Source organism: Argopecten irradians, chromosome 1, assembly GCF_041381155.1.
Source record: "Argopecten irradians isolate NY chromosome 1, Ai_NY, whole genome shotgun sequence".
Classification (NCBI taxonomy): Eukaryota; Metazoa; Mollusca; class Bivalvia; order Pectinida; family Pectinidae; genus Argopecten; species Argopecten irradians.
This window is the reverse complement of record NC_091134.1, coordinates 29,264,950-29,387,108: the sequence shown is the minus strand read 5'-3', so window position 1 is coordinate 29,387,108 and position 122,159 is coordinate 29,264,950. Positions and strand designations below refer to the sequence as shown.

General features: G+C 35.4%; 3 protein-coding genes across 14 annotated transcripts; 1 reads left to right on the top strand and 2 right to left on the bottom strand.

Moving 5' to 3' along the window:
• Nucleotides 1-14,536: 14,536 nt before the first annotated feature.
• LOC138323296 (protein phosphatase 1 regulatory subunit 12A-like) lies at nucleotides 14,537-65,749 on the bottom strand. 12 transcript variants are annotated; one of them, XM_069267797.1, is made up of 22 exons: nucleotides 65,468-65,749; nucleotides 60,973-61,103; nucleotides 60,552-60,670; nucleotides 52,615-52,774; nucleotides 52,249-52,393; nucleotides 48,363-48,437; nucleotides 47,157-47,221; nucleotides 45,682-45,699; nucleotides 38,487-38,537; nucleotides 36,354-36,532; nucleotides 35,504-35,547; nucleotides 33,896-34,087; nucleotides 31,001-31,189; nucleotides 28,629-28,808; nucleotides 27,360-27,433; nucleotides 20,373-20,648; nucleotides 19,285-19,375; nucleotides 18,291-18,539; nucleotides 17,661-17,724; nucleotides 16,343-16,525; nucleotides 15,722-15,822; nucleotides 14,537-14,642 (listed from the first exon to the last, which is right to left on the bottom strand). In XM_069267797.1, exons 1-22 carry the CDS (start codon nucleotides 65,711-65,713, stop codon nucleotides 14,568-14,570), a joined length of 2,907 nt encoding a protein of 968 aa, XP_069123898.1. In that variant the 5' UTR covers nucleotides 65,714-65,749; the 3' UTR covers nucleotides 14,537-14,567. The 12 variants fall into 12 exon arrangements, with proteins under 12 accessions (XP_069123898.1, XP_069123907.1, XP_069123953.1 ...); XM_069267806.1 differs by having other exon boundaries at nucleotides 36,369-36,532; XM_069267852.1 differs by lacking the exon at nucleotides 16,343-16,525.
• Nucleotides 65,750-65,765: 16 nt separating this feature from the next.
• On the top strand, nucleotides 65,766-82,631 carry LOC138323345 (small ribosomal subunit protein mS35-like). Its single transcript, XM_069267911.1, has 9 exons — nucleotides 65,766-65,936; nucleotides 70,537-70,628; nucleotides 74,244-74,363; nucleotides 77,365-77,485; nucleotides 78,046-78,185; nucleotides 78,501-78,610; nucleotides 79,971-80,040; nucleotides 81,141-81,260; nucleotides 82,384-82,631. The coding sequence occupies exons 1-9, from the start codon at nucleotides 65,786-65,788 to the stop codon at nucleotides 82,546-82,548; spliced, it is 1,089 nt and encodes a 362-aa protein (XP_069124012.1). The 5' UTR covers nucleotides 65,766-65,785; the 3' UTR covers nucleotides 82,549-82,631.
• Nucleotides 82,632-96,885: 14,254 nt separating this feature from the next.
• On the bottom strand, nucleotides 96,886-114,344 carry LOC138323289 (A-kinase anchor protein 1, mitochondrial-like). Its single transcript, XM_069267785.1, is given in 9 exon segments — nucleotides 96,886-103,188; nucleotides 103,744-103,880; nucleotides 104,201-104,268; nucleotides 104,742-104,889; nucleotides 105,484-105,502; nucleotides 105,504-105,665; nucleotides 109,032-109,177; nucleotides 112,745-112,970; nucleotides 113,249-114,344. Coding segments are annotated over 9 exon segments (2,019 nt in total). The 5' UTR covers nucleotides 114,296-114,344; the 3' UTR covers nucleotides 96,886-103,122.
• Between the last annotated feature and the right edge of the window lie 7,815 nt (nucleotides 114,345-122,159).

Genomic DNA, 122,159 nt, shown 5'->3' with positions numbered 1-122,159 from the left:
AATGTTCAATCCCTCCTTTCGCTGTCGATAATAAGATTTTGGACAATGATCTCGATAAAGCTGAAGCTTTTAAAACATTCTTTTCCTTTCAATTTACTATTAATGATACTTATATTCATCCGCCCGAGCTTCCCGAATCTCCTCACAAACTTGCAGACATTTTGATATCTCGACAAGACGTTCTCGATGCGATACAAAAAAGCAGCTGGTCCTGACATGATAAGCCCTCGTCTTATTAAGAGTTATCCATTACAATATCTATTCAATCTTCTAGGTTCCCATCTTCCGGGAAAAAGACAAATGTAACACCAGTATTTTAAAAAGATGATCCGTCTAGTATTCAAAATTACCGTCCAATATCACTATTGTCCATTTTAGGCAAGTTAATGGAACGATGTTTTCTTGTTGATAAATCTCTACTAACTCCCCATTAATCTGGCTTCAGATCAGGTGATTCCGCTATCAATCAACTTTTATCCATTTCTCATGATTTTTTTCCCAATCTCGATAAGGTATCGAAGTAAGATTAGTTTTCTGTGATATAAGCAAAGCGTTTGACCGGGTATGGCATCGGCTGTATCTCCATTTGCCCACTTTTTATAATCTGATAATTAGCAGAATGTTATAACAAGGATTATAGTCCATTTCAGAGAAGCAAACCAGGGTTTACCTATGTTTTACCTGTGAATTTCACCTGTGCTACTGTTGCATAACATGTACATGCATGAAAATTTTATTACATGGAAACATCTATCAATATGTTAATCTTTTTGTAATCTCAGCTATGTTCTTGATATTTTTATGTTGATTGAACACATCAAACATAGAATTAATATTTGGTACTAACTTTAAAGTTCTTTCTATCTTTTTGACAAACATATAATATATACATACATACAACGTTCTACATTAAATTTCATCTTAATTTCCTCCTGAAGGTGCGACGGCGGGTGGGGGGGGGGTTTTACAAAATATTGAGGACCTTTGCCCCCCCCATTACGTTTCATCTTCCTACGCCACTGATGCATCTATATCATCGTAATCTTGTAGTTAGTCCTTGCTGCTCGTGTAACCAATCTGACGAAACTTCTGAACATTTCCTTCTCCATTGTCTAAATTACCAACAAACAAGGTTTTCAAGATTTCAAGATTTATTTATTCACTCAGACACAGTAACTGTGTGACAAGAGGTCCAATTTATAATACAGTTTTAGTGCATGACAGGCACGTGCATATAGAGATATAAACATACAAAATGTATTACATGAGATATACACATATACAATATAGAACATGGCATTTGTTTGCAATTATTATACATGTTTTGTATTAGAGACAAAAAAGAACAATGTAACATGCGTTTTTATAAGATTAAAGACAGTTTTTTAATAAATGAACTGATATTAATTAATAGCTTTTTATTGAAAATTCTGAACATTCCTTCCATTTTAACTTTGCTTGGATTTTTGTGATAATAGGATGGAATAAACTTTAATCTTAGTTGTTTAAAATTAATATGATTACATAAAAATAAGAATGGTATGTTTCAGAAACCTACTCCATGACTATGATATTAACACTTTACTCTATGGTAACCCTAATATGCCCGATCAGTACAATGTAAATATTTTTATACGGTTCAAATAAAAAAAAATCATCAGTCAATCAAACCGTTTCAAGTAGATATAAATACATATGTATCTACAGTACTACTCTACTGTCCATCTTAAAACCAATCTGATCTTTTCATATATTGGGTATATACTCATGACCCGTGTTAATAAAATACCGATGATCAAACTATGGCCGATTTATCAACAAATCTCTGGTTTTGTATGGTTGAAAAAAAACACACCATTTTTCTCTACTCAATCCCTGCACCCTTCCCTTTTCCTACCAAAGTACTGTATAATTAGCACTGAAAGTTCTTAGTAATCAGTACTGTCCTACTGCTTATAAGTTATATATATATGGAGGCGGATTAGCATAAGTACATCGTACAATGTACTTGTTTCTGTTTCCAACCTTTTAGACATGAATATTGTACTGTATCCTTATTGAATTGAATGAAATATTGTTTAAACCAATAACATTTCGCATCCCGTGCCGGACATTTATAAATCTCTGCAATGCTAAAGCTGCCGCACCGTTTATAACATGTTGTCCGCTTGGCGGGAAGATTCTGTTATAGTTTTGATATTTTTGTTATTGTTCTGACAGTTTCTTTTCTGAAACTTTGTGGTCCCCAACCCCGACAACAATACGGTTTCATATCATTTCGGAATACAGTGTACCAAAGTTGCAATGGTCTGCGAGAACTGTTTCTCCTTCCTTCTCACGTCGATATCGAGGTCAAATTTTCTGACCACCCGATTATGCATATTTTCTAGCTCTAAACCGTGTGACGTCATAATAGTCCCGTGGCCTATAGCTGTACTGTAACTGATGTGCTATCACTTTTATCGACGGTCACATGAAAAGTCGATCAACTGTTTCTAATGATTACTTTTGAGTGAAGTTAGTCGTGCAATAACTTTGGCTCGAATATAAATAACTAAAAGAGTGAAATTCGATGTTTCAAATACTTTAATTTATGCTCTAATAGCAGGTATCATCGTGTAATTATGAAAGAAAATCCGCACAGAAATAAGAGTTTCGGATTCTTTGTGTCTAGGAATTCAGCAACAAATAAGCTGTAATTAGATAATATTTTCCTGTAGTTCTTTGATACATTGTGAATTGCTAAGTTTGTGACTGTAAAATGAGATTTTACGTAACATGTAAAGAAATCCTTGATTAAATTATTTGTGCAGTCAAAAATGATAATTTCAGTTTATGCTGGAAGTGGCTTTATTTGACCGTGTAGAAACCTCTCCGTGCCGCGCGCGACCAGAATAACCTGTAAACCGCCGATATCGAGGTCAAATTTTCTGACCACCCGATTATGCATATTTTCTAGCTCTTAACCGTGTGACGTCATAATAGTCCGTGGCTTATAGCTGTACTATAACTGATGTGCTATCACTTACAGTGGCGTAGGAAGATGAAACGTCATGGGGGGGGGGGGGGGGGGGGGGGGGGGGGGGGGCAAAGGTCCTCAATATTTTGTACCCCCCTCCCCGCCACACCTACAGGAGGAGATTAATTCAACTCCCAATCATATAATATATGCTTTATGTACATTTTTCATATATCACTTATAAACGAATACGCAAATTGGCCAAATTTTGAAGGCGCAAGATTTTGGTGTTTTATTAGGGGTCTGAGGGTGACCCCGGGATGAGTTTTATGTATTTTGATGATTTTGCGATCGCCCGAAAGCGCGAGAAATTTGGTGTTTGGGGGGTCCGGGGGTCTCCCCCGGGAAAAAAATACAATTTAGAATGGCTTATCTGAGTTTTACGATGCATTTTGATGAATTTGCGAGCGCCCAAAGGCGCGAGAATTTGGTGTTAGGGGGTTCCGGGAGTCTCCCCCGGGGAAAAAAATACGATTTAGAATGGCTGAGATGAGTTTTACGATAAAGTTTAATGATTATAAAGCGTTCTTAACATGGTAATTTTTCGATTTAAAGCTACCTGCATTTAGAAATGATAATTGTGTCGTCATAACATTATGGAACCCTACTCGATCTGAATATACCGGCTTCACACCATCGGCACATTGTTGTGTAACAGAAAAAAAATGAATTAATTGTCTCGCTAAGACATATAAACAAATTGATCTTTTAAGAGACATTTTTTTAAATAGTAGATAGTGGGAATCCTTTGATGGACATTTTTAGTCTAGTTTGTGTCAAATAAGCTTTTTTAAAAAATTTCAGTCGGCGAAAATGGGGGGGGGGGGCAAAAAGACATGGCTTCCTACGCCCCTGACTTACATCGACGCGTCACAGGAAAAGCCGATCAAGGATTTTTTATGATTACTTTTGAGTGAAGTTAATCGTACAATAACTTTTGCTCGAATATTTATAACTAAAAGAGTGAAATTCGATGTTTCAAATACTCTAATTTATGCTCTAATAGCAGGTATCTTCGTGTAATAATGAAAGAAAATCCACACAGAAATAAAAGTTTCAGATTTTTTTGTCGAGGAGTTCAGCAACGAATAGGCTTTATTTAGATAATATTTTCCTGTAGTCTGTATCTTTGATACATTGTGAATTGCAAAGTTTGTGACTGTAAAATGAAATGAACAATGAAGAAATCCTTGATTAAAGCATCAAGGATATGATGCTTGACATACGTACACACCGATGATTGATCATTACAAACATTGTGTTGTGTGTTGCTAACCGAATAAATCGAGATACATTTATTTCAATACCGTACAACGTTTCAACGTGTGGTAGAAAGATTTTACTTTTGATATTATAACAGATAAAATAATTGAGATATTAAGCCAAGGTTGTATATGAGAAGGATAAGTCACACTGCGTTTTGTAACAGTAACGAATCCTTCTCACTTATAAATCCTTGTATTAAGCAAAACAAACTATTTTTTTCAGACCGTGCGGTCGCTTTCAATTTTTAATCGATATACGATTAGAATCACCGATATTATAGATATATAATTAGCCATGCCTTTGGTTTGATGGTTATGTAATACATGTACCTTGACCAGGATGTTGTTTACATGTACACAACGCCATTCATCGAACTCACCTGTAATTATCTGGCCGCGGGCAATTTGCTATTCGGTGGACTATATCGGGTATTTGCTATTGTCTTACTGTCAATCAGGTTTTTCTTTTACAGTTAAAGAGTTTATTAACAAATATAACAAGGTTCACATTCAATTCTTCTTTATTTTCCTTAAGTTTACAACTTATTGTAATTGTGCAAAATACGCACATATACATATATATACAATCACATAGTAATTAGTACAATATCATAGACAAGTTACAAATGTACTATACATTGAAATCAAAATGTGTATTAAGTATACAACATTAAAATAACTGTACTGAAATTATTGGAGGCGGGATCGTATTTTCATGGCCTCAAATATAAATTTTGCTAATTTACGTATATCACTTATATTTTCGCAACATAATAATTGTATCAACTTGTACATAGATGGTTTACGCCAATAAAAAGGTTTTACATATTTCTCTTTCTTAAATCATGATAATTAATACATATTAAAATAAAATGATATTCGTCTTCCACATCTAAATTGCAACCAGGGCACAATCTTTGTTCTCTAGCAGTATCGGTATATCTGCCTGTTCCGATGGCCAAATTATGAGCAGATAGACGAAATTTAGATAAGACAATTCGGTATTTCGGAGGTATATATTTGGTCAAATAGTATTGTATAGTAAAATGATTCACAATATGCTTATATAGTATACATTTTGATGAGGAATCCAATAAGCCTCTCAAATGTTGCTGACTTTGGTCAAATAGTCGTTGCTTTATCAAACATAATATATGTTTATGGTTATACAGATAGTGATGATTCCATACATTACCAAAACCAATAGAAAAAAAGACAATGTTTAACATGGTTTATCCAATTGAAACAATTACCAGTGTTGCTATTACTTAAATATAAAAGAGCGGAATTCAAAATACAGTTATTTGAGACCATTAATTTAAGCCAATACTTTATCATTCTGTACTTCCTTAAACATTCTAATGGATACCGGCCTAATTCAAAATATACCATGGCGTTACACGTTGATCTCTTACTTTTAGGATCTTCTTACAAAATGACAAGTGAATTTTTCCTATATCACACCCTTTCGATGATCCCCACACCTCGCAAGCATAATGCAAGATGCTAGAAACATACATGTCAAATAAACGTAACAAGGTTTCAAAATTTAAATATAAATTAGAACACATAGAAAAAAGTGCAAACATGGCTTTACGACCTTGGTCAGATAAATGTTTTTGAATTTGATTAAATTTATTATTATACTTCAGCTTTACACCAAGATAGCAAAAATCGTTTACTATTTCAACTTCATTGCCATTATATCTCCACGATTCCTTTTCAAGTATACGTCCTCCATTTCTAAATACGACTATTTTCGTTTTATCAGTAATAACAGACAATTTCCACTTAGTTGAGTAACTATAAAGACTATCTAAGAGGCACTGCAGCCCTTCAACAGTTTCAGAGAACATTACCAGGTCATCCGCGTACATTAGGAGAAATAGACTCAATTCGCCGAAATCATAGCCAGAATTTCTATTTTCAATAAATGAAGTTTCAAAATCATTAACAAAAAGTGAAAATAGAATCGGTGATAATATTTCACCTTGCATTAATCCAATATTGTTCTCAAAATAATTAGAACATTTACCATTTACCAAAACACAAGATTTAACCGATTTATATAGTGACTTAATAACAGATAACATTTTCCCTCTAATGCCTAATTTAGTCAGCTTACGCCATAAGCTTAATCTATCAACAAAGTCAAACGCTTTCCGAAAATCTACAAAACAACAATATAGGCGTTTCTTTGATGACAAAGTTTTAGATATAATTAAGTGCAAAGCAAAAAATTGCGTCTATAGTACTAACTTCTGGTCGAAAACCAAATTGCGCATCAGTTAAAATGTCATATTTGATACATACATCTAAAATACGTTTATTTAATACAGAAGTGAAAAGTTTACAAAGACAACTAATTAAACTAATACCCCTAAAGTTATTAGGGTCATTACGACCCCCCTTTTTATATACAGGTATGATCATAGCGGATGACCAATTAGTAGGAAAAGAACCACTGTTAAGGATGTTATTGAATAATATTGAGAGAGTTGGAATAAGTAATTCCTCACAATATTTAAAACATTCATTTAAAATGCCATCAGGTCCATGTGACTTACCACATTTTATTTTATGTATAGCATCAGCAATTTCACGGGATGAAATACGGGCATCTAACTCCTCGAATATAACATCATTATCAACTAGAGTTATGTCATTATGTGGAACTTGATTAGTAGCTTGATTGGCAGAAGACAAATTTATAAAATGGTTATACAATTGGTTAGAACTAAGTAATGGTGAAACAGTCTTTTTATGTCCAAATTTCTTATAAAAAGACCTTGGGTTATGTTTCCTCATATATTCTAACATATCACCTTCGGCACTTAGATATTGCCTTTTATATTTACGCTCCGTAGACTTATACTCTCTTTTCTTACGTATGAGATTGGTGTGTGTTGAGGAACACTTATTGGAATTAAACGCTTTCAATGCAGTCAGATATTGCTTACGTAGGGATTTTAAACAGTCATTAAACCAAGGTTTATCGTTGGAACTAGAAAGAGTACTAGTATGTGGGTTTACAGGGGGTTTGCTAGAATTACTATACCGTGGATTGATTTGAAAAAATGGTTGCATAATACCAAGCAGGACATCTGAAAAATTGCTTACACATGTATCAATAGAATCTTGGTTTACTTCGTTACTAATTAATACTGACTTTTTCACAGAGTCTAAGTTAAGTCTTAATGATTCAATAAATTGATATTGATACTCTTCCTTCCATTTAAAAAACGGGTCTATGTTCGACGTCATCCCCATCAATCTCAGTGTCAAAAGAAAAGATTTCACAACGAATTTCAATATGTAATGGAGCATGATCAGAAAATTCAACAAATTCACAAACCATAAACTTATTGATAATATTAAACAGGTTAAATGGTAATAAAACATAATCAATCACACTCATACCGATCACACGATAGATTATCTGGATCTCTACCATTCAAAATTCTTAGACCAGATGATTTACAGAGGTTTAACAGCCTAGTTCCAAATTCGTTCCCACCTAAATCGGGATTCTTCCTAGTAGGTAAACAACTCTCATCATCAGTATCACTCAAATAATTAAAAATGGATTGAACATGGGATTTAATACTTTCATGTAAAATGTCGCCAGTGATATAATCTACAGAAGAACGAGTGCGACTGTTTAGATCACCTACAACTATTACCTCACTAGTTTGAGAAAAATCGGTAATGACAGTTTCTAAAACCGAAAAAACGTCACAGTCATACTGCTCGTAATAACGAGACGAGCTAGGAGGGATATATGTAAATATTACTGTAAGACTTCTTTCACGTCCAGTTAGACGTTTATCGATACTAATTGGGATAATGGTATCAAACAAACTATTTTCTACCTTTATATGTTTAAAAATGTCATTACGGGTTAACAAAACCAACCCACCCCCTTGCGAAGAGCGCGTTGCTTTTCTCGGTGTAACAAATGATGGGAAGTCATCGAGTTCCAATGTATAGTCATTGGGGATCCAGCACTCTGACAAGAAAATAATATCATATTTGAAAATTAAGTTACGAAATTCTAAAAGCTTAAGCTTGTTGTCTAAACCACCATTCACGTTCCATGAAATAATCTTGATATTAGAACTAGCATTCTGTATAGACAATCAGTCTTATCATTATTAATGTATATCCCCTGACCCCCCTATCTAGGCGAATCATTGGACTGAGACGCGGACGTTGTGAATCGGCGTCGCCTTTTGTTGGGTTGCCTGGAAGTCGGCGTTCTCTCAACAGCGTCACGGTATGATTGCTGTCGGACGTCAGCGTTGGTTGAGCACGGCGTACTCACTGTCTCTGTAGCTTCAACAGAAGGGGCGTCGACGTACAACTTTCCATTGATATATAGTCGATCCCGGACCAACTTGACCCTACAACCGTCCCGTTTACATTGTCTAAGAACAGGATATAATTTGCGACGCTTCTCTTCGATATCCGCAGGGAATTGTTCATTTACCCAGAAACGGGTCCCGCGGAGTTTACCCGAGTTGTCACGAATGTGTTCCAGATCCCTGTAGTGTATGAACCTAGCAACGACGGGGCGATGCTTACCGGCCACGAACCTGCCGAATCTGTGAACGTTACCAAAATCAATCCGCTGGGAGTCAATTTCCATCTCGTAATAAAGAAAATCACGAAGTTTAGCCTCAGTGTCCTCCCCTGCGTGTTCCCCGGGTATACCATGGAATATCAGGTTATTTTTCATAGACCTGCATTGTAGGTCTGTTACAAGGTCAGTGAGCTTTGATCTCTCTTGACGGAGTTCGCGAAGTTCATCCAAAACTTTAGCGGTTTCAACAGCCTGTTTTTTATCAGCGGCTTGCAGATTGGTAAGCGTAACAGTGTTAGTATCTAAACAGGACTTCACATCATCATACATATCACTCAGGGCCTGGGCACCCTTTTCCATTTCATTTGACTGGGCAACAACTCTTGCCACAGAATCATGTATTGCCTTGTATTTTACATCAATGTTTTTTCATCTCGTGCTCTAAATGGTTAAACTTTGGTGGTCAGAGAGGACATATCCTTTTGCACTTTATTAATTTTTCAGAAAGCTTACTTGCTTTTCAATATGTGTAAGTCGTGTGTCTAATTTATTAAAAAGTTGATCAGTCATATGCTTGCTTCATAACTATCGAAGATTCCGACGATATCCCTTCATATATCACTTTGTGTGCTTCACCGACTATACTAGATGTAGATTGGCCCTTGGATTGATTGGATTTTTTCGAAGTCATGGTGAAATAATAATGCAGTATAGAAAGTCATGTATAGAATATATGGACGTAATCACAAACCAGCGCGTGCAGAGCTAATAACACTAGCTGTCCAGTTGAAATACCTAGTGTCACCAGAGCGTGACGGAATTTTGCCAACCGCACGCGCCTGAGTCCTATTCACGAGTCACGTATCTATCATACAAGAATCATCTTTTAAAACAGCACTACAAACAGAATCGGGAAAGGGCCTTAAGTCTCACGAATAGAGGCATCTGATTTCCAGGCATTAAGACTACCTTGGCAATAGTATCTGACTACCTTGGCAATAGTAAATCTAATTTCATATGGTGTCATTTGTCAGGACCATGTCAGGATCGATTTTCAATTTCTTTCAACAAATTTTATTTCAAACAAGAGGCCAAAGGGCCTTAACATGTAGGAAATTAATTAGATATAGTGTCATGGTAGCCATCTTCGATTTGGGATCAACCAGAGATGTAACAACACTTTGTCGGGACCATGTCAGGATCATTTCATGCAAGTTTCAGCCAAATCGCACCGGTAGAACTTCAGAAGAAGTTCAAAATGTGTTTTCAAGATGGCGGCTTTGGCGGCCATCTTGGATTACGGATCGACCCGAAAAATAACAACACTTTGTCGGGACCATATCATGATCATGTCATGCAAGTTTCAGCCAAACAGCACCGGTAGAACTTAAGAAGAAGTTCAAAATGTGTTTTCAAGATGGCGGCTGTGGCGGCCATCTTGAATTTCGGATCGACCCGAAAAGTTACAACACTTTGTCGGGACCATGTCAGGATCATTTCATGCCAGTTTCAGCCTAATCGCACCTGTAGAACTTGAGAAGAAGTTCAAAATGTATTTTCAAGATGGCGGCTGTGGCGGCCATCTTGGATTTCGGATCGACCCGAAAAATAACAACACTTTGTCGGGACCATGTCAGGATCATTTCATGCAAGTTTCAGCCTAATCGCACCGGTAGAACTTGAGAAGAAGTTCAAAATGTGTTTTCAAGATGGCGGCTTTGGCGGCCATCTTGGATTTCGGATCGACCCGAAAAATAACAACACTTTGTCGGGACCATGTCAGTATCATTTCATGCAAGTTTCAGCCAAATCGCACTGGTAGAACTTGAGAAGAAGTTCAAAATGTGTTTTCAAGATGGCGGCTGTGGCGGCCATCTTGGATTTCGGATCGACCCGAAAAATAACAACACTTTGTCGGGACCATGTCAGGATCATTTCATGCCAGTTTCAGCCTAATTGCACCTGTAGAACTTGAGAAGAAGTTCAAAATGTATTTTCAAGATGGCGGCTGTGGGCGGCCATCTTGGATTTCGGATCGACCCGAAAAATAACAACACTTTGTCGGGACCATGTCAGGATCATTTCATGCAAGTTTCAGCCTAATCGCACTGGTAGAACTTGAGAAGAAGTTCAAAATGTGTTTTCAAGATGGCGGCTTTGGCGGCCATCTTGGATTTCGAATTGACCCGAAAAATAACAACACTTTGTCGGGACCATGTCAGGATTGTTTCATGCAAGTTTCAGCCAAATCGCACCGATAGAACTTGAGAAGAAGTTCAAAATGTGTTTTCAAGATGGCGGCTGTGACGGCCATCTTGGATTTCGGATCGACCCAAAAAATAACAACACTTTGTCGGGACCATGTCAGGATCATTTCATGCAAGTTTCAGCCAAATCGCACTGGTAGAACTTGAGAAGAAGTTCAAAATGTGTTTTCAAGATGGTGGCTTTGGCGGCCATCTTGGATTTCGGATCGACCCGAAAAATAACAACACTTTGTCGGGACCATGTCAGGATCATTTCATGCAAGTTTCAGCCTTATCGCACTGGTAGAACTTGAGAAGAAGTTCAAAATGTATTTTCAAGATGGCGGCTTTGGCGGCCATCTTGGATTTCGGATCGACCCGAAAAATAACAACACTTTGTCGGGACCATGTCAGGATCATTTCATGCAAGTTTCAGCCTAATCGCACTGGTAGAACTTGAGAAGAAGTTCAAAATGTGTTTTCAAGATGGTGGCTTTGGCGGCCATCTTGGATTTCGGATCGACCCGAAAAATAACAACACTTTGTCGGGACCATGTCAGGATCATTTCATGCAAGTTTCAGCCAAATCGCACTGGTAGAACTTGAGAAGAAGTTCAAAATGTGTTTTCAAGATGGCGGCTGTGGCGGCCATCTTGGATTTCGGATCGACCCGAAAAGTAACAACACTTTGTCGGGACCATGTCAGGATCATTTCATGCAAGTTTCAGCCTTAATTGCACCGGTAGAACTTGAGAAGAAGTTCAAAATGTATTTTCAAGATGGCGGCTTGTGGCGGCCATCTTGGATTTCGGATCGACCCGAAAAATAACAACACTTTGTCGGGACCATGTCAGGATCATTTCATGCAAGTTTCAGCCTAATCGCACTGGTAGAACTTGAGAAGAAGTTCAAAATGTGTTTTCAAGATGGCGGCTTTGGCGGCCATCTTGGATTTCGGATCGACCTGAAAAATAACAACACTTTGTCGGGACCATGTCAGGATCATTTCATGCAAGTTTCAGCCAAATCGCACTTGTAGAACTTGAGAAGAAGTTCAAAATGTGTTTTCAAGATGGCGGCTGTGGCGGCCATCTTGGATTTCGGATCGACCCGAAAAAAGTAACAACACTTTGTCGGACCATGTCAGGATCATTTCATGCCAGTTTCAGCCTAATTGCACCTGTAGAACTTGAGAAGAAGTTCAAAATGTATTTTCAAGATGGCGGCTGTGGCGGCCATCTTGGATTTCGGATCGACCCGAAAAATAACAACACTTTGTCGGGACCATGTCAAGATCATTTCATGCAAGTTTCAGCCTTAATCGCACTGGTAGAACTTGAGAAGAAGTTCAAAATGTGTTTTCAAGATGGCGGCTTTGGCGGCCATCTTGGATTTCGGATCGACCCAAAAAATAACAACACTTTGTCGGGACCATGTCAGGCATCATTTCATGCCAGTTTCAGCCTAAAAAACTTGAGAAGAAGTTCAAAATGTATTTCAAGATGGCGGCTGTGGCGGCCATCTTGGATTTCGGATCGACCCGGACCATGTCAGGATCATTTCATGCAGTTTCAGCCTAATTGCACTGGTAGAACTTGAGAAGAAGTTCAAAAATGTAATTTTCAAGATGGCGGCTTTGGCGGCCATCTTGGAATTTCGGATCAACCCGAAAAAATAACAACACTTTGTCGGGACCATGTCAGGATCATTTCATGCAAGTTTCAGTCCAGCCTAATCGCACCCGGTAGAACTTGAGAAGAAAGTTCAAAATGTGTTTTTCAAGATGGCGGCTTGGCGGCCATCTTGGATTTCGGATCGACCCGAAAAAATAACAACACTTTGTCGGGACCATGTCAGGATTCATTTCATGCAAGTTTCAGCCAAATCGCACTGGTAGAACTTGAGAAGAAGTTCAAAATGTGTTTTTCAAGATGCATGATTAATAATAAAAGATATAAGCTTACTCTGGAATTTTATCTGAATTTCAGTATTTAATTAAAGGGACAATTCAGTCTAAGAGAACATTAAAATTTGCACATATATCGGAAAAACCCAGTTCTAATGGAAATTAAATCAGTCGGCTTTACTGTGATATGCCAGAAAAGTCAATGGTGGTGAAATGTGTGAAATGTTCAAACTCGCTCGCTGTCCGCCATTACACATTGTGGTCGAACATCTTGTATGCCGAACCCTGTCCCTTACTCGTAGAGTAATTGCAACTTTTGTCAAAAACTGCTTAAATCGCTCTGACAATAGTGTGTTTACCTTATTAGGTGAATTGCCTTGCCTAAAAAGTCATTTCATCACCTCCTCAGTGGTTATGTAGTTCATTTGTTTAACATGCATGACTTTGGCTCGGGTATGGGTACAGCGTACATAATGTACCTGCTTAATCGTATTGGTCAACAATTTGTAATTACAACAGTATCAATTAAAGTACTTAATAATGACGTGGAATTTGTCAATATTTTATGTTATATGTTTCATAAGAAATGTAGAACAATACATCTATACCATAATTTGCTTCTTGGTTATGTAAATGAATTAGCCGGAGTGAATTGTCCCTTTAAATATAAAATTTAAAAGTGAGATAAAAATATGCGGATCGTGTATTGATATTGTACTATCAGTCATATTCAAATTTTAAATATCAAAATCAAAGATGGCTACCTCTCGGCCATTTTGTTGACCGATCGGTCCAAAAATGTAAAATGCACAACTAGAGTCATATAAAATTTGAGACACATCCCTTCTGTAATTTCTGAGAAATAGCGGTAACATTCTTCAGCCATCTTGCACACAAGTGTATGTTAAACTGATGAGAAATACCAACAATTTTCTCATATGAATCCCGAATTTGTGTTCAAAACATGGTCTGAGTTTTTGTCCACATATATGTCGCACTAGAATAGAGGCAGCACTCCTGATTTCCAGGCATTAAGTAGAGGCTTATATTCCATCCAGAAAATATGATTGGTTTAAAATAATTTCTGATATTTCCCATAACTATTCACTATTGTTTCTACCCTCTGGGGTCCAGACTCACTGCTGAGTCATAGACAAGAGCCCTTAATGGTCACTTAAGTATTGACTCTTTATGGCCCTTCATATCAGCAAGGACTGTGTATAGACAATACAAGGAACTCTTCAGTAGAAGTTGTAAGTTTCTGAATGAAGGTCATTCATTTAGAAGCTGTTTAAAAGGTTTCAGCCTATCTAAACCCTGTGACCTTGAATGATAGTCAAGGTCATTCATTTGAAAAAACTTGGAAGCCCTTTGTCACAGCATGCTTCAATTTGTAGGCCTCTTATCATTGACAAGAAATCGTTTAAATTTTTTTAGCCTGTTTAACCTCTATGGCTTTGAATTATGTTGATGGATGAAGCATAATGATATTGCATCATGCATCCCGACTCTTCAGGTCAAATTGGCCTAAAATTTATGAAGTTTTGTATTAATGTACAAATATTCCTACCTTATCTTCAGTCTCTTTCTTTTCTTCTTTTTCTTCTTCCTTCTCATCTTCATCCTAAAATCAGTGAAAAGCCTCAAATTATCTGTTACATTGACTGTACTGATATATACCTGAATTGATCACCATAAATACTACATTATATGATGATTTACTCATTATGTGATATAATCAAATGAGAAATGGTACCAGTTCACTGAAATCTCACTGTATGTATTATTGAAGTAACAATTCTAAACATTAAATACATTATTGAAACTTGAAAAAAAGAGCTGAGAAATTGTTCACTTTGTTATGCAGACAAGCCTATGTTTTGAAATACTGCTGACAAATGTGAAATATTTTCTGTAAGGTTTGATAGAGGGAACGAACCATGCTGTAATTCGATCATTTTGTACTTCAGAATTATTTTTCCTTGTGAATACGTGTTTCACAGCCTCTCTAAATTCTATAACCAAAAGCTTAGAGGCTCTATTTCTATAACAGAGGGGTGGTAGTGTCCAAGTGGTTAACATGTCCTGACAAATTACCACAAGCCCTTAACCTCAGGTTTGTGAGTTTGAATTCCATGTAGGGCTGTTGCCAGGAACCGACCACTGGTGGGTAGTTTTTCTCCGGGTACTCTGGCTTTCCTTACCAACAAACCTGGCACTTCCTTAAATGACTTTGGTTGTTAATAGGACGGTAAACTAACAAAACCAAAATCTATAACTGAAGTTCATATGATATCTCCTTTACATATATTCCAACTTTGTTTTAGATCAAACTGATAAGGTTAAACCAAATACGGTAATCTAAACGCAAAACTCAAAACGTTGACTTCAACAGAAAAGTAACCCCATGTCTCAATCACATGAAGCAGTTGCGGATGAATGAACTTTTACAAAAATTTTATAATAAATGCAAAACAAGTTTTATCAACAATATTAATTGTGCTTCTTGGTCAATATAGAAGCATTTTAAGTTCTTATGGAAGAAAACCAAGAATCTGGGGCGAATTCCCCACAAATCTAACTTCAGAGAATGAAATAAAAACATCATTAAATAACAAAAATATATTGATTAGACATATGGCAACGTAAGCCAGTTACAGGAATGAATTCTAAAGGGCTAAGGGAGATAACTGCTTCACTTACATCATTTTTGGCATCGTAAGACACTATACCCGTTGATCGTCTTTCTTTCCTTGTTCTTCTTGCTCGTACTGTTCTCATATCATGGGATTTCTCTTGTGAGTCTAAACAAAGTCAAAACCAAATAAATATTACAAGAGTTAATGTAACTTCACTTTAAATATTGCAATTAAGAGTTGAGGAAGTGTTAATATTTGATTATGTTTTTGATAACAAAAGACATTACACTACCCACCTTTATATTTAGAGGATAAGATCTCAATAAATAGATATTTGAAAAGTGATTTGATCCCTCACTTGGTTTAGTACACGATAACACTCATGGAAACACAAACTTGGATAAAAGCACATTCAGTTATCTATATCAGTTATTATACTTGGTTAAGCTTGGTGACGGAGCACACAACCCTGGTTTGCAGTTGTTTTACATACAACAACTTTAACATAAACTGTGCTAGTTTTTTAGTTTGATACATTTTGCTAGTTATTTAGTAGACACACTCTGTTTAATCTCACTCCTATAAAACAATCCTCCAATCATTAGCTATCAGGTACATGTTTTTACACACAATAATGACTTATACAATGAGATATACAGCCTCTGAGTCGTCACAATGGTTTTACCATCTTTAGAATCTTTAAGCCTTTCTTCTTTTTCCTCGTTACGACTTTCTAACTCTCCATTGCGTATGCGGTTGGTGCGTAGGGAGGAGGTGCGAGTTAGTCCTGACCCAGTGTTCAGACTAGATGTGGTTGAAGAACTGTCTGATGTAGACAATGTGTTCCTATCTCGCCTAGGTATATAGGCTGAAATCAAACCGCAATATTAGGGCTACATGCAGGACAGTATATTGATATATTAAGTGGAAGGGCTGGCTTCCTGGTATCAGGCTGATATTAGAGGGATCTTGGCATCCACCAAACAATGATCTTTGTCCCACCTTAGAATTGGATTGGTCAAGAACAGGACATGGTCTTGTATTAGATCTGATGGTAGGTGGGCTTAAAACACACATAATAGTCAAATTTGATATTGCCAATGTCTACTATTTTGTGCTTGGATTTGTTCCAAAAATAGATATATACGGTATGCAGAACTCAGGCCCAGACTGACCCTACCAGTTCAATTTAAGGAAGCTAGACCTCTTCAGCACTTTCTGAGAAAATGAAACAATTTAAGATGGCTGTTTATCAGTCATGCTAGGGGAATCTATATATGAAATTTGTGACAGATCCCTTCAGAATTTTTCCGAGATATAGCAATACCAATCTTCAATCATCAAAATCAAAGATGGCTGCCAGCCGGCCATATGGTAAATATTGAGTTACAATAATAATAGTAAAGACTGTAAATATAAGGATTAAAGTATCTTTCTGGTGGTTTTGTCGAAGGATAAAGCTGAGTAGGGTATCAATATTTGTTTCATGGACCAAGCGGTCCATTCCAATTTGATACCCTACTCAACTTCATCCTTTCAAAAAAAGCACCAAAACATACCGAAGCCCACCATCTGATGATAACGGTGGGCTAACTCTTTATTCAAGTTTATTCTTGAATCTAGGATAAATATATACATTGAGAAAGGTCTTAAAAGGTTTGGTTTACATGTTTTGCCAATTAATGATGTCATAAACCTTTATTCAAGCAAATAAAACAGTTGCACATTCATATGAACACTGTTATAAATGGCAAGGAAATGAATATGACACGATGCAATAGCAGAATGTCTAAATACTAGTTTTATCTTACAGTGTTCAATCATGCCAAATGTTGTCAGTAAAGATTTGCTCTTTCATAAAGAAATGCCAGGTTCAATAGATAAGTTGATGAGGTTGATATTACATTTTAGGACATGATACCATTCATAGTAAAATGCAGACATCCAATGACTAACAGTGGCCGTATTGATATATTCATCAGTAAGCAGATCCTGTTACCTACCCGAGTCAGTGGAATAATCTTTGGTGGTGTCTCGAGACTTTCTGTAACTATTTCTCAGGTCATCCTGTAAAAGGTAATAAATCATAAATGCTTCTACAAATTTACGGAAACAAACTAATCAATATCAAATCAATTCTCATTTTGCCAAAGTAAGCAAGTTTACATAAGACACAAAAAATCTAAAGAAACGCTGACAAATTAGAATGTCAAGACTTTAACCATTTTGCAATCTTGATAATTTTGACAGAAGTTGACGTTAACTGGGAAATAAAAAACACTCCCACTACCTTTCTGAAACAGCTTTTAATTTCTTAAATCGGAAGATAAAACAAGTTGATAATTTTGAAATCACAAAAGTTATTAGCTACAGTTGACACTACACATGTCATCACCTTTTTAACAATTTAATTAAAATAAATCAAATGTGTATTTTCATAACACCAGTCATCTAATGTCAGCCGTCCATTGGTACAATTTTCAGTCACTACCTAAGGATGTTACCAGTCAAATTCTTTTAAATTCCGACCAGCAGTTATGGAGAAGAAGTTGATTGTTGACAGACAGAAGGATGTACGATGGACGCTGCGGATTCGCATAAAAAGGTTTGAAAACATGGCTGACTCTACTTACCTGTCGACGTTCCTCCAGAGTGCGACGACGAAGTACAGTCGTGTCCTCAGTTGCGCTCACCTCCTTCTTGGTACTTTCTAGGCCAGGTACTCGTTCACTGTCCCTCTGGGATCCAACATCAGGGACACGACTCTTATCATCTGTTGTACTGCTAGTTGTTGTAGTTGTCGTCCCAGTCGTTGTTGAAGTAACTTTTGATGGATCCTTCAAGGCTTTTTCGGCTTGCTGTATATCTTCTAATGTCACACCCTAAAATCCAAGCACAACAATTTTCCCATAAAATGTCAGGATTTCAATATTGATTGATATGACCTAGCTACCTGGTTACAGTTGCTCAAACAATCCATGCATGAATAACTAAGTAAATAGAGGTTCCCAAACAAGTTATTTGTCATGTTTATCAAACTCAAGTTTTATGTAATTTTCAAATTTTGAAAAGACACAAGCTTTAACAATTGTCTTTTAAAAATTTGAAAATTAACTAACGAGAATTTAGATAAACATAATAAACAACAGTCACGCGTTGTGGTGACCATTTTCTCGTCTTCATTCACGAAAGCTCACCACCATACAATATGTAATGATATCTTTCGCCATAAAACATTGGAGTCAAGGTTAAGTGCTATTCTCCTCAAACTCCACAATATTGCTATCAAGATATTGGGAAAGGATTTGAGAATTGACAAGACGTAACATTTCAAATAATTTTCAATATGCATTTTCCATATTCTGTCCAATAAATTGTTATATAACAGGGACCTGGACCAAATTGATTCCCTTTCAGTTAAGAATACTGTTGACTAAATATGAACCAAATCCTTCCTTTCCTACAGCAGTAGAAGGATTTACTCTTCTTCCCTTACTGGACCCAGACCCTTCGATCCTTGTAAGCCCAAACCATTACTTTATACAAATATTGAGAGGGAGAAAAACGTTCTGAAACATGTTGACCTTTGTAATGGTTTCCTTGCCAAGTGTTGCCCCAGGAACTTACCTGTGTTGACCTCCTAGTCTCCCTAGCACGCTTGGCTCTAGCTTTCCTTAGGGTCTCAGCCTCCTCATCTCGTTTCGGTGGCTCATAAGATCTGACAACAGCAAAACAATATTGTTATAGAATAACTCTAAGTGATCAATGTCATTATAAACCCACCTGATAATATACCTTGAGCATTCATATGATTTAAACCTGAAACTATTTTTGAAATTTATATCCTAACTACATAATATCTCCGTCCCTACTGTATTTCACCTGTACCATGTAGCCAAAGATACTCTGGCCCTGACACCAGACTTAGACATTATGACTGATAGATGTCTGGTGTAAGACAGTGTCGGCGAGTTCCATCTTTTGATATAGCACTGCGCTCTGGCCCTACACCTGACATCTATCTGTCATAATGTCTAAGTCTGGTGTCAGGGCCAGAGTATCTCGGGCTACTGTACCATACAACGTTTAGGAGTAGTGTTCTATATTAAGCCAGAACAGGACAGTACAGATATAAAAAAAATTATAAAAATCCCCCTCCCTATTTTTGTCCGCAATTTCATTCATGGTCAAGGCTCAAAATTGTCCTTATTATCAAATGATAATGACAATAATCAATATTTTCTATACTTTCTCAGCCTGTATACAGATTTTGAAAGTCTTCAATGTTCACATATTTATCATCACAACCAAAAAAACCCATGAACAAGCAGACAAGGTAAAAATGAAGCATATCAACTCGTGTTAGTACATTCTAATGAAGCATTCTCTTAGGTGATCTCCTCTTGTTTAACAATGATAGGATTTTGTTTTACAGAGTCATTTTTATGTAGGAAAGATATCATATTTAAATACAATTATAAGATCAAATAGTGTTGTTACTGTCATATTTAGTCAATTCTTCAGATAAAAACAATTGTTTTTTTATCTCAATTATAAATAATTGCAGGGAATCCTGACCATACAAAGATGTATACTATATGGAATTTCCTTAGGAGTGATGATAATGAGCTGATGGTACAGTCAGAAAGATGTATACTATATGGAATTTCCTTAGGAGTGATGATAATGAGCTGATGGTACAGTCAGTAACAAACCTTTTAGTAAATTGGTAATTAGAGTAAGGGGAGGTAATGTTAGATGATGAAGATGATGACATAGACGATGACATGCTCGATCCAGTTGTAGAGGTTGGTGTAGTGGAGCCAGTAAGGCGAGAGTGTCCTGCTGCTGCCGACTCCCGTTCTCGTTCTCGGCGCTCATTCGTCTCCTGCTGCTGCTTGTAGTAAGGGATATACTGCGATTGGTATGACGAATTGGAAGTGAAGGACGTTGGTCGGCGGTATGGTCCACTGCCATATTGCGAATTATATCTGTAACACAAGCATTGCCACGATGGTGGTCACACTACAGCATGCCCAACATGCAGTGTTATTGTCAATATACCTGGTACTCATGCTAATTCATAAAGATATCCCAAATGTCTACTTACTCAATCAATCCTCTTCTTATGGCATTGGCACCGAGGTCAAAATCGCAATGAAGCAATTTGTATGTGTATCAATATTCAGAAATTTCAGAAGTGTTTTATTTTTCAGAAAGTCAAGCCTGACAGTAAGAAGTTTAGAAAATCAAGACCCACATTTCAAATTACACCCAAAATATCATATCAATCGATCAATCCAAATAATAATTTTGAAATTGATGACATTTCGCTATTGGCTTATTTTGAATGTCACATTATCAACATGAGCACCGGGCATAACATAAAAATAACACTTGTATAAACCATTGTAACAATTCAAACGTTCTAACATCAAAAAAAGGGTGATTTTAAAAACAAAAATATCAATATTAAAGGAAATAGGACATTGTCATTAAAGTTCCAATATACGTATCTGCTGAAATTTTTTCATGAGTCGGAAGAAATCATAAAAAAATCCTGTTGTAATTAAACTATACAGAAATAAGGCTAAATAGAAGTAAAGATGGGTGGTAATGATTTGGTAGCTTTTGATAAAAATTTAAATACATATTGAACAAAGCTTAGTGACTTCCACTTGGTTGCTGTGAACACCATGCGACTACCGTAATTACGTGACGTTTTTTTAGACTTTCAGGAGAACAGGCCAGGTCATGAACTTTTTTTTCTTTCCTTCGGCAACAATCATAGCGTCTATGGCGACCAGTTTTAAGTAATATACCAAAGTGACTTAGAATTCATTATAAATATTCTTGATATAGCTTCATTTTAACTTCATCTATAAATAGTAACAACATCAGGGTAAAATCTAGCGTAACTTTTTGCAGCTAGTTACATATATATTGTGACTTTAACGTTGAAATGCATCAATTTCAAATAAAAATGAAGTCAGCCATGCATGAATGAACAAGGCATTCTTAATGAGAGCAGATGATGAAGTTTTCATTTTGATGTAAGGAACATTCACTTAGTAAAGAGAAACAAGTTACATTGGAAACTAAGCATTTCTATCAACAATCAAAACATCACGGAAAAAATGCATTAAAACTAGTGAGTAAAGTTGATTTTATTAGATTTGTAACATTTTTTGTGGAACTTCATCTCCATCTTTTCTGAAATCTCCTATAGCAAAACAATGACTAAAAAAGGGATTTAATTACCCTTAGATATACATGACTTTAATATCTATTGAATTAAACAACCGGTTTTTTTTTACAACCAATATTTTTATAAATACCTTTTGATAAATATAAAACAAAAAGGCATTTTTATAAGCTATAGAGATATCCTGGCACAGTAATTACTTAACTTAATAGAATTTTTAAGATAAATAGTTTTTTAACAATTGAAAAGCCTTATAATTGTCTTTATAGAGTAAGAAAGGTTGCTAAGCAACTATTTTATAATGCAGATAGTCCTAATTGTATTATGATAAACTAACCAACTTTATTGTACATATATTTAGACTTTGGAATGGAAGAAACTGTTTATGGCAAATAAAAGATATGTAGATAATCTGTAAAGAATTGCAATAGATTATATAGCCAGAATACATAGAGACAAAACAGAAAGCTAAAAGTGAGAATTAGGACCGGCATCCTGGAATCAGAACAAAGTCACTATGTTTATACTTCAAAATGAAGCCATCCTCACCAAAGTATACTAATGCGGTTTGTATCAACTCTAGAAAACACTTTTACTTAACAACTTTCAAGCATGCAAAACAATCAAAATTTTTTCTTCAATTTTGAAAACAGCAGCCTGATATATTAAATGTAGTTGATTCCCAGACACAAAAGGATGTTCTATTCCAAGACCTTCCTTAACCCCCCATCACACTGGACGAGTGGATGAGCACAGCACTACAAGCTAAACAATTACTTACATCATGGAAAGTCGCGACAAAGTCGTGACCACGTCTTGTACAGCGTATGGTCAAGGCAGTTAAGTCAGTCATAGAAGAAAGCGATTGAGTCATACTAAGGTGGTGGTTAATAGAGTCAAGTCATACTAAAGTGGTGGTGGTTAATAGGCATAGTCAAGTCATACTAAGGTGGTGGTGGTTAATAGGCATAGTCAAGTCATACTAAGTGGTGGTGGTTAATAGGCATAGTCAAGTCACTAGTCAATAGCATAGTCAAGTCATACTAAGGTGGTGGTTAATAGGCATAGTCAAGTCATACTAAGGTGGTGGTGGTTAATAGGCATAGTCAAGTCATACTAAGGTGGTGGTGGTTAATAGGCATAGTCAAGTCATACTAAGGTGGTGGTGGTTAATAGGCATAGTCAAGTCATACTAAGGTGGTGGTGGTTAATAGGCATAGTCAAGTCATACTAAGGTGGTGGTGGTTAATAGGCATAGTCAAGTCATACTAAGGTGGTGGTGGTTAATAGGCATAGTCAAGTCATACTAAGTGGTGGTGGTTAATAGGCATAGTCAAGTCATACTAAGGTGGTGGTGGTTAATAGGCATAGTCAAGTCATACTAAAGTGGTGGTGGTTAATAGGCATAGTCAAGTCATACTAAGGTGGTGGTGGTTTAATAGGCATAGTCAAGTCATACTAAAGTGGTGGTGGTTAATAGGCATAGTCAAGTCATACTAAGGTGGTGGTGGTTAATAGGCATAGTCAAGTCATACTAAGTGGTGGTGGTTAATAGGCATAGTCAAGTCATACTAAGTGGTGGTGGTTAATAGGCATAGTCAAGTCATACTAAGGTGGTGGTGGTTAATAGGCATAGTCAAGTCATACTAAGGTGGTGGTGGTTAATAGGCATAGTCAAGTCATACTAAGGTGGTGGTGGTTAATAGGCATAGTCAAGTCATACTAAGGTGGTGGTGGTTAATAGGCATAGTCAAGTCATACTAAGTGTGTGGTGGTTAATAGGCATAGTCAAGTCATACTAAGTGGTGGTGGTTAATAGGCATAGTCAAGTCATACTAAGGTGGTGGTGGTTAATAGGCATAGTCAAGTCATACTAAGGTGGTGGTGGTTAATAGGCATAGTCAAGTCATACTAAGGTGGTGGTGGTTAATAGGCATAGTCAAGTCATACTAAGGTGGTGGTGGTTAATAGGCATAGTCAAGTCATACTAAGGTGGTGGTGGTTAATAGGCATAGTCAAGTCATACTAAGGTGGTGGTGGTTAATAGGCATAGTCAAGTCATACTAAGGTGGTGGTGGTTAATAGGCATAGTCAAGTCATACTAAGGTGGTGGTGGTTAATAGGCATAGTCAAGTCATACTAAAGTGGTGGTGGTTAATAGGCATAGTCAAGTCATACTAAGGTGGTGGTGGTTAATAGGCATAGTCAAGTCATACTAAAGTGGTGGTGGTTAATAGGCATAGTCAAGTCATACTAAGGTGGTGGTGGTTAATAGGCATAGTCAAGTCATACTAAGGTGGTGGTGGTTAATAGGCATAGTCAAGTCATACTAAGGTGGTGGTGGTTAATAGGCATAGTCAAGTCATACTAAGTGGTGGTGGTTAATAGGCATAGTCAAGTCATACTAAGGTGGTGGTGGTTAATAGGCATAGTCAAGTCATACTAAAGTGGTGGTGGTTAATAGGCATAGTCAAGTCATACTAAGGTGGTGGTGGTTAATAGGCATAGTCAAGTCATACTAAGGTGGTGGTGGTTAATAGGCATAGTCAAGTCATACTAAGGTGGTGGTGGCATAGTCAAGTCATACTAAGGTGGTGGTGGTTAATAGGCATAGTCAAGTCATACTAAGGTGGTGGTGGTTAATAGGCATAGTCAAGTCATACTAAGTGGTGGTGGTTAATAGCATAGTCAGTATACTAAGGTGGTGGTGGTTAATAGGCATAGTCAAGTCATACTAAGGTGGTGGTGGTTAATAGGCATAGTCAAGTCATACTAAGGTGGTGGTGGTTAATAGGCATAGTCAAGTCATACTAAAGTGGTGGTGGTTAATAGGCATAGTCAAGTCATACTAAAGGTGGTGGTGGTTAATAGGCATAGTCAAGTCATACTAAAGTGGTGGTGGTTAATAGGCATAGTCAAGTCATACTAAGGTGGTGGTGGTTAATAGGCATAGTCAAGTCATACTAAGTGGTGGTGGTTAATAGGCATAGTCAAGTCATACTAAGGTGGTGGTGGTTAATAGGCATAGTCAAGTCATACTAAGGTGGTGGTGGTTAATAGGCATAGTCAAGTCATACTAAGGTGGTGGTGGTTAATAGGCATAGTCAAGTCATACTAAGGTGGTGGTGGTTAATAGGCATAGTCAAGTCATACTAAGGTGGTGGTGGTTAATAGGCATAGTCAAGTCATACTAAGGTGGTGGTGGTTAATAGGCATAGTCAAGTCATACTAAGGTGGTGGTGGTTAATAGGCATAGTCAAGTCATACTAAGGTGGTGGTGGTTAATAGGCATAGTCAAGTCATACTAAGGTGGTGGTGGTTAATAGGCATAGTCAAGTCATACTAAGGTGGTGGTGGTTAATAGGCATAGTCAAGTCATACTAAGGTGGTGGTGGTTAATAGGCATAGTCAAGTCATACTAAGGTGGTGGTGGTTAATAGGCATAGTCAAGTCATACTAAAGGTGGTGGTGGTTAATAGGCATAGTCAAGTCATACTAAGGTGGTGGTGGTTAATAGGCATAGTCAAGTCATACTAAAGTGGTGGTGGTTAATAGGCATAGTCAAGTCATACTAAAGTGGTGGTGGTTAATAGGCATAGTCAAGTCATACTAAGGTGGTGGTGGTTAATAGGCATAGTCAAGTCATACTAAGGTCGTGTTGTTAATAGGCATAGTCAAGTCATACTAAGGTGGTGGTGGTTAATAGGCATAGTCAAGTCATACTAAGGTGGTGGTGGTTAATAGGCATAGTCAAGTCATACTAAGGTGGTGGTGGTTAATAGGCATAGTCAAGTCATACTAAGGTCGTGGTGGTTAATAGGCATAGTCAAGTCATACTAAGGTGGTGGTGGTTAATAGGCATAGTCAAGTCATACTAAGGTGGTGGTGGTTAATAGGCATAGTCAAGTCATACTAAGGTGGTGGTTGTTAATAGGCATAGTCAAGTCATACTAAGGTGGTGGTGGTTAATAGGCATAGTCAAGTCATACTAAGGTGGTGGTGGTTAATAGGCATAGTCAAGTCATACTAAGGTGGTGGTGGTTAATAGGCATAGTCAAGTCATACTAAGGTGGTGGTGGTTAATAGGCATAGTCAAGTCATACTAAGGTGGTGGTGGTTAATAGGCATAGTCAAGTCATACTAAGGTGGTGGTGGTTAATAGGCATAGTCAAGTCATACTAAGGTGGTGGTGGTTAATAGAGTCATTACTAGTGTGGTGGTTAATAGGCATAGTCAAGTCATACTAAGGTGGTGTAAAGGTATCAGTTTAATAGGCATAGTCAAGTCATACTAAGTGGTGGTGGTTAATAGGCATAGTCAAGTCATACTAAGGTGGTGGTGGTTAATAGGCATAGTCAAGTCATACTAAAGTGGTGGTGGTTAATAGGCATAGTCAAGTCATACTAAAGTGGTGGTGGTTAATAGGCATAGTCAAGTCATACTAAGGTGGTGGTGGTTAATAGGCATAGTCAGTCATACTAAGGTGGTGGTGGTTAATAGGCATAGTCAAGTCATACTAAGGTGGTGGTGGTCAATAGGCATAGTCAAGTCATACTAAGGTGGTGGTGGTTAATAGGCATAGTCAAGTCATACTAAGGTGGTGGTGGTTAATAGGCATAGTCAAGTCATACTAAGGTGGTGGTGGTTAATAGGCATAGTCAAGTCATACTAAGGTGGTGGTGGTTAATAGGCATAGTCAAGTCATACTAAGGTGGTGGTGGTTAATAGGCATAGTCAAGTCATACTAAGGTCATAGAAATTAATGACCATAATATATAGAGGATAATGTTTGATAAATAGATCGTGTGATATAAACATGTTTTCTGATATTGTTCAATAAGATTTAATGAAACGTTGGTATTTTATGTCATTTCATGTGTGTTTTATCTGTTGATTTTCACACAAGAATCATTTTAGTTTAATTCAGTTTTCACCTTCAAACGCTACCACATCAACTACTAACTTAGTTAAGGCTTCCAAAAACAATGTCTCAATATCAATATCTAAATGACTTCCAGAAACAATGTAAAACATGTAACTGTGTGATCTAGCATGGTACAATCTTCTAGCACGTAGTAATATCACAACTTAGTCGTATGATATTGCAACAATATCAAGGTAGCGGTATGGTTTGTCACATAGAATGGTCATAGTGAGAGAGTCCTGTTGACTTAGAGAGCATAACACAAGACTACTTTTACACAAAGTACAAGCGCAGCAGTGTTATAGTAGCAGTCACGCTTCAAATTTGACATGAGCTCACCACAATCTCTCAGGTCATAGATGAGTGTAGAGACTTCATCCAGTGTGAAGGGGGCTCCAGGCAACCTTATTGTTGTGGGTTAAGTATTGGATGAAACTACACTAAAATCCTGTCAAGATCAACCCACCAGGATATCAAGATATAAGTAAATGACCCCAAAAGTTTGTATAAATACTTGCAAATGATATTTTATGGTTAGAAAACCAGCAGATCTCAAATATGGTGACATCATACCTGTCTGTGGAGCGTGAGTCAGAAGTGTCTGATACGGTGGTGGCCGGGAAAGACACCTTGTTTCCAGATTTCTCCTGCAAAATCACATATTAAGTTACTGTTAAATTTGTACAAGACTTGAAATAATATATAAACACAGATGACAAGTTCAAATTCATTTGCCATGAAGAAGATTCAGTCAGAAAGGTTTGACTTTTCATGGTCTTTGATCTGCATACTTAGCCGTTTATTAACACAAAAAAAAAAAACATTTATATGCATAAAATGGTCTAGTCCCAATTTATCAAATATCAAAAAAACACAGGCTTACAATTTGAATCTTCCACCCCATAATGTAGGGATGCTACTAGTCAAATAAGAGGGCAAAGAGGTCACTTAATTGTCAATTTTGAATCTCCATCCCAGAGAATGCTACCATTGATATACTGTATAGGTGTTATAAAAAAAATAAACAAAAAAACAAACTAATATTGTCAAACCAAAAGATGACAGTCTATCAACCATATCATTTTCTGACCACTCCCAATAGAAAGTGTATATGTAAGGACCAATGAAAACTTCTAGAAAGATTCCTTTCTTACTTTCTGAAAAATAGCTATAACAAACTTCAATTTTCAAAATCAAAGATGGCCGCTTGTCAGCTATCTAATGTTATCTGATCCATTCTAAAATCAATCTACATAACTAGGAACCATGGGAACCTAAGATATGTAATTAGAAAACAACATCTTAAGTCCTTTCTCAGAAACAAAAATATTGTTTCTTCAGTACTTTCTGTGAAAGAAGAATAACAAAAATATTGCTAAAGTACAGATGGAAGAAAGGCACACAGACTGAGGGAAGAACAACAGACCACAAATTACAAAAGGCTTTTTGAATGAAATGGATGATTCATCAAAATCACATGCCTCAAAACAATGTGTTAATAGTACTATAATATCTTATTTCTTTCTTTCCTCTTTTTTTACATAAGTTTAGTATGTTTTTCAAAATCGCTATTACAAACTTTCAATCTGGTATCAATCAAATTAACCGTTAATTTATAATGCAACAGAATTTCTGTGTTTCAAACAAATCAAACATCCAGTCTGTACTATTTTTATACTAAAACTTATTTGTCATGCAGACATGCAAACCCCAATGAAGGTGATGAACAAGAAATTAATCAAAAGGAGGATTTCCAGTTACGGAGTAGGTTATATGTAAATATACAGCTAACATTATACCCCGCTTTTTTTACTGAGGTTACAAAAATTGTGGCCAAACTACCTGATTGTTGTCAAGTCGGGGACTGGACGCTGACCGTGCCAGCGATTTGTCGGTTTCTTTCTCCTTTGACATGACTGAGCCGGTCACCTGACTTGTGCTGCCAGTCTTCCTAAGGCCTGCACGCCAGGACGGCACCTCCTTGGGGTTTGTAGGTTTACTGTTCTCGTTAGGGAGGGGCACCTGTGGGATAGCATGCTTGGAGGTAACCACACAAAACAACAATCACAAAAACTATTTTGTCTTGGTGTAGCACAGAACCACCAATAATACACAACTCTTCTCTTAAGCTAGGTCCATACTTTTGAAAACCGCGCCAGTTCATATGATGCTAAACTGGAAGCTGCCAAGGTTGTTTTGAATTCCAGAATGGTTTCCGATACGCCACGACATTCCACTTGGATATATTTCCATTAGGTGAAAATTGTTTGCACATAATACTGAATCTTTAAAATCCTTAAATAAATCAAATGAAAGCAATGAAGTGAATATTAGATGCTATCTCTGAGGTTTTTGTGGTCCCTGTTGTAAATAGGAATGGATTTTCAAACACCGGATGTAACTTTCGTCGCTATAAATGATAATTCCGAAATTCTAAAAAAAATTGCCTATGGATTTCCTTTAAACACAAAATTTGGAGAAAATCATAAAAATAAACAGATATAAACCAGATACGATAACACAAAAACATATCATATGCTTAGGATTGTTTTTTTATGGCATGATTTTCAAAAAATAGTCAAATATGACCGATCTTAGCCCAGGTTGAAATGGGGGTAGGGTTGTGAGTTTAAAAAATCAAGCTTACAAAATTGTGAAAATTTGATCGAGAACCCCATGTTTTTATATGATATTTGAAAAATAGATTACTTTGGGCATATCATATACAAATATCGTGAAATTGACATGGATTTTCATTTCTTTTTTTGCCTATTCATCGATTTTTAGGGGCGCAAATATGACAAAACAGGATAATTACTTATAAAAACGGTCCTCCAAAATAAAATAACAAAAAAAGAGTTACCATATATAAAAATACAGAAATTAAGGATAAATATCAACATGGATTGAGACTACATTCCCCTAATATAACAGAAAACATATTTTTATGTATTTTTTATTTCTGGCCAGCAAATTTGAACGGATGGTATATTTCAAGCTCCGATATCTCAAAAAGTAGTTCAAGAACACCCATTTTTCTATACAAATTTGAAATCTGCATGAAAAATGCAAGAACATAAGACCTGTTAGAAAAAACTGCCATAGGATTTCCCAAAAGTATGGAGCTACCTTAAGTTTCAGCATCATTGAAATATCTACACCCTTTTAAAGGGAAAAGATATAGGCTAGCTCAGATTCTTTACCCCCTCAATTTATTTCAGTGAAAGAAATTTGGCCTATTCTCCCCTCAACCTCTACATTTAATTCGAGGATAGGGACCCTCTACATTTAATTTGAGGGTGGGGGCACACCATTTCAAGTTAATAATCCTCCCTCCCCTAGCTTTTTCTCCCCTGTGATGACCATCTTTAATTTCAGACCCCAAAAAATTCTTGCTCGAGAACCATATCAGGATCACTTCAGGTAAGTTTCCACTCGATCCCACTGGTGTAATTTGAGCAGAAGTTTAAAATAAGAAAAGTTTACGCATGTTTGATGATGAGAGACAAAGCATGATGGCTAAACGATGACTATAGGTTGAATGGTCAGATGATCTAACAAGAGGCCCAATAGGCTTCATCTGATCATGGATACAATACAACATATAGTAGAAGCACACAATAATTGGGAAAACAAGAGGCCCATAGGACCTGCATCGCTATTGATATGAAAACAGATGAAACAAGAAAACAATATCAGTGAAAAAATACCAATATTACAATGGTCTTTGACTTGTATTCTCTTGACCAACTTTGCTTTATATGATAAGTCATTAAGAATAATTTAAATGTATGCTCCATGTGTATAACACTTTGAATAGGTAGTATCGGGAACCAACACGGGAGTAAAACAACATAAATTCCCAGCAAATCTATATACTGTATAGCACTTTAAATCACTGGGAGCATATTTCACAGTTTCATCAACGTAACATATATAGCAGGGTTTTAATTTTGCGGTACAATGATTCCTCAATATGTAATAATGGCACTTTGCCATAACAGTAGATATATTAAAAATAATTCATTGGTGTTTTCCTGAAACCTATGAATACAGCGAAAATAACTGCCCATAAAATTTAGCTGCTATACGGTATAGATTTTTAATTTGGTACATGCTGTTAGTGAGAGCTGATATTAGAAATTCCTAATAACTAGCAACAGGAGCTGTAGAAAGGTGAGAATGAGCAGTGTGGTGTGTACCGAACACTCTACCTGTTCCTGTGTTGGTAAAGGAGTTTCAGGGGCACTGATGGATCGTGAGATTGGCTCTCTCCCTGGAGTCACTCCCTTATCTGGAACAGCATCCTTAGCGGGAGGGGGAGCAGCTATTTCTTTCTCTTTTTTCTCTTCTTTCTTTTCATCACTCTCCTTTTCCACCTTGTCTTGTTCCTTTTCTTTGGCCTTGTAGAGATAAGTTTGCAAGCAAAGCATGTGAGAACCCTTATTTAGGGAGAGCTAGGGCTAGGGCACACAAAAATGTGCTTTTACTGTTCTAGACCTAGGGCACACAAAAATGTGCTTTTACTGTTCTAGAGAGAGCTATGACACACAAAAATGTGCTTTTACTGTTCTAGAGAGCTAGGGCACACAAAAACGTGATTTTACTGTTTTAGATAGAGCTATGTCACACAAAAATGTGCTTTTACTGTTCTAGAGAGCTAGGGCACACAAAAATGTGCTTTTACTGTTCTAGAGAGCTAGGGCACACAAAAATGTGCTTTTACTGTTGTAGAGTTAGGGCCCACAAAAATGTGCTTTTACTGTTCTAGAGTTAGGGTACACAAAAATGTGCTTTTACTGTTCTAGAGAACTAGGGCACAAAAAATGTGCTTTTACTGTTCCAGAGAGCTAGGGCCCACAAAAATGTGCTTTTACTGTTGTAGAGTTAGGGCCCACAAAGATGTGCTTTTACTGTTCTAGAGTTAGGGCACACAAAAATGTGCTTTTACTGTTCTAGAGCACAGGCACACAGAAATGTGCTTTTACTGTTCTAGAGAGCTAGGGCATATAAAAATGTGCTTTTACTGTTCTAGAGTTAGAGCACACAAAAATGTAATTTTACTGTTCTAGAGAGCTAGGGCACACAAAAAGTGCTTTTACTGTTCTAGAGCTAGGGCACACAAAAAGCAATTTTACTGTTGTAGAGAGCTAGGGCATACAAAAATGTGTTTTTACTGTTCTAGAGTTAGGGCACACAAAAATGTGCTTTTAACTGTTCTAGAGAGCTAGGGCACACAAAAATGTGCTTTTACTGTTCTAGAGAGCTAGGGCACATAAAAATGGCTTTTACTGTTCTAGAGAGCTAGGGTACACAAAAATGTGCTTTTACTGTTCTAGAGATCTAGGGCATACAAAAAGGCGCTTTTACTGTTCTACAGAGCTAGAGCACATAAAAATGTGCTTTTACTGTTCTAGAGAGCTAGGGTACACAAAAATGTGCTCCTATTCCTCCTTCCACTTCTCTGGCAAATTCACATTTTCTGTGACTAAAACATAACTTATATTTTTCAAATTCTTCTTTATTCTTTCCATAATTTTACCATATATCCTCTTTTTTCTCCTATTTTTCCCCAATACTGATTATACTGATTATGCAACAGTATGCTTACTTATCTACTATGGTTTACAACCATGAAAATACTATTGTTTCAAATTTGTTTATATTGTGAAAAAAATATTAGATATCACATTATCTCATTACATCTCATTCGAGTTAGAATTTTGAGTTATGATGATGTCACCATCATAATGATTGTCCTGCCTATCAGAATTTACACTTACTCAAACTTAGGAAGAACATTCAATTATCTTTTATGTTGTAAGCAATGAATGTGCTAATCCAGGATTTTCCAAGTGAAGTTTATACTAAGTGATGCTTATAACATCAGCATTGTATCCCATTGTGATAATTTTAAGCGCCCTGTGCGCTAATTGCGACAAATTCAATATATATGTTCTCTCCATGGCCCGTTTCCTTATAAGGTATCTTACCCTAACTAGTTTACTATGATTTATTGGTAAGTAGATATGTTGGATACCCATGCAGCCCCAAACATAAACACTGCCCAAACATAAACACTACCCCAAACATAAACACTACCCCAAATATAAACACTACCCCAAACATAAACACTGCCCCAAACATAAACACTACCCCAAACATAAACACTGACCCAAACATCAACACTGACCCAAATATAAACACTGCCCAAACATAAACACTACCCCAAACATAAACACTGACCCAAATATAAACACTGCCCCAAACATAAACACTACCCCAAACATAAACACTGCCCCAAACATCAACACTGACCCAAATATAAACACAGCCCCAAACATAAACACTACCCTAAAAATAAACACTACCCCAAATATAAACACTACCCCAAACATAAATACTGACCCAAACATAAACACTACCCCATACATAAACACTGCCCCAAACATAAACACTAACCCAAACATAAACACTAACCCAAACATAAACACTACCCCAAACATAAACACTGCCCCAAACATAAACACTGACCCAAACATAAACACTACCCCAAACATAAACACTGACCCAAACATAAACAATGTAACTGTTGGAGCAGGAATAAAGCAGGCTAAAGACAGAAAGCAGGCAACAAAGCCAGCAAGTGTTGGAGAAGGCAGACTACTCTTATATTATATTTTCATCAAATATTGAACATGATTGTTTCTAGCAAAAGACTTCTATGACTAGCCTATTAGACAACTACTTGATCACTAATGATACATATTGTGTGAAATACACTGGGATTATAAACAAAGGAAGGGTTTGGGTGAAAATAATTGAAATAAATTTCAAGAATATAATGAAATGAAAACATCACAAGTCAGCAGATTTCCAAGGAAAGTACAAAAATAATTATATATAATTAATATGAAATGTTCTTTACATGAGTCGAGGCAAAAGTAATTCTACAAAAGCTATCAAAATAGAAAACAAAATCTATAAATTCATAAATGTCTCGCAATATAATACATATTGATGATATTTATTCTACTTGAGAAAGAGCCTATATTAATATAATGCAGATCTATGTACATACAGGAGTCACAGCGACCTTTGTTACTTACAGTCAGCTGATTATCGCCGTCTCCTAAGCTGTCAATTCGAGGCACTTCATCCTTGATACTTATTTCCACCTTATCTGCCTCATTTTGAGTATCAAGGTCATTTGAAATTTGTCCCAATTCACCTTTTTCATCAATTTTTGGCATTTCAGGTTTCTGGATTTCAACAGTAGTAGTGCTAGGTTTATCATGGACCTAAATGTGCCAAGCAATGGAAAGAAAGCAAAGCCACAGTCAACAAAAAAACAGAAGTGCTTCTTTCACATAAATTACAATATTTATCACTGGGAATGATAATGAAATAAAAACAAATATAATAAATTGAAATTACAGTTATTCAAATCATATAAAAGATGAAAACCAAACTGTTGTATATCTGTGTTGAAAGAATATAATTTCTGTAGAGTAAAATAATGCTGGACAAGTAGTGCACCATGTGCTATTGGAATGAACTCATTCAGCAGGTCTAATCCTACAACTCAGGTTTATTAGTTACACAGTCCACAGGTTAATACTATTTTACATTGAAGATATTGTCTGGATGAGATGACATGATCAATATTTGTTTGCGGACTAAATCATGTTAAATATACAATTATGCATGGAACAATATCCTGTAACTGTCCTTATTCTAATTTAAGCAAAAAAATTGGCCTGATCAAGTGAGCTGTTAGTGCTATGATGCATTTGCACAATCATCATAATAGCTGTAGAGATGTTATATATGGCGTGTCCTGAGCGTAAATAGCATTGCCCGGTTTGTATGATTAGACCAAGTGTACAGTGACTATGGCAACAAAAATTGGAAGGTTGTGGGGGGGGGGTGGATGTTTATATGACAAAAAATCGAATGATAATACAAATGTTGTGTGATGAGGAAACCATTAGTGTTCTGGCTAGTATACCAACAGACCATATTAAACTATTTTTTACACTGGCCAGTATACCAACAGACCATATTACACTTTTCTTTACACTGGCCAGTATACCAACAGACCATATTACACTTTTCTTTACACTGGCCAGTATACCAACAGACCATATTACACTATTTTTTACACTGGCCAGTATACCAACAGACCATATTACACTATTTTTTACACTGGCCAGTATACCAACAGACCATATTACACGATTTTTTACACTGGCCAGTATACCAATAGACCATATTACACTATTTTTTACACTGGCCAGTATACCAACAGACCATATTACACTTTTCTTTACACTGGCCAGTATACCAACAGACCATATTAAACTATTTTTTACACTGGCCAGTATACCAACAGACCATATTACACTATTTTTTACACTGGCCAGTATACCAACAGACCATATTTCACTATTTTTTACACTGGCCAGTATACCAACAGACCATATTTCACTATTTTTTACACTGGCCAGTATACCAACAGACCATATTACACTATTTTTTACACTGGCCAGTATACCAACAGACCATATTACACTATTTTTTACACTGGCCAGTATACCAACAGACCATATTACACGATTTTTTACACTGGCCAGTATACCAACAGACCATATTACACGATTTTTTACACTGGCCAGTATACAAATAGACCATATTACACTATTTTTTTCACTTACCTGTTTAACACCTGAGGTCTGGTTATTGATTGCATTTTGTTTCTCTGAAAATGTAAAAAAAAAATTTAAATGGTTTTCTCTATTTCAAGACACATCAATCCTCATAAATTAGCTATGCAAGTCTACGTATGTTTATATGTATAAGGAGGGTGAAAAATGCACACTATTTAGATAAATTTTTCTAGCTGAAAGTAATTTTAGCCAATGAAATATATTGCAACGCTCAATGATAAAGATTGTTTCAGTTCACCGTCATGCTGAAGTATAAATCACACTCTTGAATTTTTAGGTAAAAGTTTTGTCTTATACTCTGGAAAATACAGTAAAAATTACGAGCGATATCCATTTATTACTTTCAGGGAAGAAGTTGTTTATATCAATGTGGCTAAATTGACCTCTTTTGGCCCCCACCCCTAAGGCCTGCAAAGGGAGTAATGGTAAGGATTGTTTGTACAATTTTGAATCCGGAGATCCCCAATTCTTACGGATGCTCACCAGCCTAATTTGGTTAAGCTGTGATTCAGTTCTAAGTTCAGTGGATTTTTTTGTGAATTGTTGATAGCTGGAGTCCACGGTATGACAACCTTTGGACCTTGTCCCAGTTTCATCAACATTAATTTTAAGGATTGTTGAACTGAATTTCTCTATAGAAAAACATTACAAAAGTTAAGGAAAGTTACTTTAACTTCTGATTTTCCCCTTAGCTTCTGTAATGCTTTCATAGAAAGAATTTTAAGTTAAGGTATTCTTAAAAGTTAAAGAATGCTGATGAAACTGGGCCAAGCCTATGTGAGCTAAACAAATCTGCATTGAAATTGACAATTAAAATTATTTTTGTGTGTGTTTTTACCTGTGGAGTTTTTACCTGTCTCAGACTCTGACGATTCCTCGCCTTCTGAACTGGAGCTTGTTTTGGCTGTTGGTTCAGCTTCAGGTGTAGACTGGTGAATGAGATTAGGGTCTCCTCTTTCTTTGGTTTTCAATGTCACACTCTGCTTCTGGTCTCCACTCATCCGTGTCACTGAACTCCTGTAAAAGTTAGCAAACATCAAGTTAAAATATACAACTACTATAGAAAGCAACAGGTTTATAGTCACATTTTATCATAATCAATGCATCAATGCTTATTGTTAACAACAGAAAAAATAAATAAATAAATAAATAAATAAATAAATAAATAATAATATGTTAACTTGAAGATTGTCTTATCTAAAGAGCAGCTTGACTTTTTTAAATACTGCACTTTTTATAATAATCAAATCAAATACTGCATTCTTACAAATATATATATGCCATTCAACTTTCATTTTTTGATATCTGTAACATGAAAGAAAATTTGATTTTGGAAGAATAAAATTAGTTAAGGTGATAATAGAAAGTACAGGTATTTCAAGTGCACTAAAATAGATACAATATACATGTACATGACAGGACCATACATATTGTACACAGCATTTATTTTGACATGTATCAAATTTGTTATGCCAATAACAATGTAAATTAGCTAGGCAAACAACAATCTAGCAACTTTAAATTCTGATTTCATGTTCAATGAAATTGTTTATTATAGCAAAGTAACTTAATTGGTATGCGGGTTGATATACCTAGCTGTTATATATATTATAACAAAGAGTACCATTGTAAACTTATTGCTGTGGCTGTAAACAGTGCTACAGTTGTAAGAGGTTTTAATCCTGTTCTAGTATAACTTCAAAACAGCATGACAAACAATAATGAAGTGTGGACAGATAACCTTTTAAAGAATAGGAATAAAACAGAAATTGTGGCCTTGATCTTTTCTTCATTTTATCATAATTTAACAACATAATTGTATCAATGTGCCCAGTGAATATTAAACTATAGAATACATAGCTAGTGCATTACATGTAATAATGTAAAAAACAAACAAGTGATTCATGCTAACAAAAACAATTTAGTTCTACATCATTGCTCACAGCATGTTAAAAGATGAACTATTGTACATGCTGAAATAAAATAAATTTTAAAAAAATTTACACGGCAAAGGGTGAAGTTTTAAATATATGGATGGAAATTCAAGATACAAGAACATAAATGCATATCATCATTACAATAAAATAAGGACAGTCACAGGAAATAGGGCAGTATAACTGTCTGAATACTTCAAGGTCAAAAGCCCAAGGTCATAGAACTTATATCAAAATTTACCTAACAATTCAAATCAGATCACTTATTAAGATTCATTCAAAAGAAACACTTCCAAGTTTACAGAATTGTAATCCATTCAAAAGAAACACTTCAAAGTTTAAAGAATTGCAATTCATTCAAAAGAAACAGTTCAAAGTTTAAAGAATTGTAATCCATTCAAAGTGTTTTCACTACCAAATCATTTAGTTAAAAACCTTGATTACAGTATTGGTAGAGCTTTCTCCTTTTATTCACAACTCTTATAATTCATTTTAAAACCTTATATACCCATTTACTCATTGAAATTTATTAATATCAAACAATCCATTTCAAAATTTCAACGTCAACATGTGCTGCAAAATTCCAACAGAGGCTGCTTTTTGTCACAATATCCTTGAATCCTGACGTCACATCATTGTTTACTGACGTCACAATAAAATTCGCTTCAGGTTATATTTAATTTGTGACATGGGCACTGTATTTCAATGGGATAAGGTGATCAATGATATCATCCTTTGGTCACTTAAGTAAAACAATCGCCAATGATCCAACTGAACACACACATCCTCAAAGATCACTGCTGATAATTCAGTCTATCATTCCTACAACACATGGTGTCTATAGTAATATCCTATTGAAATTCCAACAGTGATTTTAAGGTCACTACTAAACAATAAAAGAGGGTGGGTTACTTGGTAAGAATAGAAGAATGTTACGTTAAGGCTGCAGAGGTTGTGACCTCAACTGGGGAGGAGGAACAAAGGGAGGTAAGCTGTGCTGTCAACAGAAAGGTGTATAAACAAGGCATTCCCCGTACCTCGGGTCAGTGTCAGGTTGGTCAACATATGTTATTGTTGTTGTCACTGGCCTGCACAGTTGTTACACAAGAGAAGAAAAAACTATATCAACAATATGTACAAATTCCAAGTCAACAATATTCAAAAACTGTGTTACTGTATTTACAACAAAACACGAGTACAATAATTAAAAATCACAGAGGGCAACAAAAAATACCAAAATCAAAACACATGCACGGCCACATGTACAACACACATCAGAAACCAAGATGTACTATACAGGTTAATAAGACATGTATCTCTTTTCTTTATGTTTTCAAATCACAACATCAACATCAAAGATGTTGGCAGATATATATTGGAAGAAAAGTTTCAGAATTACAGTGTTTTGTAGAAACAAATAATCAAATCTTAGCAACTTTAATTACCTTCATTTTCAATGAAGTCCATGTTAATGATTATTATACAGAATGTAGAATCTGTCCCAACAGCATACCATTATATGTTATACAGGGCTCCAGAACCTAGGTTTTATTTTCAACATTTTCAATAGATTACTCACTTCCCATGGCGATGAGTAAGAGGGATTATACACACACATGTTGTTCTACCTGACATTTATAGGCTGATACTGTATTCTCTTTGTGTATACTACTGTCTTGACAATACAATCAAGTTTCTTCAAAGTGAAAAACATGTAACTCACACCTTCTAATTAATGCATAGAAATGGTAATTAACTAGTTGCTAGTTTGCATATGTAAGTACATCATGTGGAAGTTACGTTAATTTGTTTTTTTAGTTTTCATATTTGGTAAGTTTTGATAAACTTGCCTTGTAACGTAAGCCTACCTTGCACAGCCCATGACTACCCTGGTATTTAACAGGTAACACTTCTGAACACACACTAAGAGATCAATCTGCACTTATGCCTTGTTGAGTCACATATATGTATCATAAAACTTCTGACGACAGACTTCCTGATCCAGAGCTGTGATATTAACATTCAGTTTTGTGTTTACACTTTTGTCTTCAGATTCCAGTTTCTGTTATTGCTAAAGTTGTGGTCGTCATTTGCACAAGATCTGTCAAAATTACAGAATTCTACTAGCTCAATCTAAAGTTGTAATTGTCATTTGCACAGGAGATGTCAGAATTATAGAATTCTACTAGCTCGATCTTCTAACCTTGACCTCTTGATCATCTGACCCTGACCTCTTGATCGTCTGACCTTTACCTCCAACGAACTTAATCTGTAATCCATCTCCCAAATGTTTGCTTGTATCATTTTATATCAGTATCTACATGGTAGATCCACTAGTTCAGCTTCATATATCTACATGTTCTGTCACCTGCGTACTTTGCTATATTTTATCTGTCCTGGGGCCTTTGCCAAACCCTTGTGTCTATGCTAACACTTTTCTCCTGACATCCAGGCTAATATCCACAGATAGACGTCTCAGTTGGGTCATTGACCAGATTGTGAGTTACATCCCCTTGTTATAAATGTATACAACGCTCCTTAAATCAGTTCACATCAACTCATTGATATCTCACAGTTCCTGATGATATAATCCCTTAGTACTATAAACATTGATATCTCACAGTTCCTGATGATATAATCCCTTAGTACAATAAACAGACGATCATAGGCGTAAGACTCCACTTCTAAACAACTGCAGTAGTCAATCATAGTCGTAAGACTCCACTTCTAAACAACTGCAGTAGTCAATCATAGTCGTAAGACTCCACTTCTAAACAACTGCAGTAGTCAATCATAGGCGTAAGACTCCACTTCTAAACAACTGCAGTAGTCAATCAAAGTCGTAAGACAAATACTCCGCTTCCAAAAAACTGCAGTAGACAATCAAAGTCGTTAAACAGAATCTCCACTTCCAAACAGATGCATTAGTCGATCATAGGCGTAAGACTCCACTTCCAAACAACTGCAGTAGTCGATCATAGGCGTAAGACAAATACTCCACTTCCAAACAACTGCAGTAGTCAATCAAAGTCATAAAACAGAATCTCTACTTCCAAACAACTGCAGAAGTCAATCATAGTCGTAAAACAGAATCTCCACTTCCAAACAAATGCAGTATTCAATCATAGTCGTAAAACAGAATCTCCACTTCTAAACAACTGCAGTAGTAGATCATAGTCGTAAAACAGAATCTCCACTTCTAAACAACTGCAGTAGTAGATCATAGTTGTAAGATAACTAACAACAACGACCTAGCTGATTAACAACCTCTAGACTGGGACTGGTATATAAAGTCACCAAAACTGATTGTAATTTTTTTATTTCAATAAAGTCACTCATGTGGAACAATGCTTTAATTGGGAAAGGCATTTCACTCTACGTTTTTACCTGTGACACCTGGTCGACCTAAACACAAGAACAATATCATTTATATAGTATGTATGCTTCCCTTCCTGGTACACAAGTTCCAGTCAACACACGCCACCTTCAAAATCTTTATCTACTGAAACTTGTTCTGTTGATTCTCCAATATATCATATTGCACATCGATCTTACAACTTTGGCCATTTCAGAGACAAAATTACTTATATTGACAATATCCAATGACTTCCTGTTTGAGGGTTTTTGTAGAAACACAATTCACCTTCAGTTACTCTTGATCAAATATTTCCCAAACACTTACGTAAACATCTGCCTCAATCTGTACTTCACACTGTCTTATGTACAAATTAAATTCATTAAAGCCCAGTACATGATAGTCAAACAACTGCATCATATCAAAGTGTTACCCTTGCCTTACATAACTAGGTAAAACTACAAATATATACCACACATGTTCTTTTTATCTTGATTCACAGTACAGACAACCTGCCAAAATTTGCCTATTACTGCTGATGTGGTTGGTGAAATATTATCCATCCTTATTTAAAACACAGTCAGCAACTTTACATCCTGGATTTAAATTGAATGAAAAAGAAATAAATTCTTCAACACATGTATAAACTTGGACATTTACTGATGCTTAGAAAACAGCACCAAAAATGTTTCTTTTTTGTTCAAGAGAAGAAAGTGAAAGACTTTTAACAACCATAAATGCATGAAAGAGTAATTCCTTCATTAAAAATGTGAGGATTCGTTACTATATTTAATCTATGACATTTGACATATCAGAAATATGTTGTGAATTCTGAATAATTTGACATGTTTGTATATCAATTATATAAGGAAGGTCATTGTGTTTGAGTGTTATATATGGAAATAATGCTAATAAAGTGTCAACAGTTTCCTGTGACTTCTACAAAATCAGTGTTAGCATTAGCACTTTAAATCAAGGTTTTAAAATTGAAAGCAAAGGTTAATTGACAAGACACAAATCAAGAAAAACACACAATTAAGAGGCAATATAGTTCACATAAATACATATGTCTACAAATGTACATATTAGAAAAGACTTTTCACACACTTATAATCTAAAGAGGACATCAATCAAATTTATCTCTGTGTGATATGATAAGGAAATATCTATCAATGCAGTGAATCAGTACTTTTTAAGTTATAAACCGTGAGAATCACACATGTATACAAACAGTTTATTTTTTCCTCAATCTTGCTTGACAAACTTGTTTGATGAGACAAATTAACAGTTTCAAAGTGGTTGTAGGTCATGACTCACACTACTTATGTATATACCTACACCGTCCTTCAAATACATTCTTGTATATATATTGAAACCTAATTAAAATTCATATAACAAATTTATGATCCTTACATAATCAAAGGGAAGCAACTCTAGCAATAAATTCAATAGAATGCAAATTTAAAGAAAAAAATATGTCAAAATGTAACTTAAAGTTAAGAAATATTTCATACCAGACAACCGGACCAATACACATACTAATAACGCAAATAAACGGATAGTATTAAAGAATGACTACAAATAAGTAAAGCTAATGAATATTAACAACTCTCAGTGAAATTTGAGCCGACAACAGATAGAAGCTATATTTTTCTCAAATCTATTATCTTAAAAAGACTAGAGATCTCCTAACATTAAATTAACTTAAGAAATATGTGTATTAAGTTTGAATGCTGCAGACAAAAAAAGAACATTTACTTGCATCAAAATTCTATAGTTACCCTCAAGAACAATGACTTTAGACCTTACAACAGGAATTTTAGTTTCTAAATAATTATAAGCAACTAAATAATTTCAACCTTATTCCGCTGAGTGTGCCAAGCATAGCAGCCAGACATAATCTAGGAACTTGTTACTGCCTCATCCAACAACAACAGATCCCAGAGGAATCTTGGCACCCACCAAAGTATGATTTATGTCTGACAATAGAAAGAGAGATCTTTTCTCTGCTTTTTAAACTATCAAAATCCAAGATGGCTGTCTGTCTGCCATCTTGTTGACTGATTGCTACCAAAGTGCAATATGCATAAAAAGGGCTCTAGAGGATACTAAATGTGAAATTTGAGAAAGATCTCTTCTGTACTTTAATTTCTGAGAAATCACATTAACAAACTTCAACTATCAAAATCCAAGATGGCTACCTGTCGGCCATCTTGTTGACTGATCCTTATCAAAGTGCAATATGCATATAAAGGGTGCGAGGGGAACATACATATGAAATTTAAGACAGATCCCTTCCATACTTTCTGTGAAATAACGGTAACTATCAAAATCCAAGATGGCTGCCTGTCCGCCATCTTGTTGACCAATTGGTCCCAAAATGTATTATGTATAATTAGGGCCCAAGGGGTACCTACAAAATAAATCTGAGACAGATCCCATTAGTACTTTTTGAGATATAGTGGTAACAAGCTTCAATTTTCAAAATCCAAGATTGTTGTCTGTCAGCCATCTTATTGATCAATTGCTCTCAAAATGTAATATGTACAAATAGGGTCCAAGGGGAGCCTACGAGGCAATTTGAGAATTCTCCCTTCAGTACTTTTTGAGAAATAATAATTGTTAACAGAACGGAAGGACAGACCATGGACGAAAGGCGATTTGAGTAGCCAACCATTTGAGGATGGTGGGCTAAAAACATCAGCTGATACATGAACAACAAGGTCATGCTACTCTAACCTGTATATAGTTACTAGCACAGCACAAATGTATGAACCAAGGCCAGCACTACCAATGCATGCTGTCCATGGTGGACACATATCACTAACACAAATCCTGTAGAGGATCACTCACCTCTTTTAATACATGGAGGTCAAAGTGCATATCAACAATAATCAACAACATTGTTTAAATGTCAAACCCATGTTAAGGTAGCCGCAATGTCCTTCCTCTTCCCATGGAGATTTCATTTGTAAAAACTTTCCAAAATGTGGTGCTAAATATTCCACAAAATACCTATACAGTGGAACTTCCCTTAACCGATCATGGTCGGTGCATAGAATTTCGGCCGGTTTAGAGAGGATTCGGTTTGGAGAAGTGAACCGAAAAAATCGATCATTACGATCCGGATTTTATTGATCAGAAGTCATTTTCTACACTTTACTACACTACACTACACTACACTACACTGTACTGCCTAGTGTTTGTTATAACCGACATATGGCAGATCGCTTCCGGTCACGTCAAGAATCAAATTAAATATGGTTTTATTACACGATGATCAGTTGATGCCGGGCTTCTTCATACAGATAATTTATGTTATCAATAAACATGATTAAATAATTACACCACAATCTCTGGTATAATTACCGTGTACCTATACCTACAGCCTTCACACCTGTATAAATGCCCCAGGACGTGGCATGCGACAACCATGGATACAGGTACGTTTTAAGTTGTATTTCACGGTTGGTTGATCAGACCTCAATGCAAACTATCGGTGTCGCTCAGGTAAGGCCAGTTTTCTTAAGTGTATTTTAATTACATTTGACTATTCCGATCTCAAAAGTGGTCCAGTATTCGGAATGGGGAGGGATCGGTTTTGGGAAGTTTTATTTACTATTAATAAAGAGGAATTCATTCCGTACATGACATCCATGTTGGCTTCTAGAGGTGATCGGTTTTGAGAAGGTTCGGTTTCGGGAAGTTGCACTGTATATGCATTTTTTTTTATTATTGAAAATCAGAAGATTTAGATATTTTTTTCTGCAGTCATAGCTACCATTTTCTGTTGAAGTACTGATTCATAACCATTTCTATCATATTCCAGAACATCTTTATTTCCACTAAAAATTAGAGTTTTTATTTATTTGACTCCTTAAGGGGCATGTGACTTTGTATCAAATTCAATCAACTTTGGCCTCTTGAGTCTGACTTAAGTAAATCTTTTTCAATGTTGATTTTAGTTAACATACAACACTGTGTTCCAATACAGGTACATGAAAGCATAATTCTAGTGCTGGTTGGTTAGTGTATAATATATATATATATATATGTTAAGCTAGTCTGTTGCATATACATCAGTGTATACGGTAAACCTTCTGTTAATTCAAAAAAAAAAAAAAAAAAAAAAAAAAAAAAAAAAAAACTAATCAAAATTATTCAAAATCAATCTTCAGGGAATAAACGTACGTCAATGACTAACATAACTCGTGTAAGGAAAAAATGTTACATGAAATGGTTATAGAACAAGCAAATCAAATGATGATTTATCTCAAAGATGTTATTTTATCAATTACACTAAAATCAAATATCAGCATTTAAATCGCGATTACAATGTTTAAATATTAGCTTTTAATTGGGGATTACAGTGTTTAAGTAATGAAAGCCCTGTAGCAAAAGCCCAAAATCAGTACACATTCAAATTTATAAAATCATAGATATGTAAGACCACACACTGGTTGATTTCCCCCTGAGTTCTCTATAGCTGACCACTTAAGTCGTCCCTATCATTTAATTTGGAAGTTTGCACATGACACCAGTGTTGTATGGGTCACACACACATTTTATATACTACTTGTGGGGTAAGTCAGAACAGAAGTGAAATGCATATCTCAACTTTCCCTTCTTCATTTGATGCATTTGAGCTATCTGAAATAGACTTATTATAAAGTCAGTATTCAAACTACCACTAGCTAGCAAATTATTGTTTTTAGTGAAAAATTTGCTAGTTTGAACTATCCATCAATTTGAATTAAGCAGAGGTTTACTGTATATACAAAACAGTAGGGGTTACATAACAATCAAAAATAGCATACAAGTCAGTCATTAGCTACATAACACTGTGTAGAGATAGTGGAAATAAAAACAAAATTAACCTGGTCGAATCACTCCGGCTGTCAAAAAACAATCAAATGCTCAACTAGGTCAACAACAAGCAGGTTAGTACAAATCTAGGCCAAGATAGTTAAGGGAGATAACTACATCATTTACCTATCATTAAAACAAATATGAAGTGATCCTAAATACAATCTGTGAGTCAGCCCTAATTAATGGTCTAGTATACGTAGTTATAAGGAATATGCAACAAATGATTCAAGTGATAATATGGACATGCAATGCTTTAGAGTTTTACAATATTTTGTCAGTAAATTTGTAAGTTACAATACAGATACAATAGCAATCAATGATTCTCAGGAATAATGACATTGACAAATTTACCAGGTACGTGTTTCCACCGACATGTTTAATATGTACCAGGTATGTGTTTCCACCGACATGTTTAACATGTACCAGATATGTGTTTCCACTGACATGTTTAACATGTACCAGGTATGTGTTTCCACTGACATGTTTAACATGTACCAGGTATGTGTTTCCGCCGATAATAATAAAGACAGCAAAGTTTAAATAAACCCTTTACCAAAATGGTCAATAAAAAGTTCAGTATAAGAGCAAAAATGCTCAGTCAATAAAGTTAATTGAAGTTAAGGTGTTTTAGGATCAAAGTGATTTCCCCTCCAAAATCTCTGTAACAATGAGTGATGGGATCAGAAAAGCTCTATGATTTAAAGCATATTCCAATCTAGTTTCCTGAGAATCATTCAGTTACATATTAATTCTAACCTAGTGTTCAAGGTACCTAGACTACATTGGTCCAATCAATATCTCGTTGATGCCTTTAAATCCAGCTCAGACCTGACCACAAACTGGACCAGGCCACTCTGACCCAGCGGATGAATTATGAAGTCTGACTGACCACATCAGCATCATAATACCAATGTTATTATGGTTAACTAGAGCAATTACAGCATAGGCAAATGTTGTTATTTCTCAGTTGTCTCCCCTTAGAGATGCATTTTCTACTGCTCATACCACTGTATTTTTATCTATATCTCCAGAAACCAAAACCCTAATCAGATGTTGAAACATATCAGCAGCTGTTATACTTTGACTTTGATGCATGTCGTATTCCATATACTGTAAAACATGAAATTTTTGATGTGTTGAAATTTTTGTTGGTTTTTACATTGCCATTGAACCACAAAAAATATAGTTTAATACATTACTGTATGCACTGCCACAAAAACTAACCATTAATATTCATATCCATGAAAGGATTTTAAATCGTCAAACACTTAGAAAGTACCCACACTTGTTATAAAGTAGAATTTCTGATAAGGGGAGACAATCCTGATTCCCATATATAATGCCTAAACTTTCTACCATGCAACAACAGATATATGAATGCACGACTTCATAAACAGTAACCTACACAGGGGTTTGGGTCTATGTCCTACACAGGGGTTTGGGTCCTGTAAGTAAAAGTAAGAATAAAACCTGACACACATACCTTCTCTTTTGGTGTTGACCACGGTGTTGAATGATCTCATTCTGTAAATCTGCTGTGTCTTTGAACTAAAAGACATAAAAAATGTTCCATTAAAAACAGTGATTGACACAGGATTTATCCTTCTTTTTTTATCTTAGCTCATTTACTTCATATTAAAGTTAGGTAATAATATCAATACTAGGAAAAGAGGTTCATAATTGGCAAAGAAAGACCCCAGGGTATGTTTTTTCATCATCTATGAGTTCAAATAATAGTAATAATAGACAATATTGATCTCGCCAAACAAGAAATCTATTAGAATAGTACATACATTTCTGTTTCTGGCTATTTCTTTTAATTGTGTTTAGCATTAGGCTAGAAAATATACCTAGAAAATGAACAAATAAGCAAATCGCCTTCCTTTATTCCATCCCAGTGAAAAAATATTCTGCAAACACGTAAAGAAAGAAGTAATCAAAAAAACAAAAAGAGAGCAAAACACTTTATTGTCTAAATATTCCCATGGTTCTCTATCATATCTAACAAAGCTAATAGTCTGATGAATATAATGGATACTCGTACAAAATAGTTTTCTAACATGATCAAAAGAGTACTTTTATGAGATAATAACATCCACACTTGGTATAGATCGGTACGCAGACCCATATCTCAACAAATAGTTCTGAAACCATCAGAACAGATATTCTCACCCCCAATTCCTACTTAACACATTTGATGAATTTTAATAACAAATTATATAGTTGGGCAATTTATGCCCTAGGCCTGTTTGGTATGCATTTGGTATCTCAAATCAACCAATCACTACCAGCTGACAAGAGTAGACAACTCTGTATAACCAAGAGTAGACAACTCTGTATAACCAAGAGTAGACAACTCTGTGTAACCAAGAGTAGACAACTCTGTGTAACCAAGAGTAGACAACTCTGTGTATCCAGGGGTAGACAACTCTGTATAACTAAGATTAGACAACTCTGTATAACTAAGATTAGACAACTCTGTGTAACCAAGCGTAGACAACTCTGTGTTACCAAGAGTAAACAACTCTGTATAACCAAGAGTAGTCAACTCTGTACGATTAAGAGTAGACAACTCTGTACAACCAAGAGTAGACAACTCTGTACAACCAAGAGTAGACAACTCTGTATAACCAAGAGAAGACAACTCAGTATAACCAAGAGTAGATAACTCCGTATAACAGACACTTACTGTTGCCTGTTTGGTTTTCAATTCCTCCATCAGTTTGATGATTTCAGAGTCTGCCACGTCAAATGCTGACTGGCCCTGAAAAAGGATATAATTAACTTTATATTCCAATCTAACAATCAAAACAAATTTTTATAATACAACTTTTAAAGCTGTAAATAGCTGTAAACAATATTAACATATTTGTATCGAGGTTATAAAGGTACGATTTAAGTGGGTAATATGGCAGTCATGATCGATCATAATTGTAAACCCTTTTGCTACACCTTCCCTGTAAGAAGTATAAACTGACAAAATTGGCACTGAACAAAAGGTGGCGGTATAATAGGGGACTACTGTATAACAATAATCAACTTAATCATACAATATCTAAATCTTTAACCAATCAAAAGCATTTGTTATGTTTCCATGGTAACCATACAATGATACAGTACATTGGACGATGGATGAGGAACAACAAACCAAATGTGATTTGTATAACCCACCATCTTAAAGTGTACACGGAATGGTTTGGCATATATGGCTTGATAAATGCGTTATTGGATTAAATTTAGAATGGAGAAAGTGCGAGCTTCATAGCGGTTACGGTATTGGAGATAATGCGACTATTCTCTAGAACACACCTGAAGGCTAAGCCATTGACCCCGATTCGGGACCCCTGACCTGTGACGTCACGAGGACAACGGGCCCTACTCTACTCGCATAAGATAGAGTGGCGATTTTCGGTGTCTGCCATCTAATAAAATGTATCTGTTGGTAAATATCGATTCTAAATACACAAATACCAGTGTACATGTCCGATACCTAATTAATATTATCCTCAATCACATATATGAGTTTAGAATACGCCTGAAAATAGGGATTTATACCATGCATATATTGATGTACCTCTCGTAGATAAATGAACATCTCTGCGCGATTACTGCATAATTATACACAATAAAATGTACAAAATAATCCACGTACGTTGTAGAAACCACATATACATCTTTATTATACCAAGGATTATCCAAAACCCGTCTCGTGTCGTTGAATGTCTACTTGTCAAACTCGCTTTATAAATTTCTGACTTTTTTTTTATAAACCTAAACCTGTCAATACGAATTATGATGGTATGATTCTAAACAGATTTTTTTTTGCATATATGTAAATGCATCTTTTAAACTGCGTTATAACTGAAATCGATCCATTTGTTTTTTAGAAATACATTCAGCTTTCATATAATACAGCATATCCGACGACTTGTTGATATTTTGCTCAAGTTCAATCATTTGTGTCTTTAATTGAAAAATAAATCATGCACGGGTCAGACGAAAAAAATGAGATTGAAGATGTCTATGTCTAATCCGAATATCTAGTATCAAAATCAAAATATTTCCGAATTGCCAATGACGTGCTGCGTAAATCTCTATATCTGTATACTGCAGTAACTAAAACGCGTGGTCAACCGAGACTAATGAGGGGGCTAACCAGATTACGTAAGAAAGGTGTTTAGTGACCTGTCACGCATTGTTGATTAGCTCTCGTCAGGTGTCAAAAGTAAGATCACAGGTAAGTTAGCGATGGACCATCATGTAATTGTTGTATAATGTCATATTTGTTAACACTTATAAATCCTTGGTTTACAGTAAAAATATACCGTCCGTACATAACATGTAACAAGTGTAACAATCACTAGATGTATATATTTCAGAAAGACTCATGCATATACATTTGTCTTGTATATATGTTTCTGGTTACATGTATATGTATTTTAATAACAAAAAATACAAAATTATTTATAAACGGCATGTCGAGAAAGAACAATGCAAATATAATGCATAATGTCAGAATTTTGATATTTCTGATAGTTGCTAGATTTCGGATATGCAATTCTTAGTGAATTTTGGTCAATATCGATCATTATTGAATACCAATAATGATAATCTATATGACTAAAAAATGTACCGTTGAAGATTGTTAAAATAACACATGTTGGTATACAGGTACTTTTTCAGCTATATATGAATTATATATCATAAATTCAATCTCTCAAGTGGTTTCCTTTTTTTTTTTTTTTTTTTTTTTAACACCCCCCCCCCTCCCCAATTTATGTCTATGATATTTACGTGTATTGAACTATGAAATACATTTCACACATTTTCTATTCGTCATGCTGATTCTTGAAATCCATAGGCCTAGTGAATTTTTATTTATACAGAAACATATTCAAATGGATAATTATATGGCCATCATTTTTCGAATTCGTCTGTTAGATCACATAATGAAAATTGAAAATTCTCGATGTCTGTTAAAACAGACATAAGATTTTTAGTTAAAAGTTTGTACACAAGGTCCACCTGGCTTATACCAGAACATATATAACTTATACATGTTTCCTCTAATCTACTTATGTATTTAGCCTGATTTCAGTTGCAATATTTCCTATTTTATATATAATTAAAACGTCATCCTAACTGTATAATAGGGCTGTGGATTGTCTAACATGTGGCGATCCGATCCGATCCACGATTCAGGGTTGACGATTCACAGATCGGACCACGAATCACCAGTTAGATACAAGCAAAAGATTCAATTGAAGTAAAACTGTTTTTATTGATAAATCAATAATGGTCTTATATATTGATAAATGTTTGATTGATAATAAAACCAATTTTAGCAGTTTTACATTCCTTATCATTAAGCAATAGAGTAACAGGTGAAGTACAGTAGGATTCAGTCACTGTAACTGTAAAAAAATCAAATCATTTGAATTTTGAAATAACGTCATCTCAAAAATACTGCTGCACATCAATTACGGCATGAATCAAAGTCAACCCATCTGTGAATAGGTACACTGTATATAAATTATCATGGTAAGGCATAAATCACCATATCAAAACATTTCATTGTTACTTTTATTTTGGTCAAATACAGAAAAACATTGAAATTAAGAAAAACAAATATTTAAAATCTATAAGAGAAGTTACAATTTACTTTGGTTCTAGGCCTATAGTTTTTATTTTTAATCAGGTGATTTATGATTTTGACTCATAATTAAGCCTACCTTTCGTTTTTGACATGGGGTTCACATCTACAGTGCTCAGTTGCCTAATATAATATATTCGTATTTTTACATATTTCCGACCCTTAATGAAAACAAAATCGATAATAATCTTTTACATCTCTAGAAGTCAATAATTATGATTTATCATTATTATTTTATGAAGAATTTACAACATTGCATCGAAGCGTGGGTACGAAAATAACATGTTGCTAGCTTTACTTCACGCAGCTCTTGTGTACTTCCGGTCTACTTCAAAGTGAAAACATCGATGATATTCAGACTTTAGTGTACATTCCTTCACATTTTTGAGCTATGACAGCATTAAAGAAGGTATTATGTTTTGCTTTTGAAAGATCGCGATCCACAAATATCAGGAGTAACGAATATTCGTATCCGATCTTTCTCAATAATTTGTGAATACTTGAGTACTCGGATACTCGTTACAGCCCTACTGTAACCCCATTTCAGGAATACATATATGTCCACCTTTGTGCTATAACCCCACTACCAAACACCTCACTGCCGTTGTCCCTGTGACGTCACATCGGGTAATTCCCCAAATCAGCATGAGCGGCCGATTCCCTGATTAGCAGTCGATATACAGGTAAAAATCGAGCACTTCGAAGGGCGGTATCTCGGTACTGAAATGGCCGATTTTGATGCGGTTTTCAAAATTCTTGTCAGGAGATCAAAGAGAATAACATATCTAAATATTATTTTCCGTTCCGTGTACACTTTAAACCCGACGTAAAACCAATGCACAGGAAATTCACAAATGAGAGGAATTGCAATGTAAACTGTATGGTTATTGGTAACAAAAGAATTAAAATGAAGAAAGCTCACAGCATTATTTTTGATTTCCATGTCACACATGTGTTCAGCCAGGACTTTACAGGCTTCTTCCTGTCCCCAGTGTGCAGCTGCATGTAATGGCGTCCACCCGTCGCAGTCCTTGGCATTGATATCGGAGCCAGCCTGTATGAGGACACTGAAAACAAGGAGACTTCATTATACATCTCCCCTCTAAAGGTTTCATAATTAAACATAAGTATGCAAGACCATATTTGGTTAGATTGCATCCTGTAACAGGAAGATTCATATAGGTGGTAAACTACTTAAATATCATTCCAATAATTTGTAAGCAGCTAACAACCCTAAAACAAAACAATTTGGTAGGACATGAAATAAGTAGCATCCTTTGTAACTTACCTAATGACCTTCATGTAACCTTTAGCACTGGCTACATGAAGGGCTGTGGCTCCTGTTTTGGGGTGTCGTTTCTCTTTGACAGATTTATTACTCAGCCATTTGTTAGCATCTGCTAACATTTGATTTTCTTCTTCAGATCGTGCAGCATCTGCATCAACCCCTGATAACAAAGATATACAGTTTAAAAAGGAATTCCTTTCCTGACAATGAAGAAATATATCGTCAAAAAAGAAGCCAAAGGGCCTTAATGGTTATCTGAAAACCATGACACCAGTTGAATAAGAAATTGAGTTGAATTAAATATAGATGTTGTTCAAAATAGCGACTTCTTGAATTTTGGATAGACAGAACAAAGGTTGGGTTTTTTTTGGGAGGGTCCAATATTAAATATTGTAACTACACTTCTTGGACTGCCATTCCTTTAAATTATCAACAATTCTAATTAGCACAAGTAACTGTCAAACATTCTAATGTTTTCCAAGATGGCATACTGAAAATTAAATAAAATAACAACACTTGGTCAGGACTATGTCTTAAAGTATCATATAACCCCTCCCCTACATATACATCCAATTGCCAGAAGCTAGCTGTACATATTTCTGTGTAAATGTGTGTATATATATAAACCTCCTGTTCATGTGTACCTGTTTACCTTCTAAAAGTTACCATGCTTGTCTCTTGGTTTGAATACATCTAAGAGCTCAGTGTGCTAATTAGCTACAATCTAGCCTGTACAGCTACATATTACTAACAGGGAACTATACTACAGACAGCTGTAACTGTAAACAGTTCCTCCCCTATTCTTGTTTTATAGGTATTTCATTAGACAATTATATTTCAAAGCCTGATAACAATACAGAGAATATTCCAATAAGTCCATCATAGAGAGGATTTCAGCTCTACATCCAACCCTACACCCTGCTCTTCCCTCTAAGCTCTCCCCAGTGTAAACACATGTACAATGAGCTATATTTAACCTGTTAGAAAGGCAATCTCTTACCAATGTAAACCTATTAACCATTTAGACCATACAAAGATTCTGATTTTGTTTTTCATCCAAAGGTTTCTTTAACCAAGTTCAATTGATAAGTTTATATATACTTGGGCATGTAATTGGTTTTATGACTGCTAAAATCCTAAACTCAAACCAACAGGTTTTTTTTTACTTTGTATCAATACAGTACATTTATTCCTAACAAAACAGAATGAGGTCATTTAGCCCTTAAGCATACAAAATTGTGTCAGCTTAAAAGAAAAGATTGCTTCAATAGGACTATGTCTCCATCTAGCTTTCTACAATAGATAGATGTCTCACAGATAACAGTGTAAAATGGAAATAAAGAAAATTGTTAAATCATATATATATATATACTATAATACAAAACTGGTCTGTATATAGTCTAAATCTGTTTAGGGGCTGTGGTGGCTAAGTGAGTAAGATATCCCCAAATATTACCACAAGCTCTCTACATCTGGATTGTGAATTAAAATCCCATATGGGACATGCGCAGTTACCATGCCAGGTTCAAACTGCAGGTCGGTGGTTTTTCTCAAGGTACTAACATGTTACGGCTTTCCTCCACCCTTTAAACCTAGCACATCTTTAAATGACGTCTGGCTGTTAATAAGATGTTAATCAAACCAACCAAACTAAATCTGTTTACATGTATATTCTTCATTAAAAACCATCAGCACCTGCTACCTAGTGATCATGGTGCATATTTTACATGGCCCAAGATAATCAAGTTAAGATTTTTTAATGTTAAAAGGTAACCAAAGAAATATCTGAAGGTCAAGCTCATTCAATTTAATAAGCAAATGGTAGCCCTTCATTCTATCATGCCACAGCTGGCCAAATATTAGGTCTAGATGTCCAAGCCTAGCCTCTTAGTCATTGACAACAAGTCCATCTACCACAACAAAGATTTTAGCCTTTTTTGACTCCTGTGACCTTAAAAGTTAGGGTAATGTTACATAAGAGGCCCATGGGCGCCGGGCCTTAACAGTCACATTAGTTCTGATACTGAATGCCACAAAGTTTATTTTTTATTTGGCCGTTCAACCTATACAGATAATTTGATTCCATTACATATGTGAGAAGAAATTTTTAGAAATTTTATACTTTTGTCCCCTTTTGGCCAATTGGCCCATCCATTTTCACCCCTTTTGCCCTGTACCTCAAACCAGCTTCTAGGGTTCAACAAAGTCACAATAAAGCTATAGTGTTTAATACCACCACACGCTAATCAGGGATTCTCCGACAATATTTTTGCTTGGGTCCAGAATCCAACAAATTTGAAATTTTTACGCAGTAAATTGCAAAATTGGAAAAAATGATGCAGTAAATAAAAATCTTTTTTGTTTTGTTTCTGTTAAAGTTATATATGCTGTAATTTTCAAACTGAATCAAGAAGAGCTTTTTTAAAATATGTTATTCTTCACCAAAAGTTACCAACATTTTCAAAATTAAAATACAAATAATGCATCTAAATATTAGGTTTTAATTTTATAACTTCAAATAAAACCTGAAAATGATTTTTGACAGTACTAGCAGTACATACAAGCAGATCATTAAGTTATGGTCTACAATTTCATTTCACATTTTTATAGTAGTGATATTGGGTGATTAGCGTAAAGGGATTTCTGCAGGTAATTTCCATCTAAACATACATAAAGCAAAAAAACAATAATTTTACAGTGCATAAATTCTGTGTTATAACTCATGTGTATATATAATTCATAAAAATATATGGTTTTCAATACATATAGATTGTAACTGAAGAAAAATAACATACCATTACCTTAACTTCGCTTTAATTTAGAATTTGCTAATTTTATTCGTAACTTATTTCTGGGATAATATTTTTCCTACTCTATTTCTGTAAAAGATATAACAAATTTATTTTTTACTTTTGAATCAGTTAATACCATCGATTACTTAATTTTTCAATACTATTTCTGAGAAAATCACAAAAGAAAATATTAAATTTCTGTTTTGAAAATTGAACTTGTTTGTTCTAATGTATCGCTCACCTGTTGTTTGTTTTTTTTTTAAATAATTCTGTAATTTAGTAATTAGTGATTCAAAAATCACAAAGACAAATTGACCCCATAATTTGTTTAATTTTGAATCCCAACCATATTATGATGCTATAGATACCATAGGAATATGCTATCAAAAATATAGTTTCAGAGAGGAAGTTATTTATATGAAAATAGTAGTCTAATTATAATTAACCTTTTTGGCCCCACGCCTAAAGCCCCAGGTGGTCAGCCTTATCACTTTTACATTTTTGAATACCCTATAAGGATTCTACCATTGCATTATAAGTGCTTTCTCATGCTAATATAAGTTGCAGAGAAGTTGTTAATATGATAATAGACAAATTGATCACTTTTGACCCCCACCCCTCTGCCAAGGGGAGTCAGCCTCTTCAATTGTACAATTTTGAATCCCCATAAGGATGCTACCATATAGTATTATGGATGCTATGCCATGCTAAGTTTCAGAAAGAAGTCGTTTATATAGAAATAGCCAAATTGACCCATTCTGGGCCTGCCCCTTAGGCCCCTGGGGGGTCAGCCCCATCATTTGTACAATTTTGAATCCCCACCCTATAAGGATGCTACCATTGTATTATGTGTTTTCTCCCATGCTTAGTTTCAGAAAAGATGTCGTTTATATGGAAATAGTCAAATTGACACCTTTGACCTCGCCCCTCAGGCCCTGGGGTGTCAGCCCCATCATTTGTACAATTTTGAATCACCACCATAAAAGGATGATACCATTGCATTATGGGTGCTAACCCATGCTTTGTTTCAAAGAAGAAGTCGTTTATATGGAAATACCCAAACTGACACCTTTTGGGCCCGCCCCTCAGGCCCCTGGGGGTCAGCCCCACCATTTGTATAATTTTGAGTGTCCAACCCACAAGGATGCTACCAGTCAAATTGGGTCAAATTCTGACCAGTGGTTATGAAGAAGAAGTCTATTGTTGAGGGACGACGGGGTATCCCATAAGCTCACCTCGGTCCTTCAGGCCAGGTGAGCTAACAATCAGTTGCTTCTTTTTTGAGATTATATTTTCTCCATTTAATTTCTGTAAAATTTATGAAGGGATAATGTCTTTTAGGATACTATCAAAGTGACAATATAAGTAACTATCAACAGCAAGAGATGCCAGAGGGATCTTGGCACCCACCAAAGAATGATGTACGTCTGACAATGGAAAGAGGAATCTTTTCTCTGCATTTATATACTATATATGAAATTTATCTTGTTCACCGATCTCTGCTTTTACTATATTCTACAAATGAAATTTGAGAAAGATCATTTCAGTACTTTCTGAGAAATAGCAGAAACAAACTTCAAATATCAAAATCCCAGATGGTGGCCTGTCGGCCATCTTGTTCACCGATCGGTCTCAAAATGCAATATGCACAACTAGGGGAACCTGCACATAACATTTGAGACAGACTCTTCAGTACTTTCTGAAAAATAGCAGAAACAAACTGCAATTATCGATATCCAAGATGGTGGCCTGTCGGCCATCATATTGACCGATCGATATCAGTCCCAAAATGTAATATGCACAACTAGGGCCCTAGCCAGGGGAACCTACATATGCAATTTGAGACAGATTGCTTCAGAACTTTCTGAGAAATAGTGGTAACAGACTTTAGCTATCAAAATCCAAGATGGCAGCATGTCGGCCATCTTTTTCATCAATTGGTATGAAAATGCACAACTAGACCACTACGGAAACCTGCACATAAAATTTGAGACAGATCCCTTTTGTACTTTATGAGAAATAGCGGTAACAAACTTCAATTGTCAAAATTCATGATGGAGGCCTGTCGGCCATCTTTTTCACCGATTGGTACCAAAATCCAAGATGGCTGCCAAAATGCAATATGCATAACTAGGGCCCTAGGGGAACCTACATATGAAATTTGAAAAAGATCACTTCAGCCCCTTCTGAGAAATAGCGGCAAAAAGAAATGTTAACAGACAGAAGGACGGATAGTCAGACCACAGACGACAAGTGATTTTAATAGCCTATCTGCTGATGTTGGGGAAAAAAGTTAGATTTTACTGCGATATTGTTAGTAATGATTTCTTAATAACAGCAATTGTTGAAAGTCGATACTTGTAACTATGCCATCATTTTAAACTGGTAGCCATAGAAGTTATGATTATTGCCAAAAGGAAGTCGGAAAGTTCATGACCCATTCTCAAAAGAGTTTGGACAGACGTTATGTAGTTACGGTAGCTTACATGACATTCTGGGCTTGTCTGACTAAATGGGGCCCCCGATTTTCAATATTTATTTGATATTTATCAGAAGTTTTCAAATCATTATCGCTCATCTTGACCACGATTTAGTCCTGTCTGTGAATGATTTAGAACAGGATTTTTTTTATTTCAAATTTCTTCTAAATCATGGAAATAATGAGGCAAATACGGATATTGGGACTTTAACCTTAAACATTTTTTTAAAGTTTTTATATTTGTGCATAGAAAAAAGTTAATGCATTTCATATCAGTTTTTTTTATTTCATATGCAAAAGGTTATATTGAGGTTATATCTGAGCAAATTTATGATAGGGAAAAAACATACACAAGGCTTATTTGACTATTGGCACAATACAACACAGTCACAGTATACAATAGTGGCATAACAAACAAGAACTGTCGCTAGAGTGAACGACTATATATAGCCCCCGTTGCACAAATTTACTAATAACTCCATTAATAGGGGACAATGCAGAACCTTATATATATATAGTTTACTCAACTCCTCTTTATGTCAGGGTTCCATGTACCAAATTTTGCAGGTAGGGCGTTAGAATTGTACCTGCTGCCCCTATTGCATGATCTTAAAAGGCGACTAAATTTAGGATCTTATCTTTTCTCTTCTTCCTTACTGACTTTATCTTTCCCAATGCCTCCCTTGGAACCGCCTCACTTTTGGCTTTGAGTTGATCAGCGTTCGCCCCTGTGAGGAAGGCTCTGGGTTCTGTCCCCTGCCCGAGACATACCAAAGTCAATAAAAGTGGTAGTTTCTGCTCCTGCTTAGTGCTTGGCATACAGGGAGTGGGACGACTGGTTTACCCGTTGTCAGTATAATGTGACCGGGTGGGGTGTATTGCTTGGTGTCTTCAGCGGCATGCTCCAGTGATATAGTACTCTAAAAAGGGCGGGGTGTGTTGCTTGGTGTCTTGGGCGGCATGCTCCAGTGATATAGTACTCTAAAAAGGGCAATAGTACCACTATACAAGAAAACACAACATGAATATACCGCAGTCTCCCAAAACACACACTTCGCACAATATACACGTAAAACACCTCATACATGGGAGGCTGTCCTTACATGACCATAGCTGTTAATAGGATGTTAATTAATCAAGCAAACCAAATTTTGAGTAGTTTGCTAGACAAAGTTTTGTCTAAGACATACAGACAGACAGATGGATGAACAGACAGACGGGCAACCCGATTCCAGTATACCCCCCCCCCCCCTCAAGTTTGTTGCCAGGAGTATAAAAATTTTGAATCAATACAGTGGAACTTCTCCAAACCGAACATGGTCCGTGCATAGAATTTTGTCCGGTTTAGAGAGGGTTTGGTTTGGAGAAGTGAACTGAATATTGATCATTTCGATCCTGATTTAATCGATCGGGAGTCGTTTTCTATACTATACTGTAATGCCTGTATGCCAAGTGTTCGTTATAACCGACCGATATTATTGTTAATGTGAATGTTATCACAAAAGAGAGAATCATATGATTAAAATAAATAGATTACAACAATCTTGACTTTGTTAGTGCTTATAAACGTAGTTAGTTGCGTGATTGTTCTTGGGGATGTTCTCGTTTACACTAGCCTACATACGGCCGATTGCTTCCGGTTACGTCAAGAATCAAATTAATTATGGTCTAATATTACACAAGGATCAGTCGATGCCAGTCATTATACGACAGGGTCATTTTCTAAAATAATACATGGCTTCAGCTTCTTCATAAAGATAATTTATGTTATCCTACAACTAAATTAAAATAAATCAAAATTGAATACGAAATTTTCTCTTTTCTAGCTCTGCTTGTTTTTCTACAGTAAACAAACTGTGTGCACGTTGTAGACCTTCATTAAATATCTAAACAATAGACATGATTAAATAATTACACCACCATCTCTGGTATTATTACCGTACGCGTGTACATATACATAGCCTTCACACCTGTATACATACCAAAGGACATGGCATGCGACAATGGATACAGGTACGTGTGTATTTCACGGTCAGTTGATCAGACCTCAATGCAAGCTTTCAGTGTCCCTCAGGTAAGGCCGGTTTTCATAAGTGCATTTTAGTTACATTTGACTATTCCAATCTCAAAATCGGTCTGGTATTCGGAATTGGTTTTGAAAAGATTTAATTACTATTAATAAAGAGGAATTAATTCCGTACATGAGATCTGTGTAGTTAGGGTCATAATGGTCATAGTCTTCCCCTCTTTACCACTTGTCCCCACACCCTAGTGTATTTATACCCCTCTGTATCTCCACCTCTTTTCCCCAGGGCAAAGCTGTATCTGTTTGTATCAAAATATGTGAACACCATTATCACATTCACCTTCCCCTGCTGTATCAGTATAACGTTAATAAAGGTTTCCTCTCCCTCCCCCAGCCTGTCCATAATCTACATGTAAACATCAACATCTGATGTATGTTTCCCCTCCGTTCAGATCATCTGTGGCCCAGCAACAGGAATCAATTATACCACTGTGCTTGTTAGTGGTCACACGACGTAATGTTTGGAGTAATCCCTTCAGTGCTTTCTGAGAAATAGCAGTGACAATTGATGATAGTGGGCTTTAAAGTAGGATTGAAAAAAATCTCTCTACTTAAAGCTTGCTGTGAGATAATAAATCACCTTGTCTGTCCATCTCCTCTTGTAGAAGAGCTTCCATCTCTCCATCTTCACAAATGTCGAAAGGCAGGTCCCCATCATTGTTGACTGCTGCTACGTTAGCACCAATACGTATAAGGTACCTGTAGAAAGAGGTCAAAGGTTATGGTTTGAAGGTCGAGGACATCATATTTAGTTTCTCAATTCAATCCCACTAATACAATAGTCACACATAATCTTGTACAAGTTTACCTTATTCACAGCCTTTTAGTCCTTTTTAAATTATTGTTTATATATTTGATATAGATATATTAATGTTGTTAATTTCTTGCATTATTTTCACTTTATTTTGGCTGTATATATAATCATTTGTTTTGGCTTCAATTTATTTTTTAAAAGTTACATTTGTATTCATTGATTCTCTGTTATATTATAAATTACATACCTTGCTATTTCTGTAAAACCACATGAAGCTGTGGCATGAAGTGGTGTCCAACCTTCATTGTCACACACGTCTACATCGGCATTGTGATCTACCAGGAACTCAACCATGTCCAGATTGTCATCGATGCATGCCTGTAAAAGTAAAATTTTATTCTCATAAAATGCCAATATGACTTAACTCTTTCTGTACTGTAATTCCTGTCCGGCAGTCATTATTTATTAGGCTCCTCGGACATTTGAGCAATATGGTGGAATGTAAACTTATTATGTGTTCTTGTCTGTTCTGAGGAGGTTGGAATTATGTTGAAATAATGCAGAAAAACGGGAACCAATGTTCATGGTATTCATAAATTTGTTCAATAACATACAAATCTTTATTTTTTTGAAGTTTGTATTTTACTGACAGTAGAATGACTGCAATCGTCGCCATGTTGTTAACTTCAGATTTTGACATGAATTGCTCAAGATGATTAAATGACATGGGCTGGTGACAAGAATGAATTAGCATGATATTCAATGAATGGTATCGTCAGTCAATGCAGCTTAACATCTTCTCTTTCCAAGTTTATAAAGCAAGTTATTGTTAATTGCCTCCCCGGACATTTGAACAATATGGCGGAGTGTAAACTTATTATGTGTTCTTGACTGTTCTGAGGAGGTTGGAATTATGTTGAAATAATGCAGAAAAACGGGAACCAATGTTCATGGTATTCATAAATTTGTTCAATAACATACAAATCTTTATTTTTCGAACTTTGTATTTTACTAACAGTAGAATGACTGCAATTGTCGCCATGTTGTTAACGACAAACAAACCTTTTAGATAATAAGGTTTCTTTTTCAGAAACACTTTCCTGTCACTGCTGTGCAAATCTCACACAACAATTTATGTAAGATTAGTTTATAAACAGGAGGCCCAGAGGGCCTGTATCCCTTACTTGTATTTTTTAGTAATTATCACAAAGAATCTTACAATTAAAAAAAAAAATAGCAAAATTAACCCTACGATTTGTTTAATTTTGAATCCCAACAATATATATAGATACCATACGAATATGCTATCCAACACATAGTTTCAGAGAGGAAGTAATTGATATAAAAAATAGTAGCCTAATTGACCCTTTTGGCCCTGCATGCGCCTAAGACCAATCATTTGTACAATTCTGAATCCCAACCCTATAGGGATGCTACCATTGCAATTATGAGTGCTATCCCATGCTTAGTTGCAGAGAAGAAGTCGTTTATATGGTAACAGCCAAAGTGATCCAATTTGACCCCGTCCCTCAGGCCCCTGGGGGGTCAGCCCCATCATTCTTACAATTTTGAATCCCAACCCTATAAGGATGATATAGCTACCATTGCATTATGAGTGCTAACACATGCTTAGTTTCACAGATGAAGTCATTTATATGGAAAAGCCAAATTGACCCCCTTTGACAGCCCCATCATTTGTACAATTTTGAATCCCCACCCAGTAAGGATGCTACCATTGCATTATGAGTGCTATCCCATACTTAGTTTCACAGAAGAAGTCGTTTATATACAAACTGACCCCTTTTGAGCTTGCCCCTCATGCCCCAGGGGGATCAACCCCATATCATTTGTACAAATTTGAATCCCCACCCTATAAGGATGCTACCATTGCATTATGGGTGCTATCCCATGCTTAGTTTCAGAAAAGAAGTCGTTCATATGGAAATAGCCAAATTGACCCCTTTTGATCCCGTCCCTCAGGCCCCTGGGGGGTCAGTCCCATCATTTGTACAATTTACAGTCAGTAACCCATAAGGATGCTACCAGTCTAATTTTGTTGAATTTCGGCCAGCAGTTATGGAGAAGTCGATCGTTGAAGGACGGACGGATGTGGGCGCTACCGTATCGCATAAGCTCACCTTGGTCCTTCTGACCAGGTGAGCTAAAATTACCAGTAGGCCTCATCACAGAAAAGGAAACAGTAGTGTTGGGAATCGGTTGAAATTTCATAGTCGATCATAAGTTTTATTTAACCAACCAATGATCGATTAAAATTGATTATTTTTTCTTTGATGTATAAACAAGTAAAAATTCTTTCGATCACGAGGCCTTTAGAACTGTGCTGTCATGTTTTCATGTCGCTCATTTTCTTCACAAATCATGCTCATCTGAATGTTTACATTACTACATAGTGATTATACGCTCTTCAATTCGTCAGAACACCACTACGAAACAGCTAGACTATTTTTTTACATCACGTTTCTGCACGAGTCTTGGGAGGAGACACGAAACGATGGATCAGATTCAATATAGGGCATCGTGCCATGGACTTCTTATGGGAGGCAATCAATTATTTCAAATATTTTTATCTTAAAGTAAAATAAGACGCTCAAACTTTTCAGTAGTAATGGTTTTAAGTAACGTTAACTTTAGTTTAACTTAATTTCCATATTTGCTTTCCTATACACTCGTTGATCAATTGTCTCCTCAGTCCTGACAATTTCACTCTATAACGTATAAAATCTAGACCTTTGTCCAGACACACATAATGGATTCAGGTAATCTGCTTGCGAGAGACTAACGAGATCGTAAGCAATGCTACGTTTTAATCCGGTGTGGTGGTGTGCCTTTTTCAGTCGCAACGCTATATTAACGAAGAATCAATAATTTTTTTTTACTTCCAGCTGAATCATTATGTCTTTGTTACACTTTGTGGAGGGGGCAATGTACATATCATTTGATGATATATACACATTCCCTGATATTAATTCAATTTTCGGCTAGTAAACTGTCGACAAATCACTGGACCAAAATGTCCTGTATAGGTGAGTACGGTCTTGTAATCATTGACAGATTACTTGATTGAATGTTCTGTAAAAAAAAATTGTATTTCACATGGCCTGATATAGCTCGACTGACCCTATACAATGAGTGCCTAACCAAAACTTTTGACCAGTTTTTTCACCAAGCAAACCAATAGCAACCTGATTTTTTTTTATACATTTGTAATTACAAAAAAAAATAAAATGAAAAGTTACGTTTATTGGGCCTTAAAGTTGTGTGGTCTATCACTTTCGCTCTTTTTGTCTTAGTGAAAACTGTTTAAGTGTTATACACATTTTTCTCCATCTGTCTGAGTTTTAAACTTTCTAATTTTACCACTTTTTATGAAGTTGCAGCTCTGGAAGTATTTTTAATTATAAAAGTAAAAAATATTTTTAACACCTGAAAAATAGGATCGATAGATGCCAAATCATACAGAACATCATCGGGACAATCTCGAAAGAACACGACAGTTGTGAAACTAAGAGAAAATGTCAACAATTTTTCATAAACAAAACGTGTGGTCGACCTCAGCAGACTGGATCTACAAAGAAAATGATGCTCGCACGTTACAATATTTGATACACACAATATTTTATGGCAATGTGTTAATTAGATGTTTCAAATGCTCACTTTGTGGACATTTACCAGCATAATTTGCTCATATTAGCCAAAAGGAATACGTAAACAAATGTGCGCTTACGCTAGTTACCTAGCTCGATCACCACGTGCAGGTCGTGTCTATGTCAGTCATGTGATACGATTCAGAATTCCGACAAAACATGAAGGTACTGAACATGGCAGTGATTGAAGGCGCTTTATTCAAAACCAGTTATATATAATCCCTAGATTTTGGCTCTCTTATAGGCCGACATGCTTTTGGGGAGCTAAGTCATCAAGTTACATGTCCATGTTCTAATATCAAATGTTTAAGCGACATATTGTTACAGTGAAATTCGCAGGAAATATAACTTTAAAGTGCATTATCGGATATATATATTTATATTATTTCGCCCAACATTTGCTTCTTGAGATAAATACTTTTGAGTCCTCTTTGGCAGAATTCATGCATTCTTGTTACTACATTTAAATATTATATGGAATATAAATACTGTACTGTATTATAGCTTGTAGTCCACTTTCATAGCTAAATTCATATTTATAATTATACAACTACATACAATAGTGGAATGAGTACTTTTCCTTGACCTGTTATAATGCATATTAAGTACATTATATACACATTGACCTTTAAAGAACTGTTAAGTAAGAAATATTTTCCGTTTTGTCTAGTTGTATCTTCTGAGCACCACAGCACTTGTCTTGCCCTGAACTGTCACACATGTGTAATGTATGCGTGTATTTTATGTGTACAACTGTATTGTTGTTAATATAACATGGTACACCTGCTTTGTCTAAGACATAAACTATATTTCCATAACACAACATTATGGGTAAAAATTAAACTCAAATGTTCATATATATTAGGATAAAATAAAATGGGATATAATGAACCTCCTGCACTTTTCCCGGCAGTAACCTTATCTGGGTCATTGCAAAAGTTACGGTTCCGTCTATAAAATAAGGAGTAAACAGTGGTGATTAACTGGAGTCTCCGGGTAAGATTAGGTCAATGCAAACACAAGTCTTTACAGCGTCAGTATGTAATCCACTAATCCATCAGTATCAATAACATTTACCTGATGTAAAGCAGTAAGTCCATCAATATTCGCAGTGTTGATATCTGCATTCTTTTCAATCATTCGCAAAACTTCATCACAATCTCCGCTTGAACAAGCGGCAAGAAAAACACATCCATCCTGAAATTTAACTTTTCTGCTATGTGGAGAGAGTGTAGTTGAAGCCTTATTTGTGTCAGATTCTTTCCAACGTTTCAATTGATCTTGCCTCCTTAGCAAGGCACTCGGTTGTTTTTCGTCCGCCATGACAGCTGCACACTGAAATGCAAATCTCGAAGAGATCTCGCGATAGATCACTGAAATCTCGCATTAGCCATCATGGCGACTATCGGTAAAGGCACGAGCTGCATCCAGGCAACTTCCAAAGTTGTCCGAAGACAAACAAAATTGCTCATAATGAGACAATCAAGATTTTGTTCTACAGAAGAATCAGACGTTTTACAGAAAATGAGATCGTTAAGAAAGACCGGTATGTGGACTATAGATGTCCTTTTGCCAGAGCATAACCCCTATTTGCCCTCCTCCCTGACTTACTTATCAGTAATAGTAGGCTACCGAGTACGCTTGTGTGCCGCCAACCGGGCTCGAACCCACAACCCCGGACTTACTGGTCCGCCGCTCTACCGACTGAGCTAATTGGAAATTTCCCCTAGCGCGAAGCTAGAAGGCGACCATATCATATGTACAATAAGAACCATTTTGGAGGTTGTGAACCATAATTTATCAAACAATATGATTCTCGTGCACAGATAAGCAAACAATCACACGCCATATTTTCCAACATCCTTGATAAAATGTTAAGCTCATCGTCAAAATGACAGATGTATGTGACAGATGCGTTGTTGACATTTCCAAGGGTGTACCAAATGTTATCCTCGGCTCAAGTTTAGGTCTTTTACAATGCTGGCACATGATCTTGCACATCTATTTATTTTCATATCATGGTGACAGAAAGAAACAAACATTTGTTTTTCAGTACCTTCCAAAAATAAATGTTTTTTTTTCTTCAGTTTACCAAAAATAAACGAAAAACATTGACCTTACCCCATGTTTGAACTGGAAGTAAACATGGCATATGATCTTGCGCAGTACACTATAATCCAATTTTAATCATATCATAATATTCAATTTATTTAGCTGACCCTTCAAATCTCAATGAAAAACAAATTAATTGAATTATAAATCATTTTGCAATTTTCAAAAATGTCAAATAAAAAATTTGTTGGTGACTTTCTTAAATCAGACGACACTTTCCACCATTCTTCCACTATCGCCCCATTGAAACATGATACGTCTGCATCTAGACTAACAACTGGGATTGTATTAGAATTTACATAGCCATTCTATACTTTTTATGTCTGAATAAGTTTGTTACTTTATTAAGATTATAAGCTGAAATTACCAGTGTGCAAGATCATGTGCCGCGCTAGATCATCGATGTTCCTTTCCTGTATTTAAGTATATTGTGTTATCATTAAACTCTAAAAGTAAATATGCAGATATGATTGAACATATGATAGGATAATTTTTGACATTTTAGACCATAACATTTTCCTCACTGCTTTGGGAATGGGGCCTGTGGCTTTGAATTTGGGAAAATGTGCGACAAAACCAGGATTTGGGGAAAATTATGAAATATGAAATAAAGCATAACAGATAAGATTTTTGATGCTGTGAAACAGCATTCTTAGGTACGCTCGGCGAGCCTGTGCACATCAAAAACAATGAAACCACTCCGCGATGAAATTTAAAAGTTGTTTTGTTCATTTCACGTAATACTTGATAGTATGAAAAAATAAAACCCCAATATTCAAAACCACAGACATAGAATTTGTACATACGTATACACCATGAATGGAGTGTTTTAAGTATTCAGTTGGGACTCTATGATATTTGTATTACTCCGAGAACACTGGTCTCCCGAAAATCACGAACAACGCCTTCTTCGCTGTCTTCCTCCGCGACAGACTTTCGATGGATTTTGGATTGTGTATGTTTATTTAAATTTTACGTAATTCATGCTAATGATCGATTATTGTAATCAAATGTAAGGAAGGTAACTGCAAAAGAAAGTTCTTATAACGCTTATAAAGTTTTTTGTGTTGGTTGTATTGACGAACTATATCTGAGATATTATTGCGCAGTAAAAGTTAATTAGTTTTTAGTACGTACGTTTTCCTCCCTTGATCTGTCACTGGGAGTTCTGTCTTTTGTTTATCGACAATTGCGGTATATTGAAAGGGGAAAAGTACCAAATCTATCAACATAAAATTACAAAATATAATGATAATATAGATCTATTTATGTACGGGCAACTTAAAGTGACAAATAAACTTATATTGCCGTGTAATGTACGGTAGCCTTATGAAGACTTGCTAAAGTCCGATGTATTGCAGGGAGTTTTCATGATGTTAGCGTTCTTATGGATTCAAAAGAAATTTGACTGTTATAAGTAACCAAATAATGTACCCTTTACTTGACACACGATAAATGTTCTGCACGATAATATCTCGCCAACCAGTTACTGTTAGGCTTACGAAGACTTGCTAAAGTCCGATACATTACATGAAGTTTTCTTGATGTTAACGGCTAGCGTTCTTGTGAATTTAAAAAGAAATCTGAGTGATATACGTAATGAAATAGTGTACCTTTTATTTGGCAAAAGTATCTGGCTATGATTTATTAGTCAAAAGTCGTCAAAGCAACCCATGTTAGTTTTCTAAAAAGGAAACCAAAACATATCCGGAAATGGTGATATTTCTAATGTTATATATTTCCGAAAATATTCTTCAATGTTAAGTGGATATCAAGATACGAAAATGTTCACTTATTATTTTTTTTGTCTTTGAAGAAACATTGATGAAATTGATAATTTAGTAATTAATAAAGAATTATAAAAAATGATACTCAGATTCTGAACGGTTTTATTAGAAACATATATACATATATGTATTTGTGTTTCTGGTTTCATTGGTGTTGAAATCGTTATTTCAAAAATAATTTAAAAATAAAATATTACAGTTTTTTCAGGATAATAAGTTATTCGACTTATTGTTCTTGAAAAACTTCATATATCATAAAATAAATAGGGTATATCGTAAATATTTTTTGTTAAATTCCGAAATTCAACACTGCACACTTATGTATAGTTTACTAAATTCTATATTTAAATGAATAACCAATTTCTTTATTAATTCCTTTGTTTGAGTCCTTCATTCACAGCATCTATGAGTGGCCTTGGCACTTTGATTTATTTCCAATGTAGCTTATGTACTTTTCTGAAGCCAATTCATAGATATTTAAGGTCTAACCAATTAAGTTCATGCAATAATTTTGGATATTTTTGGCCCCAAATCATGTTGAAAAAAAGCCCTGTAGAATTTCCTACATTCTGGAATTTGATTTTGATAAGTTTAAAATTCAATTAGAGTATATATTCATTTTTAACAATACCATTGTGTTCTTAAAATTTACATGATTTAGAGATATGGTGTGTAAAAAGTTTAAATTCTTAAGTTCTTAGTGGTTTTTTCCGGGTACTCCGGATTTCCTCCACCAACAGGCTCAACATAGTTGTGCATGTGGCATTTTGGGGCTGACAGGTAGCCTTCTTTTTATATTTGAAGTTTGAAAAGCAGAAAAAAGATACCTCTTTCTATTGTCAGACATTTTTTAGCCCAGATGGTAGGCTATTCAAATCGCCTTTTGTCCGTGGTCCGTCCGTCAGTCCGTTAACAATTCTTGTTACCGCTATTTCTCAGAAAGTGCTTAAGGGATCTTTTTCAAATTTCATATGTAGGTTCCCCTATGGCCCTAGTTGTGCATATTGCATTTTGGGACCGATCGGTCAACAAGATGGCCGACAGGTGGCCATCTTGGATTTTGATAGTTAAAGTTTGTTACCGCTATTTCTCAGAAAGTACGAAGGGATCTTTCTCAAATTTCATAGGTAGGTTCCCTCTAGGTCCCTAGTTGTGCATATTGTGTTTTGGGACCGATCGGTCAACAAGATGGCTACCAGACGACCATCTTGGATTTTGATAGTTAAAGATTGTAACCACTATTCACTGGAAAATACCAAAGGGATCTTTCTCAAATTTTATCTGTAGGTTCCCCTAGGGACCTTGTTGTGCATGTTGTATTTTGGGACTGATAGGTCAACAAGATGGCTGCCAGGCGGCCATCTTGGATTTTGATAGTTAAAGTTTGTTACCGCCATTTCTGAGAAAGTACAGAAGGGATCTTTCTCAAATTTCATATGTAGGTTCCCCTAGGGACCTAGTTGTGCATATTGTGTTTTGATACCGATCTGTCAACAAACAGGCGGCCATCTTGGATTTTGGTAGTGGAAGTTTGTCAGAAAGTATTGAAGGGATCTCATGCAAATTCCATACATAGGTTCCCTTAGGGCCTTAGTTGTGCATATTGCGTTTTGGGACCAATCGGTCAACAAGATGGCTGCCAGGCAGCTATCATGGATTTTGATAGTTAAAGTTTGTTATTGCTATTTCTCAGATAGTATTGAAGGGATCTGTCTCAAATTTCATATGTAGGTCCCTCTAGGTCCCTAGTTGTGCTTATTGTGTTTTGGGACCAATCGGTCAACAAGATGGCCGCCTGGCAGCCATCTTGGATTTTGATAGTAAAAGTTTGTTATTGCTATTTCTAAAAAAAGTACAGAAGGGATCTCACTCAAATTTTATATTTAAGTCCCCCTAGGGCCCTAGTTGTGCATATTGCATTTTGTAACTGATAGGTCAACAAGATAGCTGCACGGCCGCCATCTTGGATTTCATTGTTGAAGTTTGTTACCACTATTTCTTAGAAAGTACTATAGCGATCTGTCTCAAATTTTATATGTAGTGTGTTTGAAAAAGTTTGAAAAGCAGGGAAAAGATCCCTCTTTCCATTGTCAGACATTGATCATTCTTTGGTGGGCGCCAAGATCCCTCTGGGATTTCTTGTTGGTGGGTGCAAAGATCCCTCTAGGATATCTTGTTCAGAAAGTATTTCTGTTAAAGTGAGATATCTAGTTTTTGTTTGATATTTACATCCTCTGTTTCTACCAGGTGTTCCAGAATTTACACCATTTGAGATTAAAGGAAAAGAACTGAGGACACTTGTAAAACCTCGCACTACCAGGAAGTTTTATGTTCAGTTGGTAAGTGTTCATTTATACATAGATATAAATATCAATAATTTTTTTTTTCTTAAGTGAATAAGGAGCAATATTTAAATATTACATATTCATTCCTAAATACTACCTAAAGACAAACTATCTAGTATAATTAATATTCAAGATACAGCAATCTTTATGTAGGATTTTTTCTCATCAGTCTTGGGCTCACGTACGGCTTGAACATGGTAAGTCCCATACAAAGTCAATGAGTCCCAAAATATATTGAAAATATACTGCATGACCCTTCATAATTATTTATTGTTGAATATATCAATCTGTTAGAAAAGAAAAAAATTTAACAAACCATTATCAGATGATGGGCTTTTTAGATCACCTTTTTTCCATGGTTTGTCATCCACTCATAAACTATTCTTGTTAGTGCTATTTCTCTGAAAGTTGTTGAAGGTTGTAATGGGATCTGTCTCAAATTGCATATTTAGACATTCCTTGGGCCCTTGTTATGCATGTATATAGGGAGCAGGGAGTTCCCTCCCGTTTTAACTTTGGGGGTCTCAGGGACTCCTAGGTTTAAAGTTTGTGATTCCTTTATAAAAATACAGCAGTCTTTTTGCTAAAATTTATTGTTGATGTTATAAAACTTTCTATGCTGTATCAGAAAATATATCTTGTACTGTAATAATTGTATATGCTTTAAAAAAAATAAACAATTATTTCTTCTACTCCATCTAATTGACCTGTAATTTACATTTAAAATTCCTTCCATATTGAGTCCCAAGGACTCCCATCATTTTATTTTAGGAGGCCCTAGGCATTTTTGTGCGTCAGAGATGCAGAAAATCTGCGTCCGGGAAATCCCTGAGGGAGCCATCTTGAATTTTCATAAAAAAAGAAGAAGTAAAAAAAAAAAATCCACAGATTTAATATAGGCAATATAGTAGTGCTGGAAGACATCTGATCCAGAACTGTATACAAATGTATGTTATATCAGGGGTTTCAATATCAGGCGGTACCAGGTACTTTTTGCCGGTTAATCATGGTTGTGGTACCGTCTGATTTGAGCTAAATTACGTTAGATAGCATACAGATAGTATAGAAAAGTAACCCCTATAATAACAATTGTACTGCCTCCCCTAAAAGATAATGAAACCCCTGCTTTATATTCTTTTTCTCGGAAAAACAAGATAGCCGCCAGGCAGCCATCTTTGATTTTGGCAGTTGAAGTTTGTTATCGATATTTCTTGAGAAATACTGAAGGGATTTTGTTCAAACTTCACATGGAGGTTACCCTTGGTCCCTAGTTGTGCCATACAGATTTTGAGGCTGATCGGAAAAACAAGATGGCTGCCAGGCAGCCATCTTTGATTTTGGCAGTTGAAGTTTGTTATCGATATATCTTGAGAACTACTGAAGGAATTTTGTTCAAACTTCACATGGAGGTTACCCTTGGTCCCTAGTTGTGCCATACAGATTTTGAGGCTGATCGGAAAAACAAGATGGCCACCAGGCGGCCATATTTGGATATTGATTTAAGGTTTGGATAATTCTCAACATTGGGAAGGACACATCATATTTTAATAAATGAGGTTCCCCCCCTAGGGTCCCAAAAAGTTGTGCAATATTGCATAATTTTGGAACCAATCGGTGAACAAGATGGCCGCCAGGCCGCCCATCCTTGATTTTGATAGTTAAAGTTTGTTATCGGGTTTCTCATTATAGTAACTGAAGGGATCAATCTCAATTTTTCAAATGTAGTTTCCCTAGGGACCTTGTTGTGCATATTTTGCATTGTTGGGACCGATTGGTCAACAAGAAATCCTACTTAGCCATCGTTCATCCTGGATGGATTTCATCCATATTTGGTGTTGAACCATTTATCTAAAGAATGCAAGGATTTTCCATATAAATGAGCCTATGTCGGACCCCTAGGGGCTGATAGGTGGAGCCCCATAAGGTCAAATTTTCTAAATTTTAGCTTTAAAAATCCTAGGCCAGCCATCTTGGATTTTGATATTCAAAGTTTGTTATCGCTATTTCTCAGAAAGTATTGAATGGATCTTTCTCAAATTTCACATGTAGGTTCCCCTAGGGCTCTAGTTGTGCATATTGTGATTTTGGACGGATTGATCAACAAGATGGCCGCCAAGGAGTCATCTTGGATTTTGATAGTTGAAGTTTGTTACGCTATTTCTCAGAAGGTACTGAAGCGATCTGTCTCAAATGTTATGTAGTATGTTTGAAAAAGTTTAAAAAGTAAGAAAAGATCCATCTTTCCTTTGTCAGATATAGATCATTCTTTGGTGGGCGCCAAGATCCCTCTGGGATCTCTTGTATATAAATGAGCCTGGTCCGACCCCTAGGGTCTGAGGGGCGTGGCCCCAAAAGGGCAAATTTTCTTAATTTTAGCTTTAAAATCCTACTCCTCCTTCATCTGTGGATGGATTTCATCCATATTTGGTGTGAAACATTATTGGGGAAGGGCAATCATATTTTATATGAATGAGCCTGGTCCGACCCCTAGGGGCTGAGGGGTGGGGCCCCAATAGGGCAAATTTTCTTATTTTAGATTTAAAATCCTACTCCTCCTTCATCCCTGGATGGATTTCATCCATATTTGGTGTGAAACATCATTTGGGAAAGGCAATCATTTTGTATCTAAATGAGTCAATTCCAACCCCTAGGGGCTGAGGGGTGGGGCCTCAAAAGGGCAAATTTTCTTAATTTTAGCTTTAAAATCCTACTCCTCCTTCATCCTTGGATGGATTTCATCTATATTTGGTGTGAAACATCATTGGGGAAGGTCAGTCATATTTTATGTAAATGAGTCTGGTCTGACCCCTAGGGACTGAAGGGTGGGGCCCCAAAAGGGCTAATTTTCTTAATTTTAGCTGGCCCACATCCTGTTTTCAGGTTTCAGTCTCCGATCTCAATGAAAATTGGTCTATAGGGGTTTTAATTGATGCTGAACAACGTGCAAACATTTTCGTAAAGATTTTGGTATTCCAAGATGGCCACTGGCCCATTTCCTGTTTTTGGGTTCAGTCTCCGATCTCAATTGGAAATTGGTCTATAAGGGGTTTTAATTGATTCAGAATGGGGAACTTTAGATGATGACAATCATATTTAATAAAGGACCGAGCTAAGATCCATGGGGATAGTACGGTGGAGGTCCAAAATGGGAGCTTTGCTGAAATTTGGCTTTAAAATCTGACTCCTCCTTATATTGATCCTTGAATGGGTTACAACCATATATGGATGAAGGGCTGCCAAGTTTGTTCAACATTTACCTATTTCAGAAACTTACATATTCAACTAAGGAGTTCCTTGTATTGTTTATATTAATCGTTAACCATTACTTTATACTGTGACTTTGTTATTTTGGGCCTCTTGTTTGATTTGCAGGTCTGGAAATTTTGATGCTAACCAATTTTATCATTTCTCAAATGTCATTAATAGGTAAATCTAAAAAAACAAATGGCAAATACATTTGATGTATATGTTAGGCTTCAAGATCCCTTTTGGATCTCTTAAATAATACTGATGTGAAATGTCATTTTGATGTTAACCATTAGATATGACTAATAAAGTACATAATTAGATAATTAACGAACTGTAATTTCAATGATGTGTATATTTCAGAAACATGAGGACAGACATAAGTCTATGTTAACAGAGCAGGACTGGACAAAAACCTGGCCTACAGCTGGAATATTCAAATGGACTTCAGTACCGGTATCGCTACGCCAGGGTCTTGTCAGGGTGAGTATATAGTACCTCTGTCTCTATGTCAGGGTGAGTACAGAGTACCTCTGTCTCTATGTCAGGGTGAGTATACAGTACCTCTGTCTCTATGTCAGGGTGAGTATACAGTACCTCTGTCTCTATGTCAGGGTGAGTGTACAGTACTAGCCTCTGTCTCTATGTCAGGGTCAGGGTGAGTATACAGTACCTCTGTCTCTATGTCAGGGTGAGTATACAGTACCCTCTGTCTCTATGTCAGGGTGAGTATACAGTACCTCTGTCTCTATGTCAGGGTGAGTATACAGTACCTCTGTCTCTATGTCAGGGTGAGTAACAGTACCTCTGTCTCTATGTCAGGGTAGTATACAGTACCTCTGTCTCTATGTCAGGGTGAGTATACAGTACCTCTGTCTCTATGTCAGGGTGAGTATACAGTACCTCTGTCTCTATGTCAGGGTGAGTATACAGTACCTCTGTCTCTATGTCAGGGTGAGTATATAGTACCTCTGTCTCTATGTCAGGGTGAGTATACAGTACCTCTGTCTCTATGTCAGGGTGAGTATACAGTACCTCTGTCTCTATGTCAGGGTGAGTATACAGTACCTCTGTCTCTATGTCAGGGTGAGTATACAGTACCTCTGTCTCTATGTCAGGGTGAGTGTACAGTACCTCTGTCTCTATGTCAGGGTGAGTATACAGTACCTCTGTCTCTATGTCAGGGTGAGTATACAGTACCTCTGTCTCTATGTCAGGGTGAGTATACAGTACCTCTGTCTCTATGTCAGGGTGAGTATACAGTACCTCTGTCTCTATGTCAGGGTGAGTATACAGTACCTCTGTCTCTATGTCAGGGTGAGTATACAGTACCCCTGTCTCTATGTCAGGGTGAGTATACAGTACCTCTGTCTCTATGTCAGGGTGAGTATACAGTACCTCTGTCTCTATGTCAGGGTGAGTGTACAGTACCTCTGTCTCTATGTCAGGGTAAGTGTACAGTACATCTGTCTCTATGTCAGGGTGAGTGTACAGTACCTCTGTCTCTATGTCAGGGTGAGTATACAGTACATCTGTCTCTATGTCAGGGTAAGTGTACAGTACCTCTGTCTCTATGTCAGGGTGAGTATACAGTACCTCTGTCTCTATGTCAGGGTGAGTATACAGTACCTCTGTCTCTATGTCAGGGTGAGTATACAGTACCTCTGTCTCTATGTCAGGGTGAGTAGTATACAGTACCTCTGTCTCTATGTCAGGGTGAGTATACAGTACCTCTGTCTCTATGTCAGGGTGAGTATACAGTACCTCTGTCTCTATGTCAGGGTGAGTATACAGTACCTCTGTCTCTATGTCAGGGTGAGTATACAGTACCTCTGTCTCTATGTTCAGGGTGAGTATACAGTACCTCTGTCTCTATGTCAGGGTGAGTATACAGTACCTCTGTCTCTATGTCAGGGTGAGTATACAGTACCTCTGTCTCTATGTCAGGGTGAGTATACAGTACCTCTGTCTCTATGTCAGGGTGAGTATACAGTACCTCTGTCTCTATGTCAGGGTGAGTATACAGTACCTCTGTCTCTATGTCAGGGTGAGTGTACAGTACCTAGCTCTGTCTCTATGTCAGGGTGAGTATACAGAACCTCTGTCTCTATGTCAGGGTGAGTATACAGTACCTCTGTCTCTATGTCAGGGTGAGTATACAGTACCTCTGTCTCTATGTCAGGGTGAGTATATAGTACCTCTGTCTCTATGTCAGGGTGAGTATACAGTACCTCTGTCTCTATGTCAGGGTGAGTATACAGTACCTCTGTCTCTATGTCAGGGTGAGTATACAGTACCTCTGTCTCTATGTCAGGGTGAGTATACAGTACCTCTGTCTCTATGTCAGGGTGAGTATACAGTACCTCTGTCTCTATGTCAGGGTGAGTGTACAGTACCTCTGTCTCTATGTCAGGATGAGTGTACAGTACCTCTGTCTCTATGTCAGGGTGAGTATACAGTACCTCTGTCTCTATGTCAGGGTGAGTATACAGTACCTCTGTCTCTATGTCAGGGTGAGTATACAGTACCTCTGTCTCTATGTCAGGGTGAGTATACAGTACCTCTGTCTCTATGTCAGGGTGAGTATACAGTACCTCTGTCTCTATGTCAGGGTGAGTATACAGTACCTCTGTGTCTATGTCAGGGTGAGTGTACAGTACCTCTGTCTCTATGTCAGGGTGAGTATACAGTACCTCTGTCTCTATGTCAGGGTGAGTATACAGTACCTCTGTCTCTATGTCAGGGTGAGTATACAGTACCTCTGTCTCTATGTCAGGGTGAGTATACAGTACCTCTGTCTCTATGTCAGGGTGAGTATACAGTACCTCTGTCTCTATGTCAGGGTGAGTAGACAGAACCTCTGTCTCTATGTTGGGTAAGTGTACAGTACCTCTGTCTCTATGTCAGGGTGAGTATACAGTACCTCTGTCTCTATGTCAGGGTGAGTATACAGTACCTCTGTCTCTATGTCAGGGTGAGTATACAGTACCTCTGTCTCTATGTCAGGGTGAGTATACAGTACCTCTGTCTCTATGTCAGTGTGAGTATATAGTACCTCTGTCTCTATGTCAGGGTGAGTATACAGTACCTCTGTCTCTATGACAGTGTGAGTATACAGTACCTCTGTCTCTATGTCAGGGTGAGTATACAGTACCTCTGTCTCTATGTCAGGGTGAGTATACAGTACCTCTGTCTCTATGTCAGGGTGAGTATACAGTACCTCTGTCTCTATGTCAGGGTGAGTATACAATACCTCTGTCTCTATGTCAGGGTGAGTATACAGTAACTCTGTCTCTATTTTAGGGTGAGTATACAGTACCTCTGTCTCTATGTCAGGGTGAGTATACAGTACCTCTGTCTCTATGTTAGGGTGAGTATAGAGTACCTCTGTCTATATGTTAGGTAACATGAGTGATTCACTTATTTAAAAAAAAAAAAAAAAAAAAAAACTAAAGTGAAATTGTCCTGAATTTCTTTCTTTCAGAATGAGTCAGAAAATAAAGGAATAAAACCAGGAAAGGAGGGAAACACAGAATTGATGAAGGTGCCTAACTTTCTTCATCTCACACCATCTCATGTGCTGAAGCACTGTCAGGCCTTGAAAAGTATGTCACCCTTTGTTCAAATGTTGTAATTATATCCTACAACAAAGTTCATAAAAGGGGGGGGGGGGGGTGGAGATTACTGTCTGTTTGTCCATCTATCCGTCAATCTTATCTGGACAACTCCTACTTAACTACTGGACTAACTTAAACAAAACTTCACAGTAATTTTGGGGAATATATGTAGATTGATGTGTAGTAAGACTTTATTTTCTGAAATATTGAGGTTGCCATAGTAACCAGATCAATAAACATAGGTATTGTAAAATTGTTGTTAACTCATTAGCCTTTGGATTGATTTTGTTTAACTTGGTCAAATGTCGTAAATTTGGATGGCTAATTTTAGGTCATCAGACCAAATGTCAGGATGACCTATTGCCATCTTTTTTCGTACATTGTTGTGTATAATACTAATTTGTTCAAAAGACTTCTTCTTAATCCCAATTGCAGATCATTGGATTTTGATAATTAAAGTGGGATCTCTTGTTAAAATCTATCTCCTACATAACCCTTAAGTGGATTACAACTTCAGAATATACAAAATTGTTAAAAATTGCTTGCAGAATTCTGTACTCCATGGCCAGAAGGTTTAGACAGTAAAGAGGACTGCCGCCTTCATTTCCCTGTTGAGGTAGTGACAAGTGACTACTGCTTTGCAGGACCATCAATTCGAGATCCTAGGTCACGTGTTGTCACAGTTAAGGTCAGCTTTTATTTCAATCTAATTAGACACAAATATTCACATAATTTTATTGCATTGATTGCTGACATTTTAAGACTTGGTTCCAATTTCATGAACTTTGTTGCCTACACCCTTTATGTTCAACTTACTCTAGATGTGTCTGATAAATATAATTTATGGCTAAAGCCTTTTCAGAATTATGCAATGACACATATAATGTTTTAATTTGAAGTCTTCCACTCCTACTATGACTGGGACCCATAGCTTCAAATCTACCCAATCTCAAGCAAATCCATTGAATATATTTTTCTGAAGTGATGACATATTTAATTTCAGGTTAAGTTATCTGATTTAGATCTGGACGAGCATGCTCATCAAAAACTGCTCAAGCTAGTAGGGAACCGATATGATAAAGACACCGATATGATCACTTTCAAAACAGACAAGTAAGTCCTAACTGTCTAGCCTATGTTATCGTCCTATTAAATCCTCTTACTATAAATACTTAGATATGCACTGTGATACTAGTTCTCCTATCGGTAGTGTATTAAACAACTAAGATTTTACCCAAAATTTTGAATATGAAAATAAGTGAAAAATGCATATCTGTAACCTTTTATGGGGATAATGCATTACTGCTTTCATATCCTTACTATATGCACTATCTAAATGATCTTCTGTTTGAAAGTTTAGCATGAATTGTTTAATGATCTTCTGTTTGAAAGTTTAGCATGAATTGTTTACAATGTATCCACACATTTTGCCAAGATTGTTCGTCACAGAGTTGGTTTTGCCCCAAACATTTATTCCCCACTTCTGACAATTTGGCCCTAACGGAAAAAAATTGTACAGTTCCACTGGGTCCGTTACATATTTCTGTCACCAAATAGTGATGCCACTATGTTTAGTAGTGTCTAAAGCATGTACAACGAGAGCTGGATTGACCAGATTCCACTTTTAAAAGCAGTGCTTGAGGATCTGTCTCAAATTTCATACATAGCCTCCCCTAATTATAAGACCCTTGTCGTGCTAGTTCACTCAGTATGTACCAAATGGATCTATCTTAAATTTCATACATAGCTTCCTTTGGACTGTAGTTATAATATATGCATATTGCATTTTGATTTTGATATCAAGTTGGCTGACAGGCTACCATCTTGGATTTTGATAGCTGAAGTTTGTTAGCGCTTATTCTTAAGTAATGCAGAAAAGATCTGTTTCATATTCCATATGTATAATTCCTTTAGGCCCTAGTTATGCGAATTGCAGTTTGGGACAGATTGAATGTCAATTGCAAGATGACCGACAGCCATCCATCTTTGATTTTGACAAATGAAGTTTGTTATATTTTTGAAATTGCATTGGCGATCTCTCTGAAATTTCATATGTAGGCACCCTTTGGTCTCTATACATCTGCCAATTGTATTTAAAGAGTGATGTGTCATCTTGGATTTTGAGACTTTTGCACATGACTTGAGGAGGTCTTCTTCAAATTAAACTTTTAGGTTGTGCTGAGTTGTTACAGTTCTGCATATCCATTTTGGAATAGGCTGATTCCTAATACAAACAATAAAGATTAACCATAAACGATTGCAAGTGGGATTAACAAAAACGAAATGGAAATATTGAAACCTTTAACCGTTCAGGTTCTATACTGCTTGACTAGGGATATATATATCCTTTAGTTTGATTGGTTGAATGTCTGACTAGTATGCCATAAGCTTTTGGATAGACAGGGACAATAATTTAAATAGATGATTTGAAGTGATGTATTCTTTAGTATATATCATCATTATTTGCTTTCAGATGTCCAACAAAACAACAAAATAAAGAGTATGCTTTGTACTTGTTGACAGCAGTCTACTTGGAATCCTGGGTAAGTTCACACCTCTGTATTGTTGTTGTGACTGAGTTGTTCAGTGTTCTGAGAGTTTACCACTTTATAAATGAAAAGAAATTATCATAATTAACAAGCAACTAACTCTTGGACACTTAAACTCTTCTTGGATACACTAAACTCCTAATTTTTGAAGGAGCAAGATGAATTATAGTCATCGATCATGCTTCGTCTGTTGTCGTGTGTCATGCGTAAAGGAGTAGATATGATAGGACCAGTATTTGGCCTTAATTTTTCATGCCGAAAAATATTAACTCTGATCCACATCAAATGCACATCAATAAATGTTCTCATACTTGCCATTCATCAAAACATAACTTTTTATAACCATGTACACGATGTGCTCCCCCTATGACGTCATCAAATTGATGATTTTCCTCTTCTCGCCAAATTTTGCTAGAAATTCATCATTTTTAGGTTAGAAAAGGCTTGAAATGGATTTGGCCGCCACCTTGGAGTAACTTTATATTTTGCATGGATATGCGTAAATACACGATACACAACGTGTAAAAATCTCTTTCTGCTCCACGAAGGCGGCCACATTCATTTGTAGAGAAAACCACTCAAAAAGTATGATTTTTCAAGGATTTTTGTGAAAAATGGCGGGAAACTGCATGTTGATGACGTCATAGTGAACATAATTGGCACATGCGGGATATTTTCGGGATGTAATGTGTTAGCAAATGTATTCAACATTTATATGACAAAACATGTTGTTCTTTACTGGAGAATTAATTTTGAGGCCATATTCGAGTCTTAACGTACCTTCTCCTTTTCCATTCAAAGGACATGATTTCAATAACTAAAAAACTCGGGGTACTGATATTTGGCCTGTAGCATGCTGGGATGAAGGGATTCAAAGTGTATTCAAATGAACAAACTTGTCCATCATATAAGATCACTAGAGTCAAAGAGGATCAAATGACTTCTTCATTCATAAAAACATTAAATTCTTTTCCTATTGAACTGTTGCCAAGGTTGTCAGATTACCTTTATGTGGGTGTCTTGTTTATAAAGGCATATTGTTGCTTGTTTAGCTGGTGGCACATACAAATGTAATCAGTTTCTTTTGTGTTTAGAACAAGATGCCATGGGAAGATGATTTAGAGGCAGACGACTACATCAGCTACAACTGGGATAAATCCAAGGCTAAAGAGAGAACGGTTATCACTCTGATGTCTATAGCTGAGGGAAACGAGGTAATTCTTTAAGTCAACTTAGTAATATGACTGAAGGCAAGGCCTTAAAGGGCACAGCCAGATGTTTCAGTAAGTTACCATTAATAATGCAATGGTAAAAAGTGCAATTTATTGAAATAACGGAGCAAAATTTTCTGTTTATATTTTATTCATATATTCACACTCCATCCTTGGCCCAAACCCCCATTTCAGAAGAAAGAAATTTTATTTGCCTGAAATAACCGAGTTGGTCCAAAATCCAAGATGGCCGCCACAGCCGTCATCTTGAAATCAAATTTTTTACTTTTGAACGATTTTCCTAAAACTAGCTGAAATGATTCTGATATGATCTTGACAAATTATTGTTACATCCCTTGTTAAACCCTAATTGAAGATGGCTACCATTATACCGTATCTAATTAATTTCCCATACAAATATGCTGTTGCCAAGGTAGTCAGACAGGGCCTCATGTTTCTTATATTTTCATGTTTTTGTTACCTTAAAAGTGCTTCGCATTCGTTCCTTAGGGCTGCACCCTTATGAACATATGACAGATTTTAATTCTGTATACGTGTAGCTGGTTATTTTCACAGGGATGACATTTTTGCGATTTCGGGGAACATTGCTATGATCATGATAATTTGATACGGGAATTATCATGAAATGGTTGAATCACATACCCTTAAAGCCATATCGCAATCCGCTACAATTGGATTTTTTCATTTTTAGATGAAATTGCAAAAATGTTGACCCTTTAGGAATAACCGGCGATATGGTATTCTACCTATGTTTTATTCCATTTTGGTCAAACTACAAACACTGATTTATGGTCATTATGTTTGGAAAGCTAATGTAAAAATTATATATATGTTTTAGAAATATCTTTGTTTGCCCTGTAATAGCTTCATTCTTTTAGGAAAGTTGAATTAAAACATATGCATGCTTTGTGTATACATAGTACAGCCTGTGCTGAACTAAAATGTTAGCAGGTATGTCAAAGAAAGACAAGATCAGATATGATTGTTAGGCAGAGAAGTAACATGTTAGGCAGAGAAGTAACATGTTAGGCAGAGAAGTAACATGTTAGGCAGAGAAGTAACATGTTAGGCAGAGAAGTAATGTATGTCTTATTTTTTTCTTCAGAATTCAACATACCATAATATAGAGGAAGAAGGAATTCTGGAAAAAGAGGAAGTGAAACACTATTCTAAAGCAGTTTCAAACATTTATAATAATGAAGAAAGTGTAGAAAATCTAGAAAACTTAAAACAGTCGGTACTGAAGATGCTGGAACTTAAGGTGTCGTGATGTATGGACTGATAATGTGTGGTGTATATGAGAGGATATTGGTAACGAATATATTATTTGATGAATTAAAATCTGCAGTATTTTGTTGTGTTTTGTTACATTTATATGTCCTCAGTGGTGTAGCTACCATTGACGCAAAAAAGCAACTGCGTGCACATCAATCAATTCTTAATCTTTTTTTCAAAATCAGAATATACTCTCTATAAATTGGTTCGAGCTTGTGTCAGAAAATTTATTTTTTAAAGCCGAAAACCCTACAGGAACAAGACAGTAGGTGACCTACAAGGAATTATATCCTAATATACACAAGATCCTTCAGATCTTAGAAACCATGCCACCAACAACGGCAACAGCAGAAAGAAGCTTAGTGTTCTGAAACGCCTTAAAACCCGCGAAAATTGACTGTCTCTTAAAACTCTGTTTTCTTACAAAATTATCAAAATTGCTCTACAATTTAATCGCAGTGTAGTAGGGAAATCACCAGAAACCAGACCGTGTTGGCAAAAATACAGTACATGTTTTGCATAAAGATATGACGACATATATAAGTTTAATTTCTGAATGTAGGTAACTTTCAATCTGCAATATGAATTAATCCGTTTTCAGTGATATTTTTTGGAAAAATTACCATGTTAAGAACGCTTTAAAATCATAAAAATACATCGTAAAACTCATTTCAGCCATTCTTATTTGTAATCCCCCCCCCCCACAAACCTAAATGCAATGATCAACGCATATATGCATATATAAACAGATTACCAATCATAATTGTAATATGGAATATTATAAATTTGTTAAACAAGTTTTATAATTCGATATACCATATACATTGTATTAGAAATATATTAATGCATATATTAATCCATTCCACTGACATGTTAAATATCCAATGAGTATAATGAGTACCAAAGTATAAAGGAGGAAATTTACACCAACTTAGGACTTATTATAATTAGTGCTAGATAATTTATTCACTGAAGAACGGTATGCCTTAGTTATGCCTTATCGATCTACATCTTCATTGCATGCTGTATATACATGTTTTCAACAAGTATTTTGAAATATTAGGCTAACTGGTTTCCATACTGGTCCACCTGATTCTAGTAAGTTCAAACTAAGAGTTTATACCATTCAGTATTTTAAACTATATTACGATCATCTTTGGGGCCACATTGAAAATTATGGAATCACATTGAAAATTATGAAATCACAAGGTCATACTTCCGATCATTAGCTCTCAATATTACGATCATCATGTTTTGATATTACGGTCATTTCGGAGATATTTTTCTAGCGTCTATTGTGTTTAAAAGCAAACAGTTTCAGTGTAAACCAATGTGATTTTCAGATACAGCAGGTTAAACTCTTCCTTCGAGGAGCAATATGGAAAACTTTCAATGTCGTTTTCAATCATCAAAATCAGCCCATAAAACCAAAAACTTACCGAGTTTCGCCGGCATTCATCTTTGATGACCGTAATACGGTCCACCAGTGTGTGTGCACAGTGAAACATTGTACATTTGGTCGTGAATAAAACTACAGGTAGACAGAGGAGTGCAATAATGTTTAGACTACGGTCAGGACATGCACTAAGTTTAAGACTTACAGACTACAGTAGACTACAGGTAGACACAGTTTAGACTACAGTGCACTAAGTTTAGACTGCACTAAGTTTAGACAGGTAGACACAAGTGCAGACTACAGGTTTAGACTACAGATAGACACAAGTGCACTTAGTTTTGACTACAGGTAGACACAGAGTGCACTAAGTTTAGACTACAGGTAGACACAGAGTGCACTAAGTTTAGACTACAGGTAGACACAAGTGCACTAAGTTTAGACTACAGGTAGACACAGAGTGCACTAGTAAGACAAAGTGCATAGGTTTAGACTACAGGTAGACAAAAGTGCACTAGGTTTAGACTACAGGTAGACACAGAGTGCACTAAGTTTAGACTACAGGTAGACACAGAGTGCACTAAGTTTAGACTACAGGTAGACACAGAGTGCACTAAGTTTAGACTACAGGTAGACACAGAGTGCACTAAGTTTAGACTACAGGTAGACACAGAGTGCACTAAGTTTAGACTACAGGTAGACACAAGTGCACTAAGTTTAGACTACAGGTAGACACAGAGTGCACTAAGTTTAGACTACAGGTAGACACAGAGTGCACTAAGTTTAGACTACAGGTAGACACAGAGTGCACTAAGTTTAGACTACAGGTAGACACAGAGTGCACTAAGTTTAGACTACAGGTAGACACAGAGTGCACTAAGTTTAGACTACAGGTAGACACAGAGTGTACTAAGTTTAGACTACATGTAGACACAAGTGCACTAGGTTAAGACTACAGGTAGACACGGAGTGTGCTAGGTTTAGAATTTCAAGTAGACACGTGTGAACATGGTGTCCATACATTAATTTCAGACCACAAGAGACTACATTCATGAGGTGTTTCAGGGATATGAGTAAAGATATATTTAATAGCCAGCATGTTACATATTTAATATTAGGTCTCTAGATCTTCTTGAACTTCACAAGAAGTCATTTGAAAATTTCGGGTTTTTGGCCCCTGTGGCCTTGAATATAGACCTAAGTCAATTATGTGAGCACACTTGGTAGCCATTTATATCAGCATGACTAATATCAGGCCTCTAGGCTTGATAGAACTTTACCAGAAGTCATTTGTTCCAGATTTCATGGTTTTTAGCCCAGTGTTACCTTGAATATAGTTAAATTAGAAAGGTCGATCATATTAACACACTTCGTAGGCATGCTACAGTCCTCATATTAGGCCTCTTTGCCTTCTAGAACTTCACATGAAGTCATTTGAAGATCTTAGGATTCTTGGCCCTTGTGACCTTGAATAAAGGTCAAAGTCATTCATATTAACAAACTTGATAGCCATTTATGTCACATGCTACAGACCGAATAAAAGGTCTCTGGGCTTTCTACATCCTCGATACTCCAGGGGTTCCGATTACATACGATCTCTACACCCCTGGACTATTTCATAGCAAAACTGGAGGCAAACAGACAGAATAGGTAATTTAGTCCTTTGATATACATCAAAAGAGCCGTATAATGGTACACTGTGGTTGATTGTGTGGCTTTGAAGTTGGGCATTGCTCTCTCTGTAGTCTTCAAAGGAAATCTTTGCTGGTCTGTGATTAGTCAGACATTTTCTTCTGAACTGCCTTCAGTTTTACTATGAGATAGTTCAGGGGTGGATATAACGTCAGTTATGGTAATCCCTGGAGTATCGAGAATTGGCTTTCTAGAACTTGAGAAGTAGATTTTTCGATGATTTTATCGAAAACTTGCACTTTTGAACTTTGACCCCTATTTTCAACCAGAAGATGACATTTTACAGAAAAGTGAAATTTAGTTTCTTGTCCCGTTTTGGATACTAGATAACATCCAAAACAGGAAGAAATTTGTCAAGTCGTGAACGAAATATTGACACAAGTTTAAAACCGGAAGTGAGGTCACAGCGTCCATATTAGAATTTTGACCAACATAAAAAAACCTGCTGTTGACACCTTCAACTCATGAATGCCCTCAATCTGGCGATACGTTCATTGGCATATCTTACCATTTCGGAGATCCTTTGTATACAACTTTATGTCCAGAAAAATAATAAAATAGAACAAAAACAATAGGTGTTTTCATCCTTAGATAGACTGTGGAAAACCCTTAAAAGGATGACACCCTTATATCTCGACGGTCTAATAGTCCGAAGGTCCAAAGCCCAATGGCCCATTAGTCCGAAGGCCCGTTAGTCCGAAAATTTGTAAATATTGCAAGTTATATACTAGTAGTTGAAAGAATTAACGTACAGTTGTATTTTCAGAAAACATTTTTCTGCACTGCTGATCTGACAATATCTATGGACGGCAAGTTGTCATTTCTTCACAGGGTATTGCAAAGTCAAAATAATAAAATAATAATGATAAAAAAAGTTTGAAACATGTTATATTTAATAAGATATCTCACAAGCATACGTTCTATGAATTATCTTACAAACATACAAGATGTCCGATTGTAAGCCTTATGTACAATGTAATTTGATTGCATTATGATTAACGTTTCTCCGTGAATAAATGATGTATATAATCAAATTTTACCTAAAATTGATCTTAATTAATTATACCTGTAAACGTCGTTATATTGTACAATATGTACATGTGTTTAACAACTTAATTTTGCGTTTTCTTCCCCTTTCTTTGTCTTGTTTATTCTACCCTTAATGACAGAAATAGTCCGCATAATGATATTTTGATGGGAGATATTACACAGGATGCGTTGTACATATAGAATGCATATACTCTATGATACGTTTACGTATTTCAAGATTATGTTGGGTTTTTTTTTTAAATTCGCAACATTTCGTTGTTTATCACATTTTTCGTAATAAATCTACAAAGTCACATACATGTAAGTTTACCTTAGCACAACAAATCTTTTGTATCGAAAAATGTAATAAACGTTTGTATCATTTCGAGTACAGTAATGTTCGCATATAGATTCCAGTTATATTATCTGTTTTCGGACTATCGGGCCTTCGGACTATTGGGCATTCAGATTAACGGACCTTAGGCCTAATGGGCCTTCGGACTAACGGGCCTTCGGATTATTGGGCCGTAGGGATAAAAGGCGGTCACCCTTAAAAGCATTAAAACGATATTTATTTATGTCAACTAATATCTGCGTGCGTCCAGACTTGCACAGGGGGGGGGGGGGGGGGGGAGACACAGGGATCTGAGAATTAGTTACAAATTACATAATTATGGGCCTACCAAAGTGCCCTGTGACGAAGGAGTTTTAGGGGTCTAGATTAAAAACAACTGGGTAAAAATCATACTCTACATAGTTCCATATACGTAAAGGGCGGAAAACTCACCGACACAAAACGTATAGGCACCACATAGCTTTAGCGGCTAAAAATCTTATTTCTAGAACGTCTTCATAAGAACAGTTACTACCGTAGGAAAGAGCAATATTTTTTCCTTTAAAATTCTCCTACACATCTATACAAAGGGTCGTCACTAAAACGATATAATCCCTTTTATTACAAAAACAGTGTCTACAACCCATAGTGGCCTACCATGCATGTAGAGTATGATTTTTACCGATTTTTTATCTAAGACCCCTAAAATGCATAAACATGGTCTTAGGGCACTCTGGTGGGTCCATCATTATATAGTCTGTAACTAATATTATCAGATCCCTGTGAAGCAGACCACCATGCAGCACTACTGTCCCTCAACCCCGGTACATTATAAACCTAACATTGGTCAAGCCGGGACATTGGCTTACCTATGCTCACTCAGGTGTGTCACAGACTCACAGTACCTGTATACGGCCTACCCCAGGAGGTCCATTTATAGCATGCTGTGACAATCTCCCAATGATTTATAGGTGTTATTTACAAATCATTGCATTTACATACTCAAATAAATACAGTATGCAACAATGCAAATAAGGGATTTGTATTTCAACTGGTTGTTGCGTTCCCGCTACATCAGAAACATACATCTAATATATGTTTCTGACTACATAAAGCTTTAAAAAAAAATATTAAAAATATTAAATTGGACTTTATTTCAATGGATATGAAATATCCAATTTCAAAAAATACCCCATTACAATTAATGTTGAATATACATGTATATACGTGTATATACTCATTTATTAGATCATTTACTTATTTATATTGGCACAAACATATATACATGTACATAATACATGTTTCCGATACATGTACATATGTACATAATATATGTTTCTGATATTGGTAAATGATTGTGATAGACATTTTGTTCACGGACCATCGAAGACGAGCCCTCGAAGACATATATATATACGTGTAAGTCTTTGAACACACACTACAAAAATGACTTTGGTAAAAGAGAACGGACGGCATCTACTCCCAACAGTGCTGTGGATCGTCCTACCTCTAGAGCACGATTAACATCTTCCGAGGCTGGTAATGGGTCTTTCGAAGCCAGTGATCATTCCAGCGAACATCACCCCCTAAAGGAGACAACGAGTCATGGAATGCCATTCAACCTGATATAGGGAGGCGTGGAGAATGACTGTACGGATTCTATATCCGTGGTTTCATGGAATATCGGGAAAGGTCTTTGCAAAAAGTTGAATGACAGTGACTTTTTTTTTAGAAACCATTAAAAATAACGATATAGTGTGCATTAGTGAATGTTGGATTTCAGACGAAGATGTAATAGAATGTCCTGGTTACTCCAGTTTCGCATTTCCTAGGAAAAGCGGAAGGGGAGGGGCATACATGTAGTTATTTTTTACAAACATAATTTATATAATAACATTACACCAGCGATTCAATAATAGTTCTGAAATACACCAAACAAAATTGTACAATTCATTTCATTTTTTGTTACTTTCCCCCGGAAAATAGTGTACATGTATTCTATACATCTAATAATACTGAGTTGTTTCAGAGTTTAGAGGAAACACTTGTCAAATATAATAATGAAGGTTCGGTATACGTGCTTGGAGATCTTAATTCGAGAACAGGTGTTAGACAGGATTTTATTGAGAATGACATACCAAATAATGATCTACTAGATAAATTAGAGAGTTTTAATTACAAAAGTGATGTAAACTTAGAGATTAGAAATAATATGGATGAATATGTGAACTCATTTGGTAGAAGACTTTTATCGTTGTGTAAAGCTAGTGGTTTACGTATTGTCAATGGCCGTCACGAAGGTGACAGAGATGGAAGTTTCACTTTCTACAGTAAAAATGGAAAAAGTACTATTGATTATTTATTGACATCTATTGAAAACTTTAATGATATTAGCATGTTTAAGTCTGGAATTTTTTTAACGATTTCAGATCATGCACCTATCACTTTGAGAATACGATTGAATTATAAATATGAAGTTTTGTCTACAAATAGACGATCTAGAAGTAAGGAAAGAGCTGAGTGTGAGTCTGTTAAATGGAAAAATGAAAATATTAACAGCATTCGAAAAGGCCTGAGTGATAATTCAAGTAATTTGATGAATATAAGTAACAGAAAAGTTAGTTCCCAAATAGATGTAAATGGTGTAATTGATGATTTTTGTCAAATTATTGATGCTTGTGTTTTACCTTATTGTGAAGTTCGTAAAGCGTATTCGAAGTGTAATGTGTCTGAGCCAATTAGAGCTCAAAGGTGTGATGATAAACCATGGTTTACAAATGAATGTCAGAAAAAGTATGCTGACTATAAAAAGGCATTGACAAATTTTAATAAAGTTAAGTCAGAAGTTAATCATCATATACTTACTGATTAAAAAAACCAGAATACAAAAGATATGAAAATAAATTGAAAAGACAATACAAGAGACATGAAGGGGATATGTTAGATCTGATTCGAAAAAATAATCCGAAACAATTCTTTAAATATTTCTCGAAACAAAAAGCTAACGTGTCGCAGTCTGATTTAAAGGGCCACTACCTTTCCGAAACGGCTTTTAATTTTTAAAATAGGAATGTGAAACGAGATCAATAATTTTGTAGAGTCGCAGAAGTTATTAACTATACGTTTACTAGCACACTTATCACCACCTTCAGAACTGTTTAATTAGAATAAATAAAATGTTAATTTTCATAACGCGGGTCGTTTTATGTTTCCCGCCGTCGTCCTAAATGCCGCGCGGTAGTTGACTATCACTGCGCCAGACGGCAAAACAGCGAAATGAATTTCCACTGTTATCGTACATTAGACAGGAAATCTTGCATATGTTTGGTGTTGTAACCTCATCTTAAGCCATCGATATATATTTTCTTTTGTTATTAATGTTTTTAAGAAACCTATAAATTTTGCTCCGGAAAGGTAGTGGCCCTTTAAAGATTGACGATTTTTATACACACTTCAAAAACTTGAATAATAAGGAGTTTGACAATGCCTTCATTTCGAGTAACGGAGAGCCTATTTTTGAAGAGTTAGACATGCATATATATATATATATATATATGTGTGTGTGTGTGTGTGTGTGTGTGTGTGTGTGTGTGTGTGTGTGTGTGTGTGTGTGTGTGTGTGTGTGTGTGTGTGTGTGTGTGTGTGTGTGTGTGTGATATATATTCCTAGGTATGATCAGGTATATTTTACTTCCATTTGCTTTTACATCTTCATTTTAAAAATGGAGGTGACAATAAAAAACCTAAAGCATAAATGTACGGGGTTTCCGTAATTCAAATCACAATCCAATTAACGGATGTCCTAACCTGATTGACAGTAAGACAATAGCAAATACCCGATATAGTCCACCGAATAGCAAATTGCCCGCGGCCAGATAATTACAGGTGAGTTCGATGAATGGCGTTGTGTACATGTAACCAACATCCTGGTCAAGGTATTACATAACCATCAAACCAAAGGCATGGCTAATTATATATCTATAATATCGGTGATTCTACTCGTATATCGATTAAAAATTGAAAGCGACCGCACGGTCTGAAAAAATAGTTTGTTTTGCTAAATATCTCAATTTTTTTATCTTTTATTATATCAAAAGTAAATTCTTTCTACCACACGTTGAAACGTTTTACGGTACTGAAATAAATGTAACTCGATTTATTCGGTTAGCAACACACAACACAATGTTTGTAATGATCAATCATCGGTGTGTACGTATATCAAGCATCATATCCTTGATGCTTTAATCAAGGATTTCTTAAATTGTTACGTAAAATTTCATTTTCAGTCACAAACTTTGCAATTCACAATGTATCAAAGATACAGACTACAGAAAAATATTATCTAAATAAAGCCTATTCGTTGCTGAACTCCTCGACAAAAAAAAAATATCTGAAACTTTTATTTCTGTGTGGATTTTCTTTCATTATTACACGAAGATACCTGCTATTAGAGCATAAATTAGAGTATTTGAAACATCGAATTACACTCTTTTAGTTATAAATATTCGAGCCAAAGTTATTGTACGGTTAACTTCACTCAAAAGTAATCATTAGAAACAGTTGATCGACTTTTCCTGTGACCGTCGATAAAAGTGATAGCACATCAGTTACAGTACAGCTATAAGCCACGGGACTATTATGACGTCACACGGTTTAGAGCTAGAAAATATGCCTAATCGGGTGGTCAGAAAATTTGACCTCGATATCGACGTGAGAAGGAAGGAGAAACAGTTCTCGCAGACCATTGCAACTTTGGTACACTGTATTCCGAAATGATATGAAACCGTATTGTCGGGGTTGGGGACCACAAAGTTTCAGAAAAGAAACTGTCAGAACAATAACAAAAATATCAAAACTATAACAGAATCTTCCCGCCAAGCGGACAACATGTTATAGCTTTAGCATTGCAGAGATTTATAAATGTCCGGCACGGGATGCGAAATGTTATTGGTTTAAACAATATTTCATTCAATTCAATAAGGATACAGTACAATATTCATGTCTAAAAGGTTGGAAACAGAAACAAGTACATTGTACGATGTACTTATGCTAATCTGCCTCCATATATATATAACTTATAAGCAGTAGGACAGTACTGATTTCTAAGAACTTTCAGTGCTAATTATACAATCTTTGGTAGGAAAAGGGAAGGGTGCAGGGATTGAGTAGAGAAAAATGGTGTTTTTTTTTTCAACCATACAAAACCAGAACTTTGTTGATAAATCGGCCATAGTTTGATCATCGGTATTTTACTAACACAGGTCATGAGTATATACCCAATATATGAAAAGATCAGATTGGTTTTAAGATGGACAGTAGAGTAGTACTGATAGATACATATGTATTTAATCTACTTGAAACGGTTTGATTGACTGATGATTTTTTTTATTTGAACCGTATAAAAATATTTACATTGTACTGATATCATAGTCATGGGGTAGGTTTCTGAAACATACCATTCTTATTTTTATGTAATCATATTAATTTTAAACAACTAAGATTAAAGTTTATTCCATCCTATTATCACAAAAATCCAAGCAAAGTTAAAATGGATGGAATGTTCAGAATTTTCAATAAGAAGCTATTAATTAATATCAGTTCATTTATTAAAAAACTGTCTTTACTCTTATAAAAACGCATGTTACATTGTTCCTTTTTGTCTCTAATACAAAACATGTATAATAATTGCAAACAAATGCCATGTTCTATATTGTATATGTGTATATCTCATGTACTACATTTTGTATGTTTATATCTCTATATGCACGTGCCTGTCATGCACTAAAACTGTATTATAAATTGGACCTCTTGTCACACAGTTACTGTGTCTGAGTGAATAAATAAATCTTGAAATCTTGAAAATCTTGTTTTTTAAGTATCATTGAAATCATGCATATTCACAAGTTTATTCTCTTGTGACTTAGTCTGGTCCTCTGCCTTTGGAGTATCCGCATCAGTTAGACCAGACTACTTGTGGCCAGAGGACGAATCTATAGCAAATTTTCAAGAAAGGTGGCATAAGGTTAGCACTTCAACAAAAACACTTTCTCGCCTCTGTGACATAACGCAATTACACAAGCGTGTATTTCCTATCATTGATTTAGTTTTTGCCAGTTCCCTGCGGTTAACCGAAGGGAAGTTTGAGCCAACCATTATCTGATTGATGTACGTTGGAGCCAACCATTATCTGATTAATGTACGTTGGAGCCAACCATTATCTGATTAATGTACCCATGGACAGTGCTGAAGGGCCTGAAAACTACGGTGAAAGCAGGCGTCATAGAAAACGTTTTATGTGGAATAGAAATAGGAGGCCATACTGCCATCTGACGATATGACGGAATATTCCAGTGGCGACACATGGTAAGAAAGAAGAAGAAACCCACAGGGACCTGACTGGTTAAGACTTGACACTTCCGACAATGATACACCTCATGTCATCCTCGATATTCCAGGGGTTCCGATCACTTACGATCTCTACACCCCTGGACTATCTCATAGTGAAATTGAAGGCAGCTCAGCTGAAAACATTTGACCAATCACAGGCCAGCAAAGATTTCCTTTGAAGACTACAGAGAGAGCGACGCCTAACATCAAAGCCACACAGTCAACCACAGTGTACCGTTATACGGTTCTTTTGATGTACATCAGATGACTAAATTACCTGTTCTATTCTGTTGCCTCCAGTTTTACTATGAGATAGTCCAGGGGTGTAGAGATCGTAAGTGATCGGAACCCCTGGAATATCGAGGATGACCTCATGTATACTGAAAAGTTTCGTTAACGGGATGTCTGTCGTCGTATTGAAGATACGTTATTGTAATTATGAAAGGTGTTTCAGAAAAACAATCTTTTGAACTACACCCCTAAAATTTTCAACATTGACGGGGCGGAACATTATTTATGTAACTAACATTTACCGTCACTGTAAGGAACCAATACATTGAACATTGTGATTTTGGAGGGAGCTGATTCTCCCTTCCACTCCCCATCCCATGTACATTCCCAAATTTATACAAATAAAGAGTTTTACATTATCTGTGCATTTACTTTTTTATACCACGAGAAGCAACAATAAAGCAAGACACACACACTCCTTAGAGTTTAGACTGAATAAATCAACTGTGACTTTCCAATACCGGAAACTATCATACTTCTCTCCCCCCCCCCCTCGATAGTATTTTGATATTATATATAAAGACATATATATAAATAAATATAGCAAGACACATTATATTTACCCGACTCTCTATGTAAAAAATATAAATTATGTAGTTTTAATGTCGTTTACATGAAATTCAAACGTGAATGCTTCTGTCAATTGACATAGGTACCAGGTGTGTAATAATAGCATTAATTTACTGTCATGCATGCACCAGATATGTGTGTAGTCAGAGCTTTCTATTTGAAGCCCGATTATTCTGTATATATACAGATTTGATTTAGTTTTTGTGTTCTCAGAAAAAGCATGGTTTCTGATAATAGTTCGTTCAACTGCCATTCAGACAATCAATCATTTGTTTCTTATAGATAGGTATATAGTCAAATCACTGACCCACCGGTAGTAAGGAAGACCTAGCTAGGGAACTGTTGCTCGAGACGGAAGGATGAAAGATTTCACTCTTCCTTTCAATACTAATAAAACAATTGTTAAATATTTTCCTAACACAACAGCCTCATATTGGATATTACATCACGATCTCAAAAGGAAGACAATGACTATCGATAATATAAACTGTATTTTGAAATGTATGGACTGCAAGAAAGTGGATGCCGCCGTTCTTCATACTTGTTTTAAAGAAATGCCAAAACAACATTGAGGATAATGAATTGAAGTCGAAAACATCATATTAAGTTATATATATATTCATAGAGATATACATGTAAGCTAATCCCAAGAACAGTAATCTGAAGTCTTACAGAGGTATATTTAGGAACCCAGTATCCTAGACAAAAAGAATTATTCATCCTTCTTGGGGTGAAAAGGAGATCTCAACCCTCGGGATAAGATTTCATCATCACCACATCACATTGAAAGGGGTCATACTTATCTTTTCTGTGGATCCAGCTTCAAGACCTTTGAGATTAGTACGTTGTCATTTTCCCATCCATTTGCTCATTAATTTGGTATTACTGGCACAATGATTCTCATTTAAGTCACAGATATCACATCCTCGATAATAAAGGGGTTACAATCACCATCGTTATATCAATCTCTGGAGTATGTCAGTGAAGCTGAAGGCTCGGTGTGTAAAAACAGATGAGAAGGTAAAGATTGGGTCTTTGATGAAATATATCAACTGTTGACTGTACGACTTTGAAGTTGGGCGGCGCTTTGTGTAATCTTCAGAGGTATTCTCTGTGCTTGCCTATGATTGGTCAGTTTTCTCTCTCTCCTGAACTGCCTTCAGTTTTGCTGCGACATATTCCAGGGGTGGGTATAAGGATAATGATTATGGTGATTGTAACCCCATTGTCGTTTACCCAGTTATCAGTCTACACTACATTGTGTTCTGAGGAGCATAAATGGAGTTTAGACACTGTGGTTTCCAGGAACCAACATTTTGCAAAAGATAAATGTGATATCAAACACATCTAACCCTGTAACTTTGCTAACAAAAAGACAAATATTACATTCATCCTTAACCATGTTGATGAATAAATGGACAGACCTAAAATATTTCGGAAGTTTCTATCTTCCAAAATGAGTTAAAGTACATGTTAATAGCACTACTGGTACCTCACACCTCATTGTTGTCCCCCACTTAGTAAATGTACAGATGTATGTAAAGTCATCTGCAACTTCAGTTAACACAAACAAGAAAACCAAGTTGGTAAGAGACATTCAAACAAAATTTATTTAAACTGAGATTTTAAAATCTCTAATCTATGAACTTGACATGTGATATAAAGAACCCAAAGACATATACAATGTATGTGATTCCGTTATATATATGTACCTCTGAAAAAATATATATTAAAAAGGTTTTCTCTGGTTTTGTACAGCACTACCGATTCTACTGGTATGGCCCGATATAAATGTTTATCACAGGGACTTGACACAAATGTTACACCTATGCACTTTTACATTGTTGGTTGATTATATTGATATCCAATTAACAGCCAAGGTCATTTAAGAACAGCCTCCTGTGTAAGCTAGAGGTCGTCATTAAATGAACTTATCCGTTAATATATACATGAACATACATGTATGAATATGGATTAAGGGTTTGAAATGGTTTTCCTGCCAAGGACCTGTGATTTAACAGCACTGGTTTTCCTGAGACACCAACACAATAGCTATATACTCTATATACTTTAAATAATTCTGTAAATGTTGCATTAAAATATAGTCAAACTATGATAACTGACAAACTCAACTTGAAGACCCTGTATAAAATAAAATGTTTTGTTTGACTAGGACAAACTTTAATATTTTGATACTGTATAGTGCTTTAATATTTTTAAATTTCAACAGAACATTTACATTGTTGTTTTTTTAATTCACCAACATACAGAACCCTCTATAAGCATTATAGTTGTGAAATTCAAAATATTTTGCTGGTGTTTTGAATTTGCCAATTTAGGAAAACAGTGAATCCCCTACAAAATTTACCCCCCACTATACAGTACAGTACCTCAAAGTGTTAACAAACTTTGACTATATTTCCTATAATTATGAATCCTGTAAAATCTCTGTTTAAGAACTGGGGACTTGCATGAAAATGTATCTAATTCACAATTCTTTCCATATAAATGTGGACTTACCAGGGGTATTAATATTTACCATATCTGTTCACACATACAGATTAATCATGTGTAACTAATTCAAATAGGAGCACAACCATAGAAGCATCAAATCAGAATATTAAGTCAGCATATATAATAGAGAAATACAGTATGGCAACATCAATTATAAAGTAAGGCTGATTTTTTTTTTACTGATCAAGAAGAACGTTTTGACAAATAGATGTCCTATCCATCAAATTGTTTAACACTTGATGTGAGGATCGGTGAATGTTAGATAGACCATATCAAAGACATGTTTCTCCCGTTGTTTCAATATCATTGTATATTTTCCTAGCAACATTTAAAGTTTCCAATATCTATTTGACCCTGTAATGTACAAATTCCCACAATCATTAAAATCAATATATTTCAGTGTTTTGGCAAATGCTATGCTGCCCAAACATACACCATTTATTTATTCACAGATTTAAATTCTATGGCGACATAAAAACATCCCCTCTTTATAGAAGACAAATACAAATGAACGAACGACAGATAAAAATGACCATCTCGTGTACTGGTATTCTGTTTCCATATACTAGAGTTATCTACTCTTGAGCTTCCTATCAATTGATACCAGTAGGCCATCAGTGAGGGCCAATTTTGTCATTTTTGCTGAAAAAAATATGATGTTCTACTCACAAATGCAAAACACCATGATCAATATCTATTCAACGAACAGATAATTCTGCAATATGGATATGGAGTTGTTCTCAAATCAGGGATGCAAAGGGAGGAAATTTAGTGTTTAAAAAAGGTCATCTTATGATGTTTCAGATCACATAGGGACATGAGTTGCTGTCCATTAATATTGTTCAATCAGAAGAAATCCCATGAACAAAGGAAGAAATTTTGGTCTAGTACACAAATTTTGTTTTTAAATTTAAAGCTTTGTTCAATACAACAGATCCTAGCAAAGTATTGGAAGTATTAACATATATTTTAGTTTTTAAACCAACATAATTCGTAAATGATTGTTCTTAAAGAAAAATACTATGTAATTATCATGATTACTTTCAAAACAAACAAATAACATTACATAAAACCAAAACTTTATGTATCTCAATGCCTCTAACGTAAATTCATTTATGGAAAAATAGATACAATATCTACCAACACTCAACCGCAAACATTCAGAAAATCTACTCCTACATTCAGAAAACTCATTCATAACATAAATGCACCATCACTTGACCAACTTCAGTAAAATCTCTTGATAACACAAAATCAATCGGTTATATTCTCCGACAGCAATAAAACATATTTTTCAGATATAACTTGAAACACTGTTATTTATGCTCCAGACTTAGAGGATACCTTCAAAAACAATATTAATAATCTATGAGATCTTTATTTTCTATTTGTGTTAATATAAAGTAACACTGCAATTCTTGATAAAATTATCCCAAAACATCATCAGTTCAAAACATACTAATCCTAGTCGTACTGAAATACACCTCTACTATTGGACAACACTGAAACTGCTTTATTCTTTCATTTAAATTTCATTTATGAACTACAAGTACATACATTGTAGGGTAATTTAAGGATATTTCAAGTTTCAGAAATCTAAGCTTGAGTACCCTTGAAATACAGTGAACTACAGTATACTAGGCTACTGTGGTAACCTTATATACATGACAGAATATCATCATAACTAGTGTCATTTTTTACACCGAGTATATAACGTGAACTACCATTGTAGTTAATAATGTTTGTTCTCAGAAGACACTTTACTTTATTAAATCAACACACTCTAAAGTGACTAAGAAAAGCGCAGATAATCATAATAGAACTTGGTGAGCTGAAGTCTTTAATGTTCTGCATATAACAGACAGTAAAATAAATTGTTAATTTGATAAATTTTTCCCTCCACTATAGTGAAAGTTACACATCAAAGTTTCAAAACCAATAAATATGATTAACTCATTCATCCCTGAATAGACACATGTGAACTCTTCAAGACTGGATCAGTTCATAATCAACTTTCAGAGATTGTACAACAATCATGATTTTGTAAACCACATAAACTCCCTCATACATTAGGAAAATACTTTCGACCAATTGAATGAAAATAGACAGCAAACAAAGATGGATAACTCTGCAAACAAAATGAAAGATGGTGCATTCTATGTACTACAGCAAAAATCAATGTAATACAAATCAAATTCTAAGATTTTGGTCTCTAGCTATCAATATAAACATTGATTGAAATAACTGCTTGACATTTATCAATAAACATAATCTTTCACTAATAATTTTTGTTATACTGTAATACACAGTCCTGGAAATATATGGATTTTATGAGTTTATTTTATGACATTTATTTTGCTCACATTCAATACCCAAGGTAACTACCAGCAAGGGAAGTAACTCTGTAACAGGCAAGACAGAATAATGGTGGTCTGCAATATTATAGCAGTGAAATATATACGTGTACAGGTTTTCTTTAACGGAACGACTGCAAATTTCTGGCATATGTACCAAAATGCCAAACATAAATAATGAATTAAAAATATTATCTACTAAGGTATCTACTTAGAAGATTTAAAATACTGTAATGCTTTTTTCGGAATATTAAATTTTTTTTACACAAAATTAATCATCTTCTGAAAGGGGCAAATCAAACAAGCATGGCCTCGTGTGTCAATTAAATTGAGATCAGCAATAAAACATCTCAATAATACTGAATTTTCAATAAACTTTGGATGTGATATAAGGTTGCGTGAAACAATCTATAGCGTGAAAACATACATTTAGACGTTAATCTACGTGTTATGTAAGCATATAATATGAATGGCAGATATTAACTAATTTTAAAAATTGAAGGAATTCTGTACAGCTGATTGAGTTGATTAGGCAGGTAGAGATATATGTTGTACATTGGAAGTTATTATATGGCAGTCAGGATATATATGTACCATTGTGGGCAGACTAAACTAATAATATCTGAAACAATAAGCATTTCCCTGGTGTTAATGTATGGAATTATTTTATGTACACACCAACCATGAAAAAACTTGATGGGTGATTTTTAGCACCAAAGTTATCTATGGTATGTGGACAAAAATTTTCCAATTAAATTTTCTGGATTTAAAGTTGCTGATTTGTTATTAAGCCTTGGAGAATGTTGACGAAAAGATGCCAAAAACATTGCAAAGGGACATAATCTATGGAAGGTCTAAGTAATCGTCTCCATTCATTGGGGATTTTGTATAGCAAATATACTAATAGTAAAATATCAAACACACAGAAATACTTGTTTTCTCCATTCGGTAACTTTTCATAAAAACAACTCTGCACCTACTCATCACAAGTATGCCTTAACAGATTAGAATTCTTCAATTTTTCCATTGATCTTGTCCCATAGGTTTTCTCAAAGTACAGTGTATTCGTAAATATCTTAGTTCAAAACGGGTATTGCAATGTTATAACCTCTAAACGTTGAAAATGATATCTCTCAAGATCTAAGTTAGATTCTATAATATCAATTAAATATTATCATTAGTTGATTTTGAGAGCAAATCATGATATAATAAATATTGATTTATATGGAATGAGAGTGTTATATTTGAGATCAGAAATATGGGCAATTTTATTGACTAGTTCTTTCACTGATGGCAAGCTATATTCTACATGGTAGATGATTCCCGTTTGGATATACCAGCATAGAGAATATCATAAAAGATACTTCTGTTATTTATTTCTAATCAACATCTAGGACGGCTTGTCCTACACAGAGATGTCTTGATGCATGTTGGTAAATGTATTGATAAAGATACAGTGGCAGATTATAGAGAACTATATTGGCTTTTTTCTTCTTCAAATTCCCTAAAGGAAGCTTCCACAAGTTTAAAAATTGAGAAAATGGTGAAATTTATTATTTAAAACACTGGCAAAATGTTGTCATATCAATTAATTTTTTTTCAAAGAGACTGACCTGAAATTTAATTACCTGACCACATTTTGCCTAGGAATATGAAATAAATATGAAAGTTTTCAAATTAATGATTTGCCATGCACAGTAAGACCTCAAATTGTTCTTTCTTCTTTCAATATGATTTATTTTAAACTTATAATATGTATTAAAGTTGATTGTTCAAAAGTGAAATGTTAAATAAGCTAGATTTTAATACTTTACTGTAAAAAGCTGATCACATGAGAACATAAATGTGGCAGATACAGAAGGCAGTTTTTTGGGATAAAATGTCAAGTTGAAGTTCATAATATATTTAGTGTACAACTTTTACAACTTAAATACATGAGTAAAACTATTATACACTTGTCTTTGAGATAATAAATAACAATACAAATTTAGAAGTCACAACTAAAAAGAGGAAATATAAGTATCAAAACCATACAACACTAACTTGCCTATGAAAGTATTATGCACTTAAAGATTCATGTATTCGAGATTTCATAGCTTGATCACTATCTTTTGTTCAGAATTTGTCCACAGCTTTTTTCAATAATGTTACATTTTTTAATGAAAACAAAATTACATAGTATATTATTTTCAATCAAACACAAAGAGAATGTTGGTTATTCAAATAAAACTTAAAATTAAGAAATAACTGTCCAGAAAAGGCTTAATACGGTATGATAATCACATGTCCCAACAATACCAAATACGGTATGATAATTACGTGTCCCAACAATACCAATATAGTTATACCTTTATATCGAACTGATAAACATGTAACTCGTTATCAACAAATTAATATTGCATGACGAATAATACATAAACAAGCCACATAAAAATCACCAAGGTAACTTCTAATGATCATTATTACCACCATTTGTAATACAGGATCCTTCAAATTCAATAATCATGAATATATTAAAATCACAACAGTTCAAGGAGACAAGTATCTGTTGAGACAGTAATCTTCATCAGATATCATAGCAGAAGTATTGTACGTATATAAACCGGTACTGAAATCTCAGATTCAAATTTCTGATATAATATCTAGAGCAACAAGCAAAGTTTCATATGCGCCTAATATCCTCATATCTTTTACACCCCAGGACCCTACTTTGTTTTAGTTCTATTAACAGTCAGGGGCAGTAATGGACATGCCCTGTTTTAGAATCTGAAGGAAAGCCAGTCTAATCAAATTCACCAAGTCAGAACCTGGCAACTGCCCCATGTAGGAATCAAACTCAAAACCAACAGGTGGAGAGCTTGTGGTAATACATCGAGACATCTTAACAACTTGACTACCATGATCCCATCATTAGAGCTAAATGGTGATCAACAAATCAAGTAATAACCAAATAAGTCAATACTGAAGTAGAGAACTGAAAGGATATGTTTTTATCCAGTTATAACATTATACACATAAACCAGTCTAAATCAAACGACCATCCATGGGACACAATCAGGTCAAGTTGTAGTAAACTTGCATTATATTATAACTGGCTATTTGTGAAGACGTCTCAAAACCAGGTGGTCTTCATGCAGAGGTGGTCGCTAAGGCTGGTTTTCCCGTGTACTATAACACAAATAAGAAATATCGATAACTTCTTATTCCTAATTTATCAAAAACAGCACTTATTCAATATCTAAGCATATCATCATAAAATTAAAAGATTAAATGTGTTTTTTTGTAATTCCTTCTTGCTTCAACATTGAAAACTATGCTGAAGCATACTGATTTGGCATTCGGGCAGAATGAGGATTTATTGAGGTTATTTTAAAGGCAGAATGTGTAGCACTTGGGTTATACAAACTTTAGACCTTCAAGTTACAAAATCAACAGACATTTGTCAGGGTATCAAGCCTGCTGATACCTGTATTCCCATATACACCAGCCTACATAGGCAGACAAAAACGGCATATTAAATACATTGACTTAGATGTGGAGACAGGGTATTTTACATTAAGCTGGATACAATGAACCAACATTTGGTGTTACGATGAGAAAGTCTACATCATTAATACTTAAATATGAAGCATGGCAGACTCCCACAACAGTAAAATGGTGTGTATAATCATCCAGCAGTGCCGCTTTTCATTGGTTATTCTATGGTACATCAAGGAAAACTCCACATTATCATTCTGTATCCATGGATCTCTACACCAAACAGTACATAAAATCCGCAAAAACTTGCACAAAGTCCAGTTTGTAATTCCGTCCAAGGGCTTAAAAGCGCATGTCCACAACATCAGCAGACATTTTGAAGAACAGCCACGAAGAATTCACGCAACATCGGTCTGGAATAACCGTCAGTAGGGAGCGGTAAGCGCAATTAACTTGCCTTTCAGTGACTTGAGATGTTAGCAAGGTTCATTTGAGGAGAAGCAAAAGTGTTTTACAGTCACTTTGATCTTCACGACATCAATTCTACCCAGCGAGTAACACCTCTGTTCACTAGCTCTCTGTTCACAAATAATACCTGAAACAATAATCATTGGTGTAAAACGGTATACAATTTCTAAATTCTGTTGTGTTTCCAAATAAAATCAAGCTTAGATTGGACATAGTTCAACAGATACTTCAATCACAGGCGTTTGGCTCTAAAGACATTTTTCTCCCTCTAAGTAATACTGTATCAAGGTCTATAACTCGGCCTGCCATATAACAATACCCAATTTCAGAAAAGGTATGATTTTTAACAAACTGTATCAGATGTGACAATGGGAATATTCTCTATCGACAGCCAGATAATTTATCTTTAATTTGGTATAAGATACAATATTCATCATATCTTATAAATGTCACTAGGTAATCAGAAAACAGACAGGTTTCAACTGGTCGGACACTATGGTGTCGACCTTGACACAGTATTACATATACATAGAGAGAAAAATGTCTTTAAAGCCAAGTGCCTATGCTTCAATTTTCTATACCCAAGTGATTATTTAAGAATTACCGGTTTTTCATGAAAAGTTGGCCTGGAAAATAACTTGCAAGCTAACATAGTCATACAATTATTCCAGCTACAACAAACCTTTTCTCCTGCGATTTGATAAATATGGATATAAGGAGTTCCATCTTCACTACGACCAACAATCTGTGCCTGGAGTAGCTTCCCTTGTGTGAGCTCTTCAAGTGTGGCTGCGGCCTCTGAACTGAAGTATTCCTCATCTACACCAACAAAACACATTATCACACACAACTTGGAGTGAATTGGCCATCTCTACATCAAACATTTGTCTAATGTGTCACCTCTGGTCACCCAACCCTTTTTCTTGACCTTCAGGACGCCCTGAATCTACATATTGTAATGTCAAAGGGTAAAAGAGAAGCAAATATGTGCAAAATTCATGGTAAATGATGATGTCACTCACTGGTGATAAAATTGTAATATATTCATTCTAAAGGCAGTTATTTTTCATTCTTAAGGCATTTATTTTCTTTATCTCTCATGATGTAATAGAATTTGGAAGAATTGGTTGACAACATACCTTGGATAGGGGTAATGTTTGCCATGTAACATTCAACAGCTTGGAAGGGCAAGGTCATAAAGTCACTCCTACAACATAACATGTTTGTTCAATTAACATAGAATCACTGTGGTCTTACAGTTAAAACATAAGAGTGACAAAGTCATGAGTCTTTGAGACTAAGTATGCTTTATCACATCTGTCAATGTTTTCATTTCAACAACAATTGTGGCATATAAAAATTATCCAAATAACAGTTTTACTTAACATATTCATGTATTCACACAAAATTTTATTTCCTCGCTACAAAGATCTTAAAATTATGCCCATCTTGCTTTGTTTTTACCTGCTGTAGAGACTCTAAATACTGAAGAAGATTGCTAAAGACAAGCAATTCCTTCAAAAGACAGTTATCTGCCCTGCTGGTAGGTATTGATCATTTCCTATTTTTCACAGAAAGTGTTGTAAAAGGCCACTGATGCATCAATCAACACCTGTACACAAGAGCAGATAACTATGCAAAGTTGGAATATATCTAATGTAAATATATCCTGACGTTCACCTGATCTGTCTGAGAGTACAGCCTGGAACACGAGAGAATCCTCCGTAATCGACATATTTTATATCACATTCATCTGTATCATCATACACAGCCGTGATCTGGGCTCTGTACCAGCCATTTAACATCGGGGCAGAACATATCACTCCAACTGGAACAGACAGACAGGCAATTTTTGTTTGGTGATTCAATGAAATAAATACATATAAAAGTGTTTTCATGGTCATTGTGAACTTTGGAATGTTTTGGTAGTATGTGTATTTCAAGAGCAAAACAAATAACTGTTGAAAATGTAAAATCATAACAGTTAAACTGAAAGGTTCAACTAGTACCCTGAACATATCAAATGTTCAATTCCAATGGAATGAATAAATGAGCTCACTGTCTTTACTCTTTGATGAGTTGACAATCATGTATGAAATTTGATAGAAGGACGATTCTCTGGAACTACTGTAATACGGGGGTTTCAAGAGCCCAAAATGACGCAAGTAAAGTACAATTTACCGTCCATTAGTCTCACCTTCCGGTGATCATTATGTCGTGATGATGTCATTATCACCGGACAGTGGGACCAATCGACAGTAAAATGTACTTTTATCGAATCTTTTTGGGATCTCGAAACCCCGTATTTGCTTAAGTCACACACACAAGAGTTGCTTTTTACCTATCAAATTGTTAACAGTGATCAGACTGATTGTTTTGAAAATGTGAGAAAAGAGGTGGCTCTGTATGTGTTAGTACTCACCCTCAAGTGGCCGTGGGAGTTTGAGGTACGATGCCATCCTGCGTATAACATGCTATCATAAACTGGTTTAGTCGCTCCAAGGAGGGGAAAGATGGATGTGTGTGTTGTTGAACAAACACATGGCCTGCGTCGACAATACTGGACACCACCACGTCGATGGAAACACCCTCGGGCAGGTTGAGCTGAAAGGAGACGCACACCTGTTTTCTTTTCAGTATAAAATGTCAAAAATGCAATAAAATCCCTTTAAGTCCACAGCACATCTCCTTCAGACCTTCACCGCCCCTCGTAGCTCAGTGATACAGATTTCATAACTAACTTCAAGTGGATATGAAAACTGTTGTACTCGATGATGGTATAAGTAAAGTTAGAAACTATTTTTTTCTTCTTCTTGCATATATTCACTTATTGGCAGTCGTTTGCTAATGGATATATTTTACATGTGACATTCCAGACAAACCCAAGAGACAAGTTCGAAGAATTTTTTGAAATAAGCTCTGCTATGCAATATGACTGAAAATTTGTTTTATATCAACATATGTGTAACAGGTATATTTATTTACATATTTATTTATACATTTACAAAGTTTTTCATCATTGTTTTCAAACCAAGATTAAAATAGATAGATTATATTAACCATCATCTCGTATCATTATCATATCCACAATAGAATCAGTTTTGAAGGCTGTAACCATTAAGTTGCTTTTGGTGCAAGTGAAGATTTGATTGAAGTTAGTAAAGAAAGAAGGTAATTATGTGAAGTGAGAGTGGTTTGACCTCATGCTAAATAAGTTTTAAAAGGCCAAAGGGTAAAAATATCTGTTTCCAGTCAGAGTTCCAAAATCACATGATGGATTGTTGTAAGAATATAAAAAATGATTTAAATTTTTTAATTTTGGGAACAAATATTTTCGTATTAGCACTTTGATTTTTTTCTTAAATTTGTTTTGATTTGCCAAATTCTTGTAATTTTTGTTTTGTTTTTATTTTAAAAAATCATAACATCTGAATTAAATTTTATTTTCTTTCTTTTTTTTTCGTTGAGCATATATACTTAAAATTTAATAATTATTATACATATAATTAAGATATTGGCAAAAAAAATCAATTTTGAGAAAAACTTCATTCAGACATGAAATATTTTTTATTTTATTGAAAATTTAAAGAAAGAGTGAAACTGAAAGCAAGAAATATGCGAGTATTTCATGAGCATGACATGCAAAGTGAAAAGTTGGTGTAAAATTTAAACTTTAATCATACCATCATATTTCCTGCATGCAGTTTCAGCAATAAGGATATTGAACACTAGGTTCAGATTTCTCGACAATGCAATAAGGAATTAATCCTACTATGTTATATCAAACTAAACTATTACTACGGTTATATGATGTTAATTACTGAACATATGATCATGTCTCTGTCTTAATGATTAACAAAATAAACCTAGATTTGGCAAACGTCCCAGTCTCCAATAAAGAATTTGGTAGGGATTCAAGAGCAACATAAATATACATTCTTATTCTATAACACGACTTTATATCAATATGCCGTTCCAGTGAACAAGTTCATGTTAGTGCTTAAGAATGCATTTTACTGGGATTCATAGAGATCCTGACCAATATATTTCGACTTTGTATATTACAGACTTAGCTCCCTTTCGCGTAGGTATCTATTGTAACATCATTATTTTGCGAGCGCAGTTCAAGTCGTTTTCTCCGAAAAGTATGATGTTACGCTCACAAACACATGACGACACAATCAATACCTACCTGCCAGGACAGATAACTCTATAATATGCAAATACAGAATAGACAACAGGAAGAATTCTATGTTAAAGATGCTCCACCGCCGACAGAGCATAAATGATACTCATCATTTGAACAATAATTGGTATGTAATTGTGTATTTGTATGTCTAATTAGCACAAAAAAACTATATAAAATAATATGTTTTGCTTTTGGTGCATACACAATCAGTACTTCATTCAATATAGGATATAGTGCCAGGGAATTTTTTCAGGATGCAATTAATGATTTTTTTATATTTTAAACTTGATGTAAAATTGGAAGCTCAAACTTTTCAATGGTGGTAATGGTGTAGAGTAAGTAACTTTTGTAACTGAAGAAAAATACTAAATCGTCTGCTGCTGTTTTTAATAGTGAAAAAATACCATTTGTCAGCGGTGGAGCATCTTTAAGGAACTTATCATTAAGTTGTTATTATTTTTACTGGAAATCCCTTAGATTAAGCCTATAATGCATACGGACTACATGTTACATGTAAATTACAGTATAATACAAGCAAATAATATACATAAACTACAGGTGCTTTACTGTGCCTGATAATCTACCTAATTTTCTACTGGTTATTGACCCAGTTGTAACACAGGGACTATCACATAATATTTAAATGTAAGTTGGAGATTCTACTCTATACATTCACATGGTGTCTACTACTAGTAAGTTTCTATAAAGCTAAGCATGCAATTCTAGTTCTACAAATCCAGACTTAAACAGAAATATTGCATTGATAACATAGATGCTGATAAAATAAATTTCTGTTTATACCCAATATTTGTCACTAATAGAAGAAACTACTTTATTACAGTAAGTCTTCATGGAGGATAACAAGAAAATAGAAGAAAGGGTGAACAATATATATTAAAGATAAACATTATATATTATATATGTATATTTCTGGATGATATATTCTAGACAGGTACTTTTAGCTAACACTATTGCAAGCGAATAGCTAAAGCTAGTAAAACTAACAACTTTATCAAAGTTAGATCAAAGTACAATCAACAGCCTATATTTCGATCTACAAAATGCACATGCTTAGGTGTCTGGATTTTCAAAGTAACAGTGCCATGCAGAACAGGAAAGGCAGTGCAGTAGAAGTCTAAGCCAGGAAAGTGTAGAGAACATTCTATGGACTAACAAGGAAACAAAGCCTTGCCTTGATTGACATTTTATCAACTGATAAAAGGGGACAACAAATTAAATCAAATTCAAGATTTTTTATTAAATGACAAAAAGGGGACAACAAATTAAATCAAACTCAGGAATTTTAATTATGACAAAAGGGGCAATAAATTAAATCAAATTCAGGAATGTAAGAATATTTTATGTTTGTGTCTTTCCTTGTAAATCTAATTTTTGATATTAAAAGTAAACATCATTTAATATGAGATTTGTATTTTGATAAAATATAGTTTAACATTCTCTTTACTTCTATCACTATTAATACAAAAGCCTCAAAGGGATATATAATAGGAAAACTTTTTTTTTGTCAAATACTAATTGAATAATAACAAAGAATTTTGTTTTGATGTTAAATCTATGAAAGCCAACAAAACTTTATTGTAGTTATTGGAAAGTGTCATTTTATTTTTTATCTGTCCTTTCACAATTTGTTTTTAACCAAATGGAAATAACTAATGATCTGGTATTTTAGGAACACCTGCCACTTTCTTTCTGAACTAAGGTCAACATCTGGATGGAAACTAAACTTAACAGGCTTGCAGTAAAAAAGCATTGATAGGTACCTGCATTATGTCCGGCATCAGCATGGGTTTGCCGTTTGTGCTGGGCTCCGATTCATTCTCTACTTCTGATCCAATAGCTGTCATATCTACCTCTGGAAACTTTCTGCCAATGATTTTCAGTGCTTCATCTATCTGCTTTTGTGTACCTGAAATAAACCGCTTCTTTGTCTAAATCATTAATTACAAAATATGGTAAGTAACTTCGTTAAATTTCATTCTAGTATTTGACACCTTTTCACAAATGTACATCATACACAAGTTTAAACATAAAGAGGTGTTCATTCTAACCATTCACACGGTTCAAATGCTATCATGTAGAAAACTTACTGTGATAAATTGAGTCTGGAATGTGATCAGAAACAAATGTTCTTGATTAAGTTGAAGTAAAACAAATTTTCTTCCATGTTTTGAGAGGCATACATGGCAAGAAACTTATTTTGAAAACCACTTGCCCGAATTTAAGATTTCAGTCAAATTCAACCCAAAACAGGGTAATTAACATTGAAATTGGGCAAGTTTACACCAATTTTCACTTGTCCGGGACCATATTTTACTGGTCTTGGGCAATCGGACCTGGGATATTTCTTGCCCTGGCATATTGTCAAGTCTGCTATAAAGGACACCTGTGTATAAAGGACTGATTCATCAACCTCATTTTGTGTAATTTGCTATATAATTGATGTGTGTATAAATTTAAAGGACACCTGCCTTTATTGAGGTGTAATTTGTTATATAATTAACCTCTGTATAAAGGACACTTGCCTTTATAAGACATTTTTGCTTGGTCCCTTTATTGTCCTTTATAGACAGGTTTGTCTGTACCTAAAGTAAAAATGTCTGCAAGACATACAAAATAATGTATATATACCCTCACCTTTCTTATCAAAACAAGAAGATATGAGACAAAAGCAGAACAAGGAGATGAGGATAATGCCCCCTCCCATCATGAAAGTACAACTAAATATACAGAGGATTCCGCTTATTTGAATAAGTCATTTTCCAGAAGAAAATATGCAAATAACCATAGTATTTGAATAGACGGAGATGACATTTTGGACCTTCGTTTGACCTCACACATATGTACAGAGGATTCTGCTTATTTGAATAAGTCATTTTCCAGAAGAAAATATGCAAATAACCGTAGTATTTGAATAGACGGAGATGACATTTTGGACCTTCGTTTGACCTCACACATATGTATGTGAACAGGCAAATAGATATCGTTTCGTTTACTTGATAAATACGTAAATTATCAGGGCATCCAGTAGGATCAAAATCTGAAGAGTCAGTGACCCTTGGCTGTAAAATCCTGAGGGTCAAATCAAATTCCTGAGGGTCAAAATATTAAACTTAAGGGTCAATTATTAATCGCGTTAAAATTCAGTTATATTTAAATATTAAATTTTATAACCAATAACATTGATAATGGTTAAAAAAGTTAATATGACTTATTATGTTTCTATAGAATAAGTAAAAAAAAAAAAAATGATAATAATTATTATATAAAATATTGATTAACTTCAGTATTCATGTAAATATTTTAAATTTTTAATTATATTTGATTATCTAAATTCTGGAATATTTAAAGGACATTTTTGAGCTTCTGATCATAAATATATTATTTAATCAACAACATCATTTTATAAAAAAAAAAAAGATTTTTTACAAAAAAAAAAGTCTGTTTTATAAATCATAGTTACAACTGCTATTTTTTGTTTGAAATCAAATGTTATTAATTCAACTGTATTTCTAAAACGATCTTTTAACAATAAAGAAATTGTTTTTATTTATTTTGTGTTGCGTTTCCACGTCAAACCACTTTTCATATTTGCCGCCAAAAACAAATTAGAAACTGTAACAGGAACGATTTACGCTTCTCACACTCCAACACTGATGCTTTGTGGGTAATGTACATGTAGGGTTATTGAGGTTAACAACAAAATGGCTACTGCAGCATGCATCAAACATCTACGATCTCATCTCTGTTGTATACCTGCTTACAAGTTATATAACATTAATGTATTGCAATTGGAATCTAATATAGCTTTGATTAAAATGTGATTGCTGATAAGAATGTGCAGTTTTAGCGGATTGGAGGCGGGTAGGTACTCAGTACAGGTGTGACTTCTTTACCTGTGCTCCAATTAGCAAATTACGATCGGACTATGTCACAGTTGAGTGAATCTTTTAATTGGCTTGGGGTATTCTACCAATTAGTGTCACTGACCCTTGCTAATATACACTTTATTGGTGGCTGGGCATCACATAATACACACATACACAACTCTGATGGGCAGTGGTAGTAAAAATGTGAAGCGTCAGATTGACGCACGGCATGCAAAGATCGTGCGTCAAAATAAATTTTGCTGCGTCAATGACGCGAGGTCTCGGGTTAATGGATGCCCTGAATTATTTACACTTAAAACGAACAACAAGTAATTATTTTCGAAGTTGTTAATCGATTTTAATTGTTTAATAACAAAAAATATTCCAATATAAGATTCTTGTTAACGTTAGATCGACACGTGAATATTTGAGAAACAGCTAAACGATCAATTGCAATAACTAAACAGGATTGAATTGTGTCTACAATTCTGAACCTAAATAATAAACAAATATACATACATTTGCCTGGCAAAATGAACTTACGATCGTGAATAAACTTCAAAGTGCCGATCAACTAGTAGTGTTGTTTTTTACACATGTGTATGAATTCGAAAATGGCGGCAGGTGAAGCCATGCGTTCACTGGACCTAAATGTGTTTTGAGAATTCTCCCTGTATTGTTGATCTATAGGGCGAATAGCTTGTTAACATTTCAGAAATTAATGCATATTCATGTAGCAATAAAACAACGTAGCAAGTATCTTTTGTATCCTACATACTGTACGAAACTTGCGGTAGTCATTGCACGCCGACTTTGCATGCTTTTATGTCTCGTTCAACGAGACGCTTGATACGCACATGTCTGTCGTAGTCAACAAGACTCTGGTTGAACGAGACTACTCATGAGTGGCGATTGTTGTAAGGAAGCATGGTTTCTCCAACCGATCGTGAACTAAGGTACATTATGTTAATAAATAAACATATTTGAAAGTGCAAAGTGCTTTTAGATGTTTGAGTTAGTGATTATACTAAAGTTGTGATCAACCGCTGCTGATGTAAATCGTAACAGCGTTGAATACCTTTGCAGATTCGTGCATAAAACAACAAGCCATACGATAACGTTAATCTGTCACCATGATGATTTCTAGTAAAAGCGAAGTATCTTGAAACATATATCGGCGAATTTTGCTAAAAATATTTTGCAAAATTGAAAACTATTCAATTTTATTTTTAGAATTTCCCAAATATTTTATTCAAATAACCGGAGGTCATGTAGAAGTCTATGCAAATACACGGAGTTGAAAAACAAAGATAAAGAAGGAAAAAATCGGGACTGCAGAATTTTATGCAAATAACCGAAATATTCAAATAACCGTTATTCGATTATGTGAAGTCCTTTGTACTCTCATGAGCCTATCATTCTGACCTATCAGTTACTTCCCAGTGTGTGGAGTCATGTAAGGGAAGAAAGTACCCTGATAGATCTAATTTAGTCTACTGGATGACTTTAATATTCAGTAGAACCAAATCTACAATAATTTTAATACAGGATTTTACAACCAAATTATGTTTTCGCTAAGTAATTTCAAGACAGTGAATTTGACAAACCTTCAACGAGACAGACTTGGAAATCTGGTGTATATGGATGGTTACTGAGAGAGATGTTTGCTCCAGATCTTTCCTTTAGGTGCTGGATGTTTTTTCCATGTTTACCAATCAAGCGTCCACAAAACACTGTAGGAAATTTAAACTCATACGACTCTTTTTTGGAACCGTTTGACTTGTTGGGGCCGTCTACAATACTGGAGGCTCGACTGCTGCTGTTGCTTGAAATCTACAAAATAATTCTTAATCTGAAGTAACAAATATACAAAACACAAATGGATGACAAAAGAGTATCGGCATAACACTCCTATAATCACCAATGAATTTCAATCAATTAAGAAAATTAAAATCAAGGTTTGCATTAATTTAAACTACTACTCAAAAATAGTAAAACAAATATTTCTTTACATCGGAGTCGGGAGTGAAATTAAAGGACTTTTGTCAAAAGCCACCCCTTCCCAAACTTTTGAGATCCTAATACTTTACCTGCTTTGACAATCTACTTACACTATCACAGTTTGATGTGTTGGAGTCTGACCCATGCACACTAGTTTCACTTTCACTTTTAGATGGTGTTTGACCCACAGAGTCTGGCGAGTTGATAGAAATTGAGTTATCTCCCTTACACAGTTCAATGTCTATCTGTTTGTCCATATTATCACAACTCTCCACCTCAGAAGACCAACTATTTGTCATCTGGTTATCATGGTTACTGTTTGTATGATTCTCAAAGCAGTCTGATTCTGATACTTTACTGTTTTTTAATGAATCCTTTAGGTTTTTTCCAATGTCATTGATTTTTTTACCATTTAGATGGTGTTTTTTGTCAAGTGAAACACTCTTTTCTGTAGACAAAGGCACAGAACATTCAATCTTCACGCTTTGTTCATTTTCACAGGATGTCATGTCTAGTTTTGTTGATTCTAGCAGTGGTTCAGCTAAAGTTGAGGTAGACAGAGACACATCATGTGTGGAATCACTTGCTTTATCACAGGTCTTGTCCATGATACTGTCTCCTAAATCTGATGTAATGAAAGCCTCATTCATGGCAGTAGTTTCATGTGGGTTGTCACTTCCAGCTATCCGAGTAGAGCTATACTCTGATGTTAGATTTCCGGTGCTGTCTCCCATGCAGTTTATGTCGTACTCTGAAGTATCTGAAGTCTTGATATCTGAATGTGTCTCTGGAGCAGTAGAAGATGACATGACCTCCTCTTGTATTATCTGATCCTCCAAGCAGACTTGTTGAAAGTCTGAATTCCTGGAGTCAGTACAACTATTGTCTAACTTACAACTCTCTGTTTGTAACACTGTCTCCATCGACATGCTGTCTTCCACAGCTTCCTGTCCAGCAGCTGGAGACTCTGTGCTTTGGTGAACAACATCAGGCAGGTTGTTTTTAGAACCAACATTATTTTGAGGTCTCACTGTTTCTTCACTTTTCTTTTTTGATTCAGAAGGAGGTTTCTCCTTTGGTGATCTCTTCCACAGGAACAGCCATAGTAAGCCGAAGAATGAAACTGAGCATCCAACAATCACCTTTAAATTTGCCATATTTCATCTATTTTCACCACTCACTCTTCTGTAACAGAAAATTTGACCAAATTTAATTTAATAAGATATACCTATATTACCAAATGATAATTTTTTGTTGCAATAAAATTTACATCATCCCGTTGTTACACACTACTGAAAAGCCAGTTGTTTCCATAAGGAATGATTTTTTTTTGTAATTCAAACCTTAGTCACAAAATGTTGACCTGTAATATATTAAGAATCAGTTGAATTATATATACACTTCAAGCCAAATCGCAAAATTTTGCTACATGTAAGTTTCTTATTTTTCATCCAAATTGTGAAAAAATAATGACTTTTGGTTTCATATAATTATTACCATTGCTCCATCGACTTACCATGAATATTTAATAAATTTAATATACCTTCGAAATGATATCAAAACTTCAAACCACGAAAGAAAGAACACAAACATGTTTTGAAAGACTCAGTAAGTTTGGTATTTTAAAATTCTTCAATATCTATAAAACATTTTTGCTCTAAATTAGGATTAATTTTAAATCACATTTTACATTCTTTTGTTGTGAGTCTTGATTAAATGACCCTGTGCAAAAGATGTTTTCAATATATTTTGTAAAACTCTATTGCAATAGTGGTTGTACTCATTTCACTGTTCCTGCTGCTATCATGCCAATTGAGCAGTTTTCCAAAGGCACATTGCTCGTTTGACCATTTCAATGATACACCCATGCCAAATCATCACAGAAAATAATTGAGTGATATAATAAATAATTATTGTATGACAGCTTAAAAAAGAAATGTGCATGGCCTATGGCTCATCAACAACCAAATTATCTGGGTTTGTTTATTAAGGTATGGTTTTTACTTTTTGTTGTTTACTGGTGAGTAAACTGCATTTGTTGGACAGATATTTTAAATGACATACGTTAGTGCGTCAAAATATCTGTCCTAACATACACCAGTAAACAACAAATATTTAATTTTCTGAAATGTAATTTAAGACATTAATTACATTCAAATTGTTTAATTTAAGAATTAAAAAAATACAGAAACAATATAGGCAAAATCTGATGTGCATTAACACTACTTGCCGAAATCAGCATTCTGGTGTATGTATGTATATGTGCGATAACCGACTGCGTTTAAACAAGTGTAAACGATTTCTCAGTTGGTAAGGTTACATAGCCAAGAAAAAATTGGAAATGTAGATATATGATCAGACAACATGGCTGATTGGAATAAGATCAGACGAAATTAGTACAAATAGTAGAATTGTAACGGTATCATCAGTGCATGACTAGCTAGGTAGCTCAGTGATAGAGCATTCGGCTAGCTAGTGTTTGGAGGTCCAGGGTTCAAATTCTGGTCTGGCCCCTACATTTTCTCCTCTCCTGTTACAAAATTGGTGGTATAAGGGTCTTGTATGTCTTCGAGGGCAAAGACTTTGAAAAAGGAGTGTTGAGTGCAATAGAATTGGACTGGGTTGATCAATAGTGACCAGGTACGTCAGCGGTAGAACATCATACTTGCCAACTTTCCCAATTCTGTCGGGAAATTCCCGATTTCAGACTCCCTATCCCGTTTCCCGATCGTATTGTTCAAAAAGACAGTAATCTCCCGATTTTGAAAGCCCATCTATCAAAACCCCGTATGGGGCCCCTTTCACCCCGGTAGAGCCAGAGATAACACTTGTCTGGTAAGCTCATGTACAGTTAGTTGTCCGCTAATGACCTGTTCACTGGACCCTAACGATACCTGACACTTCATTGACTGTAGGTATGACACTACCCCAGCTAATAAACACATTAATTTTAATCCAATTAGGCTCTGTTATCGGTAAAGCAAAGCAGTCAGCTGTCGAGGGGAAGGTCAGTCGTGGTTACGTAAACGTTTTTGGCTTCCCATTCAAGTTCATTGAAGTTAACCACACAAACGACAGTGATTTATACGGGGGAATTTTGGACAGAGAAAACATAAACAATGCCGATTAGAACGGGCTGATTTGACACAGACCTGCTGATCATCTAATGGGGACAGTGGATTGTTTGTAAATTAGATAAAAGTGAACAGTATCTGTTTAATTTATGAAATTTATGTATGGCCTGTGTAACATTTAAACTAACGATCGCAGGTCCCAGTGCAATCTAAGACAAGCTGTTAGCAGTAAACGTGCCATGCCAATCGTATACAATCGTGATGGTGGACTGGTTTAAGCATTTTAAATGCATTATTTAAAAGAAACAACTTCAATTTTAAATTGATCTAAGAGATTACGGATATTTTCCAGTTTTTACTCGGAGTTTGTTCCATCATTTTCTGTGATGTGAATCGTTAATTTTGTGTTCAGAAAGTCAGGATTAAACACTAAACATACATTAATTGGTTTAATAATAATAGTTACATTGTATAAGCTTACTTTGGAATTTGATCTAAAATTCATGCAATATTTAATTAAATATAAATTTTCAAAAAAGAACTAAAATATTTGTTCCATTGATATTGCACTATCAGCCAGATTAACTCTTCACATGTATATGCATTTTACATTTAATAAAGAAAAAAATATTTTAAAATAAATTGGACCATGGACCATCAATACAACTGTTTCTTTACCGATAATAAAATGATACAATTTTAATCAAGTTATGATATTTTTTATTCTTTTTAAGTTTCTGCCTGCTAAATTTCTAACTTATATTTAGCAGACTAATATTTTAAAGAAAAAGACAGTACAGAACAACATTCATATTTGCATACACTGCATTAGATAGAAAAAAAAAAAATTCTTTAATAATTAATATTATCTCCCCTTGATTTATGCTAAATTTGTACCGCGCGCGCGACACATGTTTTGGTTGGAAAATGTCGTTCACGCACTTTCTCCCCGGGATGAGAAAATTAGTTACAGGTGTTTTGGTTATCCGATTCGTCGTCATCAAAATGGTCGAGAAAGGATAGCCATCTTTGATTTTGATATTTAAGAAATTTGAATATGACTGATAGTACAATATCAATACACAATCCGCATATTTTCATCTCACTTTTAAATTTTTTATTTAAAGGGACAATTCACTAGGTCTGGCTAATTCATTTTACAAGTAACCAAGAAGCAAATTTATGGTATAGATGTATTGTTCATACATTTCTTAAGAATACATTTAATAACATAAAATATTGACAAAATTCCACGTCATTATATTAAGTACTTTAATTGATACTGTTGTAATTACAAATTGTTGACCAAGATACGATTAAAGCAGGTACATTATGTACGGCTCTGTAACCCATACCCGAGCCAAAGTCACGCATGTTAAACAAATGAACTACATAACCACTGAGGAGGTTATGAAATGACTTTTTAGGCAAGGCAATTCACCTAATAAGGTAAACACACTATTGTCAGAGCGATTTAAGCAGTTCTTGACAAAAGTTGCATTACTCTACGAGTAAGGGACAGGGTTCGGCATACAAGATGTTCGACCACAATGTGTAATGGCGGACAGCGAGCGAGTTTGAACATTTCACACATTTTACCACCATTGACTTTTCTGGCATATCACAGTAAAGCGGACGGATTTAATTTCCATTAGAACTGGGTTTTTCCGATATATGTGCAAATTTTAATGTTCTCCTTAGACTGAATTGTCCCTTTAATTAAAAATACTGAAATCTTTTAATAATGAAATCAGATGAATTAAATTCCAGAGTCAAGTTTATATCTTTTATATATAGTAAAAGCCTACGTGTCTTCATCCTACTATTAAATAAAAAGATTGTAAAAGAAAATGCCTGACTTTGTGCACTCAGTACTAGTCAATTTTCACAAGGTCTACAAGGTACCTTCACCGATCATAGAAACCGCAGGATAGCTGACACTTGATGGTGCTTGACCCTGGAGCCTGATGGTCGGGGCCAAAAGGGGAGTCAATTTGGCTATATCAATAGTAAAGCCTATGGATACCCATACTTAGACAACCTTTAGGGTGGGATTCAAAATTGTACAAATGATGTGGGCTCTTCTTTACTGCTTTTTGGTGCTATTTAATAGATTAACAACCAAGAAGGGATGTACACTGTAAAGAAATGCAATGCTATAGATTCAAATCCTCCCATGAGAGTAATGAATTTGGCTATTTCCAGATAAACGACTTCTACTGAAACTTGAGATTTCATAATGCAATTGGTTTAGACGTTACTTACAAATGATGTTAGGCTGAACTCCCGGGTGGGCTGAGTTTTGGCTATTTCCAATATAAACGGACTTCTTCTCTGAAACCAATGCCATGGGAGTAGACACCCATTATGCAGATAACTAGCAATTTTCAAGGTCTTCAAAAGAGAGTAGCAATTTTTGGAATTGTTTTCTTAATACATAGATCTGATAATACATCCTAATGAATAGCATCTTTGTACCAGGTAGCTTACCTTATATTATACTTGTCAAAAAATATTGGAACATGCAGTAATATCAGAAGTGTATTAGTCCCCTGCACATGAAAACGGGAGGGACTAAAGTGTTTGTTCCCATGTCTCTGTCTGTCTGTCCGGATTAGGTTTCCAGATGATAACTTGAGAACAAACTGATGGATTTTGATCAAGCTTCATACAATGGTAGCATATGGGAAAATATTACAAGCTTGGGGATTGAATTTGGGTTAAAAGGTCAACAATACAAAGGTCCACTGTAAACTAGAAAGAGATTGTTTCAAAAAATTTAAGCTTCCAGACAACTTGAGAATACCATCAACATTTTTGATCAAACTTCACACATATTGGAAGCTATTAGTGATATGAGAGAAAATACAGCTTGGGATCGAATTTGGGGTCCAAAGGTCAACTACCGCTGTTACTATAAACCAAAAGATGGTTACACAAATTTTTAGTTTCCTGCGATGATATACTTAATAACACATTAACAGAATTTTTCAAACTTCATTACAATGGTAATATAGGAGAATACATAACTTGGGATTTAATTTGGGGTCAAAAAGGTCATATACAAAGGTCACTGCTACTAAAAATAGATTCTTTCACAAAATTTTAGTTTCCGAACGATAACTTGAGAACACATTAACGGATTTTGATCAAACTTAACACAATAGTAGCATTATGAAAGAATATAGTTTTGGGATTGAATTTGGGGTCAAATAGGTCACTGTTACCAAAAAGAGATTGTTACACAAAATTTTAGGTTCCTGGTGATAACTTGATAAAAAATCAACTAAATTTGTTCAAACTTCATACAATTATAGCACAACCAAAGCAATAATATCTTGCCATAGATTAGAAACTGTAATTGACGGCCAGGGGACATGTGTTGCTTGCAACACTTCCTGTAAGTTTCAATTATTCAATTGAAATTATTTAATACAAGTGCACTGATGAGTGGAAGTTTTCTGTTAGTTGACATCTTTTTCATAATTATAGCTGAACAAAACAATATTTGGTAATAATTTTTTCTTGACCAGGAATGTGCATTCATTGTGATTTGGTCTTATCCTCTAATTTGTTATTTTGTAATATTATGATGTATATATATGATGTAAAATGTATTCGATTGCCTGACTGAATATAAAACTCATTATAATTACTAGTGTTCATTGCAACTCATTTTACATTCAACCAATTGCAAACAGTACAGAGGACTCCACTTAATCGAATAAAGGTTATTCGAATATTTCGGTAATTTGCATAGAATTCTGCTGCCCCAATTTTTTCTTCTTTATCTTTATTTATCAACTTTATGTATTTGCATCAACTGTTACAAGACCTCCGGTTATTCGAATAAAATATCTGGAAAGTTCTAAATATAAAATTTTATAAAAGAAAAAAATTCAATTTTTGCAATGTATTTTCAAGATACTTCGCTTTTACTAGAAATGTGCATTGTGACAGATTAACATTATTGTAGGGCTTGTTATTTTATGCATGAATCTGCAAAGGTATTTGATGCTGATACGATTTGCATCAGCAGCGGTAGATTATTACTGTAGTATCATCATTGACTCAAACATCTAATTAAAGCATTTGCACTTTAAAAACATGTTTATTTATCAACGTAACGTACCTTAGTTCGCGATAAGTTAAAAAAACTATGCTTCCTTACAACAACCGCCATCCATTGGTAGTCTCGTTCAACAAGACTCTCGTTGACTACCTCAAGTTACGTATGTAATATGGATACCAAAAAAATTGCTAGACTGTTTCTTTGCTGCTTGAATATGCATTAATATTTGAAATATCAGCAAGCTAGTTGGCCACATCGATCAACAATACCAAAGAATTCTCAAAACACATTTAGGCCCAGTGAACACATGGTTTCATCATCCGCCGCTATTTTCGAATTCATACACATGTGTCAAAACACAACACTGAAAGTTGAATCCGTGCCATTTAAACAGTTTAATTCAGGATTTTCTAGCTCATTTTGCCAGGGCACAATGAACGTAATATTATCTTCATTAATTTGTAGGAGGTTTCAAAGATTTGATATGTCATAATCCATGTTTAGTTATTGCATTTTGGCATAACAATGTTTAGCTTTTTCTCTAACAGATTCATGTGTCAATCTTATGTAAACAAGAATACCACATTAGAACATTTTTCGTTATTAAAGGATTAGAATTGATTAATAACTTTGAAAATAATTGTTCGTTTTAAGAAATGATATCTATTTGCCAAATAATGTTGCAAAATGCTATCTCCACCTAATCAAATACACCGGTTATTGGAATATTTTCTTCTGGGAAATATGCTATACAAATAAGCAGAATCCTCTGTATTGTTGTTTATTTTAAGAGGAAATAATTTACGTATTTATCAAATGAAGGAAGCAATGTCTATTTTGCCTGTTCACATTCATGTAGAGGTCAAACAGAGGTGCAAAATGCCATATTCCATATTTTCGTCTTGAAAGTAATCTATTCAAAAAAGCGAAATCCTCTGTAGTTGTTTTCAGGAGTAAATAAGAAGTAAATATGGGCTCCATCCTATGGGTATTGAACAAATGCATGTTACTACAGAGATTGATTTACAAATGTTTAACGACTGTGTGATGCTTATAAAATCTGCATTATGTCCTATATTTCCTGTAATTTAATACCGCCATTATTGCATATTAATTTCTGATATAGTCTTAGTGTTGGTTCTTCTTGGCCTCCTTCATTATTTAACCTCTATCCAGAAAAGTGAAATAATCCTTTAGGATTTCAATCCATAAAAAGGTTTTGCTATGGAAAAAATGTTGAACTTTTTCATGTGACAAGAGGTACAAGCACTCTATCAATTTTAGGAGAGAAACCTTTGTTAACATTTTTGTCCAACCTCTATCTGAGAAAATGTTTATTGCCTTTGGAATAAGAGGCGGGATAAAGAGGAAGGGTCAAAACGCCTAAAATTTTGAAAATCTTCTTCTGCTGGAATTCATAGATGTGATAAAATCTAATAAATACCATGATAAAATCACTACATTTTACAATTCTGGCCAGCATGGTGTGGAGGGATCAAGTAGAATTGTCTTGAATAATAATTAATGTAAAAGTTCCAAAGTTGTTCTATTTTACCAAAGGTTTAGATATTTTGTCAATTTTGGGCCATTTTGGCATTCTATAAAATCATATACTCATATATTAGTCATGACTGACTTGAAGATTGACTGACTTGACGATTGAGCTAAATGGGTACAAGGGCAGTATTTACACATTTTGTTACATTCTTTATCAGATATCAGGTGACCGGTAAGGCCTTTGGGCCTCTTGTTCATCAAATATAATCCCCATGTCACTAACTGCATTACTAAATATTAGTGAAATCCTGTAAATGGAAGGTTTCTGACTGCTGTTAATATATGTAACTATTCCTCCTAATTACATGGGCTAAGATA

Bases quoted from the DNA above. Each gene is read 5' to 3' on its own strand.
- LOC138323296 (XM_069267797.1), bottom strand. From the start codon at position 65,713: ATGGCGGACGAAAAACAACCGAGTGCCTTGCTAAGGAGGCAAGATCAA. The intron at 31,190-33,895 runs GTAAGTAACAAA...TATCTCTACAAG, and splicing joins ACGGCGATAATCAGCTGACT to GCCAAAGAAAAGGAACAAGA. The intron at 28,809-31,000 runs GTAGAGTGTTCG...GCTATCCCACAG, and splicing joins CTTTACCAACACAGGAACAG to GTGCCCCTCCCTAACGAGAA.
- LOC138323345 (XM_069267911.1), top strand. From the start codon at position 65,786: ATGGCGACTATCGGTAAAGGCACGAGCTGCATCCAGGCAACTTCCAAA. The intron at 77,486-78,045 runs GTATGTCACCCT...AATTGCTTGCAG, and splicing joins GCACTGTCAGGCCTTGAAAA to AATTCTGTACTCCATGGCCA. The intron at 78,611-79,970 runs GTAAGTCCTAAC...ATTTGCTTTCAG, and splicing joins ATCACTTTCAAAACAGACAA to ATGTCCAACAAAACAACAAA.